The following is a 140,781-nucleotide window of genomic DNA, read 5'->3' on the forward strand; positions in this document are numbered from 1 at the left end:
ACTACTATGGTTGCACATTCAGAAGTGGAAGAGGTGTCCCAGGAAAGGACACCACCGTCAGCTTCATCATCATTCAAATTTTACTTCAACTTCTTTCGTGTTGAATACAGTAACAATCTTTTTTTTAAATCTAAAGTATTATTGCTTAACAGTTGTCCTTGTTACTAATAGACTACTGTAATGGGTGGGTTGTTAACAGTACAGGGAGGGTTTTAAAAGTCCAAATACGCGTTAAATAAATACTGTAAATAGTGTGTCCCTACTTCGCGCAAATTCAGTTATCGCAGCCGGTCTCGGAACCAATCTACGAGGGATCATTGTACACAAAGTGGGAGATAATCTGCGAAGTGCTTCAGGGGAAATAACTTCATTTGCTGGCCCGTTAAATGGGAGGTAACTGTTTTTACCGTAACATTTGAATTTTCAATCTATGTTCGTAATCCAATACACGTAAATAAAAGGAGCTAGCATCTGTAACTACATTCGATTTTAAGGATTGGCACGATATAATGGAACAATGCAAACAATGTTTCTCCCCTCTGTGTTGAAAGGAACACACAGTTGAGTACGGCGAAAAATTGCTCGACCGGTTGTGACGGGCGAGGGTCTAGAGACTAGTGGAATGTAGCACCTGCATAGGTAGCATCTCTCACCTAACGACAGAAAATGCGAGGCTTTCCAAGAAGATTACAGCAGCCACTGAAATACGGGCGGCACTAACCAGTGAAACGAAGTGCAAACTGCCTAGTTTGGAAGGTCTGTTCTTCGACCTACGAGTTCATGCCCACTTGTTTGACGACCTCTTGGTAGATTTCTTCCGCAACCGGTGAAATAACCAGAAAATCTTCAGTAGTGTGAACCGCTGGATGCTGCTGAGAAAGGAGGGTGTCCGAATTTTTCGCTGTACTGGAAAGCCGCATCCTTCTGTTCGGAACTGACTAGGATGCACCCATCCGCAGTTCGGACTGTGACTTTGTTGCGGTCAGACACTAGACTGAGCCTTGTTTCTATATCTCGTCGCCGCAACTCAGACTCCTTGAACAGCTTTAGTTTTTTCGTATTTTTAGCATGCGGGCTTTAACTCTGACAATGCAGTCTTTGGTGCCTTAGCTAATTGTTTTTTTCTTCTTGCAAAATAGCTCCCACTCAAATCGATTCCTCTCCACCTCCAGCTCTTTGCTAAACCCTGTCAATTCTCATCTATTTTCCCACTTCAAGGCAACCCATCACCATTGTTAACCACCTCCTAATTCGCTAATCTATCCTTGAGGCTACATTTAGCTTTAAGTAGCCGATTCCTAAGTCGGGTGTGTAGATCGCAAACGTATACAGCATGTCGCCCACAAGCTTGGACACACTATCTAGACATGATCTGGATGACCCGTTATGGTTCCTCTGTCATCACAGGTAAACTCGGGAAATCTAGTTACATTCAAGCTTGCTTTTGAACACCATACGTCCTAGCCCGCACAATTCTGGTTCCCTTTCAAAACTAGAGATTGGTCCCTCCTCAAGAAAGCTTCAAGACGACTGACGAAATAGAGTCTTTTTGCACCTGTTGGTCACTGATTCGAAGCCATCATGGTCTGCACCATTAATTTACTGTACAGTTCTAGGAAGATTGCCTACACTTCGATACCTAAAGATTTCTAGAATAACACTACCAAGTTGCCAGCCCATGAGATAAATATACCTTGTATTCGTTAAAAAGGGTTCGACTGCATCTCCAGAGATCTACCCTTCTTCATATGCCCCCCCTCACGACAAGGTCTTTAAGCAAGTGAACAAGCTAACCTGTGCACATTTATACACCCTACTCTGAGGACAGTCATATTCAAAAAGAAAACGGAAGAAGTCACTCACCTTGGTCCTCAAGCAGGTCGATTGATCTGATCTCCTCCTAGGAAGTTTCAAAAGGCCTTTGTAAAGTATTTCTATTTAACATTTTTGTTAAAAGCCTGACGTAAGAGAGACATTCTTTCACTTTAACTCTGTATGTCTGAGTTTCTGTAATAATGGTGTCTTTAGATCATCAAACCCTTCCCTATTGATGCTAAGATTCTATTTACTACCCCCTCCATCAATTCAGTGTGTGCTTTTTTTAAGCAACAGTAAAGTTGATATATTTTACAGTTGTGACTGATTTTGTCTGTTTTTTTTTTCTGCGATTGTAATTTGAGTTTTGTTTGTTTTTGTTGCAATCGTGTGATTAGAGGACATCTACCATCCCTTCAAATAAATTAGCATTTATCTTGGAGCAATTATCTTTTGTCTCCTACATCATTCTTCCATCTGTTATTAGCCTGTTCATTTTTTTTGGGGGGGGGGGGGGTATTTACTTCATTGCTCAGTAAGATCTCTGACTCAGGGAAGACTGAAGTAGCTGTGAGTGGGGCTGGTTATTCATGTTTATGTTCTGCTGAGTATCAATAACAATGTTGAGAAATATTTTTTGGGTGGGAGTTTTGTCAGAGCCTGTTGTTGCTTATGTATTAGTTATTTCAGATTTTGCTGCTGCTCATTAATGCGTTTAAAGGGTGGGGGTTGCATTTTGCCCTTTAATCCAAGTAGAAATCCCTCAAATAGTTAATGGCACCTGGACTTTCTCCCTTCAACTGCCAAAAATAGCTAAGCTTCATTTGGTAGTTTAATTTGGAGCAAGAGTTCTATTCCATCCCCAACCTATTTTACTTTTCTATTTTCAAGTATTTCTAGAATATTTGTTTCATCAACTGAAGGCGAAAATATCACCACTATTAGCCACAAGATTCTTATATCTAGCAGCATGTCCACAACTCTCACCTTCATATACCTGCCCAGATAAGTTGGCATGAAGATGAAATTCATCTTCAACAGAATCATGGAATGGCTCCTAGCTTTGACTCACATGGCAAATCTGACGTCTACTCTGCCAAATTGTTTTCCAATTGCTCCCCTGTAGATTTCAGGCATCTTTCTACCCATGCATATGTGAGCATCTCATCCTTTAACATCCGTTTTTCATGCTGCCATGGGTTGGACTTTGTGTTTTTATATTTATGCTTTGTTATGTTACTGAATGTGCTTTTCTTTTCTATAATCTCTGGTATGTCCAACAAAATTGTTTTGTTATAAATCCTGATATTCTAACAGATGATAGAACCACCTACCACAGAAAGCAACAGTGACAGTGTTGGAGTTAGCAATAGTTTTTCCTGTATTCAGTTAACATATAGCTGAATTTGTCTTGCAATTGTTTTCTCATGAGATGGCAAATTTTCATTGAAAATATATACGTATGCTATTGCTGTTGTAGTTGTTACAATTCTGTTTTTATTATTGCACTATCCTTTAGATTATTATCATTTGTGAAGTTCACATGTGTGTTGCTGCTGTGGCAGAAACAGTATGATTCAAACTTGTTACATGTAACATTATTGTATCACTACTCTCTCCATTATTACATCATTTTCTCAACTTATCTCATTGTGTCTATTTGTCTCCACAGTCAATGTGGGAAAATTTACATCCGTCTTGAAATTTTAAAAGGAAAAAATTATTTCTTTTCAAAAAAAAAATTACATCAGTAGAACCTCTGATATTGTGTGGGGAACTTTATACACAGAACAGACTCACCAACACTTAGCAAATTCCTTCTCGTCGATTATACAAATATCAAATATAAATAGAATTCCATTCAAAGTGAAGCAAGTCAATATTTTTTTACCCGCTTCTTTTATAAATTCCTCAGAGCTGAAGTTAAGGGTGGCTTCCTTGAATGCCACCAATAATTAATAATTATTTCAAATTTTGTTACAAGAGCAGGAACTTTAGACGGAAGGATGTCAGTTGATTACATCAGCACCAGTTCTTAACTGCTACTTTATTTTATTGATCCTGGAGGATCTCAGTTCAAATTCTCTGTGGGATTTGAACTGAGATGGAAAGCATGAAAAATATGCTGACAGCATTTTCCAATACTTCACTGATTCCGCCAATCCATCACTCTTAATAATTATAATGATGATTTTTCACATAGGTACATGGACACATTGCATTAGAGCATATATCAATTTGATGAAAAGCAAAGTCAACTGCAACAAGATGCAAAGGGACATAACTAAATCCAACCAACCAAATGTGACAACCGCAGACCTTAATAAAGACTAAACATAGATATGAAGTCTCAAATGTGAAGGAGGAGGGTAAGGTGTAATCTTATATCAACTCCAGTATTTATCTGGTAATATATTTTATCAACCCCAGAATGATGTAAAGCAAACTTAATCTCAGTAGGATTTGAACTTAATGAGAAAATACACCACAAAGCATTTTGTTTGATGCTCTAACAATAACAAATTGATAAAAAAATTTTTTTAAACAATAAAAATGTCTTTAAAAACAAAAGACAATTTAGAAAATTTTTTTTAATAAAAATTTTAATAAATAAAAAGAAGTTTATCTTATTTAATTTCTTTGTTAATTGTTTGCATGAGTATGTGTACATTTGTATATATGTGTATTGATTTTTGTGCCTGTACAGATGTGTGTGTATGCACATAAATGTGTTGGTCTGTGTATGCATGCATGTGAATGTGTTGCTGGCTGTGTTTTGCCAAGTGCATCTGTGCAGTTATGTGTGTGTATGTTACTTTGTGTGTGCATGTACATGTGTGTGTGCTACTCTGTGTACATTTGTGTTACTACACGTGTGTATGTGTGAGAGTGTCACTACATGTGTGTGTGTGAGGAATGATATTAAAAATGCTACGAATCCTAAAATGAGAAAAGATTGGTAAAAAATAACTGGATGGCAACAGATGATTTTTTTGGTGTTGTTTTGAAATTTATTTTAATTCTTAATATAATATTAGTAAATATCAATTTCTTTTTCTCTTTTTTCAATTGATGGAATAAATAAACTACAGTGGTGTGATGTGTGTGAAATTAATGTGGCATAAAATGAAGTGGTGTGAAGTAATGGATGTGGCATGGTGTGTGATACTGCTGATTAGAACTAGAGAATTAATGAGAGAGAGATATTTTGAGAAAAGAAGAGAAAGAAAAAGAGAGAGAGAGAAAGGGAGACAATAGAACAGACAAACTGCAGACATAGATACACTCTGCTCTAGCTTCCAGAAAGACAACACTAAAATTCAGGATGCTTGCCAAGGTACAACTATGTACCTCACCAGTGACTGATAAAGACAAAAAGACAACCAACACACACACTCACATACACACTGTACATCAATTCCTGCATGACCTATACAGTTTGCTTCACACAAACACTAAAGACTATGGTCTCAGGTATGCGAGTCCAACTGTATGTAAGGGCCTACTTACCACATACACTTATAACAACAGTATCCATTAAAAGAAATTAGATGAGGAGATGGAAGTTGAAGATGAAATACATTTGATGTTATGGTGTAGGGAAGGGCAGGAAGAAAGTTTCTGGGACTTTGGCTTAGAGAACTTCCAGGCAGGACTCCAAAATGATGAGGGGTGGGAGCTGGAGATAGTGTCAGAAGGAAAAGGTGTGAAAATAGAAAGGTGACTGTTGCTACAAAAGAGGAATACACAGCAGGTTGGTTTTCTTCAGGATCTGCCAATAATTGGGGAGATGTTTCTGGCAGAGTCTAGCTTAAGTCACCATGGTAGCTGAAATGAAAAATAGACTGGTTTTATAATACAGTTCTATATTTAAGAGATGAGAAATTATGTACATTATTTACATTTGACGGATATTTGTCCTCATCTTGTTTGTTGTTAATGCAACGTCTCAGCTGATATGCCCTTCATCAGGTTGTCTTGGGGAAATTTCAAACCTGGTTTCTCATTCCTAAGGATTTTTTCTATGTTATTATTATTATTCAGGTCACTGCCTGGAATCAAACTTGGAATCTTGGGGTTAGTAGCCCGCATTCTATGCCATATGCCTGTGGGCATATGGCATAGTGGTTAAGAGCGCAGGCTACTAACATCAAGATTCCAGGCAGTGACGACGACGACGACGACGTCGTCGTCCTCGTCGTCATCATCATCATCATCATCAACATCAACAACAACATCACCATCACCATCACCATCATCATCATCATTCTTTATAAAAGAAGCGGGTAAAAAGAAATACCTTAGGAATGAGTACCCAGGTTTGAAATTTCCCCAAGACAACCTGATGAAGGCTGGAGGGTATATTAGCCAAAACATTAACAACAAACAAGATGAGGACAGATATCCATCAAATGTAAATAATGTAGATTGGTTTTATTAAAACATAGAACTCATTAGTGGTTCATGGAAAAAGTTACACAAAAGAAGAGAATAGTGAACGAAAGATACAGGAAATAGAAAAAGAGAAAAGAGTACAAGTGTAGTGGCCATTTAGAGTTATTCTCATTTTATCAAATTACCTAGGGCCATGTCTGTCTCATTCTGCTGGAAATAAAGTAGGAAAACTGCTATGCTGATGATGCTAAGTGAGGCAGAAATATGCAACTACAGCTGTCCTTTATCTCCAGACACACAGACTGTCTTTTCCTTAATGGTGCATCAGTTTTGGAAAAGTCTCAATTCTCGAGATCATCTCTCCTTATTTGGAGTTGGTCTCAAGTGCCACCAAGTGATTGTTTCACCTACACTGGAAGCAGAGATATTTTCCTTAAAACAAGAATAATTTTGTATAGTATTAACACTTTGTAACATATGAAGTTTTGACAGAAGGTTATGATTTAGATCACTTTAAAACAGAAAGTATACATCAGGGTAGTCTCGAATGGTTCGGCATGAAAAGTGTTCAAATTACATGCCCATGGCCACTACAAAGTTATTTCTCTTGGTTCAATTCAAATATATATATATATACATACATATACATACATATGCATACATATACACACATCCACATTTGTATAATGTATGTTTGTCTCATTTTCTTGAGATCATGCAACAGATATAACCAAGCATCACCACCATACAAGCTGTGTGTTTCTGTAAAAACATGTCCAATCATGAGAAAATATTGTGTAGCTGAAAAACTACTTTAAAAATTTCATATGCTCCATGCAAGTATGGAAAAGCCAATGTTAAAATGTAGAAAAGAGGGGGGGGGAGATAAAAGTAGGCACAGCATGGCTATGTGGTAAGAAGCTCGCCTCTGAACCACATGGTTAGGGAGTTGGGTAAGTGTCTTCTATTATAGCCGCAGGCCAGCCAAAGCCTTGTGAGTGGGTTTGGTTGACAGAAACTGTAAGAAGCTTGTCATGTGTGTTTCTCCCCACCATTGCTTGACAGCTGGTGTTGGTCCCCGTAACTTAGCAGTTTGATAGAATAAGTACTAGGTTTAAAAGAAAAAGTTATTGGGCCAATTCATTCAATTAATAATTCTTCAAGGCAGTACCCCAACATAGCTAGAGACTGAAACAAGTAAAAGATAAAGACATCAATACACATTTATACATAGTTTCACCTATCACCAACTTAACCCTTTCGTTACTATATTTCTGACCAAAATACACCCCTCATGAGTTTCAATTAAATTCTAAAATAATCATGAATCTAGGCTTGTTTCATTAAATAACTGTAACTTTTTTACTTATCAACATATTAATGTGATATTTGGAACATAATTAAAGAAAGGGTTCTTAATCAATTCTATTGCATAACTTTTGTCTCAAAGTGACTTTAATTACAGGTAAATCCAGGTAAATTGAGCAATAGGTAAAAATAATAAAATTTTGTTTAAACATCACCATAGAAAATGAATCATCAGCTAATATTCAAATGGGTATGCAACAAAATTTTGACAAAGAAGAATTGTGCACATCACTATATCATCAGTTGAATTTAATGCACAACAGGTGTACCATAAAGGTGGAATAAAGTGAAATACTAGAATCCACCGCAAGTTTGACCAAACTAAAGAAATCGGTCAAAAAATAATATACAGCCCTGGTTATGGTATGGACGTGATAAATTCCAGACCACATCGTTCCCTAGGCCATGCTAACATTAGTTTCCCTGTATAAAAACTAAATCCACAACAGTACCCAGTATTTGCTTCACAAATTTTCCAAACTTTGAACCCCCATTTTGTGTTTGTTTACAATCAGTGTAAATTTGTTTTCGAAGTGATCGCTTCAAACTAGCATACTGAAAAAAATAAAAGTCTAATGGTTTCACTTCCTAAGAAAGGCTATAGATAAACTTTATCTCCTCAGAAAAATTGCTAATAAAAACATTTAAAAATTTTTTTTACTTCATTCCGATGTAAAATCGTTTTTGCTGTCGCCATCGCCGATTTGTTTCTTTGGAATCGCTTTCATTTTCGTGCTTCTGTACCTATTTCATTCTTTTTCTCGATATCTCCCTATTTTCCGTTGAAAAAGCGTTAAATTCGGAATCAATGCTTGATAACATGAAACTCCTATCCATTTTCAAAGTTGAAGAAAAATCGATGCCGAAAAAAATGTGGAAAAAAAATCTCCCAAAATTCAGGGAATTAAAATTACACGTCGATCGTTGTACAAAACTGTAGATGAACTGTTTACGAAGTACAATCACGTGTTTTCACGAATGTACTAAAGAGATTTGCTCTGATATTCTCATTTAAATATGAATAGGTAAATACGGGCAGCTTTGGTCACATTAACCAAAATTTTTTTCTGGCGGCTTTGGGCGGTTTAGTAACGAAAGGGTTAAATTTGTTTCCAAGTCAGTTGATATATCCTCTAGTCCTCTGAACATGAACAGCACAATGACTAGACAGGGTTTTCCGGAGCATTACAAATGAATGATACTGTTATGATAACATTTGCTGACAAATGTCGTACAATGTCAAATATTATAGACTCATCTAACTGGATCACTCAAATTTGATCCAATCAAGAGCATTCAAGCCAAATAACCAGACTAAATCACATGGCCCCTGTTGTAAGCATCAGGGGGTCACGTCTTGGAGACCATGAAAAGGGCCATGGGAACTGCGCTGCCCCCACTGACTAAGCAAAAACAAAAAACACCATTAATGAAAGAAAGCTGCTGGTAGATAGTGGTAACTCATAAAAATTTGTTTTGTTGTATCATCATCATCATCAACAACAACAGAGTATTTACCTGTCATTCCAGTTTCAATTCTTCTGGCAAAGATGCTTTCGGATGTTTGTTTTCAAAGTGCTGTTTGTAGGTTTTTACATCAGGCATCAAAGACTGAAATTCATGAGAAACAAACACTAAGAATACAGCAAAGTAATCCTTAAATCTTACATTTAAACACCAAAAGAGATCCACCAAATAGATTGCTAGCACTGGGAGACAAAAAAAAATTCTTTTAAAAGTTAAAAAAAAATTCTCAATGCCATTTTTCTACCACCACTACAACTAATAATCTCTGATCCTCACAGCTGGCTGGTCTTGTACCACCTCCACTCAGGTATTCCTCCTCATTCACTCGTCTCACAATCCATATTGTGTTCAACCACCCAAGACTCACACTAAACATTTTCCCAATCCTTTCTCTCTTCACCTCTTAAAATTACCCTGTCCAGGTTTTTGTTGCAGCCAACAACTTGCTAATTAATCAAGTGAAACATTGTCGTTCCCACTGGTCTATGACGATTATGGGATACAGTACTTTCCTCCAGAACAAATTAATACAAAAGAAATTATGTACATATTTTTAAAAAGTGAGCATGTATATGTGTGTGTGTATATATATATATGTTTATTCTTGATAGAAGTTTATTTTGGAAAACGACTGATAATCATTCTTTGCACAACAACAATGAATTAATGGAAGATAAGGCTTTTGGAGGTGACAGCCACAGTGATATATCCGTTTCTTCAGTACACACAAGCAATCTGACTTCAACTAGTTCAACTTTTCAAGTGACTTGGATAGTATATTACCATTTGAATGGGTGAAACACCATTTTCGATAATGAAATTAAACTTTTTTTTAAGTGTTGTTGATTCAAAGATCCCTTTGGAACTTGATGTGAAGCCTGTTGATTATATTTTTTTTAAACTTGACAGGTCAAGTTTGATCAGTACAATTGCCCAGCAAACCAATTTGTATGTGGAACAAAATGAAACACCTGTCTTAATTTCATAATGAAAAAGCTGCAAAAACAAAAAGGGGGCAGGATAAAACTTGTTTTTTGTTCGTGATGTTTGTATGTCCATGGCTTAATTATTTATATTCAAGTTATTACTAATATATTTCTTTACATCATCGTTTTTGAGTATGTGTTTTTAGTTATTATGTAATTAATTAATAAACACAGATGTACAACATTTTTAGCACAAATGACTACTTAACAAACAAGTTTTTTGGTAATATTGCCAATTTTCAAAATAACCTAAAGACACTATAAACATTTGAATAAGCAAACCCACTTTTAGGTACTTTCTGCTCAATCATTATAGGACTGAATGCTTCACTTAGATATTGAGAGCAGGGGAGGCTGATAACATTTCCAACATTCAAAATAACTCATGTTAAATGTGAAAAGGAAGGATTAGCAGGCTGAGTAAATAAAGGAGACAACTCTATGCATTTCTGGTTAGTCATCATTAATGGCAAATATATATACATCTATACATTACCATACAAACAGTGCACTTATAGTTGAGTGCTGCTGCTGCAGCCTTCTTCTGGTCATGTCCAGTGGATTTCTTCATTTTATCTTTCTTTAGTTTCTGTTTTTGCTGTGACTGAATTTTCTGCTGACCACGTGCCATAATTCTAAAAATACAGAGAGGAAATAGCACCAGTTAATACCAGCCAAACTATAATGGACCTACACTAGATACCCAGCACTAATGACCACACTACACTGGAGCTACACCAATAAATCAGCACCTCACCTACAATAACATTAAAGTTTCCCCTTTACTGGCCTCACTCTGACAACATAATGCAGAATCCACACTAACCACACTACAATGGCCTGGCAACACTCCACTTGCACTGGCATTGCAACACTACCTACGCTGGCTGCGTAAAACTTCTTTTACATGACTTCATAAAGTTACCTAATTTAGCCATACAACACTGGATTTACATTGACCACACAAACACTTCATATGCTAATTATTATTGCATGGTAACAAAAATTCGTTTCTTTCAGCTGGATGTTCCCAATGAAACACCAACAACAGAAATAATTGTTTGGTGCTTTGGCCATGTCATAACAGAACCTCTATGTAGTCACTTAAACTGCCAGATATAAAAGTCTAAATTCCATCAAATCACACTCAATTTATCTTTTATCTTTTCTTTTACTTGTTTCAGTTATTAGACTGTGGTCATGCTGAGGAACCACCTTGAAGAATTTTAGTTAAATGAATTGACTCCAGTACTTATTCTTTTTAAGCTTGGTACTTATTCTATTGGTCTCTTTTGCCAAATTGCTAAGTTACAGGGATGTAAACACACCAACATCAGTTGTTAAGTGGTGCTGGGGGACAAACACACACAACCAGCTTCTTTGAGTTTCTATCTACCAAATACACTCACAAGGCTTAGGTCAGCCCAAGGCTAAAGTAGACATGCCCAAGGTACCACACAGTACCACAGTCACACCTGCACCTAGACTCAAGTGTCTAAAGAGGAAAAAGGAAAGTAGTGATTTTCTTCACTACTTCAGGGAGTGACGACCCCATTTGACATGAGTCCCAGGCTCAGCTAGCTCCAGCTGACAGAAAAGAGACAACCTAAAAAGAAATGGATAATGCAATTTTAAACCCTTAATTTCACAGACGTCTTTGTAATTTTTTATTTTTTTATTTAAATGATGTACATACTGATACTGAATTGAATCAAACAGAATAGACTGAACATTGGTTGGTGTGGAGGTGATCCAGAAAGCAAACAACAATCAGTGTAACATCTATCTATCTATCTAGGTCGTCCCTCAGGATGCTCTGAATGTAACATTTATCCAAATAAATATTAATATTAGAATATTAAATGCAAACTATTTGACATGGTGAGCTGAAAATAATTTTTTATCAATTGAAATTTTAACCACAATGAAAATTATTCTTACAACAAAGATTTTTCCCAATGTCATTATTAGAACATTAAGACAAGTTCTCAAATAAACTGATGTGTCTGAATCTCCTTTAGTGATTAATGTAAGAAATCTGTTTTTCATAGTTAATTATATAAACATAATAAACTAAGTAAATTATATTAAAATAGTTATTTAGAATGAAATTTTCTCTGAATCAGAGATAAAAGAACAGCTGAAAACTATTCTAAGCTTAAAAAAGTAGGTCTGTTGAAATATTAATAAACTAAAGCTCCACTAACACTGCACTTAAAGGTGACCTGCAGACACTAATCATAGATAAATACTGTATGTTTACTAGTGGATGAACAGTTGATGAATAACTTTGTATTAACACAGCGAATATACAAATATATATATACATATACGTCCGTTAATCCCACTAGTTTGACAGGTGAGATAAACGGAAGGAGTTAAGCATTCAGCCTAAAACAATTTAGCTTTAAAGCTCTCAATAACACTAGAGTCTCATTTAATTCAAAATTTTCCCATACTTAGAAAGCTAGATAAGGTGCTTTAATTACACATACTTCTGCAGTCAACAACAAACATCAGAACTAATACCATCTGGTAAGAGATACAGACATCTGTCCAGTTTAGAACATATCTAATCCTTCCTTATTACAATAATATATTTCTAACGTATTGCTAACCAAATATTAGTGTTCTCTATTATAAAACCCACAGTTTACAAAATTTTCAACTTTAAATTCATAATGAATAAAGGGAAAGTATTACGAAAATTACTAGTATTGTTTTTGTTACTATCATTATTATTATTGAAGGCAGTAAGCTGGCAGAATCATTAGCATGCTGGGCAAAATGCTTAGCGGCATTTAATCTGTTACAAATTCCGCCAAGGTCAACTTTGCCTTTCATCCTTTTGGATGAAATAAGTACCAATTACACACTGGAGTCGATGTAATCGAATATCTCCCTCACCCAAATTTCAGGCCTTGTGCCTATAGTAGAAAGGATTATTATTATTAAGGCAGGGATTTAGCAGAATCATTAGCTCGTCAAACAAAATGATTAGTAGCATTTCATCTATTTTTAGGTTTTGGAGTTTAAATTCCAAAGTCTACTTTGCTTTCCATCCTTTTGGGATCAATTTAATAAGCACTAGTTGTGCACAAGAGTCAATATAGTTGTCTAGCACTCTTCCACCAAAATTTCAGGCCTTATGCCTGTAGTAGAACAGATAATTATTAAGGTGGTGAGCTGGTAGAATCATTAACTTAGGACAAAATGGTTAGTGGCATTTCTTCTGGTTCTTTAACATTTTGAGTTCAAATGCTGCAAAGATCAATTTTGCTTTTAAACTATGAAGGGAGGATTAAAATAAAGTCCCAGCCAAGTAATTGACAAACCTCCTGCTCCTAAAACTACTGCTCATGCCAAAATGTAAAATCCTTATTGTTAATATTACTATTATTAGCACAGATCTTTGTCAAAAATTAGATCTTAGGATTCCTGTTAATAACATTTGAATACCCTAACTGTCGAATGCTAAACCGCCTACGTAGGTAGTGGGTAGTGATTTTCTTCACTACTTCAGGGAGTGACGACCCCGTTTGACACGAGTCCCAGGCTCAGCTAGCTCCAGCTGACAGAAAAGAGACAACCTAAAAAGAAATGGATAGATGGATGGAGTACTACCAGGGTCTCTACTCACAGGAGCCCACGATCGCTGAAGCTGCAATCAAGGGTGTCAAGATCTTGCCAGCCATGTGTGAACTTGACAGTCTGCCGTCCATAGCAGAGCTCACCAAAGCTATTTACCTCCTTAGCCAGTGACAAGGCTCCGAGAAAAGACAGCATCCACTCAGAGATCATCAAAGCCAGCAAAAACACTGCTCTGCTTCAGCACCTTCATGAGCTTCTGTGTCAGTGCTAGGAAGAGGGTACAGAACCACAGTGTATGCGGGATGCTAACATCATTATGCTTTACAAAAACAAAGGTGACCGTGGTGATTGTAACAATAACCATGGAATATCTCTTCTCAGCACTTTTCTCACATTATCCTGCCCAGGCTTGCTTCTCAAATTTATCCAGAATTGCAGTGTGGCTTTAGAAGACTTCTGACATGATATTCTCCATACGCCAACTTCATGAGAAGTCCAGAGAGCAGAAAATGCCATTATATATGGCTTTCATTGATCTGACAAAGGCCTTTGACTTGGTAAATAGAGAAGGTCTCTTCATCTTGCTTCAAAAAATCGGATGTCCACCAAAGCTGCTGAGGATCATCAAATCTTTCCATGATGATATTCAAGGCGCCATACAGCACAATGGTTCAACAACAGCCGCCTTCCAAATTAAGAATGGGGTAAAGCAAGGCTGTGTCCTTTCTCCTACATTATTTGGCATCTTCTCGCTGCTGTCACATGCCTTTGAGACATCAAATGATGGAGTGTTTCTGCACAGAAGTGACAGGAAACTGTTCAATCTCTCGCATCTGCATGTCCAGACCAAAATCAGAAGCATCCTGCTGATGATGCCGCTCTAGTATTACACACAGAAGAAGCCCTGCAAAGGCTCATCAACTGCTTTCAACAAGCATGTAGCAACTTTGGCTTAGTTATCAGCCTCAAGAAGACCAACATCATGGGTCAGGCTACATCAGACATCCCAAACATACATATTGGAGACCACAGACTACAGGAGGTGGAGAAGTTTACCTATCTTGGCTCTACCATCACCTACAACCTATCCCTTGATGCTGAGCTCAATATACGCATTGGCAAGGCAGCTGCTGTGATGGCCCAACTCTCCAAACTGGGATGGGACAACAATAAGCTGACCAAGACCACAAAAATGAAGATTTACCAGGCATGTGTACATAGCACTCTACAGTATGGCAGTGAGACCTGGACGTCATACACATGTCAAGAGCGTTGCCTATATATCTTTCACCTGCACTGCCTCCGGAAAATCCTAGACATCAAATGGCAGAATCATGTCCCCAACAAAGATGTCCTCAAGCAAGCAGGAATACAAAGCATGTTTGCACTCCTCACACAAAGACGTATGAGATGGCTTGGACATGTTAGTCGTATGGAAGATAGCAGAATCCCTAAGGACATACTCTACAGAGAGCTTGCTAGGGGCACTTGGTCTGTTGGAAGACTGTTCTTACAATATAAGAATGTTTGCAAAAGGGACATGAAGGCCTGTGACATCAATATTAGCACCTGGGAAGCGGTTGCCAACAACCGTGGCGATTGGCAACGCGCTATAGAAGAGAGAACACAAAGGAGTGACAGAGGGAGAGAAGAGAAATGGAAAGACAGGAAAAGACGTCAACAAGAAACTATGACATTACAACCAGCCAAGCAAAGTCTATGCTACATTTGTGGCACCTGTCAGAGGGAGTGTTTGTCCAGGATAGGACTACACAGCCACAGCAGCAGATGTATTAGGACATGAAATGTAAAAACCGGACTAGATTATTATGTGCAATGCCACTGTCTCCCGAGACAAAAGGATGCCTAACTGTGGAGCATACTGATTTTTCTACAGTTATCTGCAGCTATTGCCAACCAACTGGAAGAATTGAAAATCAAAAGACAATACAGTAGCAACTCCTTATCTCATTCAATGGAAATTATAAACAATATCTGGCAGTGTACGCTATAGTCTAGTCACTTGTATAGTAAACCGGTGATACATGGAGTCATACCCAATGATTGGTGTAGTAGCACCATAGTCAACTGCTACAAGGGTAAAGGTGATGCATTAATTAGGAATAATCACAGAGATATCAAGTTGTTGGATCAGGTGATGTAAGTCACAGAGAGGGTCACAGCCCAACTAATTAAAAGAAGTAAGTTAGTTTAGACAAGATGCAGTTTGGGTTTGTGCAAGGGAGAAGTACCACTGATGCTATCTTTCTGGTAAGATAGCTGCAGGAGAAATTCCTAGCTCATGATATACCTCTGTACTTGGCTTTCGTTGACATAGAGAAAGCCTTTAACAGAGTGCCCCGATCCCTTATCTGGTGGTCAATGCGGAAACTAGGGACAGATGAGTGGTTGGTGAGAGCTGTACAAGCCATTTACAGGGATGCTGTCAGTAAGGTGAGGGTTGGCAACGAATATAGTGAAGAATTCTGGGTATTTGATATCTTCTGTTACCTAGGTGACCAAGTTAATAGCAGGGGTGGATGCTCTGAGAGCATAGCTGCCAGAATAAGAATAGCCTGGGCAAAGTTCAGAGAACTACCACTGCTGGTAACAAAAGGCCTCTCGCTCAGAGTGAAAGGTAGACTGTATGATGTCTGTATGTGAACAGCCATGCTACACAGAGGTGAAACATAGGCTGTGACTGCTGAAGACATGCGTAGGCTTGAAAGAAATGATGCTAGTATGCTCCGCTGGAAGTGTAAAATCAGTGTCCATACACGGCAGAGTGTATGTAAGCACCCAGAGAGAAAAGTTGGACATAAGAAGCATCAGATGTGGTGTGCAAGAGAGATGACTGTGCTGGTATGGTCATGTGTTGCATTGGGATGAGGACAGCTGTGTGAAGTGTCACACCCAAACAGTGGAGGGAATCTGTGGAAAACGTAGACCCAGAAAGACATGGGATGAGGTGGTGAAGTACGACCTTCAAACATTGGGTTTCAGAGGCAATGACTAGCGACCAAAACCTTAGGAGATATGTTGTGCTTCAGAAGACCTGTTGAGCCAAGTGAAATCGTAGTCATGGCAAATGCCAGTGCCGCCTGACTGGCACCCATGCCAGAGGCACGTAAAAAGCTCCATTCAAGTGTGACCGATGCCAGTGTTGCTTGACTGGCACCCATGCTGGTGGCACATAAAAAGCACCATTTGAATGTGGTCAATGTCAATGCTGCCTGACTGGCTCCTGTGTCAGTGGCAAGTAAAAAGCATCATTGAGCATGGTCGATGTCAGTGTCACCTGGCAAGCTCCCATGCTGGTGGCACATAAAAAGCACCCACTATACTCTCAGATTGGTTGGTGTTAGGAAGGGCATCCAACTGTAGAAACCTTGCCAGATCAGATTGGAGCCTAATGCAGCCTCTTGGCTTGCCAGTCATCAGTCAAACTGGCCAACCCATGCCAGCATGGAAAGCAGATGATGATAAATAAGATTTGAATACACACACTTGATATCAACCCACCTGAGATACAAACTTTTTGTTTTTAAGTAATCTAAATTAAAACTATCCATCAAAATCTCTTGCTAATAATGGCAAAGATATTATACTAAATTGTTCATTATGATCAAAATTAAAACATTGGTAATATATTTCAAAAGAAATATAATAACAAAAGGGTTACTCATAAGGGATAGGTATGATCTTTTAGCAGTTAACATTTAATTATATCCAGTTGGATATTTTCTCAGAACATGTATCTCCAACATTGGTAGATAATCAGATTTTACATTTCCAGTTGTAGCTTTAACTGTTTGTTATAGACAATATCATTAAATAAATGTTCAAATTATTATTAACTACTTTTCTCTCTTAGTGATTAGCCTACTTCAGCGCAATTATCCTGTTTCAGTAGAAATTTGCATGCTATATATATTGATGTTACAGAGACACTGTTCAAATCAATATGTCAATTTATCTGACATTGGGAAACTATCACAGTTAATTGGGTTCCAAAAACCTTATTTTCCTCATGAGGAGGTTGGTGATAGGTGCAATTTAACCTTTTAGCATTCAGATTACTGTCAAATATAATGCTTATTTATTCACAGTTTCGAATTAATCATGCGTTATCTTGTAGCTTTGGGATTTTGATGATATGACTGTATATTTTAAGAATGACATTGTAGGGTGGGCACGAGATGGGATCTGGCTGATTTGAGTATAAAACAGGTAGAATATTTGGGCCGGATTAGTCGGTTTACATGCTAAAGGGTTAAACTTGAAACACAACAGATATTTAATTGCATTTCATCTAATGCTCTAACAATTCCAATAATCTACTGAACTGGATTGATATTTAATCAACCTCCAAAAGAATTAAAGGCAAAGTTGATGCCAATACATTTTGAACTCAGAGCTGAAACAAATACTGCAAAGCATTTTACCACATTAAATAACATTATCAATAATAATTCTAAAAACAGGAAATGACAGTGGTGTTAATGATTGACAAGTCAACAGAGATTAAGATAATATATAAAATGAAACCTATATATTAATGTGATAAAGTGGATTTCTGTTTACCACTGTTAGCAATATTAGGTGTTAACAGTACATGTGTTAAAGCTAACAACCTTTCATTAAGGATTAGTAAGTAACCAATGAGATATGACAATTAAACCATTCCAACTTCTTTTTTGCATAAATGGTCTTCTGTCTAAGACAGAAATCAATATTTCTGTTAACAGCAGCTATTTAGATCATTACAGCTATTTAGGAAAATATTAAAATCTTGCATTCCTTACACTATCTTACACTCAACATTAGTTTTTCTATGCTGAGTGGAGCAGATTTACAGCAATGTCACATCAACACCATCACTGGATTGTCCAACTACTCCACATGCCTTTTTTACTGTACGCTATCATAGTCTTCTCTAAATTATAGAGGAATCAAAAGAGTACAGAGCTAACCAGTGAATCATACAGTATATTTAGCAGAGTTCATTTTGTTGCAAGTATTCAATCCAGGATTCCACTTTGAGGATACCTTCCTCCCTCCCATCAGACTGGGACTCTGTAAAGGGTAAAGGACACTGCCCTTCCATCTTGACTAAAAGATTAAAAAAAAATAAATAAAAGTCTATCCAGATGCAAGTAGGTCCCTCATTAAAACTTATTTTATTTGCATGTACAGTCAAGTTCAGTTCCATGTGTGAATGTAGCTTTTTAGAGGTAGGATAAGTAGACAGGGCATAGCATGATATTGTACTAGAGATTTTCAGTAATGATCAGTTATTGGTGAAAAAAGCTTTTTTTTTTTTTAAATGGTAGTTATTAACCCTTTCGTTACTATATTTCTGACCAAAATACACCCCTCATGAGTTTCAATTAAATTCTAAAATAATCATGAATCTAGGCTTGTTTCATTAAATAACTGTAACTTTTTTACTTATCAACATATTAATGTGATATTTGGAACATAATTAAAGAAAGGGTTCTTAATCAATTCTATTGCATAACTTTTGTCTCAAAGTGACTTTAATTACAGGTAAATTGAGCAAAAGGTAAAAATATTAAAATTCTAAATTGAGCAAAAGGTAAAAATATTAAAATTTTGTTTAAACATTACCATAGAAAATGAATCATCAGCTAATATTCAAATGGGTATGCAACAAAATTTTGATAAAGAAGAATTGTGCACATCACTATATCATCAGTTGAATTTAATGCACAACAGGTGTACCATAAAGGTGGAATAAAGTGAAATACTAGAATCCACCGCAAGTTTGACCAAACTAAAGAAATCGGTCAAAAAATAATATACGGCCCTGGTTATGGTATGGAAGTGATAAATTCCAGACCACATCGTTCTCTAGGCCATGCTGACTAACATTATTTTCCCTGTATAAAAACTAAATCCACGCAGTACCCAGTATTTGCTTCACAAATTTTGCGAAATTTGAACCCCCATTTTGTGTCTGTTTACATTTTGCGTAAGTTTGTTTCCGCATTGATCGCTTCAAACAATAACTTCCAGACCACATCATACCCTAAGCCATACTGACTAACATTAGTTTCCCTGTATAAAAACTAAATCCACAACAGTACCCAGTATTCGCTTCACAAATTTTCCAATTCGGAATCAATGCTTGATAACATGAAACTCCTATCCATTTTCAAAGTTGAAGAAAAATCGATGCCAAAAAAAATCTCCCAAACTCAGGGAATTAAAATTACACGTCGATCGTTGTACAAAACTGTAGATAAACTGTTTACGAAGTATAATCACGTGTTTTCACGAATGTACTAAAGAGATTTGCTCTGATATTCTCATTTAAATATGAATAGGTAAATACGGGCGGCTTTGGTCACATTAACCAAAATTTTTTTCAGGCGGCTTTGGGCGGTTTGGTAACGAAACGGTTAAAGGATGCAAATCATTCCGAATCTGAAAAATATTAATGATTTGTAGGTACATGGTATTTTGTTATGCAACCATAAAATACTACAAAGTACATGAAATATTTTTATAAGTCAATACCACATTACTATTTTGTTATGGTTATTTATAGATATTCTATAGAAATTATAGCTAGTACTGATTTTTGCTACAGTGTTTGTTTACATTTAACACCTTGTATATAAAATGCTGTAGTAAAAATCAGGGTTGGCTATAATTTCTATAGAATATTTATAGAAATAACTGTAACAAGATAAAAGATATTGTTAGGACATTATATTTAAATCTTGTTGAAGGACCAATGTCTCACATATAAATTTAAACTATTTCTTGCTTCTGAAAAAAATTCCCTATGATGCAGTTTTGTCACTGTAAACAATAGTTTTCCTACAGTATTGGTTGGATATAATGACCCTGGTGTGCCTCGATGAAATCCTTTTGGTTGCATTGTGGTGATAACCCATTTGAAACAGGATTTGAAGTCATTTAAACTTCAGGAAATGGTTAAAATGCAGCAGGAGTTGAACTCAATTTACAGATGGGCTAAGAATAATAAAAATGCAATTTAATGCTGAAAAATTCCAAGCCCTGCACTACCAGTGTCCAAAACTGAATATGAAACTTACAGGGTACACTGGTCCACAGGGAATTTCAATCCCAGAGTCTAAATTAGTGAGGGACCTGGGTATCAACATGAGTGATGATACCTCTTTCCAAGTGCACATTACCAGGATGGTGACAAAATGCAGACAACTGGCTGGATGGATCCTGAGAACATTCAGAACCAGAGATAAGGAAACCATGATGGTCCTTTGGAGGACATTCGTCCTCAGCCGTCTGGATTACTGCTCACAGCTATGGTCACCCAATGACTGGCATAGCAGCAGCATCATAAACTGCTACAAAGGCAAAAGAGACAGCTTAGAGAAAAGCAACTGAAGAGGAATAAACTACAAGACCTGGTTATGAAGTTCACTAAGAGTCATAACTTAAATGGTCCATGATAGAGTAGACCTAGAGGAGATGAATCTTTCTAGTACGCTACAAGAGAAATACTTGGCTAAGAATAAACTGCCATTCTTGATTTTCATTAATTTGAAGAAAGCTTCTGACAGACTACCATACTCAGAAATTCAGTGATCACAGAGGATACTCAGTGTAGATGAATGGCTTACAAGGGCTCTGCAAGTTATGTACAAGGATGCAGTGAGAATCAACAATGATTTCAATGATGAATTCAGCAATGATCTCAATGATGAATTCAGCAGATAGTAGGAGTCCATCGAGGTTCAGTCCTTCATAGTCATACAGACCATCACAGAGGAGTTTAAGACTGGCTGTCTTAAACTCCTCTTCAGCATGAAACTGCTTCACTCCAACCTTTTTCTCTTAGCTTAAAGTAACCCCACCTCACGTGCAAGCTGCATGGCAACATTACTAGTGTTGGTGGCATGAAAAAAAAGCACCCAGTAAACACTGTAAAATGATTGATGCGAGGAAGAACATCCAACCATAGAAACTCTCTAAAACAGAGACTAGAGTATGATGCAGTCCCTGGGCCCACTGGATCCTGTCAAATCATCCAACCAATGCCAGCATGGAAAATAGATGATGATTTTATATATATATAAAGTTTTTCTAAAGCCTATAGTGTCTATTGGGAGTGAGCTGGAGTTTAGACTGGTTTTTGTGATGTTTAGCAATAAGAGTATAAGATTATCCACCCAGTGGACAGGATACCAATTTGTCATATAATGAATTCCTTAGCAATTGTTGAAACACATTTGTAACTGATGAGACTGAAACAATGCACTTCTGAGCTACATGGCAGTGAAACATGGGTTTTGACTAGAGGACTTGTAAAGGCTTGAAAGAAATGAAGCTAGCATGCTCTGCTGAATGGGTAATGTCAGTGTATGTACACAACAGAGTGTAAGTGATTTAAGAGGAACACATTGGGTATAAGAGGCATTAGATGTTGTGTGCAAGAGAAAAAAACTGCCCTGGTGTGGTCATATGATGCATATGGATGAGGACAGTTACAAAAAGTGCCAAGCTCTACTGTGGAGGGAACTTGTGGGACAAAGTGGTGAGAAAGGATCTTTAGACACTGGGCCTCAGCAAGGAAATGATAAGGGACTGGAAGTTGTGGTGATTTGCTGTACTTGAAAAGACATCAAGCTAAGTAAAATTGCTATCTTCCATACATACAGGCTTGTCCTTTGCAGGTGCTGGTACCACAAAAAATGCACCCATGTTGGTGCTGCGTAAATGCCCCTGTACTGGTGGCACATAAAAAATATTCAGCACACTGTAAAGTGGTTGGCTTTAGGAAGGGCATCCAGCTGTAGAAACCATGCCACATTTGGAGTTTGGACAGCTCTGCAGCTGGCCAGCTCCATGTTAAAACCGTCCAACCCATGCCAGTATGGAAAACAGACATTAAAAAATGATGACGATGATGCTGGTATGAATTAGACCAAGCAGAGGCAACCTTTTTCAATATGAGGCATGAAACATGGCTCATCTCAGGTACACTACTAAAAAAATTCAAGGTTATTTTTCATTAGCATGCCATTCAGAAAGTCATGTGGGGCTGCATTTTGCCTCCAATCCTAACTTGCTTTTTATCTCACTGTTCCTTACAATGACGTCACTGAAATACAGATGCTTTGCTTACAAAGGGACATAAAACGTCACTGCTTCCACTCAATATTCAGAATCAACATTCACATGTACACATGACAAGATTCTGCAGTTTCTGTCTACTAAATTCATTCACAGAGCAATGGTCAACCCAAGACTATAATAGAAAATACTTGCCCAAGATGCAAAGCACTTGTACTTAAACACAAAACTACATAGTTGCAACATGAATTTCATAACTATACAGCCTCTTAATAAGAACTTGAACAATAAGAATCTATCCAATTCTTGCCAGCATGAACACAGTAATACTAACAATAAAATAAGATATATATACATGCTTGTTCCAATTTATAGTATTTTGTTATTAGAGTTTCAAGTCCCAGCCCATAGACACTCTTCATCTGAGGCTAACTAGTAGAGTAAATACCTTCCACAGATGGTGTTTAACACTGTAGTTTGTCAATCGTAATTCCAGTACTTATCAAATTACTAAGTTATGGGACACACAGGACTACACCATTAACAACAGTTTAAACACAGACAAATGACAAAAAAATAGTTACATTATGTAGTTAGTTTAGCAAAACAAGAAATGTTCATGTTTTACATAAAATCAACTAAAAAACAAAATTGCTATCACCTGAATGAGTTTGAAGTAGAAATAACACGGTATCAACATAAGACACAAGCATAAATGCTTGAAGAAATGTGGGTATATATGACTATGATGTATAGATACTGTTTAGTGTGTGTGGATATAGTTCAAATTTACAGAAAACAAAAGATGAAGACATGTGGGAGAACATCAAGAAGGTCATTGACATTTCCAGCCTACGCTATTTAACAGAAAGGGTTGAGAGGGAAAAAATAGAAAGAACAAAAAAAAAAATGGAGAGAAAAAATGTGTAGGGATTAACAGTTCAACATGATGAAATGACCATGTGTATATATATATATATACACACAGAGACAAAATAGTGGTGAAGTAGGTGAAGTATCAGGGTGGAACTTGAAGGTACAAGTTGAATAGAGATCAGAGTGTATGAAGTAGTGATGGTTAGAGATGGGGAATGAATGAAGAACAGACGTTAAGGAATGGTTGATGATAGAGGGAAGAGTAGGTGATGACTGCAGTAGTTGGATAGAATCGAGAAGTTGGAAATAGAGATGGAGAAGGATGGTTCATGATACATGAGATGGGGGTGTAAGTGGAAGTAGGCGATGACTGACAGTACAGAAGGTGGTGATGGGTAGCAAGCCAAATAGTAATAATAGTAGGGAAGGGAAGAATAAGAAGATGTGGGTTAGCAGAATGCATGAGAATAAGGGGAAGGACAGATGTAATGCCGGGGAAAGAGTGAAAGATGTAAGGTAGTTGAAGGCAGATAATTTGGTAGAACAGAGGGTGATTAGCGTAAAATAGGAGTGTAGAGGGGCAATATTAAGAATTAAGGACGGTTCTGGACGAATTTAGGACAAATGAAGTGGTTCTAGGAAGAGAGAAAGATAACAGGTATCACAGAAAATGATGAGACTTGCAGTTCTACTCCCATTTAATCACACCAGCTAAATACCAAAATTATGAAGGTAATGGAAGGGTCAGAGAGACAATGGATGGTGAGAAAAACTTGAGGAGGAAATTGGGGGAAAGGTGTGTGTGTATTCAATAATGAACTAAAAGCAGTGCTAGAGTTGAAATCATTATCAACTGCACATACTCAACATGTACGTTTTGTTTATTCACAGCAGTATAGCACTTGAGTGATGAAAACACATGAAGAGATAGGCAAGACAACTCACCTCTGATCCCATTCAGGAGTGATGGATAGCGATATTTCGCTATTTTTGTGGCCTATCAACATGTACCTAAATCAAACAGCGAATAGATTTTACACTAAAAATAATCATAACCAGGTGATTCGATTTGTTCCTAGTTAGATTCAGCTGCTATTATGTTGATAAGCCACAAAAATGGTGAAATACTGGTGTTCAACACTCCTGAATAGGTTCAGAGACAAGTTGTCTCACCCATCTATGACTTTCGACTGCTTTGACATGCAGCATAATGAGGGAGTCATCCCCCAGGTACTATAATGCATGCAAACATGGATTGGACAGTTTGACTGGAGCTGGCCAGGCTCCAATTGTCTATTTTGGCATGATTTCTATGGCTGGATGCCCTTGCTAACACCAACCACTTTACAAAGTGTGCTGGGTGCATTTTACATAACACTGGCATGGGTGCTTTATATGTGGTACTGACACAAAGTGCTTTACATATGACACTAGAATGAGTACCTTATACACGGCACTAGCATGGGTGCTTTATACACGGCACTGGCACAGATGCTTTTTATGTGACACTAGCACCTATGAGCCTGCAGGACAAATACATCCCATCTAATGTGCTTGAATGTATAGATGACCACGATTAGCTTGATGTATCTTCTCAAGCACAGCAAATCTCCAGAAGTCTCTGTCGCTTGTCATCTCTTCAGTGAGGCCTAAATTCTGAAGATTCTTTCTCACCACTTCCATAACAGTAACATGAAGTTACACTGTTATGAAATGAATTCAGGAACGGCCATCTTTCGTTACAGATCCGTAACTATTTGTTATAAAAGAAAACCATTTTCAAATTTAGAAGGCAGTTTTATACCTTCATAAAGAATTACAATATATATCGTAGCACTCTGTCGGTTACAACGACGAGGGTTCCAGTTGATCCGATCAACGGAACAGTCTGCTTGTGAAATTAACATGCAAGTGGCTGAGCACTCCAGAATCGAGGAGATTCAGTGTGACACAAACCCTTTGAAATACAGGTACAACAGAAACAGAAAGAAAGAGTAAGAGAAAGTTGTGATGAAAGAATACAGCAGGGTTCGCCACCACTCCCTGCCGGAGCCTCGTGGAGCTTTAGGTGTTTTCGCTCAATAAACACAACGATGGGTCTGGGAATCGAAACCGCGATCCTACTACTGCGAGTCCGCTGCCCTAACAACTGGGCCTCTGCACCTCTACTTATATATATATATATATATATATATATACATACACACGCACACACATATACATTAACCATGCCCCTCTCCTCACAGGAACCACCATACTGACCACAGAGCATATCTAATCCCATATGCCATGTTCTCAACATTCCAGCCAACCCTATATTAGTTCATTATTTTTTAATCGATAATTCCATTTCGACCAATATACCAACTTCACCATACAATATCGAAATAGAAGGAAACTAGAGTCGTGAGATAAACATTCAGTTTCGATCATAATTGTGTGTGTATAAAAAAAAGTCTAATTTTTTACCAATCTGAAAAGCTTTTAGCGTCAAACTTCAGTTTCTATCACTTGAAAACAGTAACATTAAATCTTTCACTTCATATACTGAGCCCTTTATTCAATTAGGGCTTTTTGTTTTACATATAACATCTATCGTTATTGTGCACACACATGTGTAGCAAATATTTGCGTGTATTTTTAGAAGGGCTTGTGATCTAACGATACGCCACAAAATAAACCCTTTATGGACGAGAAACCAAAAGTAATAACATAAACCGGCCTTCTACATTTTTAATATATGCTTCTTTCGGATTTGTTTTTACAGACGATATATATATACACACACATACCACATGGCAATTTGACTGCTATCTCTTAACAGTTGCAATCGCCGTTTAACCCTAGGGCAACTGTTATCGTATAAACCTGTAATCACAAACTTTACTGCAGTATCTTTTTGCATATACCTTGTCTGCTTTATCTACATCCCATCCCTTTTTTTTTCTTTTTTGGCACAGTGGGATGTGATTTGGCTGATTCTAATAAATTGTGTGTGTGTGTGTGTATATATATATATATATATATATATATATACACACACACACATAGTGAGAGCTTATCAATTAGGAATGGAACCTTATAGGTAACAATAACCGGTTGATAACATTAGAAGAGATAACATCCTGGACATGTTTGGGACCTACTAAACCTGATAGTACTGTCCCTGGTTATAAGCGATTTCCACTATATATATATATATATATATATATAGTGTGTGTGTGTGTGTGTACACACGTGTGCGAGTGTAACACAATGTACGGCCTGTTTTAAGCGCGCGCAGTGTTACATTTAATGATAGGGTCCTGCCTCGAGGTGACCCCACTCACTAACGAAGATACCAATTTTTCTTCAGAGATGTTGTATTTCAGAATACTTGAAATAACAATGTCTTGTTTTGTTATGAGCCCCTAAATCAAACAGAACCAAAGTCACATACGTTTCAGCTTTGACTATCCATTTTATTTCATCCAATGTCATTCACTTTTTCATTTTGTTCCCTTTTAGATAATTAATATAAATTTGAGGAGGATTTGGTTCTTTTTTCAAACAGATCGAACATCCACGTACAGCTGTTCCCTGGTCAAGTAGGATTATGACAATAGGCATTCCTGCCATGGCCATCACGTCTTCGGATTTCATCGTCCTTTAACCAATTTTTAAAAATGTCAGGATGCGTGCTATGAGATAGATTTGGTTATTTGTAGAGGATTGAACAATGTCCGTGTTCAAGAGACAATAAAAACAAAGAAATAAGGATAGCCTTTATTTACTATTATGATAGAGGGAAGCGGTAGACATTAACAACAAGGTTGAAGACAGAAAACGGCGGCAAGAGGAGAAAGCCGGTCGACGGTATTCACACATCTGAAATTACGAACACAATGTGTGTATGTACATATATATAATTATTTATTTATTCATTATAAGGAAGTATATATACACGTGTATATAAATCCATATTTCATGCGTACAGACGGCTATCTTACATGCAATATAGCAATGTATGCGTGTGTGTATATACATATGTATTTAAAAATACGAGCCACGTATCTACTATACAGATAGATATACAAACGATTATTTCATATTTATAATATAGTATTGTGTGTGTATATAAATATATAGCTCAGTGGGGTAGTTTTGAAAGAAGGGAGGAAATTACTTACTTTGGTTAAATTGAAGTTTTGACTGAAGTTCGTAAGAAGAAAAAACTTAATATTCCTTCAAAGGTATAATCTTGTCAGTATGTTATAACTATATATATATATATTTACTACGTCTGTGTGAGTGTATTTATGTACTAAAGCCTTGTGAAGGCGGTGGTTTTATATGTATGTGTGAGAGAGAACGTGAGACGACGGCGGAAGTTACCAGAAACCCACAGATACGTAACACTAGTGGTCGTCGTAGTGGTGCTTGTAGTCATCACGTGACAGAATGGTCCTAGGGTATTTTTTTTATTATTATCGTTGCTTATTATATCAATAAACCAAGTAAAGTAGTAGAATCCGAAAAATATTTGTAATTTCTGCATCGACAAATAGTAATTTTTGTTCTTTCCTCTCTCTTCCTCAAGCTCTTAATTCCTGAAAAAGTCGTAGAGACGCCGTCGTGACTTTTGTACGTATATGTGGCCTTTCATTTGATATATGTACATGCGATTGTAAACAACAAGGTGAAAAGAAAACATCTTTTTGACTATTACATAGAAAACTAGTCTATATTTTTCAAATCCTGACCATACAACGTTACATACAGCCACAATGGAAGAGACATTGTTTGGTCTAAAATAAATAGCCCGTAATGCATGAAATTTCAGTCACTTCTCAACTTATTTACAAGTTTTTAGCGCCCTGTGGGCAATAAAGAAATATATTTTGGATCATTTTCACAAACACTATGTTCACGACATTCATTAAATGCACTACACATTATCTTGTGTAATACCGATTCTGATTTCTTTTTCAGCTTCATTCATTACAATTGCTTTCACTATTGGTCGTCATTATGTTTATATAAAACGCAAGATCTTCAAACGTGTTGCCCATCCCTCTCCAGGTCAACGACAGCCGAGTCTTTCAGAGTGAAAAAATAGTGGAATTGTACTTTTTTCTATGAAATAGTGGAATAGTACATTTTTTCTATTGACACTTAAGAAAACATTGTTTCACTGAGATTTGAACCCAGTCGGATCAAATACCGTATGGCATTCTATCCAACGCTCTCACGATTCGGCTATTTCGCCATCTTATGCTAAAACAACCGAAACAGTAGGAATAATGTTATACAGTGAGAACGAAAAGAAAGTGTGATGTTTTGAGCAGAACTCTTCGTCGAAGAGAAATAAAATGTTTACTTGAGTTGAAAGACAACTATATTAATCACTATATTACACATACAAGAAGCTAACGAGGGATTCCTGTGATGTCACTCGACCTGCTTTAAACAAAAGTCAGATTTTTTCTCTGACTGTTTTATATAAGGACAAAAAAACATCCGCTAATATGGCCCTGTATACTCCTAAAAGATGACTGGAACGCTTTTGACCTCAAGTTTTTATGATCAGGGTTGATATGGCGGTGTGGAGGCAGAATTGTTAACACGTAAGGTAAAGTGTTTAGCTGCCTTTCTTCTGGGTTTATGTTTTGAGTTCAAATTCCACCGATGTCGACTTTGTCTTTTGTCCTCTCAGGGTGGATAAGTACCAGTTGAGCACCAGGGTCGATATAATCGACTTACTCCCTCCACCAAATTTTCAAGCCATGTATCTACCGTAGAAACTAATATTTATTGCTTATGGTTTATCCCACTAAAAATCTGTATTTATCTATTGACATATATATATATATTGGGTTGGCAAGAAAGTAGTTTTGTTTTTTTAGTGTGAAATAAAAGTAATTTTTTTTTTTGTACAAAGAATGAACTTTAATCAATTATGTATTTTCCATTTGTTCGATTACCATTTTGCCAACTTTCTGGCAACTGCATAATTCTGTGCTCATAGAACTTCTGGTCCTTATCAGCCAAAAACTGAAGCAAGTGCAATTTCAGGTCATCATCATTATTGAAAGTTTTACCATTCAAAGAATTTTGCAAACTTCGAAATCTGATAGTGCAAGGTGAGGGCCATTTGGTGGATGTGACATCACTTCCCAACCAAGCTCCAATAATTTTTCATGAGTTAGCAAAGACATGTGTGGTCTAGCGTTATCATGGTAGAACATGATTCCTTTACAATTTGTCAATTCTTTGATTGCTTCCTCCAGTTTCATTAGTTGTTGACAGTAAACATCTGAATTGATCATTTGGTTCCTTGGAAGTAGCTCAAAATACACAGCACCTTTGTAATCCCACCAAATTAACAGCATGACCATTTTTGATGTGGCTTGTGCTGTTTCATTACACTTGGACCATTACCATTTTCGATTGATGTTATTGTAGACAATCCATTTTTCATCATTAATGATGATTCATTTAAAAAAACCGTCGATTTTATTGTTTGAGATGCATATTAGTTTAACATTTGGGAAGTGTTAAGTGAATCTCTTTCAACGTATGTGGAACCCAAATATCAAGCTTCTCATTGAGTCCAAGACAGTTTAAGTGATTTTCAATTGTGTGTGATACATTTAACCTATCTGCAATCTTTTGCACAGTTATATGACAACCAAATTCAATTATGGCTTTGATTTGGTCGTCTCAACTTCAGTTGGTTGACCAGAATATTGGTCATCTTTGAGAGAAAAATCTCCAGAACAGAATTTTAAAAATTATTCCTGATATGTGCATTCTGTTAAGCAATCAACACCATAAACTTCACATATCTCTTTGTGAGCCTCAGCAGCTTTCTTGCCTTTATGGAAATAAAAAGCAAAATATGGCACTGAACTAACAGCTGTAAACAAAATTACGTGCAATTTGCTTCTAAAGTAAGCTAAATATAACAGCTATCAAATGTCAAAAGGAAAAATATCATTACATTGACAAAAGTCATTAAAAAAAAACCTAACCATACTTATGTATTTTTTTTCACTATCATCTACTCATTTTAATTTTCTTCTGCTTTTCTAGATTTTTTCCTCTATAGATTGGAATCATTCAGACACTTATTTATTCATACATTCTGAATAAAATAAACTTTATTTCTAAATTTATGAAATATGTGCTGGCAAAAATTTTCATCATTAAGCTTGCTTTCCAACCACATGGTTTCAGGTTCTGTCCCACTGTGTGGCACCTTGGGCAAGCGTTTTCTACCATAGCCTGGGGCTGCCCAAAGCTTTGTGAGTGGATTTGGTTATCAGAAATTGAAAGAAGCCCATTGTGTGTGTGTGTGTGTATATATTTATATATATATATAGTGAGAATTCACAAAAGACAAAGACAGGTGGTGTAGACAACAAACAGATGTATTAGTTTAATACTTGGGAAGTGAAAAAGTCTTTAATGTTTTGAGCCTACGCTCTTCCACAAAGAAACAAAGAGAGAAAATAAAGAATGTGTAGTGGTTAGCAATCTATCATGGCGAATCATATATTTATATATATATATATTACATTAGAGGAAAAATCAAAACCAAAGTAGAATGACTATCTCAAGTCATTTAGAATAATTTAATTTGATTTACCCTAATTCAATTATTCTAAATGATTTAAGATACTCGTTCTGCCTTGGTTTTGATTTTTCCTCTAATATAATATATACCTGCTATAATGGAACCCTAAAATGGATCCCTAGATCCAGCCTTAGCTGTGATCTTGGAATCTAACAGTCAACCAACTATATCACTTACCTAGCATATTGTGTGTGTGTATATATATATGTGTGTATATATGTATGTATATATATGTGTGTGTGTTTGTCTCCCCACTAGTGTTGGTGTGTTTACATCACTAATTTAGTGGCTCAGCAAAGGAGAGCAATAGAATAAGTTCTAGGCTTTAAAAAATAAGTCTGTGGGGGCGATTTGTTCAACCAAAACCCTTCAAGATGGTGCTCCAGCATGTTAAGCGACTGAAACAAGTAAAAAAAGATTGTGATTTTCTTTCATATTGTGTTCTATAACTAACTTAGCCTCATGGTATCATTGTACTCATGTTAATATATATACACAGTTTATGGTGGTGAGCTGGTAGAATGCATTTTATCTGTCTTTACATTCTGAGTTCAAATTCCACCAAGGCCAATTTAGCCTTTCATCTTTTTGGTGTTGATGAAATAAATACCAGGTGGGCACTGGAGCTGATGTAATAAACTATCCCCAAAATTGCTGGCCTTGTGCCAAAATGAAACCATTATATATACACAGTTATATTCAGCTTCTACTTTAATTTTAATGTTTTATCAATGCTTCTTAAAGTAGGCAGAAATTTTTATATGGGTATTGAGGACAAAAGAAACAGAGAGAGATGGTGAATGTGTGATGGGGAGGGTGCAGGGCCATACACCCAAGTTACAGAGAGATGTATATTGGTAAGTGGCTAAGGGATCTAAGGGATTTCGAAAGGAGAATGAAAGCTAGAAGAGGAGGATGTAATGAGTAAGCACTTGTAGAGGGAGGGGGTATTAAAAGTATATCCTGTGGAAAAAAGGATTGAACAGGAATATACTGCATGCAGGTAGGTACACGAGGGAGAGTGGAGGGGGTATAATGTTTATTTTATACCTTTCTAGGTTTCTTGATTTTACTGTTTCATTCACAAATACAATGTGTAGCAAATCTGATATAAAAAATAAACATGACTGATGATGTGCCAATATCCAGTATAAATTTTTTTTTAGTTCATGCCTTCTTTAATGATTTTTCCAAAAATTTAACATAGAGTCATTAGCCTGCAATGGATTATTTTAGCAAAATAAGGATAATAAACCAATATGCAAAATGAGCTTCTGTTTGATTAAAAATACGGTTACCATATGTGCCAACTTGATTGGGGCTATTCCAGTGTCACAATATTGTCCTGGTATTCCAGCCCATTTGAAATCCTTCTCTGTTCTTATTCATTCAATTATGTTGTGTGTGTGTATATACTAAAATACAGAGTTATTCAAAAAGAATGAACCAATTTCATTATGCAATATTTTAATAAGAAAAGCAATAGAAAACTCCAGCTAAGTCATAAGTATTTTCTCACAATCAACTTTTATTTCCTGTCTTACAAGTATTCAATGTGGCCACCACCTGCAGCATGAGCAACATCAATGCAATAAGAGAATTCCTCCCAGACGCATATCACGATCCACCGAGTTGATCACTTTTGTTATTTGATGTTTAAGGTCATCAGGGTTAGTGGGTAGTGGTGGAACAGAAACATGATCTTTTTATATATCCCCACAAGAAAAAAATCATTTTTCTACTCCAGGCACAAAGCCTGAAAAGCAACTGGTACTTAATTTATCAACCCCAAAAGGATGAAAGGCAAAGTCGATCTCGACGGAATTTTCTCAGAACATAAAGACAGATGAAATACAGCTAAGCATTTAACCCAGTATGCTAATGTTTCTGCCAGCTTGCTGCCTTGAAAGCTTAAATAAATAAATAAAATGGAAGAATATATAAATATATATATATATAAAATATACGAGGTGTAATCAAAAAGTATCTGACCTTTGGCCAAAAAACAAGTAGTATTAAAAAACTTACCATTTTGATTTAGTCTCCTTCAAAGTATTTGCCTTGGGAGTCTACACACTTCTGATAGCATTCCTGCCACTGCAGGAAACATTCTGGAAACCACTTTTGGGGATGCTGTAGAGCTGTGCTGTTGAATTTTGCTTAATGTCCTCTGTTGACTCAAATATTCTCCCTTTGCATGTTTTTTTCTTAGCTTTGGGAATAGCCAAAAGTCACATGGAGCCAAATCTGGGGAGTAGAAAGCCTGACGAACAAGTGGTGTCTTTTGCTTGGACAACATGGGCAGATTCCCATGTCTGATTCCAACTTCAGCAACAATCTCCTCAATAGTCACATGACAGTCTTCATAGACTATCCCTCAAACCTTTGCAATCATTTTGCCATTTCTGCTAGTCAATGGTCTGCTACAATATGGCTCACTGTCCACAGAGGTGCGGCCATCTTTGAACCAGTTGTACCACTCCTTTATTTGAGTTTTTCCCAAAGGCCTTCTGAATCTTATCCATAGTCTGGGCTTGCTTACACCAAGTTTTTGGCAGAATTTGATACAGTATCTTTGTTCAATACACTTGGTCATCTTGACTCCAAAAAGAAATATTGCACAGCACACTCTTCATTTCTGTACTTGACACATCATTGTGAGTGACTGACGCAACCTAGACATGAAAAGTTTTGCACATGCTGAGGAAGGATGTGGCCACTCATGTAGATTTTGCTCACATTATTATTTTGTGCCCAAAAAATCAAAGTTGGATACTTTTTGACTACACCTCATATATGTATTTATATAATCTTTCATCTTTTACTTGTTTCACTCATTAGACTGTGGCCATGCTGGGCACTGCCAAGACAAATTTTAGTCAAATGAATCAATTCCAGGACTTATTTCTTTTAAAGCCTGCTACTTATTCTCTCAGTTTCCATCTACCAAATCCACCCATAAAGGTTTGGTCAGCCCGAGGCTACAGAAGATAAAGGCATGGCTGTGTGGTAAGAAGCTTGCTTCCCAACTGCATGGCACCTAGGGTAAAAGTCTCCTACTATAGCTCCAGGCCAACCAAAGCCTTGTGAGTGTATTTGGTAGATGGAAACTGGAAAAAAGCCCGTTGTGTGTGTATATATATTTGTGTGTGTGTTTGTCCCCCGCCCCGCCATTGCTTGATAACCGATGGTGGTGTGTTTATGTCCCAGTAACTTAGCGGTTCGACAAAAGAGGCCGATAAAATGAGTACTAGGTTAACAAAGAATAAATTCTGGGGTCGATTTCTTCGACTAACACCCTTTAAGACAGTGCTCCAGCATGACCGCAGTCAACTGACTGAAACAAGAATATATATATAACGTAATACAGAAATCCCTCGCCATATCGTGGTTTATTATTTAGATTTATGTCGATTCCTCTTTATAATAAAATTCTTATCATATTATAAAAATAAATATACAGTACAGTAACTGTTTCTATTTCGCGGATTTTCACCTATCGCAGAGTTTTTTTGGAACGTAGCACCCGTGATAGTCGAGGAATTACTGTACACGCATCAGTAATGGAATGTGTTTTTTTCATAAACACTATTTTCGAAAGCCATTCTTAACCGGATCTGACCGATGTTGCTATCAATCCGTACCGTTGAGTTCATGGTAAACTACCAGTTCGTCATTTCTGTTTTGTTTTAAACACGTTGTTTTATACTTTACTGAATATAGTCTTTATTACACCACTATGTGAGTTTTACTACTTTCATTTACTTTATAACTATAAAACCATTTATATGCCTTGTTAATTTTTTAATATTTCCATTTATATTTTTCTTTGCGTCATATTTTGCCTTTCTATGTGGTTTGATAGTGTGTAGTTTTAACCTTTCAGAATCCGGTATTTTTGTTTTGGTGCTCGCCCTAATGTTTTCAGTTGAAAATACTTTATTGATAAATTAAATGGGGAATATCCTCAAGAAATTATTGAAACTATAAAATATGGAGAAATTATTTATAAAGTACGACTATTACAGCGTGTAATGTAAGCAAACGCGTTATACCAGCAACGAACTTAGTTTGAGTCTCGGTTCAGTTTCCTAGTTATGACTATTTTACTTTACATCTGGAAACTGTTATTTGATTTGTCAGAAAGTCACAATGAAATTACCAAAACAGTAAACAAATCGCCCTCAAATAACATCCAACTCTCTTAAATAGGACCGTGTAGTAATTGACACACTCGTAAACATGGCTAGAATGACTTTGATCATAGTTCTGCTCTATCAAGGTTGACCAGATGCTAATCCATTAGGCCTGAATGTCACAACTGTCTTATTTCAAACGTGAAACAGTTGATTAGTCGAAACATGTCCATTATTTAAAACTCAGCTACTACCAGCTTCTATTTTTCCTTTTCGTTCTTTCATTCATTGATATTCAGGCGAAAGTAAAGAATACGCACACCTGGTGTTTTAAGTTTAGGGATTTTGTTACGCCAAAAATGGGTAGTGTTCGTATTCTTTACCTCCGCCGATGTTTAATTAAGAATATTTCAAGTAACTATCGTCTTCAAGTAATTAAATGCAAAACTTGAAACTATATATGACGGCGATTTGTATAAAGATCGAAGACGTTCCACTTATGACCAACCCGTCTTATTTAAGGATATCATAGACTACATTATCTAATGCACCCTTCTTCATTCAAGAGAAATTTGGCTGTTATTTCTAACGTCTTGACCGACAACGTAGTAATCACCTGTTTTGATTAGAGAATATTGTTAATTTCATGCGACAGACTGACGCATAAGTTTAGAACGAATGAAGTCTCTATATATTAACTGGAATTCAAAAACATGTGGGTACGTGTAAGTAAAGCTAAGAGAAATAACTCAAAGTGACCAGTGCCATATATAATGTTTGAGTCTGCGTGAATGAATGTTTGCATCATGTGCTTCACATGAATTATTATCACAACTTCCGGTTCAGCATTTTTTTTCAGCCATGTGCTTCCCGGTGTATCACTCACTCTATACTTCTAAAGATATGAAAATCATCAGATAAACTATTTGTCGACATTAACTCGGTGGGTATTTTATTGTATATATATATTCGGTTAATTAAAAGCTTTCGATTATTTTGTGTGGCAATTATGAAGTAGGAATTATGTATTATAAAATAAATGGATACGCACACAGAATAATGTGGGCCCCTCCCCATCGAGGGATTACTTGTTTTGTGTGGTATCCCTCGCATCTCAATATTTACATTTTGAATCGGTGCAAGGGAGGGAAGAAAACTACGAAAGATCCAGGCGATGTTTCGTTTAATGACGCAGAAAGTGAAATCTATGAAGTCGGCAGAGATTGTCATTTGCGGGAAACTCGAAAGCGAATGCATTATTTTCTTCGAACTAATAAAATTGACACAAAGCTAATATTACAGAATGGTCTGTATAAAATTCATCATTTTGTAAAATGCTTTTGATATATTTTATTATATTTTTAAAAATAATAAAGTACAACAAGAATTAGACACGATAAAACTATCGAAGGTAGTATACTAATATAAAAAGCTTTACAAGTTGAGAAAAAGAATCTTATTTAAAACTCTGATAATGCCTGCATACACCATGCGGATCTTTTTGATTTAGAAAATAATTTTTTTGTAACTAAACACTTTCAAACTTCGTATACTGGTAGAATGTGTCATATGAAACATCTTTTTCTCTTAGCGTTTTTGAGAAAACTTTATATTTACGAAGTTATTTCGTGTTAAAGTTCTCGTATTTCGGTAATTTCAACCAATCCCTGACGTGTAGCTGAATAAAATTACTGCCGTTGTTTGTCAATGACAACTATTGACAGTGTATATTTCATTTGTCACTGTTATTTATGAAATCGTTCGTGCTTTTGTACTGGTTTTAGGGTTAGAGTTACGGAAAAACATGAAAAGTGAAGAAATTGGAGGGGTAGGGGAAGGGGGGGGTCAAAAATGTCTTTCCGGAAATAGTAGCTAAAAAACTGGAAAAAAAACTAAAAGCAGTAGAAATGCACGAACGATTATGGTGGTGCCATGAAGTAAATATGCTTCAGACACATTTATTTATACAAACATAACTGAGATGAAATATGTCATAAATAACAGTGACAAACGAAATATACACCGCCGGAAGTTGTTGTTGACAAACAACGGCAGTAATTTTATTCAGCTGAATACGCGTCATTGATTGGTTGAAATTACCGAAATACGACAACTTTAACGTGAAATAACTTTGTAAATATAAAGTTTTCTCAAAAATGCTAAGAGTAAAAGATGTTTTATGTGACACTTTCTACCAGTAAACGAAGTTTGAAAGTGTTTAGTTACAAAAAAATTATTTTCTAAATCTATCGGTCAAAGGGTAAAGATGCCTCTAAGCTTTTCCATCTGAACATGTGTAACGATTTACCAAACACATTTGGGTTAATGTTGACATTACCTGGAAACGAAATCAAAAAAAAAAAAGTGCAACAGGTGTAAAAAAAAAGGTGTAGAAAACGAATCTGAAAACAAAAATATGCAGAGAGCAATGGGGGTGGGGAGAGGCCTTCGGAAAATGCACAAGATCCGATGTTTTTCCTTCATAGCTTTTATGAAATTGGATCTTTTTTTTAATGAAATTTTATATAAATACCTTTCAAATGGTATAGATTACGATTATAAAGAAATTTGTGGAAAAAATCTTTTCCGAGGGGATATGGAGAGGACTTCGGAAAATTCACAAAATCCGATGGTTTCCCTCCTAACTTTGAGGAAAATGGATATCTTTCTACTTCACACCAACGTAGGAAACGAATCTGAAAACCAAAACGCGTGGAAAGCAATGATGGGTGGGTGTAATTCAGAAAATTCTCAAGATTCACAAGATCTGAGTTTTTCCCTCATAACTTTGAAGAAAATGGATATCTTTTAATGAAATTGTATATAAATGCCTTTTAATTGGCATGCGTTATGGATGCCTAATGTACTGCAAACCCCTTATTTTTCTTCTGAAAAAGAGTGAAGAGAAAACCAGAATTATTGGAAAATATTTTTCTTTTTTTTGATGAATGAATTACAGTGACCTAATATGCCACAAAACTCTTTTTTGTCCGGAAAACGGGGGTTGTTTCTTTAAAATTTCGTTTTTTTACAAGTGTACCATTATAAAAATTAGTGAAGTTTGGACAGGAGAGAGAAAGAATGGTACAAAATCCGTATAAAAACCATGTTAGAGAAAGAATGATACAAAATCCTTATAAAAACCATGTTAGTGTTTGTGTGTGTGAAACAAAGTATTATATTAAAACAAAATATCTTTTACATACCTCTTAAAAATGACTAGTTTTCAAATGGTATCCAGTGTTTTCACTTTCCTTTAGCAATTTTAATCAGGTAAACTAATATGTTTGAATTTTGTGTGGAAAGAGGGAGAGAGACACACATATGTAATATACTTTGTGTCGCTAAACTTCCAATGGCATAACAATGTCATGGGTCAAATGAAGCGAGTAAGTGATTTCATATATATGTGTGTGTGTATATATATATATATATATATATATATATGTATGTATATAAAAATATATATATATGTATCATCATCATTGTCGTTTAACATCCACTTCCCATGCTGGCATGGGTTGGACAGTTTGATTGAGTGCTGGTAAGCTGGAAGACTGCACCAGGCTCCAATCCGATTTGGCAATGTTTCTACTGCTGGATGCCTTCCTAACACCAACTGTTCCAAGAGTGTAGTGGATGCTTTTTATGTGGCATGAGGGCCAATCAGCCGGTACTGGCATCAACCATGCTTGAATGGTGCTTTTTACATGCCACTGGCACGGGAGTCTGTCAGGCGGCACCGGCATCAACCACACACAAATGGTGCTTTTTATGTGCCACCGGCATTGGTGCCAATCAGGCTGTTTTGTCATCACCCACATCAAGGACTTCACTTGCCTCAACAGGTCTTCACAAGCACAGTTTATTGCCCAATGATTGAAGGGTACCCTTAAATGGGTTGGTTATGCTGCACTGGCATAAGCCACGGTTACTGTCTCACTTGGTTTGCCATTTCTTCTCAAGCAGAGTATATCTCCAAAGGTCTCAGTCACTTGTCATTGTCTCAGTGAGGCCCAATGTTCGAAGGTTGTGCTTCGACACATCCCAGGTCTTCCTGGGTCTGCCTCTTCCACAGGTTCCCTCTACTGCTAGGGTGTGACACTTTTTCACACAGCTGTCCTCATCCATATGCAACACATGACCATACCATCGCAGTCATCTCTCTTGCATATATGTGTGTGTGTGTGTATATATATGTATAGTAGAAGTAAGGACCTGAGCCCTTCAAAAGGAAGTTCCTGAGGAAAAGTCTAATTTGTGATTTCAAAAGTGTTATATTTTCCTCAAAGTTATGAGGGAATTTTCCGAAGTCCTCTCCCCACATCCTTGGAAAAGATTTTCCTCACAGATTTCTTTATAATCATAATCTATATTGTTTGAAAGGTATTTATATTTATTTTTTTTTCTTTTTTCTTGTTTCAGTCATTTTGACTGCGGCCATGCTGGAGCACCGCCTTTAATCGAGCAACTCGACCCCGGGACTTATTCTTTGTATGCCCAGTACTTATTCTATCGGTCTCTTTTGCCGAACCGCTAAGTGACGGGGACATAAACACACCAGTATCGGTTGTCAAGCAATGCTAGGGGGACAAACACAGACACACAAACACACACATACATATATATATACACACATATATACGACAGGCTTCTTTCAGTTTCCGTCTACCAAATCCACTCACAAGGCATTGGTTGGCCCGGGGCTATAGCAGAAGACACTTGCCCAAGATGCCACGCAGTGGGACTGAACCCAGAACCATGCGGTTGGTTAGCAAGCTACTTACCACACGGCCACTCCTGCGCCTATATAAAATTTCTTTAAAAAAAAAACCCATTTTCCTAAAAGTTATGAGGGCAAAACATCTAACAAATCAGTGGATGACTATATACAAGCCCCTTTGTTTCCAGTAGATGCTACAGCTTCTCAAACATCTCAATGCTTTCATTACTCTAACTGATATAATTTTCACTATGGTTACCTCATAGGATAATCCTATACAACTGTAGTTTTCACAATAGTTACATTATTGGTTAGTCTTATACAGCTATGTAAGACTATAAGATTATAGGCCTTAGAACCTCTATGGCCACTGAAACTATTAACCCAACTTTCAAAATACTTACCTATTGTATAGGTACTTGTTGCCTTGGCCATCCATGCTATTTCAAGGAGGATTCATCTCCATAGTACTATAGAAGATGCAGTTAAATATCAACCGCATGAAGTCCTGAAGTTAGGAAAAAATTAACTTATTATCTAGAAAGTCATTATACAACAATTACTGTAAGAATTTAACTCTTGCTCTGTATACTCAGTAGTTCAATACCTTAACCACACTTTCAGAGGGGGAAATTTCAAACATTCATCATCCATAGTACTTTGTGTGTGTGTGCGCGTGCACGTGCATATGTGTGTGTGTGTGTATGTATGTATGTATATGAATGTATCATAGTCCTCCAGGCAATAACAGAAGAACTCCTTTCTGCTGATGACCTTGCTCTAATAGCTGTGTCACTATCAGAACTAGAGGAGAAGTTTCAGGTGTGGAAGCAAGGTCTAGAATCAAAGAGCCTTAGAGTCAATCTAGCAAAAACCAAAGTCTTTGTAAGTAGGAAGGTAGACAAATCACAAATCCCTTCAGGTAGATGGCCCTGCTCAGGCTGTAGAAGAGGCATAGGTAGAAACTCCATAAGATGTATCCAATATAAGCTATGGACACATACAAGGTGCAGCAATATCAAAGGAAGGTTAACTGAGAAGATAGTTTTTGTGTGTGGCAGATGTACAGGAGCAATAAACACTGAAAATGTGCAGAAAACAACTTCCTTCACATGCCAGGGAGAAAAACTAGAAGCATTTGATAGCTTCCGTTATCTAGGTGACCAAGTCAGTAGCTGGGGTGAATGCTCTGAGAGTGTAGCTGCTAGAATAAGAATAGCCTGGACAAAGTTCAGAGAACTACCACTGCTGGTAACAAAGGGCCCCTCACTCAGGTTGAAAGGCAGACTGTATGACGCATGTGTGCTAACTGCCATGCTATATGGCAGTGAAAGATGGGTTGTGACTGCTGAGGACATGCATAAGCTTGCAAGAAATGAAGCTAGTAAGCTCTGCTGGATGTGTAATATCAGTTTGCATACACAACAGTGTAAGCACCCTGAGAGAAAAGTTGGATCTAAGAAGCATCAAGTGTGGTGTGCAAGAAAGATGACTGCGCTGGTCATGTGTTGCATATGGATGAGAACAGCTGTGTGAGAAAGTGTTACACCCTAACAGTGGAGGGAACCAGGAAGAGCTGGGATGAGGTGATGAAGCACAACCTTCAAATATTGGGGCTCACGGAGGCAATGACTAGTGACTGAGACCTTTTGGAGATATGCTGTGTTTGAGAAGACCCAGCAAACCAAGTGAGACCATAAATGTGGCCTATGGGCAATATACTGTGCTTAAGAAGACCTGTTGAGTCAAGTGAAATCATTGTCATAGCCAATGCCAGTATCGCCTGACTGGCACCCATGCCGGTGGCATGTAAAAAAGCACCCACTGCACTCTCGGGGTGGTTGGCATTAGGAAGGGCATCCAGCTGTAGTAACCTTGCCAGATCAGATTGGAGCCTGGTGCAGCCTCCTGGCTTGCCACTCCTCAGTCAAACCATCCAACCCATGCCAGCATGGAAAGCAAATGTTTTATATATATATAAACTTTCCCTTTATATATATATATATATATATATATATATATATAATATATGTATATGTATATATATATAGTTTACAGATGAGATCCAAATATTCTCTGTATAGAAGATACTTAGTAGTGCTCAGAAGATTAAAACTTAGACTTTGATGTCTTTATAGGGGATCATTCCACAAGATAAAGAAAGGCTATAAGAGGGATCAGGTTGAGCAGGTATAGAAGCAATTATGGGGATAAGCAAATTAGATACATCAAATATCATCATCATCATCATTTAATGTCTGCTTTCCATGCTGGCATGGGTTGGACGGTTTGACTGAGGACTGGCAAACCAGATGGCTGCACCAGGCTCCAATCTGATTTGGCAGAGTTTCTACAGCAGGATGCCCTTCCTAGCGCCAACCACTCTGAGAGTGTAGTGGGTGCTTTTATGTGCCACCGGCACAAGGATCAGTCAGGCAGTATTGGCAATAGCCATTCTCAAATGGTGTTTTTTACGTGTCACCTGCACAGGAACCAGTCCAGCAGCACTGACAACAACACCACTCAAATGTTGTTTTTCACGTGACACCCACACAAGTGCCAGTAAGGCGATGCTGGTAACGATCATGCTCGAATGGTGCTTTTTACATGCCACCGGCACGGGAGCCAGTCAGCGGCCTTGGCAACGATCATGCTCGGATGGTGCTCTTAGCATTCTACTAGCACGGATGCCAGTCAGGCGGTGCTGTCAGCAAATTTGATTTTGATTTCACTTGTCTCAACAGGTCTTCGCAAGCAGAGTTTAGTGTCCAGTGAAGGAAAGGTATGCATAAGTGGGCTGGTTACACTACTGGCATAGGCCATGTGATCTTACTTGGCTTGCTGGGTCTTCTCAAGCACAGCATATTTCCAAAGTCTCGGTCACTAGTCATTGCCTCGGTGAAGTACATCACTCTTGAACTATCTTTCTCCTCTCACCATTCCCTGTCTCAATACCCCCAGTCCCACCTCATACACTTAGTTCTCCACATTTAATCATTACATCTTTAAACTTTTCTACATTAAGATTTGAAATGCAAGTTCTCTACCCTGATGAAGGAAGCTTATTTCATGCTATGTTAGATGCATCCATACGGCCACATTTTGTGATGGACTAAATCCACCAACATTATTATGGATCGTTGAGCCCCCAGAAACAGCTATTAGATTCATAATACTTTTATTCTACCCCATTAAATTTTTCTGTCATTTGTACTCTAAGTTGGACCTATTTATACATATAAATTCCTCATTCATCATCTGAAAGTTTTCACCTTTTCTTTTCTCTTGTTTTGCATATATACATATATATACATATTTTGTATTTGATGTACTTAATATATTTAATATACTTGATGTGCCTAATTTGCTTAACCCAATAACTGCTTGCACTCTCCTGTCTTTGAAAGAACTTTTTCTTCACCCAATCCTTTCCGGTCATTCAATATGGGACCGGGTGTGTATCGTTGGCGATTTTTTTTCCTCCATCTTCCCTTCCTTGGATCTCTCCTTTTCCTATGTTTCTGACGAAGAGCTCCACTCGAAACTTTAAATCCTTCTTTTCCTTTCCTTTCCTGAGTGTCCAATAACACTATACTTGTTCCATGTCCTCGCATTGTTGTGTTTCTCTTTGTGTTTTCATGTTTGGATTAACTATATATATATATATATATATACCCACACACTTTCTCTCTCCCCCACACATGCACACACACACACACACACACATCCGTATAGCTATGTTTATGCATATCTGCTTATATGTATATGATATATAGGTGCAGGTATAGATAAGCAGTTAAAAAGTTCATTTTGCATCTTTTAAGTCCCAAGTTTGATCCCACTGCACATCATCTTGAATAAGTTTCTTCTTCAATAGGTTTGGGTTGACCCAAATGCAGTCTAAGATGAGTTGTGTTAGAAAGAGCATCCAGTTGTCGAAACCATACCAAAACAGAACTATGAACAAGAAATGGTTTTTAGACCCATCTAGGAGGGTAGTAACTCAGAATAGAAGCTAACTTGCACTGTGGCAACAATGATGAGTGCAAGTGTACCAAAAGTGTTTGTATGTGTGTTTGTGTTGTTGTCTATTTGTGCTATTGTTTTTCATTCTGTTGCTCTTCTTCTTCAGATGGCCTTGACGTGTTGGTTGTACTCACCATATCAAGTGGTGAGGAGAAGGCTAAGGGTAGCAGTGCCAGCTGAGGTGTCCCGGCACATATCCACCTGGAAGAAACGGATTGAGAAGCAGCAAGCCATAGAGGAGACTGTAGTGCAATACACAGCAGAGGATGTTAGTCACCTGAATGAAAGACTCTATGTGTGGGGCTTCTCTGCCACTGGTGCACTGGGTAAGTTAACTGTTTGTCTGTTGTGGTCTCATAAAGTTGGATACTTAGTAGTGGAATGAATGTGTGCTTTTGTGTGTTTGCTGTTATTGATGCATTGGTATGTGTGTGTGTTAAAATATTGGGGTCATCCCATAAATAATGCAGTTTTTTTATACTTCTTTTATTTTTCAAAATTAAGATAAACATTTTCTACAATGCTCTTCCATCTATCTGGTCGACTTGCAAGGCCCCTCTTCCAAAATTCACTTGTCCGTGATGAAAAATACTCCTCCGGTACCGTTCTGACCTTGTCTACAGAATTCATATTTTTCTTGTCCAAATGATCTTGAAGCCTGCAGAATAATTGATAATCAGATGAGGCAGTGTCTAGCTAATATGGTGGGTGGGGGCATCATTTCCCATTCAGACTGCTCCAGCCTTTCGAATGTCATCCTTGCTGTATGTGGCTGAGCATTATCCTGATGGAAGAACACCTTTTGTCTTGAAACCAAAGATAGTCGCTTTTCTTCTAGTACTAACTTAAGAAGCCACTCAAGCTACTCGCAATAGATCTCCTTAGTTATCATCTGATTTGGGTTTAAAACTTCAAAGTGGACTAAACCTTTCATATCCCACCAAACAGATAACAACATCTTATATGAGTGAAGATCTTCTTTAGCCTGGGCTGCCAGTGTTTCTCTTTTTCCTACCCACTGTCTTTGGCACTTGACATTTTTATAGAGAACCATTTCTCATCACCAGCCACTATTTGGTCCCAAAAACGGTTCATTTGTGAGACGTGACAGCCAAGAAGAGCACATGGTCCTTCTCTGTGTGTGATTAGACTTGGAAAGTTTGTGAGGAACCTATTGACCCAATTTGCTGACTTTTCTGATGGCATGCAGGTCTCAATGAATAGTTGAACGACCAAATCCAAGCTTCTCTGTTATTTCCTCAACAGTTATGATGGGATTTTGTTCAACCAGGATTTGCAGGACATCCTTGTTGAGCTCTACAAATCTTCCAGGACGAGGCTTGTCTTTTAGGCTGTAGTTTCTGGCTTGGAATTTCTTGAACCACCTTTGACACTGGCTTACGCTTATTGTCCAGTCCCCATATAGTGCATTAATATTCCTTGCACTTTCTGTTGCGTTTTACCTTTAGCGTACTCATAAAGCAAAATATGTTGAATATGCTTGTTGTGCGTAGTTGGGTTCTAATGGGATAGACAACCAATTGAAAACCATTGTTATGTTTACGTGTTTATTATCTTTACATGTTACACGGACGACGACATTCAGCGTAGTAATACATTATATACTTTACACGCAGTTTTTACTGTTCACTAACAAATAGTGCCAAGAGTAGGGATGTGTTTGGCATACGCAAACACATACATATGAATGTGTAACGTCCCTTCTTCTTGAAAAAAAAATAAATGGGGTCTTTTGGCAGTGAAGACAACTGTGAGTAGTCTCCCTTGCTCCTTTTCTTTTCTTTAACGGTATTGAACCGGTGGCAGAATGTTCTTTCTCCATCTGGTGGATCTTGTGCTTCGCACCGGTGTCTGAGGTGTGTTGTTGGGCTGCTGATATGTGGTTTGTGCCCGTTGGGGTGATGATTCTGTGGGTGTTGTCACCAATGCAGCAGGTGTTGTACACGTTGTCCTCAACAGCTCTGGTGTTGGTCGGATGTGGGCCGTTTCATCTCAGCTGCCTACCAGATTCAGTTTCTATAATATATGATCTTGGAGTTTCAGCTCCACTGACAACCTTTGCTGGGATCCATGTTTTAGTTATGGGATCTTGAGTATGCACATGTTGTCCTCCAAGCATCTCAGGTAAATATTGTGCATGTTGTAATACCTCTGTGATTGTTCTTGAGTGGCTGCTAGCTTTGCCCTTGTCTCTTCCTGGTCAATAGGAGGTTGGATCTTAGTTGGCAGGGTAGTTTTATACTTCCTGCCATTCAGCAATTCTGCTGGGGATTTCATATCAGCTCTCAGTGGTGTCGCTCGTAGGGACAGAAGTGCCAGGTGTGGGTCTTCCTTAGTCTCTCGGAATTTGACTAGTGTTCTCTTCACTGTCTGCACCTGTCTTTCTATAAACCCATGACCTTTGGGGTAGTATGGAGTTGAAGTTGTAATATTGAACCCATACTCATCGGCTAGCTTTTTGAATTCTTGTGATGTGAACTGGGTTCCATTGTCACATATGATCTGCTCTGGTATTCCTTGCTCTGCTAGGAGTCCTCGGGCCACTGTAGTGATTGTTTTGGCTGTCAGGTCTTTCACTTTTCTCACAAATGGAAATTTGGAGTAGTAGCAGGCCATTATTAAATACCATTCTTGGCCCTCTGTGAATAGATCTACTCCAATACTTTGCCATGGCCTTCTTGGGATGTCACTAGATATCATTTCCTCCTTTTGTTGTGAGGTTTCCTCTTTGATTTCCACTAGCTTATCGGTTGTCACATTTACAATGTGGTGGACCTTTCTGCTTAGTCCTTCCATCTCCTGTTTGTTTGTGATTGGTGGTCGGTCTTTGATAGGCATATCACTGTCAATCCTGCTTGGAGCTGCTTTCACTTCAGCATTGACCGACACAATATTTAACCTCCTGCAGGTATCAAGTCCAAGAATTGCTGGGCCTTCTGTTCTTGTGACATAAAATGTACACTCGATTGTTTTCCTTTTGTGTGTCCCCCTAATCGTTGTTTTCCCCAGTTGTGGAATCCTGGTACCTCCGTACACAGTGAGGACCACATCACTTGGTGTGAGGATTCCTTTCCTGACCCTATCCTCTTCTGTCATATTTTCTGGGAACATCTTCTTGTATAAGCTGACAGGCAAGATATCACTCTGGGCCCCAGTGTCTATCTTCAGCCTTAAGTCAATGTTTGTTCTTTTCCTTCCGGCCTTCTTTTCAATTCTTATTGTCGTGTATGCCTCATCTTCTTTCTTCCGGTCGTCCTTTCCCATCTCATGCACATTTATTATGCCGATTGCCAAGAATTCCTCCTCTGAGGTGCTTTGTTCCTGTTGTTGTGCATGTATATCTCTTCTAGTTCTGCTCCTCTTTGAAAATTGGGGCTTGTATCTCTGGGATTTTGTTACCCTACACATTTTTTTCCAGTGGTTCAGTTTTCCACATCCTTTGCAGTGTGTACCGAATGCAGGACATTTTTTTCGGTTATTAAATTCATGCTCTGTACCACAGTACTGGCATGTTCTTTGCTTGTGGGTATGTGTCCTGTGCCTAGATACAGTATCTATACTGCTACCTAGTGGGCTTGTTTGTAAGCTTAGTGAGGGCATCTGTTTGGTAGTGGCTTCGAATGCACTTGCAGTGTCTACTGCTTCTACCAACTGGAGAGCGTTCTTACCTATTAGCGATTTTTGTACTTCTTTGTGGGCACATCCCCATATTAATTGGTCTACAATTCTCTCCTCCCTGTCTTTGAATTTGCATTTCTCTGCAACATTTTTCAGTCTTGACAGGAAATTGTCAATTGTTTCTTGTGGGGCTTGTTTCAGGCCCTGGAATTCGTATCTGTGAATTCTATGGTTCGACCTGGGCTCTAGATGCCTTTCAAATTTCTCAAGAAGTGTGTATGGGTTATTGCAGTCCGATCCTGACATATCCCAGCTATTGTATAGGTCTATTCCTTTATTACCTGACCATAAAAGGATATAGCTTACCTTCTCATTGTCAGTTGTGCCTTTCAGGAAACTTTTGAAAGCTAGTTGAGCTTTTTGTTTGAATTTTTTAAATTCTTCTACGACATCACTAGAATCCCAGTTCATAATGGGATGTAGATTCATCTGTACGGCGACGGGGTTTGCCATCTTGGATCGTGTTGTGTTTATTGTCCTAAGATGAAGCGATGTTTTGTTTGTTAATTCCTCGTTTGTTGTGTTTCTGTTTCGTTGTAAAGGCACAGTTTCCGATTAATTATTTACCGCTGCCACCATGTTATGCATGTTTGGGGTTCTGATGGGATTGACAACCAATTGAAAACCATTGTTATGTTTACGTGTTTATTATCTTTACATGTTACACGGACGACGACATTCAGCGTAGTAATACATTATATACTTTACACACAGTTTGTACTATTCACTAACAAATAGTGCCAAGAGTGGGGATGTGTTTGGCATATGCAAACACATACATATGAATGTGTAACAATGCTCCTTTGTCACTTCCTTTATATCTTTGAAAAATAACTGTTAAAATCGAACTGCACTCTTCAAAACTTGCACTAATTATAAGGACAAGGTAAAATTGCTACCTGCTTTTATAGCAAGTTGATGCTGGTAGTTTATCCTATCTCCCTCTGACTTTTCATATATATGTATATTTATTACCTTTATATATTTGTTGTGCAAGATTTTTTTATGTGAAATCGTGTGTTGAAACAGATATTGTTGTATTTAGGAATGGTCATTTTGCCAGTTTAGCCAATAAAAACACACGCACTATATATTTGGTGTTACTTTGCTTCAGTATTATTTATTTTTTACATTAATCTTAATCTTATTTCGGCCAGAGTTCTTTTGTCACACTCCTGTGACCGCATCAGTGGTCCTTTGCTTTCTTCTTTCTTATTTGTGTGTCTCTCCTTACTAACCGTCAGCCATTTTGTATTTCTATTGTATGCGTCTTCATTTGCGCATGCGTATATCTCTATGTGCGTCTATGTTTAGTTAGTGTGTGGGGTGGTGGGGAATGCCTGTAATATTTGTATCTTCTGTTTATATACGTTCGTGTAATTTGTTTTTGTTTATTCTTATATTGTTCATGTGTTTACAGCCACTTATTATTATTATTATTATTATTATTATCATCATTATTATTATTATTATTACTATTATGTATAACAACAATAATAGTAATAATAATAAAAATAAAATAAAAAATGAAAAAAAGAATGTATATAGTTATTTACTTCCATTTGTTTATTTACCTGTGTATTTTATTTTATTATGTTTTCAGTTTTGTTTATATTGTAACCAGTTTATGGGGATCCTCTTCTGTCATATGTTGTGGTGTGTGCTAGTGTTCCATTCCAGTTTCCTATTCAGGCTAGGTTTATCTTCTATTATGTGTGTAGCTTCCATAATTTGTCTGATTGTTGCGTCTGTTCTATGTGTAGACAAGATTTTAACTTCTATGTTGTTGATTGAGCCCCCGTGTTCCTGCTCGGCATGTTGGTACAGAATCGATGAGCTTTTATCTTCCTTAAGTTCTCTCCAATGTTCATTTACCCGTTCTCCTATGCTTCTTGCCATTTCCCCTAAATATGTCGTCTTGTTACTGCATTGTCCCTCTATACATCTTATACTATAGACTACATTTCTGGCTTTACAGTTTGTTTGTGGGCTAAATCTACACACAGTAAAGTACCTATCCGTACAGGGAGTTCTACTAAAAGGGTAGTTTCTACTGATTATGATGTGGTCACAGGAGTGTGATGAAAGAACTCTGGCCGAAATAAGATTAAGATTAATGTAAAAAATAAATAACGCTGAAACAAAGTAACACCAAATATATAGTACATGTGTTTTTATTGGCTAAACTGGCAAAATGACCATTCCTAAATACAACAATATATATATATATATATATATATATATATTTATACATGGTCTGATCAATAAGTATCCGGACTGTTGCCATAGTTACGAAGTTAAAGCACACAGATTGACCTTGAATTCTGCTGTGCATGTGCACTAAATTTTATTGCTCTAGCTCACTTCCACTGTTTACAGCAGTGCTTGGAAGGAATGTGTGTAGTGTGTGATCATTACATTGACCATTACAGAGAAAGTTGAACAGAGAATCTGCATCAAATTTTACCAAAAGCTTGGTGATACCTGCTCAGAGGCCTATGCAAAGTTTTCAAAAAGTTTTCATCATTCTCTACACAATCAAGGAGATCTTGTGTAACTGAAATCTGAGTGGCTTTTTGGTCAGCTGAAAGCAGTTTTGGCACAAACTTGGCAGACACGCATCTCATACCCAAATCTTCAGCGATAATGGACTGAACTGAAGCATAACTAATCTGCGCATCCTCTGATAACTCACGGATGGTGATTCGATGATTTCCCCTCACAGCTGCATGCACAACTATGATGTTTTTCTCAGTTCTACTGGTTGCAGGACTCGCAGAACGTTCATCAGTATCAACATTTTTTTGGTCATCTTGGAAACGTCTGAACCTCTCAAACACTTGTGTGCAGCTCATACACTCCTCCATACATTTTCTGCAACTTTGCATAGGTCTCTGAGTAGGTGTCACCATGACAACTTTCTCTGTCATGGTCAATGCAAGGATCACATGCTAGACACCTTCCCTCCAAGCACTGTTGTAAACAGCAGAAGTGAGCTAGAACATTAAAATTTAGAGCACATGCACAGCAGAATTCAAAGTCAATCTATGCCAAGCAGCTTCACTCTGTGTGCTTCAGCTTCGTTACTATGGCAACAATCCGGATACTTATTGATCTGACATCATACACACACAAACACATGCAGAAAGAGAGAGAGATTAAAAGTTGATATGGGTAGGCAGCATCATATTTAAAAGGGATTAATGCATGTTTAATTAACACTAGCCGCTTATCTAATTATGGCAGACAGATTATCAAAGTGGCTAATTGTATAAAGACATGCTGATTTAGAAAAGTTACATAATTAGACTCTACCTGTTCTGAAGTTGTGTGTGTGTGTGCGCACGCGCACATGCATGTTGGGGAAGGGAATGTACTGTGACCTTGAACCAAAAAAAAAAAGAAATTTTATCTAAAGTGCAGAGCTGTCTGTCTGTTTTAAGCACAAGGCTCTCTCTGTTTCTGTAGTATAGGATTCTACCTATTTGAAGTATATGTTTCTCTGTCTCTCTGAGGTACAGGCCTGTGTTCTTGCCTCAGGCCTTGTTATTGCATGTTTCCGATCAGTCTTATTTTATTACTCACATGTAAAAGGAATAACATTTAAATGCCTCTTCAGTTCTGAAAGGATTTTCAAGGGACCAAATGTTAGTTCTCTTTACTAGGAGGAACCTTTTGAATAGGATGTCAGCTGATCTGATACTTATTCCCAACAGCTAGGTAAACTGAGCCAGTTGTTATTCATTTTACATCTACTTTCCTTGCTGACATAAACTGAAATGGTCGTCATAGTCCAAATTGGTTCTTATTCATAGTTATTGATCTTCTAAAGGAGTTGAGGGCTACTACTCATTGTATGTTCTATTTTTTGGTATGGCTTCTTTAGTTGGATGTTCTTCCTATTGTCAACCATCTTATAGTGAGTACTGGTTGTATTTTATGGTATTAGCACTCAAGAGGTTAGTTTCTCAGTGGTAAGTCTAAAAACTCTTCCTTCTTCTCTATGCTATCTCCATAAATGTGTTCCTTTTTCTCTCACTACTTACAGGAAGAGGGCCAGACTGAAAGATAATGAGAGAGAGAGAGATGGATAAAAATAAAGAATGGTGGTGTTAAGGGTGGATTGAATACAGAGAAATCCAATGCAATGCCATGTCTCATTACACTGGTGTTGTAATTGGAGAGAGATATTGTTAGAGAGAAACAATTAGGAGAGAAAGTGGAAGATGAAAGAATAATGATGGGAGGAGAGTAGTAGATGGAGACTTAGTATGAACATAAGGGTTGAGAGAACCAATATGTAGATATACATCCCAAACTCCACCACCACCACCACTGCGGCGGCGGCACCGACGACGACGATTGTGTTTCATGGTAGATCCACAGCATTTTCCCACAACTTACAGTGTTGTTGTCATCTCATTAATGATGTTCAGCTTTTTTGAAGTCAGTTTTCACCACTTCATTCCATGTTTGGTGGTATCCCTCTTCTACAAATTTTATCCACTTTGGTCTCTTGGCATTTCTTTATACAACTGACATCCTCCATATCCATCCCTCTCTTTATTATAAAAGTAATTTTAATTAACTGGAAACTATCTTAATCTTTAAGACTCCACCTTTATATTCTTGCTCTTATAAAACAGTACAATGTAGCTCAAGAGAGTTTAATTTAATTCTAGCAAGCCAAGTAACCCAAAAGAGAGGCCTTTTCGTTGTTTCATTGTTAAGATGTCCTGTTTGATATTATGATGATATGATAATTTTAAATTTTTATGCTCTAAAAGGATCAGTTATCTCTTTTGTTTCTGTATTAAAGGGATCAAGTCCTATTTAAGACCTGGGGTGAAGCAGACACACCTATCCTTCATGCATCGTCCTGCTAGATTAAAATTCTTTGATGAGCAACATTTAAAGGTAAAACAATACATTGCTGCTGTTTTTTTAATTTTTTTTTGTTGTTACCTTTTATTTATATATTTTTGATGTGTTAAAATGTATATTGTGGAGTATATAAGGAGATATGTGGTATATTCTGTAGATGTAGGTAGGTGTAGGGTATATTATGGTTATGTAGATAGGTAGATATGGGGTATATTAAAGATATGAATATGTGAAGGGTATGAGTAACTGTAGGTGAGTATGGGTTTTGGGGATTAAAGCTAGTTCAGCAAAATCTTGTGTTTGTATGTTCAGTAGATCAATGATTGAAGGCAATCTGACCATGACTACTCCATCTTTTTGGTAATTTAAAAATACATATGTGCTCTCTTTCTTAAGATATCACTTGAAGGATATTTGGCTAGTTTTGAGCATGTCAGCCAATTGCATAGTGACTCCTTCATTGACTTGAGAAACTATTGTTTTGAATTTAACTCTACACAATGCTCAGTTTATATATATACACAAAGTGGTATCAAAAAGTTTCCAGACTAGTTCTGTAATGTGCTAACAGATGGGAGCGCATGATTGTGTACACAGTGAGAGCTAGTAGTGACCTTCATGAGGCAGTGTGCCAAGTGACATCGCTGTGTTTACTTCACAAGTTGTGGAATTTGTGTTTTTATGATCACGTGCATGCTGTAGTCTGAGATTTTTGTCATGGACTGGAAGTTGGAACAAAGATCCAACATAAAATTTTGTGTTAAACTTAGGAAGTTTGCTACAGAGATATTGAGCATACTTTGGCAAGCTTACAGCGATAAGACAATGGGTCGCATGCAATGTTTCGAGTGGCATGTGCACTCCAAAATTGAAAGAACATCCTTGGAGTATGATGAGAGATCTGGAAGACTTGCCATGAGTATGACCCCTGGAAATGTGGAGAAAATTCATCAGCTTCTGCATGAGGATTGTCAGAGGACAATTGATGACATTACTGATTTTGTTTGTCACATGGGTCCATGTGGGCAATCCTAATGTCTAGATTCTTCATGATGACAATGCACCCTGACACTGAGCTCTCCTCACTCATGATTTTCTCACCAAAAACAATATGGTATCACTTCCACACCCATCCTGTTTGCCAGATTTATCACCTGCAGACTTCCATCTCTTCCCCAAGATGAAAAGGCAGCTCAACGGTCACCGTTTTAATACTATTGTTGAGATCCAGAGTGAATCACAGAAGTCCTTGACTTGCTTATGAAAAACGACTCCCAGGCTGGATTCCAAAAGTGGTAGGAATGCTGGGACCAGTGTATTGCTGCACAAGATGACTATTTTGAAAAATATGATGTTAAAACTTAGGTAAATTTTTTATTAAACATGACTAGTCCAGGAACTTTTTGATACCACCTTGTAATGTTCTAGATTTGCTTACAGTAGTAAGTTGAGTATTAGATTAAGTGAACCAAACTATTTATAGTTAAGTTGGGAACCATATATAGACAGTCTGACCAGTCTGGCTAGCATTAAGAGTGCTCACCATGACTATAAGCAGAAAATAATTGAGCTAGAAACAGCAGCCAAATCAAACCCGACCATCTTAAAACATCAAGGACAATTGGATAATGCAATATTAAATACACTGAATGTCTGAGGTCATAGGTCTACTGGATTAGAGCTGACAAAAAACTAAACAACAACCAAATACTTATAGTGGATTTGAACTTATGACTTCTCAGTTGATAGCACATTTACTTTCTTTTTTTTTCTTTTTTTTTGTTACTTAATTTTGTGTAGTTGTTTGTGAATGGTGAATAATATTTTAGAAGTTTCTAAATATTCATCTGTCAGTCTACCTCTTTGTCAAACAGGATCACAAATAATTTGGTACAATTGGGAAAACAAGCATGAAAATATTTAATGATAATAAATGCTGTATGGAAATGTTTATTACTTTCTTTTCTCATATCTTAAGGCAGCAAAATGGCAGAGTTGTTAACACACTGGGCAAAATGCTTAGTGACATTTTGTCTGTCTTTATGTTCTGAGTTCAAATTCTACCAAGGTTGACTTTGCCTTTCATCCTTTCAGGGTTGATAAAATAAGTACCAGTTGAGGACTTACCCACTCATCTGAAATTGCTGGCCTTGTGTCAAAATTTGAAACTAATATTTTCACATATCTCTTTACATACATATGCACATGTTTACATTCACACACACATTTACATATCTATTTACACATTCTTTAACACACACACATCTGGTACAGTGCAGCTGCTATGTATAGACATCTTGGACCAAATCCCAAGAAAAGCCTAAATTGATTGGCATTAAATCACACATTCCAGTCTCTGACCCACAGGCATGTTGCCACTATAATAGTCAGTGCTCCTCTGAGTTGATTCATCACTCAGGCACTCCCAACTGACTTATTTCTCCATCTCTTGGTCACCCTTGTTATATTCCCTCCCATTTGAGGCACTGCATGTCCATGTCCTTCCATCACTGAATGTCCACCCATTTGAATCTTCTCTCTGTTCATGTCTTTCCTTAAGTGTTCACTTGCAAGTTTAAACAAAACATTAATGGTATCACTTTCACCAGTCTTAGAGGGCCTGTAAAGGTCATAGAACTGCTCCGTCTTCCAGACATTGCAATTAAAAAAAACCCAAATCATACATTCACTCACACACACATTTGTACATATTCTTTTACATGTATACATTAATCTTTTTCTGATTTGCAGATTGGCCATGTTGCTTGTGGTTATGGTTTTACATTATTCCAGTCTAGTTTACAAGGTTCCTCTGTACTTCTTGGCACTGGTATTAACACTGATTCACAAATTGGATGTTATCAAATGCAGAAGGACTCGGGTAAGTCAGCAACTATCTGGCTGCTAGTTATACTCTAAAATGTTATCTTACCAGTGGTTACAGTTTAGAATATTGAATAACTCATACATCAAAACAAAGAAATGTAAATTAAAAACATCATTTTAAACACTGTGAATGTAAGTAATAAATATTCTAGAAAATTTAGTCTTTAGAATAATGCAGATTCATAGAGATTGAAGTATATTTCAATTTTCCAAAGCTTGTACATATATTTACCTTTCTATATGTGTCTGTGGGCACATATAAATGAATGAGTGAACTGCTAAGATTTCGACTGTAGAATGGTATCAAACTAGTTGGAGACAGTTGAAAAAATTGTGTTGATAATTAAGTTAATGACTATTTTCTCATTTAAACAGGTGTAAATTTAAGTAATTAAATCTTCTTGGTTTACTTCATTAAGTATTTTAGCACTAGCTACTTATTTTTTTAGTCCACCAGGATAGGTATTTAATATTTAGGTAGGAGAGGTAGAAGTACTAGTCAAAATATTGCTATAAAGCAGTGGTTCTCAACCATTCTTTAGCTATTAACCTCTTTGATCTCTACTTTACTGGGGTAGACCTTCAAAATCATTCAATTTCTAAAAAAATTCCATTATATTTTTATAATTAAATATTAATAGGAATTGCATTAAAACATTGTTAGAATATTTTGTGTATTGTAGAAGTATAACCAATTTGTTGTGCATAAATTTCAACAGCAAAATCTTATTTGGATCCCCAAGGGTCATATGGACCCTGGTTGAGGACCACTGCTTTAAAGTTTAGTTTTTCTATAATGTAATTGAAATAACTTTTTTTGGAAACCTATAATGGTGGTCACATTGGTAAAGATAAGTTTGAAACATTGGATAGAAGTGGTGGTGGCGGCAATGGTAGCAGCATGAAGAAAATTGTGATATTTTGGACGGGAACTTTAGAGGATTGAAGAGAAATCACTACACTAAGTTAGAGAGAATGCCGGAGGAGAAGGGTGCCGAAATGAAGTGTCATTTCACAAGCTGTATTTAGATGAAGTGTTTCTCTATTTGTAGATAGATTCCTTGATTACATAATTGAACCCACAAACATTGAAATACCTTTTCTTCATCAAACTAAGACGAAAATTATAGGAATGGCTGGTGGCCGGGCACATACAATCATTCTCACTGATCAAGAAGGTGGTAAGTGTGTTTGTTCATTCATTCATTCTTCTTCTTCCTCTCCTTCCTCTCTTCTCTTTCAGCTTCTTCTTCCTCTTTCTCCCCTTCACTTTCCTCTCCTCCTCTTTCTCCTCTCCTCTTTCCCCTCCTCCTCTTTCTCCCTTTACCTTCTCTCCTTTCCTCTTCTTTTTTGTTTGCTTCTTCTTATTGGTAAAAATGCTCTGTGTTATTTGTTCCACAAATGGTAAAGTACCAGTTAAGTACTGAGGTGGATGGTATTGCCTAAACCCCCGTCAGAATTGCTGGCCTTGTGCTTAAATAAAAAACAAAAATTATTATTATTATTATTATTATTATTGAGTGAGAGAGCAGTTCATGCCATCAAAGTGACACTGGGGTAAAATATACGAAGCCCAATTACCCATCATGACTACCCGTCTGATAAAGGTACACCAGGCACATGCATCACAACCATATGTGCGCAACATGGTGATCTCATATCAAGATAAACAGCACATGACCTTGCAGGTGGGGCCCAGTTAGAATTTTCTTCAGGTTGAGTAGCCCATCCCGCTCAAATGGTCCCTGAATAAGGGTTGTTATTATTATATTATTATTATTATTATTATTATTATTATTATTATTATTATTATTATTATTATTATCTATTCTGTCAAGGTCAACTTTGCCTTTCTTCCTTTTGGTGTTGAGAATAACAGTGAAACACTGGGGTCAATATAATCAACTAGTCCCCTCCCCTAAAATTTCAGGCCTTCTGCCTTCAGCAGAAAGGATTATTATTATTATTTTATTATTTTATGTTTGACTTTTGCTTTACGTTTGTACAAGTTGGCTCCAAGTCTCACCCAGAGACCTTAAGAGACGAGTTGGAAGTTCATCATGGTGTTATGCTTAGGTTGCCTTATATTTGGTTTTGTACATAGTGTTGTTCTAAAGAATGTTTAAGAATTATTATCATTATTATTGTTATTATTATTATTATTATTATTAGTAGTAGTAGTAGTAGTAGTAAGGCAGTGAGCTGGCAGAATTGATAGCACACCGGGCAAAATGCTTAGCGGTATTTCATTCATCTTTATGATCTGAGTTCCAGTTCTGCCGAGGTCGACTTTGCCTTTCATCCTTTTGGGGTTGATAAATTAAGTATCAGTTAGATACTGGGGTCGATGTAATCAACTTACCCCCTCCCCCAAAACTTCAGGCCTTGTGCCTTTAGTAGAAAGGATTATTATTATTATTATTGAGTGAGAGAGCAGTGCATGCCATCAAAATGACACTGGGGTAAAATATACGAAGCCCAATATACCCATCATGACTACCTGTCTGATAAGGGTACACTAGGCACATGCATCACAACCATATGTGCGCGACATGGTGTTCTCATGTCAAGATAAACAGCGTATGACTTTGCAGGTGAGGCCCAGTTAGAATTTTCTTCTGGTCGAGTAACCCATCCTACTCAAAAGGTCCCTGAATAAGGGCTGTTTAAGGATGTTGAATGAAACATCCATGTTTCCAGAGGTGAATTATTAAAACCCCAAAGAATCCCTCTCAACACATGGCTATGATGCTTCCCCACTACTTCTGCTCGTGATCAGAGATGCACATATCGTCAGTCACTAAGAGACATGCTCAATTGGTTAAGGTCAAACAACTGACAAGCAAATCTATGGTATTGAGCAGAATATTTGCTGTAGCCCATCTTTTATACCAAGACAAAACAATCTACATGATAACACTTCCAATCAGTTAAGATCAGAAGCCATGAGAGCCACTGCCTGGTACTGCATCAGGACATTTGTTATTGTTGTTGTTGTTGTTATTATTATTATTATTATTATTATTATTATAGTAGTAGTAGTAGTAGTAAGGCAGTGAGCTGGCAGAATTGATAGCACACCGGGCAAAATGCTTAGCGGTATTTCATTCATCTTTATGATCTGAGTTCCAGTTCTGCCGAGGTCGACTTTGCCTTTCATCCTTTTGGGGTTGATAAATTAAGTATCAGTTAGATACTGGGGTCGATGTAATCAACTTACCCCCTCCCCCAAAACTTCAGGCCTTGTGCCTTTAGTAGAAAGGATTATTATTATTATTATTGAGTGAGAGAGCAGTGCATGCCATCAAAATGACACTGGGGTAAAATATACGAAGCCCAATATACCCATCATGACTACCTGTCTGATAAGGGTACACTAGGCACATGCATCACAACCATATGTGCGCGACATGGTGTTCTCATGTCAAGATAAACAGCGTATGACTTTGCAGGTGAGGCCCAGTTAGAATTTTCTTCTGGTCGAGTAACCCATCCTACTCAAAAGGTCCCTGAATAAGGGCTGTTTAAGGATGTTGAATGAAACATCCATGTTTCCAGAGGTGAATTATTAAAACCCCAAAGAATCCCTCTCAACACATGGCTATGATGCTTCCCCACTACTTCTGCTCGTGATCAGAGATGCACATATCGTCAGTCACTAAGAGACATGCTCAATTGGTTAAGGTCAAACAACTGACAAGCAAATCTATGGTATTGAGCAGAATATTTGCTGTAGCCCATCTTTTATACCAAGACAAAACAATCTACATGATAACACTTCCAATCAGTTAAGATCAGAAGCCATGAGAGCCACTGCCTGGTACTGCATCAGGACATTTGTTATTGTTGTTGTTGTTGTTATTATTATTATTATTATTATTATTATTATTATTAGTAGTAGTAGTAGTAGTAGTAGTAGTAGTAGTAGTAGTAGATTGACAGAATCATGAGCATCTGACAAGATGTCTTACAATGTAAGTACAAGTCAAATACTGGGGTCAATATAACTATCTAATTATTTTCTCTTGAAGTTACTGGGCTTGTGCCTTAGATAAGAAATTATTAAGGTCACCGATTAGGGAAATTATTAGTTGCAGCTCTTTACATTCTGAGTTCAGATCCTGCTGAGGTCAAGTTTGCCTTTCATCTGCTTCAAGGAGAGAGAAAGAAAGGAGAGAGAGGGGGAGATTTGACTAAAATACTCCCTTGAAAAATTTCTGGCCTTGTTTCTCTGTTAAAAATGATCATTGTCGTCGTCGTCGTCGTCGTCATCATCATCATCATCATCATCATCATCATCATCATCATCATCATCATCATCATCATCATCATCATGAAATGTCAAAAACAGAAATGTGTTGGATTAAAGGATTTGCAGTGTTTACTTTCTGAGTTCAAACCATACCAGGCACATTTGTGTGTGTCATCCTTTAGAAGTCAGTAAATACCAGTTAATCATTGAGGATTAATGTAAACACTTATACCCTTCTCTAAACTTTGTTATTGTGTGTATTGTTAGTGGAGTTGTGAGAGGGATGGATGATAGGAGAGGTCATTCAACTAGACTATGATGTTGTCATGGTTACTGGCCCTCTCCATCCTCCAGTTTCAGGGCACTTATTTGTAATACATTTCTATTTGTATATATATTTCATTATATATAATCTTTACATCTGTTGTCATCATCATCATCACCATCAACATAATCATCATTTTCATCAAAATGCTTTAGCTTTATCAACTTCTTTTCCATGCTGGTATGAGCTGGCCAGATTGTCACAATCTGAGTCAGTTCTTATTTAAACTTAATGGTCTCTTAGACAAGATGTGAGGATCATATTATACTTTTAGTGAGGTTTCTATGTTTGGATGCCCTTCCTAACATCAACCACTTTACAAAATGTGATGAGTGCATTTTAATGTCACAGAAACACTAAGGAGGTTGTCATATCCTTGGGAGGATGAAACAGTTCTCTTTACTCTGTTGTTATCTCTGTCTATTTGCCCTCCAGTATCAGGAAGTCATTTTATCTTTTATATATCTAAGTATATATATATACACACACACACACAATGTGTGTACTTTATTCTACATGCCTTCACTTCATCACCTAGCTGTCATAGATAAATAAGTAGCAGTTCAATAGGGAATAAGTTACCTCATCCACTGCAGGAGAATACATATCTCTCATCTACTTTACACCTGAAATATGAGTTAAGAAGTAGCCCTTAAAAAGTAGTCTACAGCTACTTGGATGAGATCTGTGGAGTTTACTTCAGCTCTGGAGATAAGAAAGAGGTGATATGTTGTAGAAATTAAGGGATCTTTTGAACTTTCCTCCCCAGTTGTCTCTTTCCCGCAGCAGCTTAAGTTGAACACTAATGGAATCAGTCTCAAAAGGTCTGTGAAGCTTATGGACATTTCTTTCCCTCCAAACCCAGTAAGTTAAAAATAAAATTATTGCCCTTGGTACTTATAGATTATATTTGATATTTGCTCTTCAGTATGAAATAATGCCAAGTTGTGAGCATTGACAATGAAAGAACCTCTGTATAGTCACTTGGCATGCTAGAAGTGGAAGCTAAATCTCCCTCAAGTCATGCCTTACTGTCTTAAAAGATAAACAATATCATAAGTAATATAATCTCAGATACTGTCTGAAAAAAAATGAAAAAAAAAATGTTTGGTGAAGATGCAGGCATGGCTAAGTGGTTAAGAAGTTCGTTATAAAACCACATTGTTATGGGTTTGTTTCTCTGTGTGGTACATTAAGTGTCTGCTACCATAGCTGCTTATTGGGCTTTGTGACTGAAATTTGGGAAATGGAAACTGTGTAGAAGCCTGTCATATCTATCTTTCTGTTTGTCTGTCTGTACATATGTATGTGTGTGTATGTATGTGTACATATGTATGTATCTTTTGTCAATGTATATTGGTGAAGACATACACACATGCACTCTCTCTCCCTCTCCCCCTCTTGTGCATCAGGGAAAACATGATAAACTGGTGTGTTTGAAAAAAACGTATTTTGTTGTAGTTGTTTCACCTAAATAGAGCGAATACTTATGTCACTAGAAAAAACACCTTTGATCATAAAGCTGTTGGATTGTTGTTGACCTCAGGTTCAACAACAAAAAACAAAAAAAAACCTGGTTATCTAATTTATCTTTTCAATAATTATACCAACACTTTCTTTTTTAATATTTCTCTTATTTTGTTTATAACTTTATTTTGTTTCTCCTCTTCCTCCTGTACAGTGTTCAGTCTTGGTAACAACTCATTTGGTCAGTGTGGTCGACCGATTGTAGAAACAGAAAAATACAGGTAACTTGTATATTTTTCTCTTCTCTCCCTTCTTCTCTGGTCACCCCTACTGTGTTACTCTTCCCTATTGTGTCCTTTCCACTCATTAATCTGTCATCCTCTTCTCAGTAGTCTGATTCTAGAAACAGAAAAATACAAGTAACATACATTTTTCTCTTCCTATCAAGTGACACTAACCATTTTCCAATCTTTCCCTCCTAAATTCTCAATCCTGTGAAATCATCAGCCATATTGATTTCTCTAACCTAGGGCTAGAGAAAACATTGATGATGACCAGTGTTCTGTCGAGTGTTTTTGCTGTGGATGTGTGCAGAAATTTGCATTGTGAGATATTTGTATAGAAATTGTTGCTTCTTTTAACACCTGGATGTTTATCTTTATAATGCTAACCATTCTGTTCATCTTTGCACAATATATAGGTACAAGCAGCCCCCATGTTACAGAAGTATTGCACTTCAGAAAAATCTTACTGTAATGTGGAGATCTGTCATATGAAATATATTTTCTATTGATTTTCATGTTAAATAGAAATCAAAGGAAAAAATCTCAGTTTATGGAACTTCATGTTAACACAATATTTTCATAATGTGGACTATATCTGTAGTACATATTGCAGCATTAATTCATTACATAGCCTTCTTACATAATCTGTACCAAGCTTTAATAATACAGGGCTACCACAGCCCTCTTACATAATCTGTATCTAACTTTAATAATATATGACTACCACTCTTACATTGTCTGTATCTAGTTTTAATACTGCAAAGTTATCTTTTACTTATTTTAGTCATTAGACTGCAGCCATGCTGGGGCATCACCGTGAAGAACTTTTTTGGTTGAGTGATCTAGCTCCAGTACTCTTTTTTTTAAGCCCAACTTTATTCTATCAGTCTCTTTTGCTGAACTGCTAAGTTATGAGGGACGTAAACACACCATCAGTTATCAGGTTGTGGTAAAGGACAAACACATACACACACATGCACGCACACATGCATGACAGGTTTCTTTCATTTTTTTCTACTATATCCACTCAAGGCTGTGGTCAGCCTGAGGCTATAGTAGAAGACATTTGCCAAAGGTGCCACACAGTGGCAGTGGGACAGAGCCTGGAACCATGTGGTTGGTAAGTGAGCTTCTTACACAGTCATGGCTGTTACCATATTTTTCTTACATAAATTTTACTTTAATAAATGCAGAGCTATTATAACTTTCTTAAATAGCCTCCACCTAACTTCGCTCCTAAATTTAATGATTTTTTTTTTAGATAATCATCAGTGTGTTCAGTATCACAGAATGTCCCCAAAATCAACAATCTATAATAACAAATGCTAAAGAGAATGTCAGCGTGTCATACTTTTTCAGCTTTACTCTTCCGACCCTATCTCTCACTATTCAGTGACACTTCTACTATTCCTCATGCTTTACTCCTCTCTCACTATTCAATGACTCTTCTACTATTCTTCATTCTTGTTTTTTTTTAAACCCTAACATTTAGGAAAAAAATATTTCTGTAAATGTTATAACTATTTCCGAAAGTAATTTCCAAAATAAACATTTTGAAAAAAATCTTTCTCTAAATATTATAACTGTATCAAGTAATTTAACCATAACATGTACTTCATAACATTATGAACTGAAATACGTATTGAACTCACTCTCACATACAATATTATCTCTCATAACCCTCTACCATAAAAATATTAGAAACTTTTTTCAGATATTAATACAATTTGTTGGACCTATTTTCATGCCATCAGCCGTTGGAACTATGGAAACTTAGCACCCTCCAATTGCATGAAAATAGATTCGACTAACTTTATTATTACCTTAAAAAAATACTAAATTTCAAACATCTTTATGGTCAAATACATTTAGAGCATTTCCAAAACATAAAAATCACACTTTAAAATAGTGTTTAGCAACAGTGGTGTAATTTTCCTTCAAACTACGAACAGGAGTTTAGTTATGTACCAAGTATTACAAATAATTGTTTGTATGGAAAGTAAGGCTCTACATACATCAAATTGTCTTTAAATTAAGTGGCGGCAGCAGAATTATCTACATTATTTACATTATTTATGACTGACGGATATTTGTCCTCATCGTGTTTATTGTTAACACGTTTTGGCTGATATCAGGTGTCTTGGGGAAATTTTGAACCTGGGCTTGAAATTTCCCCAAGACACCTGATGAAGGCTGGAGGGTATATCAGCTGAAATCTGTGTTAAAACAAACAAGATAAGGACAAATATCCATCAATTGTAAATAATTTAAATAATGTACATAATTCCTTATCTCTTAAATATAGAACCAGAAGAATTATCGTTGAACTTTTAAAAGGTAAGTTTATTGTTGCCTACGGCCAGCTATATGCTGGTTGTTCAAGGGTAGGAAGTGGAAACAAGCTATTTGTACTGACCCCGAATGGGAAGACAAAAAATATTGTTTATCATGCAGCTTTGCAATAAGTTCCAAGTCGACAAATTATTGTTTTGATGAAAATTGTTCATTATTTGAAAAATATTGTCCAAGTTTAATAAAATTTGATATGTACTCAATGCACAGGAGTGGCTGTGTGTTAAGTAGCTTGCTTACCAACCACATAGTTCCGGGTTCAGTCCCACTGTGTGGCACCTTTGGCAAGTGTCTTCTACTATAGCCTCGGGCCGACCAAAGCCTTGTGAGTGGATTTTGTAGACGGAAACTGAAAGAAGCCCGTTGTATATATATATATTTGTGTGTTTGTGTGTCTGTGTTTGTCCATCCCAACATCGCTTGACTACTGATGCTGGTGTGTTTCCGTCCCTGTAACTTAGTGGTTTGGCAAAAGAGACTGATAGAATAAGTACTAGGCTTGCAAAGAATAAATCCTGGGGTCGATTTGCTCGACTAAAGGTGATGCTCCAGCATGGCCACAGTCAAATGACTGAAACAAGTAAAAGAGTAATGCATGAAGTGTCATTATTGGGTCCAAGGCCCAATGAAGAGCCCTCCACAGGAGCTAGCTTGAAAGCTGCTCCTACCGGGCTAGTAAGGAAATATGTTGTTCTCTCTAACAGTATTATTTTCTTGTGGAAAATATTGATGTCTTTTTTTTTTTTAGAGGGAGAAAAAAACACGCTTTGGTTAATTATTTCTTCCATGATGTGATTAACATGATAACAATGGCAATTCTGATGAAAAGTCTTTAGTTACCCAAAGTATTGTATTTATGATCTAAAACTTCTATTTCTTATCCAGAATCTGTTAATGTCTTCAGCTTTACAAATATATAAATATATTTGTTTTTCTATTCAGAGGCAGTTCCACCATCACTAAAATTAGACACCTGCCTGATAACATAAAAGAGGTATTTATTTTATTGTTTTCTACCTTTTATTTAATGTATATGCATGTGTGTATATGTGTATGAATGTTTGTGTGTGTGTATAGAAATTTTCTTAGCCCCCTTCTGTTTATTATAGGACAGGACACCTCTTGTTCTGCTTCTATGATAAAATGCACCCAGTATATCATGTAAAGCTGTTGGTGATGGGAAGAGCTTCACACTATAGGAACTATGACAAACCTAATGTCTGAGTCAAACAAGTTCCTCTGAACCATCTAGGAGGTCAATAACTCTGAAATAGAACTAAATAAGACTGTGACAATTTGTCTAACCCATTCCAGTATGGAAAACAGATATAAAAAAGGATGTTGACCCCCCCCCCCTCTCATGCACACACACACACACACAACGCACATGCATGCTTTACATCCATAATATCCTAAGCAAGTTTGTGTCTGTCAGAACACTTGTTTTTCCAGCTGGGTTTACCTGTATATATCAAACTATTTAACAGTCAAGTGGCTGTGGAAATGGTTATGTGTATCTTTTAATTGAATGTCAATATGTGAATAATTTTGTCGTTTCATTATTTTTTAAAAAATTATTCTGTTAGGATCTATTTAATCCCAACTTTTGAGCTAGTTAGTCATAAAGTGGACATTTAAAGTCACAGAGGGGATGCATTTAAGGCATGAAGCAGGCAGAGATTTTCAGGACATAAAGTGGACTGGAGATCATAAAGTAGAGATGGAGTTGTCAGAAGGGTAACAATTTTAAAAGCCTAATGTGAAGATTTTATCTGAGTTAATTCTAGGTTTATTGTGTCCTAAAACAGTTTGAAAAACATTTGAGATGTAAAGAAAAAATACATTGTCCATTTGTTTCTTTATTGTTGTGAAAACATATTGAGCTTATGGGAACTTGGCAAGTTTTTCACTCATAAATTAAATACAAGTGGAACAATGTAATGACTTAGAGAAGTAAATCTCTGTTTATTGTTGTTCTTTTATTACAATCTTTTAAAGATTTTTATATTCATTTCTTTTGAAAGCCATATTAACATCTGGCAATATTTTCAGTAACAATCATACAATTCTCAGCTTGATTAGGTTAAGTGTCAATACATTAGACTCTTTTAGCCTCAGATTGAGTGGATCTTGTAACTTATTGTATTTAATGATTTCACTTTTATGAATTGTACCCAAATCAAATCACCTGTCAGAGCCCAATTCCTTCAAATCACTCCCATGTTAAGTTTTGATCTTAGCACTGCCAGTTAACAAAACATTTATTAATAATTGAATGTTGCTACTATTAGTGGTTTTTTGTAGAGTTGGCTGATTGAAGATGTAAATAGCTTGGAATTTTATATTCTAATTTTGACTTACACTTTTATGTTTCTGGGGTCAGTAAAAATAGGTATTGGAATCAATATAATTTACTGTTTCCCTGTTCAGTGGCCTTGATCTTACAAAAGAAACCATTGTTACAGTGTTACTCACACGGGTAACAACCTGGTGAACTGGGTCATTTGACAGTCAAGCTTCTTGGCCTTAGAAGTTGTGTAGGACAGATGACAAAGTATGAATACTGGATTGTCTTCATCTAGTAATTATCCCTCATGTAGAAATTATCCTATCAAACCAACTAAAGTTTTGAACCAAACAGCAATTGGATTAATAATTTAATAATTATCACACCTATTAATTAAATATCTTATCTCACAAATTTTTATTCATTAGGTCAATATTTAAGTAAGTTATTTTTTACTACAGTTTAAAATAACTTACTTAGAGCTAGGTAAACTTAGCCATTGAGAGCTGTGTTGTCCTTGATCATAACAAACTCTTAGCCCATTTGTTGGTTGACCTATTGTCTACTTTGTTACCTCCAGTTACTGTGAAATTGGTACAAGCAAAGGCTTAACCAATAGGGGTAACTATTGTAATGGGGAAGCACTCCAGTACTGTAACTATTCCAGTGGATTAACCACTCCGAAGAGGTAAGTACTCTACTAGATTGACTACTCCATTGACATAACAACCTCCTAATGTAAAGACCTATATCAATAAACAACTGATGACTTGGATATGTCCTGGCTGCACATTCAGAAATGAATCTAACTGTCCTCTTGGGCAAGCATGTGATATATCCTCTGTTGTTTATGAAGCACAGGTATCAGCTATTACAATGGCTAGACAGAGACCAAGCATTATATATGATTCATGGAAGGAAAATTTAAATCCAGAGACAACAATCATCTTTCAAACTTTAGGCACTTTGAGTAGAGACATGCAAGCCCTCTCAGCATTAATCTAGAAACTTAAAGACAAGAACAATCAAGTACATTTCAAATGGAAGATCTTTCCAATTCACAATAACAAAACCTTATATTAATGGGTCAGAAAGATATTCCATATACTCACTTGAAAAAAAAAAAATCTTAAGACCCTTCAGTGACTGTATAAATACCAGGAGCAAGATTTGTTCTTCATGTCTGCATTTTACAAAATACTTCTTAGTGGGAATTAGGGATAAACAACCATACACATCATAATACATTCCAGTATTGGTTTATGAAATTATTAGTATTTGTAAGACACAGGTTATATTTAGCATGCTGTTAATTATTTCATCTTGATTTTTCTCTGTGTTTTTCTAAATGTGTGTGCTCATTCAAACATGTCTATTATATCAAGTGCAGTTACCAAACTACCTTATTATTTTTACCAGCTTGATAGATGCTGGGATAAACTAATATTTCAGCCAGGAAACTCTGGGTAGCTGCATTTTACAAGGTTTATTGTGGTTGGTTATTATTATAATAAATAACTTTACTCTCTCAAAACTGAGTGCTGTCTGTCTATCTATCTTTCTGTGTATACATGTGCACACACACACATATACATGCACAAACATATACATGCACATAGGGTGGGCCAAAGGGTTTGAATGTTTAATAACTTCTTTATTTTTTATTTTAAATTTACAATACCATAGTATCATATACAGTTCATACAGAAAATAATTAGTCTTTGTTTACTAGAGCCACTCGCAAGGCTGTGGTCGGCTTGATGCTATAAGTAGAAGACACTTGTTGAAGGTGTCACACCATGGGACTGAATCTGGAACCATGTGGTTGGGAAGTGAGCTTACACAGCCACAAATCTAACTGCATATTGCAATCTGTGGGCATAATCTGGTGGCTTCACTGTTGTACCAACTGGATTTTATACAGGAAAAGGTCCAAGGTTTTTAGAATGTGTCAGAGTGATGTCCAGGAGACTCCAGCCTGTTCAGGCTGCCTTCACATTGATGTGCTCAAGTCTTCTTTAAGACTCTCCATTATATAACTGCATCATTCCTGGAATGTTGCTTACTGAACCCTGTACTTCAAAATGACTAGTCAAACATCTAATCATTAATTCACTTGAGGAATCCTTCACGTAATGGTAATGATATGCTCATTGAGTTAGAATTATTGATTCTTGGTTTTGATAGTAAAATTTGACAATTTGTGTTCACTGTTTGGTTGTGAACATTTTCATGGTTAGTCTTCTTTATAAAATCTGTAAAAACATGAAAGAAAAATATTTTCAAAAATGAAGTTAAGTATTGTAACCCTTCATGACTTTTGGCCCACCCTGAATATATAATGTGTATATATATATATATATATATATGATTGACTGCTAATCCAAAAGTTTTTCTTTTTTCTTTCTCTGTTTATTTCCTCATGTTCCTTTCTGTTGAAGAGCGTAGGCTTGAAATGTAAAAAACTTTCTCACCTTCCTGTACTGGCAATGACCTCGCTCGAATCTTTTTACATGTACCCACCGGCACAGGTGCCAGTGAAGCAACATTGGTAACGATCACGCTCGAATGGTGCCCTTTTACGTGCCATGTTGGCTGCTCTGGCAACGATCACGCTCAGATGGTGTTCTTGGCACCCTACTAGCACAGGCATAAGTGCCAGTAAGGCGACGCTGGTAGCGATCATACTCGAAAAACCGCTGTGTCAACGATCACACTCGTATGGTGCTCTTTGCACCCCGCTAGCATGGACGCCAGTCATCGAAGTGAATTTGATTTTGATTTGATTTGATTTCACTTGCCTCATCAGGTCTTCGCAAGCAAAGTTTAGTGACCAAAGAAGGAAAAGCTACGCATAAGCGGGCTGGTTATGCTCCTGGCATAGGCCACGGGTTATGGTTTCATCTGGCTTGCTGGGTCTTCTCGAGCACAGCATATTTCCAAAGGTCTTGGTCGCTAGTCATTTCCTTGGTGAGGCCTAATGTTCAAAGGTCGTGCTTCACCACTTCATCCCAGGTCTTCCTGGGTCTACCTCTTCCACAGGTTCCCTCAACGACTAGGGTGTGGCACTTATTCACACAGCTATCCTCATCCATTCTCACCACATGACCATACCAGTGCAGTCGTCTCTCTTGCACACCACATCTAATGCTTCTTAGGTCCAACTTTTCTCTCAAGGTACTTGCACTCTGTTGAGTATGCACACTGACATTACACATCCATCGGATCATACTGGCTTCATTCCTTCCTATATATATATATATATATATATATATATATATATATGTATGTATTTGTTTTGCAAGATTCCTGATGTGAAATTGTGTGTTGAAACATATTGTTATATTTTAGGATGATCATTTTATTTTTGGGATTAAACAGAAAGGCAGGAAACATTTGGGATGGAGTCACTGAATAGGTCACAGGTGTGTGACACAATAAAGATTTCCAGTCAATGGACATAAGATAAAATAAGAACAATAATAAATGAGTGCATTTGTTTATTTGGCAGGAAAAAAAATGAACATCCTGAAATATAACAATATGCATATATATATATATATATATATATATATATATAAAGAGAGTAAGAGAGAAGAGAGAAAGAGGGAAGAGAGAAAGAAGAAAGAGAGTAAGAGAATATATATATATATATATATATATATATATTCTCTTACTCTACTCTCTTTCTTCTTTCTCTCTCCCTCTTTCTCTCTTCTCTCTTACTCTCTTTATATATATATGTATGAGAGAAAGAGGGAAGAGAGAAAGAAGAAAGAGACTAAGAGAATATATATATATATATATATATATATATATATATATTCTCTTACTCTCTTTCTTCTTTCTCTCTTCCCTCTTTCTCTCTTCTCTCTTACTCTTTCACTCTCTCTTTCTCTCTTTTTCTCCTCTCTTACTATCTCTCCTCAAATATCCACCTTCCCCCTTCATCGTCAACCCTCTCCCATAAGCCCACCCAACCCCTACACATCCCTACTCCACCTTCCCTATCCTTCCCTTCCCCCCATCATATCCCCTACACCCTCTCCCACATACCCCACCTCTACCCCCACCCTCAGCCTACACACAAACCCCACCTCTACCCCAACCCTCAGCTGAACCCACATCCCACCTGTGTTTCCCCACTCTTGCTTCCCCCACCTCCCAACAACATCACACCACACCACACTACACCATACAACATTACACAACACACCACCCACACACCAGTTCTGACCAATTCCCATCCCCACATTTTCACACCTACACATACATACATGCACACGTCCAGACCACCAGCCCTCTTTCACACGCACATATATACTCTCTTATACACACACGTGCCTTCGTGTTAGGGGCCATCTTTACTTGTTATCTCCCCTACTTCTTCACTCTCCTGTGTGACCCTTCTGTCCGGTAATCGCCATGATAGATCGGTAGCCACTACACACATTTTTTTTCTCTCCTTGTTTTTTTCTGTGTCCCTTTCTGTAGCTTAGGCTCGAAACGTAAAAGACTTTTTCTATTCCTGAGCGTTATACTAATACATCTGTCTGTTTTGTACACCACCTGTCTTTGTCTTTTGTTTTTATCGTGAAGTTTCCCTATATATATATATATATATATATATATATATGTATATATATATATATATAATATATATATATATATATATATTGGTAAAAACGGTAAGATAACAAAAGAAAGAAAGAGACCTCAATATTATGTAAATAGAGGAAATTTATCTATAAAATAATGTTACAATTACTCAATAGTCAAGATAAAACTCTGAGTTTCAGATGCCGAAGTGGAAATCCACAACACCATCTCTTCGGTTATCTGGCCATCTGAAAAACGCTATGAAAAAATACCGTTATATAAAGGGAAATTATTGTGTTATAATTCTGCTACTTATATGAAATAAGATTAAAAGTTCATAGTAAACACGTAAACATGGCTAGTCATACGCTCACATCTGAAACTCACAGTTTTATCTTGACTATTGAGTAATTGTAATATATTATTTTATATATATATATATATATATATGTGTGTGTGTGTGTGTGTGTGTGAAATTTAAATTAAGCAGAAAATGGAGAAATCTTGATCAACAACAATTGACTGCCATCGATTATTATTTTTAATACAAAACTTTATCCCATTTAACAGCCATTTCTGCTACCAGCGTTCCACAGTGTTGCCAAAGAAAATTCTGAGAGTTTTGTATTAAAAAATAATAATAATAGGTGTAGGAGTGGCTGTGTAGTAAGTAGCTTGGTTACCAACCACATGGTTCTGGGTTCAGTCCCACTGCGTGGCACCTTGGGCAAATGTCTTCTACTATAGCTTCATCCAACCAAAGCCTTGTGAGTGGATTTGGTAGACGGAAACTAAAAGAAGCCTGTCGTATATATATATATATATATAATCTATATATTTGCTACCCTGCATGTATCTGCATCGCTCATGACCATAATGTTAATGCTTATGCTTACAATGCTACTAACATCAGCTCCTACCACCGGTTGGGGCAACGTCCTTAACATGCTTGAATGTTGTCAGGCTGGAAGAGAGGTAGAAAGAAAAAGAGAAAGGATGAAGCATGCCAAACAAACGAACATCACAACAACCCTCTTCTTTTCAGGTGCTGAATAGCATCCTCCCACCCCAAACCTCACCCCACATTCCCTTCCCAGTTTTCAGAGTTGGCACTGTCAATGTTGGCACAATGAAAGGTAGGTCTAGTGAGGTTGTGGAGATGCTTGAAAGGAGATGGTTTGATGTATGCTGCATACAAGAGGTAAGATGGAGAGGAGCTTCACAGGCAAGGCACATAGGTACAAATTCTTCTGGCAAGGTAACATGGATGGTATAGGGGGTGTAGGCATTCTCCTCTCAGAGAAATGGGTGGATAAGGTTATAGAGGTTGTTAGGGTATGCGATAAAGTACTTAAGCTTAGGCTAGTAATGCAGAAAAGCACAGCTACTATCGTCTCCGCCTATGCCCCACATGCTGGGTTACCAAATGATCAGAAAGACCACTTTTATGACACCCTTCTACAGGCTACCTCAAAGATGAGTGGAAATGACCTCATCTTTGTGGCTGGAGACTTTAATGGGCATGTCGGGCGGGAAGCAGGTATCTTCACTGGGGTACATGGTGGCCATGGTATTGGCACTCGAAATGATGAGGGAACTAGGCTACTGGAATTCTGTGATGCATGTAACCTTTTAATCTGCAACACTAACTTCAGGAATCCAGACAGCCACCTGATAACCTATCAATCAGGAGACAGGTAGCCAGATTGATTTCATCCTCACCAGACAGCAGGACGCAGGATTGCTCTTAAATGCAAAGACCCTCCCGGGTGAAGAATGTACCCCGCAGCATAGGCTAGTCATTAGTGACTTTAGCCTCGAGGCCAGAAAGATACCAAGAAGCAAACCAATCCCCAAAAGAAGGATTTGGAAGCTGAAGAACCCTTCACATGGTCAAAGATTTATGGACATCCTCATCAAAAAATTTGAGGAGAGGAAGGAGGAGCTACAGACATCGGACATAGAAGGTAGCTGGAAATTCCTAAGGGACAGCTTACTGAGCGCCACAGACCAAGTCTGTGGCTGGTGCAAAGTCCCTTCCAGACGTAGAGTTATGTGGTGGTGGAATAGTACAGTAGACAAGGCCATTAGGGCAAAGAAACAGGCCTGGAAAGCCTGGAAGGATGGGGGTAGCAGGGAACAGTACCAGGTAGCCAGAAGGGAGGCTAATGTCCAGAGATGTGAGGACCAAAGAACTGAGGTATTTTGGATTGCAAGAGAGTGTGTGAGAGAAAAGTGTGATGTCACAGGAGAGAAATGTGTTCGAATGGATGATGAGGCACATGCTTTTTGTGATTCTGAAAAGAAAGAGGCTTGGAGAAACCACTATGAAAGACTGCTGAATGTGTAGAATGAGTGGGAGGAGGAGAGCCTGCCAAATGTTGACCCAGTAGAAGGACCAGCTATCCGTATAGATAGCTCCCTAGTAGTTAAGGCAATTAAGGGTATGAAGCCAGGAAAAGCCTCCGGCCCATCAGGAATCACTGCTGAGATGCTTAAAACATCTGGTGGTGTGGGCTGCGGCCTAGTCACCCACATTGTAAACCAAGTAGTTCATGGAGTCATACCCAATGACTGGCATAGCAGCACCATAGTCAACTGCTACCAGGGTAAAGGTGATGCTCTAGATAGAAATAACTACAGGGGTATCAAACTGCTGGATCAGGTAATGAAGGTCATGGAGAGGGTCATAGCCCAACTAATTAGGGAGAGAGTTAGCCTAGATGAGATGCAGTTTGGTTTTGTGCCGGGTAGAAGCACCACTGATGCCATATTCATGGTTCGACAACTGCAGGAGAAATACCTAGTCAAAGATAAACCCCTATACTTAGCTTTTGTGGACTTGGAGAAAGCCTTTGACAGGGTCCCCTGATCCCTTATCTGGTGGGTGATGCAGAAACTGGAGATTGACGAATGGTTAATAAGGGCTGTACAAGCCCTCTACAGAGAGGCTGTTAGTAAGGTTAAGATTGGCAATGAGTACAGTGAGGAATTCCGAGTAGAAGTTGGCGTCCACCAAGGCTTAGCCCTCAGTCCCCTTCTATTCATCATAGTTCTCCAGGCAATAACAGAGGAATTTAAGACGGGTTGTCCCTGGGAGCTCCTCTATGCTGATGACCTAGCCCTCGTAGCAGAATCGCTACCGGAGCTAGAGAAAAAATTTTGTGTGTGGAAGCTAGGTTTAGAATCAAAAGGCCTTAGAGTCAATGTAGCAAAGACCAAAGTTCTAGTTAGTAGGAAGGCAAACTCACCACACACCCCTTCAAGTAGGTGGCCCTGCTTGATCTGTAGAAAAGATGTAGGTAGAAACTCCATAAGATGTACCCAGTGTAAAGCTATGGACACATAAGAGGTGCAGCAATATCAAGAAGATAGCTTACATGTGGGGCCGGTGCACAGGGGCAATAGACACCATTCATACTCAGAAAACAGATTCCATTACACTCCTTGGGGAGAAACTAGAAGTAGTTGATAGTTTCTGCTACCTAGGTGACCAAGTTAATAGCAGGGGTGGATGCTCAGAGAGCGTTACCACTAGAATAAGAATAGCCTGTGCAAAGTTTAGGAAGCTTCTCCCCCTACTAGCGACAAAGGGTCTCTCGCTCAGAGTGAAAGGTAGATTGTATGATGCATGTTTGCGAACTGCCATGCTTCGTGGCAGTGAAACATAGGCTGTGACTGCGAAAGACATGCATAGGCTTCAAAGAAATGAAGCTAGCATGATCCGCTGGATGTGTAATGTCAGTGTCCATGCACGACAGAGTGTAAGCGTCCTGAGAGAAATGTTAGGCGTAAGAAGCATTGGATGCAGCGTGCAGGAGAGACGATTGCGTTGATATAGTCATGTACTACGGATGGATGAGGAGAGATGTGTGAAGAAGTGCCACTCCCAAACTGTTGAAGGAATCCGGGGTAGGGGTAGACCCAGGAAGACATGGGACGAGGTGGTCAAGCATGACCTTCGTACGTTGAGTCTCACAGAGGCTATGACGAAAGACCAAGACCTCTGGAGATATGCTGTGACTTCAAAGACCCGACAAATGAAGTGAGTTCATGTCTTGCAGGACGGCCTGCTGTGCCAACCTTGGATCATAGAGTGATCCGCTGTTCTTGAGGAGACCTGTTGAGTCAAGTACATCAACATCAAAATAAAAATTCAAATGGAAATTGTAGTTAAGACACCCGTACTGGTGACACGTAAAAAGCACCGTCCAAACGTGGCAGATACTAGCGCTGCTTAACTGGCGTCCGTGTCGGTGACACGTAAAAGCACCAACCGATTGTGGCCGTTTGCCAGCCCGCTCTGGCCCCTGTGCCGGTGGCACGTAAAAAACACCCACTACACTCACGGAGTGGTTGGCGTTAGGAAGGGCATCCAGCTGTAGAAACACTGCAAAATCAGACTAGAGCCTGGTGCAGCCTCCATGCTTGCCAGATCCCGGTCGAACCATCCAACCGATGCTAGCATGGAAAACGGACGTTAAATGATGATGATGTGTGTGTGTGTGTATATGTTTGTGTGTCTGTGTTTGTCCCTCCCCCCCTCCCAACATCGCTTGACAACTGATGCTGGTGTGTTTACGTTCCCGTAACTTAGTGGTTCGGCAAAAGAGACTGATGGAATAAGTACTAGGCTTGCAAAGAATAAGTCCTGGGGTCGATTTGCTCAACTAAAGGCGGTGCTCCAGCATGGCCACAGTCACATGACTGAAACAAGTAAAAGAGTAAAGAGAGTTAATCGATGGTAGTCAATTGTTGTTGATTCTCCATTTTCTGCTTCATCTAAATTTGATTCCTGATAAACTCTTATTTATTTTTATTATTACCTGTATCCTATGAGCATAATATGCTTGCATATGTATGCCCAGGGTTAACATCGGTAATTTATACTGGTAGTAAAATGGATATTCTTATCCCTTAGACAGTTATTTCAACCACTATCTCTAATATATATATATATATATATATATAATATATATATATACTAGCAGTATTGCCCGGCTCGTGCGTTCTATGCTTGCACGAATTAAGCTAAACTTGGGTGAAGTTCAATCAAAATTCAATTATTTTGGTTTTAAAATCAAGCATTTAATGCCCTCTATTTTTGCGCTTATGTGTTCCATTTCCTCAATAGGAAGTACATAGAAGTGTTTCATAAATCTTTGTTGATCAAATAATTGCATTGTTGAATTATTCTTTTAGATCAGTATTTCTCATCGGGGATTTCAGGGGAGAGTTTCAGGGAGTTGCTGGCGATGTATCGTGATGATCAAAAATCTGGCCTGCTAAAATTTAGTTAAAGTGATTCAAACTGCAGACTCAACGCAAAATGGTCACATTTAATTCAAAGCGTTAAAAATGTTATGAAAACAATTGGTATATGTTCACAAAGTCCAAACGATTAATACGAAAAAACCCTCCAGGCTACATCCTGAAAATTCATTTCTTTGCCGAATTTCTACAATGTTTACGGCGATTCGTTTTTATATCTTGATATTTTATTTTTCATGCAATTTTCGCATGCTTGCACGCGTGGTGAACACAGTCCACGTCAAACAGCTGACTGAGTAAAGTTCACTATTCAATGCATGGGATAAGGCCTAAACAAACACATTATCGATTTTTTCACTTGCGAGATGAATTTCGGAACAGAAATAGCGCAGTTCAATATTCATTCGCCTAAACTTTAAGTGGCCCATTTTTGGTGGTTCTACGATTTGTTGGCTAGGAGGAGATGTGCCAGGAAGTTAAACGCACGAGTTGAGTTTTATATATATAGATATATTTTGGCAGTTTGAACAATACTATAAGGAAGTTCTGTAGCATAACATTTTGTCAATTGAATATTGTTATATTTTTGTCATTTTAGGTTGTTTGTGGTCAAGACCACACATTCTTTTTGACACAGTCTGGAGAGGTATACAGCTGTGGCTTAAGCTCAGATGGACAGACAGGTAACTATACAGGATATTTACATTTATATAAATTATTTATATGATTTATGTTTTTCAGATCTATCTTTGTATATAAACACAATATATTCATAAAGTACAGATGTATGGAAGATATGATGTAGCTAAATTTAAGGTAAAGTAAATAAAAAAGATGACACATCAGGAGGTGGGAAAGAGACCTGTGTACATTGTGAACCCATGATAGAAAATATCTGTGTTTTCTCCCTGTTATGTTAGCAACAGGTAAAACTTGTCTAATTTATAGTTGAGTGGTTAGCAATAGGTGGATAAACCAGATGTTTTGGCAGTCATCCAGGCTATGTAGGTCATCTGTATCTCATATTGTTCCATCCATCCACATTTGGTCATTTGTATCCCACACTCTTCTATCTACCTACTGCAAGGAATCTCTATACCATCCAATCACTATAGACCATCACTACTCTACGTCTTTATATTCTGACATACATATTCCTCAGTGAATGCTGTAATCAAACATTTGATATACTCACAATTCAAACACAAAACACCACCATGGTAATTAATATCAAACACATATAGTCACCACTACCACCACCATTATTACACATATACAGTTATCATAATTTTAGTTATCAGTACCTTACAGTTACAATAAAACCCACAATTATCATCACAAATACTTTAGCTTATAACTGCTGGAAGTACCACTGCTAACACTATAGACATATGTTTTAGAAATCTCTTGTCTGTTTCTGTTTGTCTTTAGGTTTGGGTCATTACAAGAATGTGTCACAAGCAACACAAGTGAAAGGTGATATTGAAGGTGTCAACATCAAACAGATAGCATGTTCTGGAGATTGTGTCCTAGCTTTATCAGGTAGGTGTGCCCAGTGTGGTTGTGTACTCTTATTGTTCTGGAGACTGTCCAGGTATTGTCAGGTAGGTGTGTCCAGGGTGGCTATGTACCTTATTGCTGTGGAGATTGTGTCCTAGCATTGTCAGGGTGGTGTATCCAGAGTGGCTGCATACTCTGTAGACTGCCCTAGTTTTGTCAGGTAAGTGTACTCTGGGTGGGTATGTGCCGTTATTATTCTGGAGATTGTCCTAGCATTGTCAGGTAGACAATGCTACAATATACAGCAGCTGTATATCTCTATTATTCTAGGAAGTGTGTACTAACTTGTAATTAATAGTCTATGATGTAAACTGGTGACTATGTAGTCTGTTTTATGACACTTAAATTATTAATTAAATGAAATATAAAGTTTATGAGTTGAAAAAAATGTGACTAAGATTGTTAAAATTACTATATAGAAACATTTTTAGTCTTGTAACTTGAACAGTTAACCTATAAATATAATTGCTTCCTGTCTTAACTCTTTAGCATTTAAACCAGTTGTATCTGGCCCAAATATTCTACTTGATTTATATTCGCACAGGCCAGATCCAACCTCTCACACCTACCCTGCAATGTCATTCTAAAAACAAACAATCTCCTTAAAAATCTCAGAGCAATGAGATAATACAGTATTAATTTTATAAAATGTGACTAAGTATTACACTTGACAAAGTAATCTGAATGCTAAAGATTTATATATATTTCTTGTTATTTCCCTTTTTTCTTTTCAGATGAAGGAGATGTATTTGGCTGGGGCAACTCTGAGTACAACCAGTTAGCATTGATTACTGATCACACCCAGGTGCATACACCAAAGCATTTTAAACTATCAGCATCTTTGGGCAAAATCACCCAAGTGGCATCTGGTGGGTCAATCTGTGGGTTTCTGAATGGTAAGAGGACATCTTATATAATAGTGTTTGCTGATTAGTGTTAATTGGGAATGGCTTTTTATGAATCTTAATAAATTCTTTGCTTTAATTCAGTGTTTCTCAGCCATTTTTTAATATATGGATACTTTTGATTCTTATTTTACTTGGGTGGACCCTCCTAGCATTCATCATCATCATCATCATTTAACGTCCGCTTTCCCTGCTAGCATGGGTTGGACGATTTTGACCGAGGGCTGGCGAACCAGTTGGCTCCACCAGGCTCCAATCTTGATTTGGCAGAGTTTCTACAGCTAGATGCCCTTCCTAACGCCAACCACTCCGAGAGTGTAGTGGGTGCTTTTTATGTGACAACGGCACGGGGGCCAGTCAGGCGGTACTGGCAATGACCTCGCTCGAATCCTTTTACACATGCCCCCGGCACAGGTGCCAGTAAGGCGACTTTGGTAACGATCACGCTTGAATGGTGCCCTTTTATGTGCCACTGGCACGGAAGCCAGTTGGCTGCTCGGGCAACGATCATGCTCAGATGGTGCTATTGGCACCCTACTATCACGGGCACAAGTGCCAGTAAGGCGATGCTGGTAACGATCACGCTCGAATGGTGCCCTTTGAGTGCCACTGGCACGGAAGCTGGTTAGCTGCTCTGTCAATGATCATGCTTGTATGGTGCTCTTTGCACCCTGCTAACAGGGATGCCAGTCATCAATTTTGATTTTGATTGATTTGATTTCACTTGCCTCAAGAGGTCTTCATGAGCAGAGTTTTAGTGTCCAAAGAAGGAAAAGGTACGCATAAGTGGGCTGGTTACGCCCCTGGCATAGGCCATGAGATTATGGTTTCATTTGGCTTGCCGGGTCTTCTCATGCACGGCATATTTCCAAAGGTCTCGGTCACTAGTCATTTCCTTGGTGAGGCCTAAAGTTTGAAGGTCGTGCTTCACCACTTCATCCCAGGTCTTTCTGGGTCTACCTCTTCCACAGGTTCCCTCAACTGCTAGGGCGTGGCACTTTTTCACACAGCTGTCCTCGTCCATTCTTGCCACATGACCATACCAGCGCAGTCGTCTCTCTTGCACACCACATCTGATGCTTCTTAGGTCCAACTTTCCTCTCAAGGTACTTACACTCTGTCGAGTATGCACACTAATATTACACATCCCATCGAATCATACTGGCTTCATTCCTTGTGAGCTTACGCATGTCCTCAGCAGTCACAGCCCATGTTTCACTGCCATGTAGCATGGCTGTTCGTACACAAGCGTCATACAGTCTATCTTTTACTCTGAGTGAGAGGCCCTTTGTCGCCAGCAGAGGTAAGAGCTCTCTGAACTTTGCCCAAGCTATTCTTATTCTAGCAGTTACACTTTCAGCGCACCCACCTCCACTATTGACTTGGTCCTCTAGGTAACGGAAGCTATCAACTACTTCTAGTTTTTCTCCCTGGAATGTGGCGGAAGTTGGTCTCTGCGTATTTTCAGTGTTTATTGCTCCCGAGCATCTGCCACATACAAAATCTTTCTTCCCAGTTAGCCTCCCTTTGATATTACTGCACCTCTTATGTGTCCATAGCTTACACAGGGTACATCTTATAGAGTTTCTACCTACGCCTTTTCTACAGATCGAGCAGGGCCATCTACCTGAAGGGATCATATCTTTATTGCTACATTTGCTACCAGGACTGCTAGGAATTGTATAAAAATGATTATTAAAATAATTTGCATATTGTAGAAGTATGACCAATCTATTGGAGATAAATTTTAACAACAAAATCCTATGTGGACCCCAGTTGAGAATCACTGCTTTAATCAATGAGTTGAATATTTCACTATGGTCAACCGCATCACTTATGCCTTCCCTTTATACTTTTTTCAGTTGTACATATATTGTTTAAGTTTTTTTTATAATTGAAGCTGTTTGTAATAAATCTATTGAATAGGATCTTTCAAACCTAACAATCATGTTAACATCCTATAATGAAACTATCTTGTCTTAAATGAGCATATCTTTATTACTACATTTGCTACCAGGACTGCAAGAATAATAAAAGATTGTATCCTATGTACTGGAACTTGGGTAAATCACAAAGATTAATTTCTTTCCATTTATCTCTTGTATCTTATTCCATTGATCTCATATGTCTTATTCAATTATCTCTCATCCCACCCTCAGTTTCCTTCCTACCACCAACTTCCCATCCTCAATTTTCCTCCTACTACCAACCTTCGACCCTCAACTTCTCTCCTATCACCAACCTCCTCTTCCCAATTTCTTTCCTGCCGCCAATCTCCTCTCAGCTTATCTCACACTGCCAATCTCCTACCATCAGTTCGCTCCCGCCAGCTTACTCTTATTTACTACATCAGTATTGTAGTAATTTCGTATGAGATTACATTATTAAAATTGATTTAAGGACTCAGATGAACTAATGGCATGAATTAGATGATGATAAAGATCGATGTATCTACACTTTTTCCGTTATACCACAGTATGTAAAAAAAAATTTCACTCAAATTTCACATTTTCAGGAAGAAGAAGACCGAATAAAAACTAACTCAAAATGAAGGAGAGATAATTTAAGAATTTCTTAAGTTATCTGCCCTTCTCTTTGTGTTACTAACAATTATCAAGTTTTTGACTTCTCCAACTAAATATGAAATTTCAATGAATTGTGTATGCAACATGCAGTATGTCACCTTTTGTTTTAAATGATATTGTGAGATGTTTTTGCCAAAGGAACAAGGGATTTAAATCAATTATGATTTATCTGGAAATTGAAACTGAATTACTACATTACCACATTTGTTGCTTACTTACCTCTACTTATAACTGCTACTCTTCTAAATACTACTATTGTGTCTTTCACAGGTACTTTCCTGTACTTCACAACACACTCACTGTTCTGAGCACCCTTATTTTTTTTTCTTATCTATGACAAGTTCTTCCCTCTATTTCACAACACTCCCCCTTTAACATCTCAATGATGGTGAAACCCATAACCTATAGGGTTGTAGGAGCTCCACTGTAGTGTGTATCTTGGGCTGGTCACTGTAGTGTATCTAAAACAGATCAGTGTAGTGTAACTGTGTGTGAAGAAATACAAACTACAGACCTATCAGCTGGTATTCTGCCATCTATCAATTTAAACAGCTGACAATCTCATAATCATTATTATAGCTTTTTTTATGACCACTACTTCTCATGTGCATTGATTAGACAAATCTGTTTCAATGTGGTATTTCTCCAGATGTTTGGTTCTTCATTATTTTTTGTGAGGTCTCAACATTCTGAGATCAGACATCTCCCTTCACTCTTCATTTGTTTTCCTCTTCCATATCCATTAATACTCACTTCAGCCATCTGGATGAAATTTAGGCTCACTCTAAGACCTAATTAAATATTTTGTAATTATTCAGCTTTGTACGTTTTTATCCCTGCCAGACAGGATTACAGATTTGTTTTTTAACATTAAAAAAAAATTTCTGTTATTTTCTTTTTGCACTTAAAGCCTCTGGTGAAGTTTTTACATGGGGTTTTGGTATATTAGGGCGAGGTCCTAAAGTCCAGTCTTCTACAGTACCTACCAAACTTCCTACTCCACTGTTTGGTGCTAATGAACTTGATCCTGCTAAGACTGTTGTTTCCCTCAAATGTGGAATTTACCATTTTGCTGCTCTTACCAGTAAGTACAATGTTTTTCTCTGCCTCGTTTTCAAGACAACATTAACCATGTCCATCTCAGAAGTATCACAATGTCAGTGAAGGTTAAGAGTTGAACCCTTTCATCTGGACCAAACTAATAACAAAAATGTCTTTAGTGATGTCTACAGCACACATATAGTAAATAATTATAGTACTGTAGATATTGTCTATATATTAAGAAAAGAAATTTTCTCTGAGAGTTTATAAAAATATTTTTTCTGTTTTTACTTATTTTTTTCTTTATGACTAAATGACTGTAGTAGTGGCACTAAATGTCTATGGTACAAATATATTATTCCTGTAGTATTGATGTACTGTATATCTGTAGTACTAACATACTATGTGTCTGTAGTACAGACATATTAGATATCTATAGTACTGGTATTCTATTTGTCTATAATAGATTCTCATTATTTAACATTACCTTTATTGACAGATGTATTGAAGAAGTTAGCTGTCTGTCTGTTTGTTAGTTGTACTGGTGTCTTTACATTGGGAGTTTAGTCTGTTTGGGCAAATTCTGTGAACTTCTATAAACCCTAACCAATTCTGCTGTTCATAGAGTAGCAACTTGACTATAGTCAACTTGCTATTGAAGCATCAAGTTTTAAGTGAGGTTTGGTAGATGGAAACTTGTGTGGAAGCCTATAAGAGGAACCATTTTTTTTGAAGGGTGGTAGACTTTACCTGTCACCTGTTTATCATGAGCCTTGGCCCTTGGGTGGAACCCACTATGTTACACAAGTATTCAGGTCAGATCTCTTGTGTGATGTAACTTCATTCTTTCTCTGACCACTCCTGAAGGTCCCAAGGAAGGTAATGGGTGCTGCTGCCTTTCATCCTTTGACTAAATCATAAAAAGAAAAAGAATACATATCTGCAAGGATATATAGACTTATGAGAATGTACTTGCAGGACTGTGCCCCACCTCCACACTGTCTGCCCCATGAAGCATATCCCCCACATTCCATCCTTTAATACTCACCACTTCTCTTTCTATGATACTACTCAGCGACTGTAATCACCTGAGAACAGAATAGAGCCATGCTACATACCTCCCCCCAACCATCAAACCACTTCCATTTCATATTATTTTCCCTGGCCACTGTTTCCACCAGTCCCCTCCTTTCTGTGTCTCCAGCCACTGTTCTCTTTCCTCTACAAAACTCCATCCTTAACATCTCTCTTATCTGCTATCACTTTCAATACCCTCACATATCTATCATATCTCTACTGAGCTGCTCCTTTATCTCTCACTCTCACCATCACTTGCTACAGTCATCTCTCCACACACTCCTCTATCACCCCTTGCTCACTCACTCTGTCTAATCCTCTGAATCACTTCACTTATATTCACCTCAATGCTGTACCTTGAGGGTGTGTCCCGGTACATCACCACCACCAACTCTCTCTCTCTGTCCCTATCTTTCTCTCTAACTCTCTTTTTCCCTTTTTTCCCAACTGGAGTTGCCCTGTGTCTCCTCAACAGCAAAACACCTATCTCTATCCCTCTATAATATTCAACCTCTCATCAACTGGCACAAAGTCACCTTCCTTACTACTCCCTTTCCCACTTGAGAGGTCTTTGTCTTGTAAGTTACTCAGTGACCCCACTGGTGTGCATTCCATATGAAAAGTACCCAGTTCTGTCTGTAAAGTGATTGGTGTTTAGAAGGGCATCCAACCATAGAGACCATGCTAAAGCAGATAATAGATCTTGGTGCAGTTGTCTGGATTGCTAGCTCCCATCAAACTGCCCAGTGTGAACTTTACATGGTTTTACAGGTGCTTTTTTGTGACCCTGAATGTGTGCTTTTCTACATGGTACTGGAATGGGTGCTTTTACAGGGCTGCAGCATCTGCAACTTCACAGGACAAAGACTCTCGGCTGACAGAGAATGTATAGATGGCCACGATTTTACTTAGCTTAATGTGTCTTCTGAAGCGTAGCAAATTGCCAGAAGTATTGGTCGTTTGTAATCTCATTGAGGCCTAGCATCTGAAGATCCTTTCTCAGCACTTTGTCCTATGTCTTCCTGAATCTACCCCTTCCACATATTCTCTCCACAGTTAGAGATCAGCACTTCTTGATGCAGCTGTCCTCATCCATATGCACCACATGACCTTACCAGTGCTGTCTTTTCTCTTGCACACTACATCTGATGCCTCATACCCAATTTTTCCTTTACACTCTGTCATACATGCATACTAACATTACCTATCCAGCAGAGCATGCTGGTTTCATTTCTTTGAAGTCTTTGCATGACCTCAGTAGTCACAGCCCATGTTTCACTACCGTATAGCATAGCTGTTTGTACACTGGCACCATACAATCTGCCTTTCACTCTGAGAAAGTGGCCCATTGTTACCAACAAAGATAGCAGCTCTCTGTACTTTGTCCAGCCTGTTCTTATTCTAGCAACTATGCTTTTAGAGCTTCCTCCTCCATTGCTAACTTGGTCACCTTGGTAACACAAACTACTACTTCTAAGGATCCCCTGGATATTGGAGAGATTCTATTTTCTGCACATTTCTAGTATTTATTGTACCTGCACATCTTCCACGTACAAAGACTACTTTCTCTGTTAACCTCCTGTAATACCACTGCATCTCTTATGTATGCCATGTTTATGATTAGAAATGTACTGCTGTGTATTAGTGAAATTTATCCTTGAAATGAGGGTGTTGGAGCTTGAAGAATCTACAGTTCAAAACTCAACCAAAAGTGCTTTATTTGAATAAAGAAGCTGCTTTGCTTACTGCAATATTAAAGAGATTGTCATATGGAAAACACTTTACTGACAACATGATTGTAAAATCTGTTTGGTTTCTTGATCAATGTCACTTCAAAAGAGTCACTGTATAGACATCATGTAATGACTAAATCATCTCAACATAATGTTGGACTATCACAATACTGAATGAGAATGAAAATAAAGCCAGAAGGATTTGATTCAGAATTTCTTGTTGGTAATGAATATCCTTCCTGACACCAACCCTTTGAGAAGACTGGCTTAATTTTAAAGTATCTCACTTCTCAACCCTTTACAACTCAAACTGAGACAGTAAGCTGCTATTTTTCACCTACTTCCTTGATTTGATTGTAGTACCTTTTTGGTATATAGGAGCTGACCATTGCACATATGACCTATGTATGAGTCATTACACTGACACAGTATTGTGTCTTATTTAAAGCTTTATTGCAGTGTTTATGTTTAGATTTGAAACTGCTATACAACAGAAAGGGTAAAGAGTAAAGACCCCCTTTGGTCATGAATGACCATGGGATTGCATCTGGAAAGTTCCTGGAAGACCAGCAGTTGTCTAAGGGGAAAAACAAGGGCTGATAGAGCTTGGCACCAGTTATGTGACAACACATTTCTACAGCTGAGTGAACTGGAGCAATGTGAAATAAAGTGTCTTTATTCCCAGTTTGACCTGGGAATCAGACTCACTACCTCATGATTGTGAGACCGATGCTCTAACCACTGAGCCATGCACCTTCATCTGAAAATGTTTTTTACTTTGTACTTTTCAGACCGTGGTGACCTCTATACCTGGGGAAAAAACAAGCAAGGATACCTTGGACTTGGAGACAGAAATGATCAATTCTTTCCACTGAGGGTAAATTTTATTTTTGTTTATTATTTCCACAAGAAAATTTGTGCTTATTGCAAAATTTTCTTCTTTTTTCTTATTTGGATGTGACGTTGTATGGTAAGTTAGCTGTCATTCTGATTTCATTGCTGTTGATCAGTTTCCAGTATTTCTCAAGTCTGTATGTACATACTAAGAATGGTTTGACTGAGGACTAAATTTCAGGGGTGTATAGTTGTAAATGTATTTCAGTTGTAGTTCTGATGAATAATTTCTTTATTTTGGACAGTGTTCCTTCTAATCTTTGTTGTAGGTGTGCACAGAAATGTGCTTGTATGCTAATTTTGTCTTTCTTTGGAAAGTATGTACTCTTCCAATTAAGTAATCATTGTTCAAATGCCATATTGACTACCTCAGCAAAAGCACATCTTTTTAAAGTGTGTTTTAGATACATTATAATGTAATTAATTTCTTTGATTAAAAAAAATTGATCTCATCTTAAACACATTGTAGGTTAGACATGGCCTGGGCCTATACTGGCTGAAACCTATCAAAGTTGTCAAAGTTATGCATATTTTTTCCATTATGTGTTAGTTGTAAGATGTGTGTGCATGCACATGTACACAGCTTAGAGCCTTGGTTCACAAACTTTTTCAAAATTTTCATCCTACGGACCCCCGCCTATTATTTTGAGGCTTTACAGACCCCCAACCCTGCCCCAAACCGAAAAAATTAGAGAAGACAAACAAAGCAAAATGACCTTGTGTAAAATAATTTTTCATGAGATAAAATTTTACTGATAAAATAAAAAAAATTCAGTGAGAGGGGTGAACTTGTTTGGTCTGTAATATGTCCTCAATATTAGGCTGCGTTTTTTGATAATGTGACCCTTATGTCATGCGCAACATCCATTTTATTGCAAGACATTGTTTTAATTGCGAGTAAAGTTGCAAAAGCCGTCTCACATTCACACGTTATTGGAAATGGAACGATGAATTTGAAGGCCAATTTGGCAACATCTGGATAGGACTGTGCCATTTCAATCCAGAACTAACTGCAGCACATGTTATGGAAGGTGTCTTTTGCACCTCCATCATTCAGCAAGTTGATGAACTGTTTTTGAATGATGTAATCTTCTGACAGAAGGTCAACAACAGAGATTGCAAAGGGATTGGTGATGAAATGATGAACTTCTTTGAAGTTTTGTGGGTCGGGAAGGTATCTTTGAATTTCAGTGTGAAGAATTAAGACATGCTGTTTCATTATGTTGAGGATGTCAGCATCAACTTGAAGGCCATCTTCATCAAGGAAAGTATTGAAGTTTGGAAATGGTGCAAAATTCTCACATTTCAATTTAGAATGCCACAAATGGAGCTTTATTTTAAATGCAATCATTTTTTCATGACAGTTGACAATGGTGATATCCTTTTCTTGTAATGCTAAGTTAACAGAATTAACTGATTCAAAAATGTCGACCAAAAAGGAGAGACATATAAGGAACCGAATATTGGAGAATTGTCTGTGCAGTTCTTTTTTAGCACCACCAAGAAATTCGTGTGTGTCATTTCATAGAATGACGACTCTTTTCAGTACTCTCCCTTCGGATAACCACCTCAGTAAAAGCGTTTCAAAGAGTACAATAAAAGCATTTCAAAATTTGAGCCATTCTCCTTGCACAAGTCAGCAAAATGATGCAAGTTTAGAAAATTAGCTTTGATAAAATTTACCTCTTTGATCACATCATTCAAAACATTCTTCAAATAGTCAGGCATTATTTTAACCATTAATGCTTGGCAATGAAGTGTACAATGCATACCAATTGCATTAGGAGACTTCTCCGTCACTATTGCCTAAAAGCCAGAGTGGCAACCAAGCATTGCTGGAGTACTGTCGGTGCACATGCCAACATGCTCCCAGTTTATGCCATGCATGTTAAAGAATTGATCCACTTTCTGGAATATATTGTTTGCAGTGGTTCGGGTGTTGAGGGGTTTTGCAAAAAAGGAATTCATCTTCCAGGCGTTTGTTATGCATGTAATGTACATAAACATAAATCTGCTACATCAGTGGTTTCATCAACTTGGAAGGTGACATAGTTAAACATTGATGTTTTTATATTTGAGATGGCCTGAGACAAAATATTATCTGACATCTCAGCGATTTGTTGACTGACTGTGTTGTTGGAAAGTGAAACATGTTTAAGCTTCTGTAGTTTGGATGTTCTGAGCACGAGTGAGATTATATCTTTGCAGCAAGGAAGAATTAACAGCTCTACAATCTTATGAGGGTTTTTTGCAGCAGCAATTTTCTTTAAAACCTCATAGGAGGCTATCAGACAAGGTGCAATGTCCTGCATACACATTCCTGTGTCATCAAGCCTGGATTTGACCAAACTGTCAGTTTGGTGTCTGAAAAATTCCTCATCTTTGTTGACTGCATTGGGATGTTTCATTTCCGAATGCCTCTTTAGCCTACTGGGCTTCAGCAAAGAAGCTGCCAATACCTCAGCACAGCACAGAACACACTGTAGTTTTTCTACTCCACCAGCAGTAAGGGCAGTGATGATTCGTCGTATCTCCTTTTCTTTGTAAAAGACATTTTACAAATAAATATAATAACTATGTAAATGTTGCGCATAAATGCACAGAATTTTGTACTATTTCACTCTGTTACTTTTATCAGTATAAATAAAATATATATAAATAAGATATGTTTCAAAGCATGGTAAGTCCTTATTCATGCAGAAGTTACTTCGAAACTGGTTAATTGTGTTTTACTTCAATATCCTCATTTTAGTTATTAAGTTGGACTTAGGTCAAATTTTTTACCATTGTACCTACTTAAAAAAAGTTCAACTAAAAGTCACTAGGTACCAAAGTACCTAGTGACTTTTAGTTGTAGAATGAACGTCTTAATTCTGACAGTGCTACTATTGGCTTATTAGGTCCCTACTTTGCTTAATACAAACATAAAAAGTAAAATTAATAATGGACTTACGATGATAAATTTGTTAAAAATATAGGCATTCGTTAATAATGGTGGAAACAAATCGCGACCTCTCCATAAACCACTCTTGCATACTATGTCATCAATGAGCCGGTGTTACGGCTGATGTAACAGCCCAGAATATACCCCTGTCCAGGCTATACCCCATGCTTGTGGATAAATAACACAGATGTATCTCACTTATAAAAGCTGCCTCAGAACATATATATAAAATTTGATATCAATTGAAGAATTAAAAGTTACATGTAAATTTCGATTTAATCATAGTAATTTAGAACTATCAAATGCAAATATTCAATGTACCAATATAAACCTAATGTATAGGTAGATTGGAGAAAAATTGATGACTTGTGCATGCTGTGCAGTGCACCTGTACTATGAGTCCTAGAATAGACTTGAACAAATGTGGCCATTCGTGTTGGATTCATATTGGTACGTTTTAAAGTATTTTGCATTTGATAATTCTAAATTGCTATCTTTAAATTGAAATTTACATGTAACTTTTAATTCTTCATTGAGTGATATCAAATTTTATAAGGTACATCTGTGTTATTTGTCTGCAAGCATGGGGTATAGTCTAGGCAGAGGTATATTCTGAGCTGTTACACTGCCAATTTTCAATCCTGTTTTGACTTGTTGCACCCATACTCCCGCACCAATTGATAAAGCCGAAGAGAAACTCCTACATTCAAGTACGTGTGAGTACGCCCTGTGCGCATCGAGTCAAATGCATTCTATCTGTAATGTTTTTTTAAACACATAAATTAGGGATTCTGTGTAGTGCGTGCATGTTCAATGGTTCCAGTTTTAGCTAAAACTGGAAACCCTCGAATTTTGAGCATTAAAAATCTGAAAATTGGCGATCGCTTCGCGGATCCCAGTTTAGGAACCAAAGGCTTAGAGGAAACATTACTTCAAGTAAAATGTTCACTACATCTTCAAGAGTTATTTCCCCTAGTTTCCTTCTCACAGATTTCAGTCATACGCAGTTGTTTGACCTAGTGTAAATAGTAGCCCTCAAATTACACAGCCTACCATCTTAAATAAATATATATAGGCGTCTGGTAAGAAGCTTGCTTTCCAACCACATGGTTCTGGGTTCAGTCCCACTGCGTGCAACCTTGGGCAAGTGTCTTCTGCTATAGTCTTGGGCCGACCAAAGCTTTGTGAGTAAATTTGGTAGACGGAAACTGAAAGAAGACCGTCGTGTATGTATATATGTATTTATGTGTGTGTCTCTTTGTGCCTGTGTTTGTCTCCCCCACTATCGCTTGTCAACCGATGTTGGTGTGTTTATGTCCCCGAAACCTAGCGGTTCGGCAAAAGAGGTCGATAGAATAAGTACTAGGCTTACAAAGAATAAGTCCTTGGGTCGATTTCTTCGACTAAAGGCGATGCTCCAGCATTGCCACAGTCAAATGTTTGAAACGTGTGAAAGAGTAAATCAAAAATACATTGTTTTTCATGTCTTCTACAACTTAACTAAGTTATTTCCCCTAGTTCCCTTCTAAAAGATTTTAGTCAGTATGCATTACTTGACCTGGTATACGTTCAAACTACATCCCATCATCTTATAAAAATGTATAGATAAAGAATACATCGTTTCATGGAGTCTTCTATACACCATATCTAAACCCAAGATGAGGTGGTACCAGCTGGAATACTTTGGATAATAGGTCTGCTCAATATATGCTGATCTCCACCTTTTTGTCATAGTAACTATGCACTTGTTGTAAAGGGGCAGAATTAGTATATTTTCTTAGTCGTTGAAGGAGATTTGAGCTTTTGTCAAGTACCAATATCCACACGATTCTACAATACTATCACTCCTCTTTTCAATACCATCACACATTATTGTATCATCACCTGACACTCCAATACCATCATTCCACTCCTGTGTTATCACTCCACTCTCCAGCACTGTCACTCCATTCTCCACTGGTACCACTTTTCATACAGCTGTAATTGGGAATATAGTATAATCTATATGTAAGTTAAACTGAAACATTCAGGGTGCAATGTAGGCTATTTTCCTAACAAGTGCAGTATAATAATATTTTAGAGAGAGTATTTGAAAAGAATGACCTTCATTTCATTGGGCTGTTGTTATTTTACACTCTACTCTGGTACGTTACATTGTTTTAGAGGCAGTATTAAAATGTGAGGGGTGTTGAAAAGTTCCTGGCTTTGAGCAAAAGAAAATACAGGCGGATCAGTTATTTATGATTTTATTGAACATATTCTCCCCTCAGATTTATTCACTTATTGCAGTGGTCCTTCAGTTTTGCTAAGCTCTGTAAAAGAACTTAGAAGATTGGGCTTCCAACCAGGCCTTTTGCAACACTCTTAAAGCCTGGAACTTTTTAGCACCCCTTTGTACATAATCATGTCGGTTATCTGGTACTTTATTCTCTTGCAAAAATATACACCTGTTTTTTGTTTAAGAACAGTGACTGAATAGTAGGTTTCATGGTTCACTGATTTTACATAAATATTAAAAATAATAAATACTCTAACAAATGGAAAAATTGCCAGTCATGCAAGTAAAGAAATTTGAATGTAAAACAACAAAGAGGCCTTTACATGTTTACTTGGTTTGTTAGAAATAGTACCTAAATCTCCCTGAAACCATTCTTTCCTGTCTTAAAGAAAAAAGGACATGTTAGATAATGTAATCTGAATAACAGTGAAAATAGTTATGACTGGAACACCTTGAATCATAGATTCAACTTAATTACAGTTGACTTATGGCTAAAGAACAGTAACAACAACTATTACAGTAATGTCAGATTTAAAATGTGAAAAATAGAAACTGCATATTTTATGATTGAAGTAAAACCTTTTCTGTTTCCATTGCAGGTGTCGATGCCAGTGGAGGTGATTAATGTATGGTGTGGTGTTGATCACATGGTTGCTCACTGTCGAGCATTCTCATGACCTGTCCCATGAATCTGGTTAATTACTGTATTAATGTTTATACTCTGCATATTGTAGCTGTTATTTGTTCATTACTTTTCCCTATTTTGGTTGTCACTGATGCAATTTTGGCTCTTGATATTTGTGATCTGTAGCAGTATCCATTTAGTGTAATTCTGTCCCTTAATGTCTATGATGTCTAGCAGTGTAGTTCTGTCTACTTCTGACTAAGCTCAGTATGGAGCTAATTACTGCAAGAATATTTTAAGTTTTCATTCAATTCACTTCACATTTTCTTTATAAATAGTTTATTTGCCATGACTGGGTTGAATAGGTTGTGGTGTGTTCAGCTTGTGACATTGTGTTAGTTAGCCATGTTGACTTTGTGTCTATTGCATTTATGATATAACACTACTATGTGACATCCAGTAGGTTATGTAATAACTATATAACATTGTGTTACATTGATGGCCATGTAACATTGTAAACATTGTCTTAAGGTATATTACACTGTCACACATTTTCATATATAACTGTTAAAATGTTCAAAGCTAAGTCTTTTCAGATGAACATCAGCTACATCAAAACAGCTCCTTGTTGTGATGGTAGAACAATGTTGTACATTGATGTATTTTGTTGAAGAACAAACACTACAAGATGGTGCTAACAAAACTTAAACTCATAACCTCAGGTTCCTAATGTTGCTCTTTAATCAATTATTTGTATTAATCCTGTTGTTGTATAACTACTTGTTATTTTGTCTATATTTTAGTCTGTGTACACTGCAGTGTAGTGGTATACTCTCAGTGAATAGAGTTTAGGGCCATGTTCAGTTTCTAATTGTAGCTATTTCTCTTAACGTCTTACTTTGTTTAAAACATATCACACATCTTCCCCTCCACAGCCAAGGACCTATAATGTGGATTGATAGTGAGATCGAATTTGACAAAGATCTTAATTACTATTCTGAGAAAGAATGAGATGAATTCTAGCCTGTCATAGATTCAGTCCCAAATATTCTGTTTGACCTATTATCTACTCCAGGCATTCTTTATTTGTAATTGAAATTTACCACATTAAATCAAGTGTACTCTAATAAAACTTCATGGAAAATAAAAATTAAATATACAGAAAATTACATTTATTTCGAAAACTTAATCTATATCATATGCCATAAAGGAGCAAGAGGGGATTAAATGTCATTAAATATATCTATGTAAATTTTATTCTATCAACAGTCCTGGTCAGTCTAAAATAAATAGTAAAATTTAATCTCATTTCATAAAAATATAACATTAATGTTAGTTTTCAATGCTTCATTGTGGTTATCAACTTTTCTCAATCAAATTGAACATCTAACTCTCATTCACTGTGATGTTTACTTTCTGTCTCACTTTTTAAATCTGTTCACTTGCTATAAATCTTAGCAAGAAATTATGAACTAATATTTCAATGATTTAAAGAAATTTAAAACATTGAAATAAATATAAGATGGAATAAAAAAAGATATTTTTTCACGCAAAATCCTGATTTCTAGAAAACTAAGTTCCCCATCTCTGATAGAAAGACATCCAACTTCAAAAGAACCTGTCTTAACAATTGAAGAAAATGTATAAAGTTGTTCAACCATTCAATTCTAAGCCTGTTCATAAATGTAAATATATTTAACAAAAAAATTGTTCTAAATTGAAGAAAGAAGGGAACTTTGCTAAGTTTTCTGAAAATGTATTTTAGAATAAATATAGTAATATATAAATTGTACTTTGTTTTGTTGTTTTTTACCATTGTAAAATAATAAAATCACAGAGAATTATTAGAGAGAAACTGGTGATAGTTGTAGAAGTGATGAAAACTTTGTTACATTAAACATTATTTACCAAAGAACAAATGTGATACCAGTATCTCCATTCTATTTCTTGTTATATGATACTTTGCAATTAAAGACTTCCTGGATTTTTAGTTAGTATAAAACATTTTCTTGAAATGAAGCACTCTTTTTTCTATATGCTCTGTTCTCCAGTATTCATAGGAATGTTGACAAATAGCCACCTGGATTCTTAATTCCCTTTCATTTACCATATAGCTATACTATAATAATACTGTTTATTAATTAGTTTGGAGTATGTCACTGTCTAGAAATTCTTAAAAATTCTAAATTTTTTTTATCATCAAAACATGGTTTCCAAGTTTCTTTTAATATTGAAGATTTCAACTCCAGAAATAGGGGTTTTTCTAACTCTGAGATAGCATTCCCTCTTTGTCTTTTCTCTCTCATTCACGCCATGACATTACTGTCTACAGTCATATTAATAAAAACACTTCTCCAAATTACAAGTTTAATTCAGCATCAACCAAATTATGTTGATTCCAGTATGAAAAGAAATGCACATACTTCTCACTCTCTAATGACACTGTATGTACAGGCAGAATGAAATGTTTTCCTTGGAGCTATATTTACTGTATTATATAGCATATGTCAGAGCCTGTAGTCTTCATAGCATCACACCTAGTATATAAAGTTTCAAACCCCTGGAAAATTGTCTCACACCAAAATACTAACTTTTAATTAATGAAATATATGCTAAATTTCATACATTAAATTAGAATTTCTACAATAACTTTGACAATATATTCAATACGCTTAAAATATGCATATATAGGAAGCTCTTATAAGTATCATCAAACAAATGAATGGGTATTACATCAAGTAGGTGAAAGATAACAACTCTTGAACATAGCTATCTATTATGGCCATATTTGAAGGAGCAGAAGTTTGGAAACTATTATGGAAAGAAGAGTAGAGGGTAGTAGATCAAAGAGCAGGCAAAGAATGCCATAGATAGACAATATTAAGAGCTGGTCGGACAATAGTGGCAAGGCAGCTAGAGAACTCATGCTTAATTGGGAAAACTTTCATTGTGTCATCAACGCACTGCAGGAGTACAGTACATGATGACAGTCACTACACATATTAAGAAAACTACTGCACTTAGCATCCCTAAACAGCATGTAATCCGAACACTCGCTATTAGTCTAGTACTGAGGATCTCCACTAACAAATATACATCAACATAACAAAAACAGTATCTCAAATTTGGCCTTTCTCTTCAGGGCCAGGAAATATTTCAGACTGTCTTCAGCTATTAGCCCTCTAAAAAACAAATAGCTATAAACTATAACATCAACTGGAGGATTTTTGAAGGATTATGGCCTTATAAAAAAAGAAGTGGCTTATGCATTGTGAAGAACAGTCTGATACTAAAAACAATTGCTTCAACAACAAAACAAAGTAACTGGACATGATGTTGTGTCCAGTTATGTTAAATATGTAGGTTTCTGAGGTAGTGAGTGCATTGAATCAAAGTTTTGGGACATATCCATATCTGCTTGTGTTATCTCCCCAGCCAACAATATTACATAACCTTTACTGAAGAACAGCTTTTATTTTAACCATGTATGTGGGATACAACTTTTTAAAGTTTATTCTTTTTGTTCACTGATAATCTTTCATTGTTAATCTTTTATTTATAGTTTGGAATAATAACCTAAGTCCTTTTTCACCACACCATCAAAATAAAGCAGTTGTTTTTTTTCTTAAAGCCACATTTTTGTAGTTGGTCAAATGATGGGAACCATATTGTAAATGACCAAAACATGATTGGATTGCAAATTGTTAACTCGAAGTTACTTTCAGCAACCAGTAATTGGTTTTAGTTTTATTACAGAAGTGTTGTATCCTTGTTTTAATGTTTGGTTTGTATTTTGATATTAATAAAACTTCTATTGACAATATTCAAATATTTTGTGGAATTCTATATAAATGGTAGGTTTGACATTTTTCCTTCTGGTTTTGTGTATTGTACTAACTACAATGGCTCTTACTTGCTCTAACTGCATACACACTTACTTCCCAAGGTCACTCAGTGACACCCATCATTCTCTTACCTCTAATGATTTCTATGACTCTTCACTACTCGGTCACACACTGTTACCAACATCTATCTGTAACACATATTTTTTGTTTTTTGCTAAATCGTGTAACTGCCATCAGTTTCTCTTTTTCATCACTGTCCTATTACTCCTTCCTCTTGTTCCAATCATGTTATTTCTTCTTTATGACCTTATGTCATCTTCTGCAATACACCATTTCTTTAGTGTTAAGTGGGAAAGCACTGAGAGGACCTGTTAATCTTGCTGAAAACATGGCAATCTGGAGGCCATGATTAGATGCATCCTGTACACTCTGAAAAGTGGTCGGAATTGTAATCTTAAAGAAAAAAAAGCACATTAACTCCTACATATACTGTGTTGCCACAGTATGCTATTGTAGCAAATTCTGATGTGAACAACCACTTTGTTGGACATATCCTGGAAGCAGGATACTTACACTTAAATCTCCATCAGTTATGCTGATTTTATCCAATGTCCTTACCAACAACAATCATGTAGCTGTCACTCTTTATATTACATGACCCTCTCTGTTACATCTCCCCTGCTCTTTCGCTCTAGCTCTCTTCTACTACTCTATCTTTCTTCTAGCACACTATTTGTATGAAGGATGATATGAATGCAATGACTGTTACCAACTCTGTCCCAGATGGCTATTCTACTCCATTTTCACCAACCATGGGTCTATTAGCCAGATGCCAACACATCTTCCCCGTTTCTTTACTTATACATCCTATCTGATGCCATGGAGACAGCATCAGTTTGTCACTGACAAACTTATCCCTATTTTCTATACCAGCCTGAAGGTCTGATGTAGTGTAGAGGACACCATTTGAGTCAACCATTATGATCCAACAAAGCTTATTCTGATAATCTGGGCTAGCTCTCTACAAATATCTCTACCATATCAACTCTCTGGCTACCCTGTAGCCTAGTATGCCGGCAACTACTTATAAGCAAGAAATTAACATAAGCACAAGGCAGGAGGGGTTAGTTAATTACATTTACCCTAATATTTGGCAGGTATTTTATTAACTCCAGAAGGATGAAAGGCAAACTTGACTGTGATAGGATTTGAACTCAGAATGTCAAAGGCCAGAAGAAATGCTACAATGCTTCAATTACTGCCATTTGCCACCTCAATAATAATAGTTTCAAATTTTGCCTCAAGGACAGCAATTTTGGGAAAGAGGAGGAGTCGATTACAGCAACCCCCAGTGTTCAACTGGTACTTATTTTATCAATCCTTGAAAGGATGAAAGGCAAAGCTGACCGTGGCAGAATTTGAACTCAAAACGGAGCAACAGGTGAAATACTGCTAAACATTTTGTCCAGTGTGCTAATGATTCTGCCAGCTTGCCGCCTTAATAATAATAATAGTCCTTTCTACTGAAATTTGTGGGAAGGGGGTCACTTGATTGCATTGACACCAGTGCTTGACTGGACGAAAGGCAAAGTCGGCCTGGGTGGAATTTGAGCACAGAAGGTAAAATCAGAAGATATGCTGCTAAGCATTTTGAATTACAGGTGCAACTCATTTTTACCAGCTGAGTGGACTGGAGCAATGTGAAATAAAGTGTCAATGCACCACCAGTTTTTGAACTCATGACCTTAAGATTGTGAGCCAAATACTCTAATCACTAAAACACACATCTTCACAAGATCTTTATATTCAAACAAAAACAAATAAAAATAAAAAATAAAACCAACAAGTCTCTTGATTACGAGATTTCTTATTTTTAAAAAAAATTTTATTTTTTCCTCTTTATGTCCCCACCCCATCAATTCCAATCCCCCACTATTGTTTTTGTTATACATTTTTTTGTTGTTATGTTTTTCTTGGATCAATTTTGTACAATTTCATACTCCTCACTTCCATTTTGTATTTGATTTTCTTATTTTTTTTTCAACCAAACCTTTCCCTCAATTTTTTCTATTTAAAATCTTTCATCAACCACATTTTTCCCTCTTCGTTCACCCTCTTGTCCCCGTCATCTATACCATACATTCATTATTCCGGCTAAAAAAAATGTTTTTTTTTCAATTGTTTTCTTCACTTTTTGTTATTTTTTAAGCAGATAAAATTATTTGTTTACAAAAAAGTAATAATAATAATAATTTCTAATGTAGGCACAAGGCCACAAATTTGGGGGAGGGGTTATGAGGTGTTAGTCAATTAAAATGCCCCCAGTATTGACAGGTACTTTATTTTACCAACCCCAGAAGGATGAAAGGTGAAGTTTATCTTAGTGAGATAATAATAGTATAATAGTAATAATAATAACAATAAAAATAACAATAATAATCTTTACATTTGTCAGTTTTTTTGTTTTTTTCATTTAGTTTTGTTGTTCATATAATTGTTGTAGTTATTTCTGTAATTGTTATGCATGTGTATATGTCTGTGTATGTATGTGTTTTTTTGTACCAATGAGAAATGAGCGTGTGATCAATGAATATGTATGTATATATCTTTTACAAGTGTGTGTATGTGTGCATGCGTGCAACATGCATGTGTAAGAAATGTGTGTGTATATATGAGTTCCTTGTGCATGAATGTGTGTGTCAAATTTTATGATGGAAAAATTATATATGTATGTAGACATACATATATACACACACTTACACACATATCTCTATATATATATATATATATATACATATATATATATATATATAGATATATATATATAAACAACAAAACAGCAGTAATCAGATGTAATAGTAGTAGTAGTTGTAATAGTTATAAGAGTAGTAGTAGTTAGGCTCAACACTAGGCTTCCATGGCCCCAACGGAAGGATTAAGGAACTCCCCCCAAAATACATATAAAGCCTTGGAAGTTGATGTTTGGTGGAGGGGGTGTTGGTGGTGTTCCTTTGCCGCCTCAAGCATAGAATTCCTTGTCAGGAGCCTTTGTATAGGAGTAGTTGCTCTTGGTTGGCTCATCCAGTGGGTAGCTGCCCTCATCCTTCTTGCGCATCCGATAGACAATGAACATTGTGAGCAGGATACAGACAAAGAGACCAACAACGGCACCAGCAATGATGGCTAAAACAACAGAATAGACAATAAAGTTTATAATTTTAATCAGCAGAAATTACAAAGAAACTGAGGGTTATGAGTTTTGTGCATGGCACTTATTAAATAGGTTTCAAATTGGGAGTACGTCTTTTATAAAGACTATCTTAAAATGGTAAATATAATTATCTTGGGATTCTTCTAGAAAGAATTAGATAAAATTAGATTTTCACAAGAATAAGGCTTATTTTTCAAATAGTCTGCCAGTTAAGCAGTTCAATAAATGAATAAATAAAATAACATAAAAATAAGGTCTCTAAGGCTACAAGTTCTAACATTAAAGAGATTCAAACTATATAATTTAACTTCTGTGACCATATTTTATGTAATATGGGGTTCATTTAATTATAAAGAATTTGTAGTGATTTAGTAGAATAATAAACTTTCATTAATTAGGTTGGTGTTGGGAATAATTTTAACTTAAAAAGTTCTTAATTATGATGGAAGATATAAATTTAGCCTTAGCAATTAACTCAAGTTGGCCCATACTGACAACTGGTAACCAGATGATATAACATGAAATATCTAATGAGAGATGAGGAAAGAGGAAGATAATGGGAGGTGTCCTGAAAGCAAGGTTTAATTTTAGACACTAAAAGGCTTAGCTAAAGATGTTTTAACTCACCTGCCATGATACCTGGTTCTTCTGTGGCACTTTCATTTGGTCTGGGTTCATGTATCAGACCATCATCATTTGGAGCTGAAGACATCTCACTTGATGCTGTTGGGAGAGAAGGTGAGGAAAAAAGAAATTAAGTAGGTAATATGTTTGGTTAATAGTGGAGGATGATAATGAGGGAGGCTGATTCATTAGTTGCCTGTGGAAAAGAAAGTAAGCTGATTGATTGACAAAACTGGGCAACTGTGAAGAGGAATGAATAGAGATATATGTATGGAATGACAGTGGATAGCTGAATAATCAGCATTTGATTGGTTTAGCTATGTAGAGACTTGAATTGAGTGAACTATGTAGAAAAGCAACTTGATTTGGTGTTACGTATGCAGATGTTAAAACATTGCTATCATGTTGCTACCTAACAGGTGGACTTGGCAACAATGGCTAGAATGAGATGTACATGGAAGTGCTTTCAGAAACTGAATGGTGTGATAAGTGCTGTAAATTATGGGAGTGAGATATGGATGTCACAAAAAGAAATGGGATAAAATGACTGGTCATGTCCTAAGGAAAGATGAAAGAGAGGAAGGGGAAGAATGAGAAAAACTTAGCTAAAGATGACTAAAGAGAAAATGAGGTTGGTGAGTGCAGTGATGAAAATAGAGTAAAATGGTGAAAACTGGCATGGTCCTGCAAGTATAACCTCTGTTTTGGCATGGAAAATGGTGTTTTAACACTTGTATATAATGTCTAGAAGGATTAGTGAAAACAATCAAATCATTTGTAGGAGCAGATCTCTTCTTTTCTGCTAGGCATGGTGGTGAATATATTACATGAATTATTAGACTTGTGTGAGATCACTCCATCGTTATATATTTCAAAGCTAATATCTAGGATAGTTGTTCCTTACAATACTATTGTAGTCGCTTTGGGTTTGCACACTCCATTGTCCTTAAGGCACAGGCAACACCATGAAGAATTGTTTGACCCGAGTATTAGTTGATTATTGACCGATAATTTATTTTATCAAGCCTGAAAGGATATAAGGCAAAGTGGACAAGATTTGAACTTAGAATTGTAAAGGTATTTCTTCTGGTTCTCTACTTATTTTGCCAATCCACCAGGGAAGATTACATAAGTGAGTGTGAGTGTGTGCATTAGTGTAAGTGTGATTGACAGCGGGAACAGGATATTTTGGGGTGATGCATACATACATGCATAGATATACATGCATGCATTTGTGTGTGTGTGTGTGTGATGTATGTATATAATGTATGTATGAGTGAGTGAGTGCCACTGTAAAAGATTTTATTGTGTGTGTGTAAGAATCTCTTATACTGCTATACTTACAAGTAGAAACTGACGATATACTGATACGGGGAGTTGACAGCTTTGGTTCAACCTGTTTAAAATATGAAAAACATTGAAAAAATAACATCAAAATATCAAAATAATATTGTACATGTAAGAGATAATGGCAGTATCCCTGGCAATAAAACCATATTTAGAAATAAAACCCCCAAGTGTTGGCCAAAGAAAGAAGAGTAGCCATAACTAATTTTTTAGAATATCTAAGACTAATGGAAGAGAAGGAAGTTATCCTTAAACCAGAGATCTGGTCTGCATGCTTGAATCAGAGGAGGACTTCACTAATAGCACATTAGGACCAGGTGTTGTTAAATTCAGTGATGGATTACATCTACAACAAGAATGGCACCTTTAACAGGTTTCCACACAGTTTCTATCTGGAAACTGAATTTCACCCATATGATTTTGACTTTTAGGTTATGGTACCAAGATGCTATGCAATATGATTGACCCTCAAGCTACATGGTTGAGAAAGAAACTTCTTAACCAGACAGTTGACTTTGCACTCAATTAAAGAGAGAGTGACAAAGAGAGAGAAAGAAAAAAAAAAGACCAGCTCTTTCATAATGTGTAAAGCTGTAACTATGGTGTTTATAATATTGTGTCTATACTGTGGACAAGAGATGAATTTCTAAGTGGACAAGAGATGAATTTCTACAACTCTAGGATAAGAATCTATTACAAATAATACATTCACGAACTCTAAATTATCTAATTGGACTGATAATTTGACTGTATTTTATTTCTATAATATTGAGTCGGTGAAAGATTAGTCACTTTAGTCTGATGGATATAGAGCTAGTTCATCTTGGGTAAACATTCATGTAAAGTTATGTATTAGTGTTCACAGAATAAACAAAAGACTAAGAAAAATATATAAATACATTTGGCAAATATCACAATGAAACATAACCCCCCACCTTCACTCCTTTAAAACTGACATTCTAACACCATATTCACCAGGCCATTTACCTTGTAGCTCATGTATTTTACAAAGGAAAATAAAAGGCATCTATTTATTACTGGATATCAATTTAAATTCCAGAGTTGCTTCTTCTAGCTTTCTTTACCAGAATTACTCATTAAACTAACAGTTCTTTCTCACTACAGGAGTCGTTTTCATTAATTAAAACTATATTGGCTCTTCATTACATTAATTATGTTAACAACAATTAATCACTAATATACAATCTGTTCCTATGAGGACCAAAACCTCACCCCATACAACTGCCATGGAGGATCCAACACCACCCAATACACTTCAGGAAAGAAGAAATCTGGAAGGCACCCAAGAACCTGTAAATTCTACCAGCAGGGCAAATGTTGGCATGGGGAGGACGGCAAAATCTGCCGGTTTGCCCACTCGACACCCTGCCAGAACTTCAGGGGCCTTAAAGAGAAAAGCTTTACTGAGGAAACACAAGAAATGTTTCCCAGGAAAACATTCAGAAAAGAAGTGTGCTCCTCAGATGTTCAGTGCAACGCAGCAGCTAAGCAAGAGTCTTTTTTGTGCATGGCGCAAAGGATTGTCCAGCAGCTAACCTGGCTACACCAAGCACAAAGAAGGAACCTTGCCCACCACTATGCAAGACCACCACAGTCAACAGACACGGGATGGCCTCCCCTAACGCCTACACAGCCGTCACCCCAGTACTTTTACTAAATATTGGGGGCCTGTTCCATCAAAATAAAAACAAAATTTCTTTCCTGAGAGATCTTACTGCATGCAATCAAGCCCTATGCATAGCACTTGTGGAAACTCACCTCAGTCCTGATAGAGAGGATGCAGAAGTACACGTATCAAACTATGCCATACTGCGAACAGACAGAAGGGAAAGGAGCCATGGTGGAGTTGCTGTATACATCCGGGATGACTTCACACCCCAGGTCTTAATGACATACTCAAATTCAGTATGTGACACTCTAATTGTATACATAAGACAACATAATATAGTCATATGCAATACATATTGCTCACCGGATGTTCCAAACCACATAGGCAAGTTTGAAGATTGCCTCACAAGAATTAAAGAAATCCTCATGAATCTGGAACACCACGTGACCATACTTATGGGTGATTTCAACTTCCCCAACATCAAATGGCCTGAATGTCTCATACTCTCAGGAATGACTCATTGCAAGCAAGCACAGGTGGAGTCCCTGCTCAACCTCACCAATGCCCTATTCATGGAGCAAGCTGTACTCAGACCAACTAGGGAATAACATTCTGGATCTATGCTTCCCGAACAATATGGACATCATTCATGATGTGAAAGTGACACCGACATTAGTCTCGGATCACAACATAATAGAGCTGTCTATGTTTGGACCGAAAGTAACCAGAGACATACAGCCTAAAGGTGGCACCCAAAGGCTCTCCAATCTGAACTTCCACAAAGCAGATTGGAAATCGATCCAAAAAGAGATCCTCAGAGAGGACTGGCCAAAATGTCTCTCCACACCAGACATTGACATGAATCTAGAATGTTTCATGTCTTCTGTGCAAGCCACATGCCAGAAATATGTCCCAGAGCACAAGGCCAAAACAAATAGGAGCAAGATTCCAAGAGAGAGGAAGATCCTTGTGAGACGACGGATGAAGGTTGAAAATTGACTCAACCAACATCCCAAAAGTAGCGAAACGTCCCGCCTAAAAACAACGCTGATGGAGATTGAAAAAAGGCTGCAACAATCCTATGTGAGGGAGAAAGCAGACAAAGAAGCTTGGGTTATAAAAAACATTAAATCAGACCCAAAGGCCTTCTTTCATTACACGAAAGAAACAGCCTCAGTACACTACAAGATAAAACCCCTCCTCCAAAAGGATGGCTCCCTCACTGACAGTCCAAAAGTGTCTTTACCACCCCATTGTAACAGACAAGTGAACGAATCAGTGGACTTCTTTGCCGCCTCACCTATAACCAGCGAGGCAGTTACAATGGAATACATTGACATTAGCGAAGATGATATACTACTAGCCATAGATGAAGTGGACACAAACTCAACTGCTGGTTCTGATGGTTTCCCAGCAATCCTCCTCAAAGTGTGTAAGCATGCCCTGGCAAAACCCCTCAAAATTCTCTTCCAGAGCTTTCTTACAAATGGCAAACTGCCAAGCAAGCTGAAGGATGGAATAATATGCCCAATACATAAAGGGGGAAGTAGAGCAGATGCCAAAAACTATAGGCCTAGCTCTCTGACTTCACACATCAGCAAAGTCATGGAATGGATAGTCAGAGGGAAACTAATCGCATTCCTTGAGGAAAGTAACTTGCTGAGTGATACCCAGCATGGTTTTCGACCAGGTAGGAGCTGCCTGACCCAGCTCTTACATTATGACTGGGTGTTGAAGCAAATCAAATGTGGACGTAATATATCTTGATTTTGCAAAAGCTTTTGACAAGGTGGATCATGGTATGATATGCCACAAACTGCGTGACCTCAGCATAGCTGGAAAACTTGGAGTGTGTTTACGTGACTTTCTGAAAGTAGTGGTTAATGGAGCCACCTCTATGAACACACAAATAGTAAGCGGTGTTCCACAGGGCACTGTCTTGGTTAATTGCAACAGGAGAAATAGTGATCAATTTGGCTGCTATTTCTAATATTTTCGGTATGTGGTTTTGAGCAACTTGTTGCAATTAACCCTTAATTATAATTATTATAATCCTTACCAAATATGGTCTTTTCCATACTGATAAATCTACTAGGCGAAATTTATTAATTTTATTAAATTAATTATATTCCACCCTTTTTTGCATATTGAATACAATTGCTCCCTTACAAGAAATCTACGAAACTTTGTTTTGTTGGTAATGTTTTTGTAGCTCACGTGGTAATTTTGGAGGGAGATATATTTATTCGCATGTCTGTATAAGTGTAGGAATGCTAGCTGTCTGTTAGATCGTTCAATGTCGCTGGTCGTGCTGGTGTAACGGGTGAGTTTTTCCCCTAGCATTTCTAGATTTATAGGAAATATTATATTGACAAGGAAATGAGCCTTCGGTTCTAATCCAGAAACAATTTGTCTATAATTAATCTATAGGCTAGGATTTCGTTAATTTCTTCCTTTTTTGCCATATACAGGTTACAAATTCTGTTTGTTTGTGGAGACTTTTTATTAGTAGGAGAAATAGTGATCAATTTGGCTGCTATTTCTAATATTTTCGGTATGTGGTTTTGAGCAACTTGTTGCATTTAACCCTTAATTATAATTATTATAATCCTTACCAAATATGGTCTTTTCCATACCGATAAATCTACTAGGTGAAATTTATTAATTTTATTAAATTAATTATATTCCACCCTTTTTTGCATATTGTATATATATATATATAGATGTATGTACGTACATATACATGTATACATATATAGACATATTCATATGCACACACGAACATATATATAATGCAAATAAGTAACAAGGATGTGAAGGTATTAGTGCATTACAGCTATTTCAGGCAGCTCTATTTAACCAAACAATGCAAGCATTACATGATCGATTAAATGAAGACGCCTGAAATGGCTGCAATGCACTAATACCTTCACATCCTTGTTACTTATTTGCTTATACTTTGAACTGTGCACCTAATACTGGACTGACTCGGTGCCTCAACTTAAGTACCAAATTCAACTTAATCTTATATATATATATATATATAATATATATATACACACACACACATGTATGCATGTGAATATATTAGGTATATATAAATAGATGTGTGTATATTTAAAACGGAAAAAATAGATAAAAAGTTACCAGAGTAGCAAAAAAATCACACAAGTAAAAAGGGTGTAACTCCTTGTTTTTAAAGGTAGATACTCTGGCTTTACATGAAATATTTTGTATAATATATATAAATAAATATATGGAGTTAAACACAGGTGTTATTCAAATTCTTTCACTACCAAAACATGTTTTGAAGATATCACTGGTATTGTTCCAAAGGAATAAAATGGTGCAAAACAATGTAATCTTCTCTTAAGGGAAATGAAGAAATGAAACTCGTCAATAAGACATTTTAACAGAATATGATGGATATGTATATGTATGTATATATATATATATATATATATATATATAGGCGCAGGCATGGCTGTGTGCTAAGAAGCTTGCGAGCCAACTACATGGTTCCAGGTTGAGTCTCTTCTACTATAGCCTTGGGCTGATCAAAGTCATGTCAGTGAATTTGGTTAATGAAGTAAGTCCTGTATATATATATATATATAGGCGCAATGGCCTAGTGGTTAGGGCAGCGGACTCGCGGTCGCAGGATCGCGGTTTCGATTCTCAGACCGGGCGTTGTGTGTGTTTATTGAGCGAAAACACCTAAAAGCTCTACGAGGCTCCGGCAGGGGGTGGTGATCCCTGCTGTACTCTTTCACCACAATGGCGGTGCCCCAGCATGGCCACAGCTCAAGAGCTGAAACTGGAAAAACAAAAACAAAACAAATATATATATATATAAATATATATATTATGTATGTATGTGTATTTTTGTCTGTGTTTGTTCCCCACTACCATCATTTACAAACCGATGTTGATGTGTTTATGTCCCCGTAACTTAGAGTTTTAGTAGAAGATATTAATAGAATAAGCACCAAGCTTACAAAGAATAAGTTCAGGGGTTGATTTCTTCAACTAAAAGGCAGTGCTGATGCATGGCCTCACCCAAATGATTGAAAGAAGTAACAGAGTAAAAGAGTAATGTATATGTATGTATCATCATCATCATCATCATCATCATCGTTTAACCTCCGTTCTCCATGCTAGCATGGGTTGGATGGTTCGACCGGAGATCTGGGAAGCCAGAAGGCTGCACCAGGCTCCTGTCTTATCTGGCAATGTTTCTACAGCTGGATGCCCTTCCTAACGCCAACCACTCCGCGAGTGTAGTGGGTGCTTTTTACGTGCCACCCGCACAGGTGCCAGGCGAGGCTGGCAACAGCCACGGTCGGATTGGTGCATTTTACGTGCCACCGGCACGGAAGCCAGTCGGGGCGGAGCTGGCATCGGCCACGATTCGGATAGTGCTTTTTACATACCACCAGTCCAGGGGTCCTGGCATCTGCCAGGTGCCAGTCATAAAATTGGTTCAATTTCAATTTCACTTGCCCCAACATGTCTTCGCAAGCAAAGGGGGTTGGCATCGGTGCCTGTCGTCGGATGAGGTTCGATATCGACTTCGCTTGCCTCAACAGGTCTTTGTGTCCAAGGGAGGAAAGGCATGCATAAGTGGGCTGGGCTCACTTGTCCTGCCTGGTCTTCACATGTACAGCATATTTCCAAAGGTCTTGGTCGCTGGTCATTTCCTCAGTGAGGCCTAAAGTTCGAAGGACGTGCTTCACCACCTCGTCCCAGGTTTTCCTGGGTCTACCTCTTCCACGGGTTCCCTCAACTGCTAGGGATGGGCACTTTTTCACACACCTATCTTCATCCATTCTCGCCACATGACCATACCAGCGCAAACGTCTTTCTTGCACACCACAACTGATGCTTCTTAGGTACAACATTTCTCTCAAGGTACTAACGCTCTGTCGAGTATGTACACTGACATTACACATCCATCGGAGCATACTGGCTTCATTCCTCGCGAGCTTACACATGTCCTCAGCAGTCACGGCCCATGTTTCACTGCCATGTAGCATGGCTGTTCGTACACATGCATCATACAGTCTGCCTTTTACTCTGAGCGAGAGGCCTTTAGTCACCAGCAGAGGTAAGAGCTCCCTAAACTTTGCCCAGGCTATTCTTATTCTAGCAGTTACACTTTCAATGCACCCACCCCCACTACTGACTTGGTCACCTAGATAACGGAAGCTATCAACTACTTCTAGTTTTTTCCCCTGGAAAGTGACGGAAGTTGTTTTCTGCAGATTTTCAGAGGTTAATGCTCCCGAGCATCTGCCACATTCAAAAACTATCTTCCCAGTTAGCCTACCTTTGACATTGCTGCACCTCTTATGTGTCCATAGCTTACACTGGGTACATCTTATAGAGTTTCTACCTACACCTTTTCTACAGATCGAGCAGGGCCATCTTCCTGAAGACATTTGTGGATTGTCTACCTTCCAACTTATTAGTACTTTGGTTTTAGCTAGGTTGACTCTAAGGCCCCTCGATTCTAAACCCTCCTTCCACACCTGGAACTTCTCCTCCAGTTCTGATAGTGACTCAACAATTAGAGCAAGGTAGTCAGCATAGAGGAGCTCCCAGGGGCAACCTGTCTTGAATTCCTCCGTAATTGCCTGGAGGACTATGATAAATAGGAGGGGGCTGAGTACTGAACCCTGGTGAACCCCAACCTCTACTTTGAATTCTTCTGTGTACATGTTGCCAACCCTCACCTTACTTACGGCATCTCTGTACATGGCTTGCACAGTCCTCACCAGCCATTCATCTATCTCTAGTTTCCTCATTGACCACCAGATAAGGGATCGGGGGCCCTGTCAAAGGCTTTCTCCATGTCAACAAAAGCCAGGTACAGGGGCTTATCTTTGGCTAGGTATTTCTCCTGCAGCTGCCTTACCAGGAATATAGCATCAGTGGTACTTTTCCCTGGCATGAACCCAAACTGCATCTCATCTAAACTAACTCTCTCTCTAATTAGTTGGGCTATGACCCTCTCCGTAACCTTCATTACCTGATCCAACAGCTTGATACCTCTGTAATTATTTGTATCTAGGGCGTCACCTTTACCTTTGTAGCAGTTGACTAGTATGCTGCTACACCAGTCATTGGGTATGACTCCTTCGTGTATCACCTGGTTGTCTATATGGGTGACTAGGTTATAGCCGACACTGCCAGATATTTTGAGCATCTCTGCAGTAATTCCTGATGGGCCTGGGGCTTTCCCTGTCTTCATGCTTCTAATTGCTTTAACTACCAAAGAATTTTCAACTCAGATGGCTGGTCCCTCTGTTGGGTTGACATTCGGCAGACTCTCTTTATCCCATTCATTTTCTTTATTCAGCAACCTTTCATAGTGGCATCTCCAAACCTCTCTCTTTGCATCCTCATTTAGCGCAAGTGAACCATCATCCATGCGGACACATTTCTCTCCTACCACATCATGATTCTCTCTCACACACTGTCTTGCAACACGAAATACCTCAAGTCTTTCATCCTCATGGCTCAGAACATCGGCAAATTTTTTCTTATCCGCTTCCCCTCTGGCTAAATAAACCTGTCTCCTAGCTTCCCTTCTGGCTGTCTGATACAATTCCCTGCTAACACCGTTCTTCCAGTCCTTCCAAGCCTGTCTCTTTTGTCTAATAGCCCTGTCAACCACAGTGTTCCACCACCACGTTACTCTGGGTCGAGATGGTACTTTGCTCCATCCACAGATCTAGTCAGTGGCTGTCAGCAGATTGTCCCGTAGAAATCTCCAGTTGTCTTCCACATTAAGTGAAGCTATATCCTCTTCTATTTCGTCAAAGGCTTCGAATAGTATGTCTCTAAATCTCTGTCCATTTGCAGGATCTTTAAGCTTCCAGACCCTTCTCCTCCAAGCTGGTCTTCTTCTGGGCAACCATTTAGCTCTGATCCTGAAGTCGCTGTGTGTGTGTGTGTATATATATATATATATATATATATATATATATATATATATATACATACATACAGGTGTATATACATATGTATATTTATATACATGTGTATATATATATATATAACAATTGCAGCGTGGAAGGTGTTTGTAAGCCATTTAAGAAACACACAAAAGCCATTCGATTCACTTCAACATTTAAGTTTAATTTGTCAAAAAATTTTCGTCGCTAAAATCCGCGACCTGTTCACTGACAAAAATCCGTGCTGCATCTCACGGATTTTTGTCAGTGAACAGGTCGCGGATTTTAGCGACGAAAATATTTGACAAATTAAACTTAAATGTTGAAATGAATCGAACGGCTTTTGTGTGTTTCTTAAATGGCTTACAAACACCTTCCACGCTGCAATTGTTTTCGTTTCAGCACACGATCTCAGATCAAATCACTTACTATGCAAGTACATCTCCGTAATATATATATATATATATATATATATATTATATATATATATATACACATATACACAATAATATGTTACATTACTCGATAGTCAAGATAAAACTCTGAGTTTCAGATGCCGAATTGGAAATCCACAACACCATCTCTTCGGTTATCTGGCTATTTGAAAACGCTATGAAAAAATACCGTTATATAAATGGAAATTACTGTGTTATAACTCTGCTTGCCTGTGTACTTATACATCGCTTGCATTTTTCGTCATAAAAATTATATAAAAATACATTAAAAATATATAAAATCTTCTTGGGACATAACATAGAAAGCATGTTCTATCTGTTTTCTTTAGGGGACCAAAAACGTAACAGAAATTTAGTCACATGTGGGCATGATCTGAAAAGTTCTGTCCTTGTGTTTAGACATGTAGTAGGGTCTAAGCTGCTTTTCCAGATAAGCCATCTCTCCATGTTGCATAGACCGCACCTTCTGGCCAAAATCTTCCATTGTATGTTATAATCGACACTTTTATCTCTTAAAGACCAAATATAATTAGATAATTGTGTCGCTTTTCTTTTGTACCAGTGCCTAAAGCTCAAAGTGTGGTTATTGAACCTGGCCTTGAAATTACCCTCTGTAAGGCCCACGTATTTCTTCGTCGAAACAGTGTCTTTAGTGGTTACAGAGTTTACGGTAGCTTCATATATGATGGTCTTGGACATGCAAGCTCCATTTAGCGGGCACAATTCTTTATTCCTACATGAACAGCTGTTTACTTGTTGTGTTTTTTGTATGTTATGTTTGATTATGTTTTTAAAATTGGTAGTTGAACTAAAACTAATTTTTAAATTGTGTCTATTGATGAGTTTCCTATAAGTATGGTTAACTGGAAAATGTCTATCTATCAGTGCTAGGAAATATTTACCTATATTGAAGGCCACCTCGGGTGAGTAAGGGGGCGTAAACCAGATGACCTTCCTATTTCTATTATTCCTTTTCCTTACTATTGGGCTAGTGATGGGTGTATATTTTATTTTTTCGCTAAAACCACTATCTTTTAAAGCCTTATTATAAACTGGGGCAACGCTATTGAAGATGTCCTTATCAGAGGAGAGGCTAGAAATCCTCTTACTAATATTTTTAACTAAATTTTTGAATACTATAGGGGGATGGCATGAACCTACATTAATATAACTTAGTCTATCATTGGGCTTCCTATAAGGCTTATAAATACTTATTAAGATCTAAGGAAACGTCTAAGAAATTGACATATATATATATGTATATTTATATTTATATTTTTATGATTGTACTTTATAATCTCTGACGAGACCTAGAGATATGAGTACCTCATTTTCAACTACCAATTACTTCAATACACTTGACTAATATAGGCAGAATGAGATACTTTTATCTATGGGCTGAAACAGCTGTAAATGATTTTAATAATTTATATTCATGTTTTTTAATAATTGCTTGTTTTCTTATTTTATATACATAGAATAATATGCTATATGTATGTATGTTATTATAATTATCATTTTAATAAATAAGTTAACATTTTAATGTCTTAAAGTTAATGAACCAACTATTGTGCTTCTCCATTTTCTTATTTGCTATATATACATATATATATATATATATATATATATATATATATATATATATATATAAACATATATATATATACATATATATATAAACATATATTTATATATATTTTATTTTATAATTTTATATTTTATATTGAACTCATTTATTTCTTTTGTTTATTTTTGTTTATTGCTCGCATATGACCGTTATTTGAAAGGGCCAATCAAACAAATCCATTTTTAAAGGTGTAACGTTTATACTAGTCTTGATAGAATTATATTGGTTCTATTTTAACAAAACTGTCCAACGAACGTGAAACTCTGAGTAACTACTTTTGTTGAATTTCTGCTGCTTTTAAATAAAGTATATATATATATATATATATATATATATATATATATATATATATAATATATATATATATGTGTATATATATGTATATATATATATATATATATATATATACATACACACACACACACACACACATGTATATATGAACAGACATTTATGTGACCGCATGTGTATTGTTGGCGATTTTCTTTCTCCATCTTCCCTTCCTTGGACTTTTCTTTTTTTCTATATTTCTGCCGAAGAGCTCCGCTCAAAAAATTATATCCCCCTTTTTTCTTTCCTTTCCTGAGCGTCCAATAACACTATACTTGTTCCACGTCCTTGCGTTTTCTCTTTGTTCATGTTTGGATTAACTATATACACACACAAACACACATTCATACATATATTTTTACATATACATACACACTTGAACAAACACATAAATATATAACACATATTTATATTTAAATACACACACATTACACCACTTTCTGTAAAATCTATTATTATACACTCTCCCTGGCAACAAGCGTAGGTGTGTCAACATCACTATGAGATAGCCTCTAGAAGGCACTTATGTCCATACATCTGTACAGAATATATTGCTTTTTCACCCTGTATCTCCAAACAGATTGTAAAAGGTAGCTGTAGCTGTGGTAGAGCTGTAATAACTTCATCTTAGCAAACAAGACATATTCTATAGCTGCATGTGGATCTAGATCCTCACATAAACACAACATGCATATCTAACTTGTGAGGAGCTTACTAACCATATCGGTTAGCATGTGGCTCTATGATGAACCTAATGGACTTCTTATTCAGTAACTCCAAGAAATAAAGATGTACAATGGCTGCCGGACCAAACATAGACAATTATTTTACCAATTATAATTTCAGAAGTAGGCAACCTACTTTAAGCAAGTTTTTTTTTCTCTCTTTTCGTTGTTTATTACACTTCATGGCAAGTTAAGTTACGTTAATTTTTTGGCTCAAAAAGCAAAAAGCAAGGCCATGTAGGGGGACATGGAGTTATGTACAGGAGTGTTCATGCAAAGAGTTCAGGCCATTTCTGGTCAAGAGAGACTTTAAACCGAGCAGTCGTCGGCATCTTCACTATCTTGTCCGGCAGCACAACAATACCAATAACCATCATGTCGGCACTTAATAAAATGGTCAAGAATTTAGCTCTGTCCGAAGTTCATAGATAGAAATGGCTTGCATAGATGACACAATAAAATTTTTAAACTGGGGTTATTTTGAGAGCTGACGCTTACAGCAAGCTGGCTTGGCACAGCAGGAAGTTTATATTAACAAGGGTAACTCTTAATAATTGACAAGTTGAGTTTAACAGCCATATGGGAGATATTGACAGCTGAGGGTTTACAATAGGGGTCACATTGACAGTCAAGAATTTACAATCATATGGGTTACATTGACAGTGAAGGATTTTCCACAATATGAATTACACTGAAAGCTGAGGGTTTACAATACAAGACACATTGATATCAGAATTTTACTGCAATATGAAGCACACTGACAGTTAAGTGTTTATTAAATATATGGGTTAAATTGATAGTTGTGGATTTACTACAACAAGGGTCACATTGAGGTTTATCATTTTGGCCACATTGGCACCAACATGAATGACAACAATACTGGATATTTCAATACTGAAGAATTATGGCACCATAGGTGAATGGATTAAAGGTATAAAGCTATAGTAATATGACACAACTGTTAAGTGGAGGTTTACACTTGTAATGTGAACTGTTAATTTATATAGATTCTGTAAGCTTGATTCAACAATTCAGGGATACAAAACAACATGGCTCCTCAACATAGCAAAAGGGTCAGCAAAATGGTAACAACAAGAACACCAGGTGTAACAGTTTAGAGAGCAATACAAAATTGACCGTCAGGTAAGTGGGTTATACCAAATATAACATATAACCAGAGAGGTATGCATACAAACAACTAAATAAACACACATACACACATATGAATCATACAACACATATACTGTTGTGGACAAACAAACCAGTTATTCCGGATCCTTCTGTAAGATACAATAAGCACAAAATCCCAACTACTGAATAAATAACAGCAGTTGGCTGTATAAAATACAGTAAAGACATAAAAAAAGACAGAGGAATGTATTATATAAGTGTGTGTGTATATATGTGTGTATGTATATATATTTGCATATATACATTTGTGTGTATATATATATATATATATATATATATATATACATATATATATACACACACAGATACATATATAAACACACAACAGACATATATATATATATATATATATATACACACACATACATAAACATATGGATACATACTGTATATACATATATACAAATAATACACTTGCGTATATGTATATATATCATGCTAGCATGGAAAGCGGACGTTAAACGATGATATATATATATATATATATATATTATATATATATATACACACACACACATCCTACATATATATATATATATATATACATACACATACATACATACATACATACATAAAAAAAGTCATTTACAGAAAACAGAAAATAAAACAAAGAAAAAATAAAACAAACAGATGAACATCAGTGTCAACTGTTGATTCTCAAAATAGTAGAATTAATGCAACAGGTTGGTGATTTCTTTATTTCTTTATCATTTAAAATATCTGAAATGGTAATGGATCACACACATACACACAGTTGACAAGACCATTTGGAAGACTGTATAACTTATGCAATCACATTTCCTATAAGATAATATACAAGAGTTTTTTTTTTCTGAATGTTAAATAATAAGGATAAAAAGATGAAGATAAACTATAACTGATGTACAATTTACTGTGACATTAGAAGATTTACATGAAATGGTTTAAACAAAATGTTAACAATCATTTCTTATAATTAGCTAAAGAAACAGTTGGAATGAAAATGCTGCATAAAATGATTCAAACAATAACAATAATAATGAAATGGTGCTCGAGTTGAATGGGAAATATTTTAGATGGGTTTAACTAATGAAGAATTCTAATGAGGGAAAGGAATTTTAATGACATCATCATGATGATCATTGTAGTTGTGCAATTCATCTGTAATTGAATTTTGGTGAGGAATAATAGCAACTTGTTTTCTATACTTATAAATACCACCACTGACACTACCACTGCTGCTGCTGCTGGTAACATATTTAGCAGCAATAGTAATAGTTGTAGTAATAGTGTTTTTATCCAACTAAGACAAATATTCACTTGTAATCTGTTTTGAGACAACTTTTAGTTTGATTTACTAGACATAACACTGAAACTTCTCTCAAATAAAATTGCATCAGACAATTTCATTGTAGGAAGATATTAGATATGTAGTCCTGAATGTTAATAAATATAAAAATGTCATCATTGTGATGTCTCTAGTCACAATGTTGATTTGATTATAGGCAACTAGGATAAAAGTACATCTAAACTTGATATAGAGTTGTTAAGGTTAGGATTGAACTCAATTGTTTATTGTAACTGTAGAGTTTACTTACCATGTCTCAGAGGTACAAAACTGATTTAAGACTAATGTGTCAGTATAAAACTGATTTTAGAAACAGTAACATCACTGAAGTCATGAGGAAGGCCCAGTACCTATGACATATTTTAGGGTCATCAATGAATGGTGTGAGGCAGGGAGATCGGATATCCCACTCAGAAACTTCTGACAGAGTAGCCTCCAGTAAAAGACACCTAAGGAAAGGGGGAAAGGAATGCTGAAGTGTGTGATGGATTAAGTCTACCACTCAAGAATAGAAATAGTCCCTCCAAAAAAAGATGCTACACAGTTTCCATCTACCAAATTCCACTTACTTTCATCAATCTGTTCTTGAAGAAGATGGATTGAATCTGAAATATATTGTTTTTTCACCCTGTATCTTTAAACAGATTGAAGCAAACTTCTTAGCCACTCAGCTATGTCTACACTCCATTGTTACATAAGTACTAGCACCTAGGTTTCTCTTAGTTTTGATTAGATCTAATTCTACAGAGAAACATGATGGCCAATATCACATCATTCACATTCATATTGTTTAGTGCTTCTTTTCTGATTAACGTTTACAGACTGAAATGATCTTTAGCAATATTTCAATTTTTCCATTTTTAATGGAAAAAATAAATGGATAGAATGCCAAAAAGTCTTTTAAGGTTATAATTTTTCAGATGATTATGCTCCATAATAAGAGATGAGAAATATTTCAATATTTAATGTACATTACATTTTAAATTGTTTGATCTCCAATCATCAAACAAATCAATAAACAATATAGATGTAAATATTACAAAATATTTTGTCTAAAGATGAAATTGTATGAAACATAAATAATCAAGACTTTTTGTAATACCATCTTCCTGGCAATATATTTACTTCAAATTCTTCATCTTTTCTCAACCAAGCCGTTTCAGTGAAGTCACACTTGCAAATCTTTAAATTAAAAACTGTTGTTTAACCCCTGGTCAGCCATCATTGATGGACTTATGGTCACAGATGTCACAGTGACCAGTTGACCTTGACATATACTATATCTGAGACTACTTTATGCTTATCATTCTTCTAAAGAGACATTAGTCTGGTTTGAGGAAGAGGTGGTTGCTATTTCTAGCACCAGACGGAGCAAATATTTAAAACAGAGGTTAATTAAATCAAACCTTTTACATAGCTCCCTTTCTTAAAATGAAAATCTCTACCCTGTATATGTAAAAAAAAACCACACACACACACACACACACACCAAGAAAACACCCAGCCTTTGGTATTTTCTTTTAATATCCCATCTAGCACATGCCTCCTTTTAGATATTTGCATTTTTGTATTTCTCTCACAGCTAGGCTTTATATTATTTCAATTTATTTCACACCTCTTAATTCACAATCTAATGCACAATAATCTGTCAAAAGCAAAATTATGCAAATTAAGCTGACCACTGTGATGATCTATGCCATAATATAGCGCCTTAGTGTACATTATTTACATTTGACAGATATTTGTCCTCATCTTGTTTGTTGTTAACACGTTTTGGCTGATATACCCTCCAGCCTTCATCAGGTGTCTTGGGGAAATTTCAAACCTGGGTTCTCATTCCTAAAGTATTTTTCGATGTTATTATTATTATTGAACTCAGAATCTTGGGGTTAGTAGCCCATGCTCTTAACTACTACGCCATATGCCCGTGGGCAACTATGGAGTGAATTTTTAGGGCTTATAAATCTAATATTTTCCTATCCTTCCTTAATACCAGTTCCTATATGCTATTCATATCTGCACTCGGCCTGAGTCTTTAAGGTTCCTCGTGCAATGCATAACTTGCTCTGTTTTGTCCCAGTGATGTATAGGCCTGAGTTCTCGAGTACTTCCCATACAATCAAGTATGGAATCTCTTTGTTTTGTAATTGCCAGATATGTCTGGCCAGTGATGTCATGTATATCCTTTCCAGGACTCTGAAGGAGGACAGATGATTGGAAATATGCTGTTTGAGAGAGTTCCCAGTGCACCCTACGTACTTCTGTAGGTGCGTGGTGTCGTTGCACCTGTTGTTGCATCTGTTGCTGTTGCTGATGGTGTTGTCGCTGCTGGAGTTAGGGCTGCTGTTGGTGCTGGTGTTGGTGCCAGTCATATTCTTGTCCCTGCACGTGTTGCCTGTGGTTGTTGCTGTTATAGTTGTTGTTGATGGAGTCGGGGCTGCTGGTGATGGTGGTGATAGTAGTGCTTTCGCTACTGCTGGTTCCACAGCTGTTGCTGTTATAGTCAGTGACAGAACTGGCGCTTCCCTCTGTGGCTGTTGGGTTCCAGCATGTAGGGGATGTGGTCCTTAAACTCACTGGCAGCTAGAGCCTCATTATAGTGTGGGGCTGCTGTAGCGAAGGTTTCTTGGCTAGGGGAATGGCTCAAAATCCTCTTGCCGATGCCTTTTACCAGGTTCTTGAATACTATGGGTGGCCTATTGGCCACTATAATAGTAGTAGCAGAGGCAATGGATCCAGTTCCATTGCTGGCTATAATGGCAACAGTAGCAGAACCAGCAGTGGTGATAGCACTACTATCACCACCAGCACCCCTGACTCCATCAGCAACAACAGCAACACCAGTGGTAGCGACGGCAACAACAGTAGCAACATTAACAGCAACAACGACTATGCCACAGGCAACATGCACAGGGACGAGAATATGACCAGCACCAACTCCACCCCCAACGATGCCAACACCATCAGTGGCAACAGTAGCAGCAACAGCAGCACCTAAAACAACAACAGACACAATGACAGCAGCAACAGCTGCAGCGGCAATGGCAGCAGCAACTGCAACAAGCACAACAACAGAAGCAACAGGCACAATGACATCACGCATCCACAGAAGTACATGGGGCATTTCCCCATCTATATTTTAAAGATGTCTCAGGCCAGCAGTGTTTGGGGTCTGAAGATACCCGTAAGGCTAAACCCCTTATGAGTGAGAAACCCAGGGTAACCCCATAAATCAGCCTACACCACAATAATATTAACTGTTCTACATCTTAAAATGTGCTTCTCCCTCGGATTTATGTATTTCTACAAATGATTCTACATATATATATATATATATACACACACACTTATGGGAAAAGTTGATTAATGATAAGTAAAATGTTATGAATGGGATGTGAAACATAAATACAAACATATACATGCACACACATACATAGAGCAGCTAAAATAGGATGGTGTAATTAGGTGGGAGCCATCACAATGGGACATGTGTGTGTGTCTCTCTCTCTACAAAAGAGAGGAAAATTTAGTTAAAAGAACAGTAGGCAACTATGAAACAAGTGTAGTACAGCTGGTATGAGGTGGAGGAGGAGGAGGTAGTGGTGGAGATGCTAAGCAGGAAGTGGGTGGTGGAAGTTGTCACACATGTGTAAGATGTTACCCTCCACACACACACACACCACCACCACCAGTTGGTTTGGGTTGGACTACAAGGATAAGATGGGCAGTAACACTACTATAGAGTGGGCAGCTTGGAACTAGGTGCACCAATCTGACCTGGAATTGGTTGTGTTTTGGGGATTTTATATGTGGTACTTCCTCTTCACCTAAAAGGGTCACCAGGGGTGGCACCATTGCAAGCCAGGGTGTTATGTACAAGGGTATATTCTGGAACAGAACATGAGGAGAATGCATCTGTATATATGTGTATATACATATGTATGTATTTGGGTGGGTGAGTGAGTGTGTGTGTGTAAATGTCAAACAACAAGAATGAGTGCTCAACACTGCATTGGTGACTAAAATTTCTTGATTTGTGTATTAAAGATACCATTGGTTTCATATTAAGAAAATATCTTAATATTCCAGCAATTTTTCAAGCCAATCACATGGAGGATTGATGTTCATCTCCATTTTGTATGTATATATATATATATATATATATATATATACATATATATATATATATTACACATACAGATACACAAACACGCTGACTCAAACATACAGCAAACTAACAAGGAACTTGCACTGCTTTTATCAAGGTTACAGAATTTCATTTGTACCTAATATCATAGGTGCATTGGAATATGTAACAACAGATTTACATAAAATCCTTGAAATGTTGGGGATTCTCCAAAGATAAACGAAGTAAATTGACTCATATCTTCAAAATACAATTGATTAGTGGTGCTGTGAAGTTTTGTAAAGTATTCCAGAAGTTCCTTATTTGAATTTCCTGGAATAAACGTATTTGAGCAATCACATCTATACATAAAGAGTAATAAATAACATGCACATCTACTACATGAGTGCAAGTATAAACCACATACGTACTTATACATGCATGCACACAAACAAACACACACACACTGGGTGACTCAGACATTCATGAATCCTGAAACTGTTTTAATTCAAAGAAGTCCTGTCATTTTGTTAGTGACTGGCTTGAATTCTGTGAAGAACTTAAATATATCTCCATTCACACACAGACAAACCAACATGTATATATATATATATTATATATATATATATATATATATACATAGACATACATGTGTGAGTATATTATAAATCAGTCAGTCTGTCCATCCGTCCATCCATCCATCTATCTATACATACATACATATATATATATATATACACACACACATAAACATAAAATATAGTAGTTGCAAGAGGCAGGTCTGAAGCAAGTAATGAAGAAAACGTGGGGATATTCATACCTCAGAAATAAATAATGTTATGAAACAAAAAGACAAAGATAAACAAGAAAAAAATGAATGAAATTGTAAAATAAAAACAAACAAAATAAAGAGGTAAAATGAGAAAACACAAGTTACAATATTACTTAGAATATGGTAAAATTACATGATTGATTGATAAATGAGAGCATGAAATAACACCAGAATAAACAATGCAGAAAGTATAATGACAAAGAAATTGAATTAATTTATGCCTAAAAATTTATGTATCTTTATGGTAAGTATGTATATATGCCTACCTACCTAACTATATGTCGCAGTCTATCATTCTCTCTTGCTCCATCACACTGCCCACAGTGTTTTTCGTCCAACAACCTTGCCAACAACCATCATGTAACTACCTATTGTTCCCTAACTAAATCAATCCAGCACTTATCTGATCATACACAAGCCATGGCTTCCTCCAATTCCTTTTTTGGTGACATATGAAAGATCCTTTTACTTTTTGGAAAAATGGAGACATATCACTTCCTCCTCACAATATTTTTGTAAAAAGATTGAATGTTGGCAATGTTGTCCATTATTGTAGATACTTTTATCATCATTGCAACAAGTGCCTCTTTGAAGGGTCAAACTTAGGAATGAGAGTGTTTCCACTGTGCCGAATGTTACAGAGTTGACTAAACCGTTGCCCATATCAGGAACAAATGCCTTTGACTTTCCCAAAACCAATACAAGTTGTGTCGACGTGATGAGGTAGTGAAAGTGCTACATTGGAGACTATGAAAAATGGGGGCTAGAAAGAGGCAAGACTTTGTATGAGTACAAACCACAGAAAGTGGAAAAGTTGGAAACCTGCAAAATCCTGAGGGATTTCCCAATCCAAATGGACCAGGTCTTGAGCACAACAACCAGATCAAGTGGTGGAGGACAAGGTGAACCACAGGTGCTCTATAATTTATGTTGTATGCCCCTTTGACCCATGAATATTCAAAAAGGAAGGCGTAAAAATTGACATAAACAACCCCTTTAAATATAAGATAGCTTGACTGAGGAAAATGAAGGTGACGATAATGCCAATTATTGTTGGGTTTTTGGAAAAGGAATCTAAAGCCAATGGGAATCGATTGCTCAGTAGAACTGTTACAAAAGCTTTGCTTCCTTGACATGGCCAGAATCATCAAAGTTTTGGATAGCATTGCTTTGTAGGCTGCAGGTAGCAAGCCTACAATGCATGCAGGACCCAGGAGTTCCAACAAAAGCTGAGTTAAAATAATAATAATCCTTTCTATTATAGGCACAAGGCATGAAATTTTGGTGGAGGGGGCTAGTCGATTTCATTGACTCCAGTACTTATTTTAATGCTGAGTGAATGGAAACAATGTTTTTTTTTTAATTAGATAATAATAATGATTTCAAAATTTGGCACAAGACCAGCAATTTCAGAGTGGGGGATAATTGAATACATTGACTCCAGCACTCATTTTACTTATTTTATTGACCCTGAAAGTATGAAAGATGAAGTCAATCTTCACATGATGGTGGATTTAATGCCACTAAACATTTTACTCAGTGTGCTAATGATTCTGCTAGCCCACTGCCTCAACAACAACAACAACAATAATAATAATAATGATAATAATAATAAAAACAATAACAAGAGCATTCAGAGAGTGCAAACCTCCGCCAAGGCAACACCAATGTCCTTTCAAAGATTAGCCAGAGATGATTTTTAAAATGAGAATATCTGAAATAAACCCGGCTGCTCTCACAAACAAGAATATTAAAAGTGGACCCGACCACTCTCAAAAATTAAGTAAAAACATAGAAAAAAATAATCCAGAATCCTTGTCCTGTATTAGATTGATCCTAAAATCTAATCAGTTTGTGCCAGTCACAAGGCCAAACGTCCTTGAAAATTTCATCCGAACCCATCCAAAACAATATGTCCACCTTCACTAAGGCAGAGGTAATAATAATTCTTTTTACTATAGGTACAAAGCCTGAAATTTGGGGGAGGAGATAGTTGATTATATCAACCCCAGTAATCAGCTGGTACTTGTTTCATCGACCTCGAAAAGATGAAAGGCTAAGTTGATTTTGGTGGAATTGAACTCAGAACGTAGTGACGGGCTAATACTACTAAGCATTTCATCCAGTGTGGTAACAATCCTGCCAGCTCACCACCTTAAATAATAATAATAGTAATAATAAGAAGAATAAGAATAATAATCAATGTTTCAGTATCTTACGTACATTTGGTTTTCTAGACAATATACCTTTCACAGTAACTGCCTTTGTTGTGGTCGTTGTGATCTTAGGAGCAACTATTTTTCTGTTCAAAGTTGTGACTTCTGTTTTTACAACTGCTGATAAAGAAAAAAAAGAACACAAGTAAAAACCTTTATAGTTTCACGACAAATACAAAACCAGAGATTTTCTTAAATTTTAATATATTTTTTACAGATTTTAAGAGTATTTTGTAAAGATTTTACTCCAGTTTTTAAATTATTTTGTTTGAAATTTTGGTTGGCATTGCAATCATGATACAAAAATAAAATACCTTACACCAAATCGATAATAACTGCAGTAATGCTAAAAGGTTAAGAATTTACTTTGCAATTATGGGATCACAGGTCCAAATCTACAGTGTGGGATCTTAGGCAACTGTTATTTCTAGAGCCTCAGCTTGACCTATGTCTTGTGAATAAATAGAAGCCCATCAAATGGATTGTAACTAATTTAAAGATCTGACTTTGTCACAGTGTTGTGTTTGGGAATTATGTTAGGCACAGGAGTGGCTGTGGTTAAAAAGTTTGCTTCCCAACAACATGGTTCTGGGTTCAGTTTCACTGCATGGCACCTTGGGCAAGTGTTTTCTGCTATAGCTCTGGGCCAATCAAAAACTTATGCATGGATTTGGTAGACGGAAACTGTTACAGTCTCCTTGCTTTGACATATCAAATAGATAGCTGTAAATAAGTGTCATTGTAATGGAAGTGGTGTCCATTTCCGATATTCTGTGAAAACATGCCAGGTCAAAGGGAAATATTTCCTTACAGACAATGATGATGATGATGAGGATGTAAATGTGTCTATGGTATTTCACTTATATGCAAAATCAATGAACCTGATTTTCAGTTGACTGAACACCTGAAAATTCTGGGGTCCAGTACAGAAATAGTATGGTGGAATTCATAATGAAAATATATATTAAATCAGTAAGAATTTCTTTTAAGTATTCATTATATATGTACATTACTTCTTAGAAACCAAGCAGCGGCTATTCCAGCCACCAGTTGCAGATACAAATACCTCAGTGGCTGCTTTACCTGCTTCCATTTTCTACTGTTTACAAACATATCGCTTAACAATTCCTCGGCCAATTAGTGATGTTGTTGCATCTGATCATTGGCCTGCACATACACTATCACAGGAAGTACTTCCTGATGATTGAAGCTGCTCCAGCTACATTTTTGTGAAAATGGGTTGAAAAAATTTGTCTGTGAGTGATGTCTTGAACCAAGTGTTGTTGTCTGATGAAGAGGACATCGACAATAATGATTATGGCAATGATGTTGATTTTGAGAGTGAATCTGACAATGATTTAGACCTGGAAAGTGATAGCGATGATCTCGACAATTATGGTGCTATACAAAATGTACAGCCACTGGCAATGTGCAGTGTCTGTTGGTTGTCAGAATAGGGGGCATGTTTGTGTTCATGGCAGGAACTGCATGCATGCTCTACATGGCACTGGCAAGGTAACAGGCCCAATGTTCCACCCAGAGTAAGAGCTAATACTCCTCCAGGATGGCAGAGAGATACTATAGGCTTTTCAGAGTGCCAGTTTACACCAAATAATCCACCAGGGCCCAAGAACATGTCTAACACTATAAATGTAGACATCACTCCAATTAATTATTTTAGTTTATTTTGGAATGACAACTTATGGAATATTTTACTCGAGGAAACTAAGAATCAAGCTGAACATGTGCTTCAGGCAAAGCTGAATAATTTCTCAGTAAAAATTTTGCATGAGAAAAAACTTACATTGGAAGAACTGAAAGCTTTTTGTGGTGACCATGGAAATGCTGGTGTACAAGGATTGCTATGAAAAGTACTGGTGGTAAAAGGATGCCTTACTAACACTGACCCCAGGTTTTCCAGAGGTTATGAGCCGCAACAGATTTCGTGCCATTTGGTCTTTATTGCACTGTGTGAACGAGGATGATCAGAACATTGATAGGAACGATAAACTGTACAAGACTTGTCATATATTCAATCACTTGTTTGATAAATCCAAACAACACTATGTGCCTGGCTGTGATTTATTGCTAGATGAGGGAATGATCCCTACAAAGAACAAGCTTTCATTCAAGCAGTATATAAAAGATAAGCCAATATGTTGGGGATAAAATCTTTATTATTATGTGATTCTGAAAACAGATACATCTGCAATGCAGAAATGTATACTGGAAGGAGATGATGCAAATGAAATTGACAACCTTGGTGTCACAGGAAACTTAGTTGTGAGGATGACAAATGAATATGCCAGACAAAACTATGCACTCTACACTGACAGATTTTACATGCCTGTACAACTTGTAGAATATCTTCTTGTCAACAAAGATATTCGAATGTGTGGTACTACCAAGACAAATAAAAAAGAATTCCCAAGGATGTTCATAAAAAGAAATAATGAGATGGAAAAGGGGGACTCAGAATTTTTGTTCAGCAGAAATGTGGCTGTCTTTGTTTTTGTTTGGAAAGACAAAAGACTGATTTATTTTATTAAGTCACTCTTCATATTACTCTACACCAAGAACATGTACAGCAATATGATGTAAATGAACACAGAAGGGTCTCTGTCCCTTGTCCTAAAGCAGTGAAAGAATATAATGCCCACATGAGTGGAACAGACAAGATTGACTAAATTACTCGACTTCAAAAGCGTCACTGTCATTACAAGTGGCAGAGACTCCTGATGGTAATGTTTTTTATGTGGGCTGCCTATAATATATCCATGTTGATGGGTTTCTTCAAACCACATCACCCCGCTGGAAAGAGAGTGTACACATTTCACATCTTTCTAGATAAACTCTGCCACCAACTTGTTGGCAATATTAGAAACAAGAACACTGACTTTGGCAGACAATGCTCAGCTGAGCAGGATGATGAAAAGAGGCTGTTAAATGAAGCACACTATGATGTGGAAAGGGCGGAAACAGCATTCAGCAACAATTGTTGCTGAGGGCAAACAGATGGATCCACCCTACCAGGCTGTAAGACTGTATACAAATGCAAATATTGTGAGAAGTTCCTCTGCATTGGAAAAACCATACAGTAACTGCTGGTTTGACTGGTACTACAAGCACCAGTATTGACGATAAAACTAAAACAAAAATACAAGTGATAAGGACAATGATGCACTCTATTTGGCATTTTATTTCAATATGAGAGACAGAAGACACATTTTAGTGACACTGAAACAATATTTGGTGGGAAATAATTTTTTTGGCTCTTTCAGCCAGGGAACCTGGGGTGAGGGTGCCGAGGACAACGGGTATCTGGAGTTTAAAGGGTTAAGGAACATAAAATATCACAAGAAAAGTGTTGTTTAGCCCTGATCCCACTAGACCTATGATCAAAGTCCTTCCAGCAATGACCATCATATCTCTTTTCAGGGCTTGTGTAAACCAAACTACATTATTACTCATGTCCATTTTTTATATGGTGGGGAAATGTGGGTTAATGGCGGTTTAGCTGCTAATAATTAAACCACAGAAATTGTTTTTTAGCATCAAGTGAGCTCTGACCAAGTGCATCTATAATCAAAATGTTTCAGCTACAATCATCCCATCTGATTTCTTTAATGCAGATAAGGTGACATAATATAATGTATCCCCTTTCTAAGATAGTAATGAGTGGTTTGAGGGTAATTTGGTTGCTATTTCTAGTGAGTTAAGTGATACCATAAAACTTACTCCACATGTATTCATTGAGTATGAAACAAGAGAAGCTAATTTTGGATTTCCTTATGCTAACTTAAAATACTGAATCAATTGTCTTTTAATGAAATCTGTTCTGCTTAATAACAGGATTGTAACACCAGTGTTGGTGCCACATAAAAAGCGCCAAGTTTACTCTGTAAAACGGTTGGTATTAGAAAGGGCATCCAGCCATAAAAACAATGCCAAAATTGACAGTGGAGCTTGGCAATGTCCTCTGGCTTACCTGTTAAACTGTCCAATGCATACCAGTAAGGAAGATGGATGTTTAATGACAATGATTTGTGTGTGTGTGTATATATATATATATATATATATATATATATATATATATATGCATATTCTTTTACATGTTTCAGTCATTTGGCCGTGGCCATGCTGGAGTACCACTTTGAAGTATTTTTGTTAGACAATTCAACCCCAGGATTTATTGTTTAGTAGTACTTATTCTATTGGCTTCTTTACTGAACCACTGGGTTACAGGAACATAAACACACCAACACTGGTTATCAAGCAATGATGATGGGGACAAGCACAGACACAAAGACATATATATATATACGACTGGCTTCTTTTCTGTTTCCATCTACCAAATTCACTTGCAAGGCATTGATCGGTCTGAGGCTATAGTAGAAGATACTTGCCCAAGGTGCCATGCAGTGAACCCAGAACCAAGTGGTTGGGAAGCAACCTTCTTACCATACTGCCACACCTGCACCTTATATACATACACACACACACTCTGGTTAGAGCCATTGAATTGTGGCCATAGTGGTGCACCACATTCTTGAAAGTTTTAGTCAGTCATTATTAACTTTGGTACTTGTTTTGTCAACCTCTGTCAAATTACTAAGTTATGCAGTTGACAGAAACTTGTACACTGAATTGTAAATATAGATACAGACCCAGATACACACATGTATGCATGTAAGTTTATACATATATTATCATTATTTTTTAATGTCCCATTTTCCTTAATATTATGAGCCAGATGAAATTATTTGAGGCAGATTTTCTATGATCTGATGATGCTCTTTCTGTTGTCAACCCATTTCTGCTCAAGTAAGGAATATTCTTTTTTCCATTTCAGAGGAATTAGGAAGTGCAGAGATAGTACATGATTTGTAGATGGGAAATTTCAACAAACACCATCAGTTGATGCCCAACACAAATAATGACATTACCGTTTATAGCTAAGGTGTAATTGGTAACATTCATCCCAACATATATATATGCATGCTCAAAAGCACAAACACACACACATGATGGGATAGCTTGAGTTTTTAATCAACCAAATTCCTCTACACAGCCATGGTTAGCTTGCTGCAGAAGACACTAATGCAAGATGCCACAAAGTGGGATCTTAAATCATGTGGTTGGGAAGCAAACTTCTAAACTACACAGCCATACATACATACTATATATATATATATATATATATATATATTATAGTATGTATAGTATATGTATATTCTTTTAGTAACCATCCAGTGTTTATCTAGATTAAAATGGAAAGCTGTTAAATTGACCAAATTATCTTATAGAAGTCAAGAAACTAACACTTTGCTTATATAAATAAGATGGTAAATGGTCTTGTATTGTTACTGAGTTAGTTTAATATTTAGTTGTATAATGGTTAAACAAACAATGGTTAGCAAGTTGGAGCAACAACTTCAATAATTCCACACAAATTATCTTTCTTACTTAAACACCTTTATTTCTCTTACCAGTTACTCCCACCCTTATATAATGTGAGGTAGCCACATACCTCCTCTACAGCAAACATCTGTTACTGTTCCTTTATCATACTTTCACTTTTCAACACCTAATATAGGCCATCTCCCACTTAGTGAAGAGGCTTTTTGTCTCCTAAGTTATTTGCAACCTTGCTAGTGCTGGTACTATAAAAGAAGCATCCAGTACACTCTGCAAAGTGGTTGGCATTAGGAAGAGCATTCAGTTGTAGAATCCATGCCAAAGAGATATTGGAGATTGATGCAGTTTCAGTTCATTGGATTTTGATGAAACATCCAACCTATGTGAGCATGGATGACAAGTAATAAATGATGAATATGATGATATAAACATCATTGTTCTTTACCATTTGTGTTCATGAATTCATGATCCAGTAATGATATCATGCAGGTGTTCACTCAGCATAATAAAAATAAGAGCCAAAATCTCTCTCAAATCACACCTTCCCATCTTAGATGAAGAAAAGACAATGGTTAACAAAATTGTACATTTCCCTAAACAGAAAGGATAGTCAAGGTTGTAATATGCTTCTTTAATCAAGGACAACCAAGGACTAAATGCTACCACTGTCACTGACAACAGTCTTACATAGATTGTTAAGGTGGCACCAATGTTGTCACTGTGGTTTTGTTAGTAGTAGTGGCAGAGGTGGAGGGTGGTGGTGATTGTAATAGCAGTGGAGTGGTTGATGTTATTGCACTAGTGGTTGTCATAGTCGGTATTGTGATCATCTTTTTAACCAGCCTATCAACTCATCTGTACATGTTGAGATAAGATCTTGGATTTTGTGTCACAAGTTAAAAAGATCTCTCTCCATGACCACTTAGCTTGCCAGACGTCGCAATCAAATGTTCCTCTAATCACACTACAATCTTTTAATTAAAAAAAATCACATTTGTCACAACTTTGTTCTCACCTATGAGACACACCCACAAAGGATAAAAACAGAGATAGTGGGCCAGGTGGATGGGTGATAGGATATATTCAGTTCCAGAAAATGCTTACCATCACAAACTGGGGTTTTTGGAAGCTGGACTTGACTTCCTTCAATCTTATTTCCAAGTTTATCAGAACACCAACATCTGCTGCCATGACACTGGACTTGTTCATATTCTCCTGACTCAGCACAATTTGGACGGAATGACCCCAGCAATCCTCTAGAATGTTTGACAAGGTTCCATACACATGGTAACAAATTAGTTCCTGTAATTCAAAAGAAAAGAATACAAAAAAGAAAACTTCAGACATTTGAAAAGTGAAAATATAGGAAAAATTCTGACGAAAAATTCAAAATATTTTAATAAACATTTATAAATTGCAAGCATACGTGAATGACAACGATAAAAAAAATTCATATATATCTAGGATTCAATCTCATTGAGCAAGTGTCTTCCATTATAGCTCTGGGGCCAACCAAAGCTTTGTGGATGGATTTAGTTGATGGAAACTGAAATAAGCCTATTGTTTATATACATAGCCACACACATACACATATATCTATGTGAGTATGTCTTTGGTTTTCTCTTCCATCACCACTTGACAACTGGTGTTGATTTGTTTATGTCCCCAGTACTTAAGCAGTTCGGCTAGAAGCAGCCAATAGAATAATTACCAGGCTTAAAAGTAAGTACTGGGGTCAGTTTGTTCAACTAAACTCTCCAAGGTGGTGCTCAACATGGCTGCTGTTCAAAAACTAAAACATGTAAAAGATATATATTATATATATATATATATATAATATATATATATATATATATATATATATATATAATTAATTGCAGCATTTAGAAATTTATTTTATATATATATATATATATATATATTATAGGCAATTATGCAGACAAACACATTAGACACATCAAATATATTAAAAATAATAAAAAAACATCAAATACAAAATATGTATATATGTATACATGTAAAATGAGAGAAAGCGAAAAGTAGAAACTTTCAGGTGATGAATTTTTAAGTATAAATATATAGATATATATATTAAGCTGGACCTATAAATATAATATCTATGTATTTATATTTAAAAATTCATTTGAAAGTTTCTATCTTTTGCCAAGTTTCTGTCTTGCATCATCACCATCACCATCACCATCATCACCACCACCATTTAATGTCCGTTTTCCATGCTGGCATGGGTTGGATGATTTGACTGGGTACTGGCAAGCCTGCACCCAGCTCCAATCTGATCTGGCAAGGTTTCTACAGCTGGATGCCCTTCCTAATACCAACCACTCCAAGAATGTAGTAGGTACTTTTTACGTGCTACAGGCACATTCCGATGGTGCTTTTTACATGCACAAGCACAGGAGCCAGTCAGGATAGGGGTACTGGCATAACCATGTTCAGATGGTGCTTTTTACATGCCATCGGCATGGGGAGCCAGTCAGGTGGAACTGGCATCAACCCACACATGAATGGTGCATATTGCGTGCCACCAGCACAGGAGCCAGTCAGGCAGCACTGGCATTAGCCACAACTACAATTACCATTTCGATTTTGATTTGATTGAGATTCTGATTGTGATTTTGATTTTAATGGGCATGTCAGAGAGCAATCCTGGTATCTTCCATGGTGTTCATGGGGGCCATGGAATTGGTTTCTGAAACGAAGATGGAAGTAGGCTACTGGAGTGCTGTGAAGCAAGCAACCTATTAATCTATAACACAAACTTCAGGAAGCCAAATAGCCACCTGGTAACCTATCAATCAGGTGACTTTGCTAACCTGATTTATTTCATCCTCACCAGATAGCTGGATGCATGGTTGCTCTTAAATACAAAAATCCTTCCTGGTGAAGAATGTAACCCCCTCCCCCCCAGCATAGTCATTAGTGACTTTAGACTCGAGGCCAGAAGGATGCCAAGAAGCAGACCAATCCAGAAAAGAAGGATTTCCCATGGTCAGAGATTTAAGGACAACCTCATTGAGAAATTTGATGAGAGGGAGGAGGCGCTACAGACTTGTGACATTTTGTATTTGATGTGTTTAATATATTTGATATATCTGATGTATCTAATTTGTTTATCTGCATAATTGCCTCTATGCCCGCTCATCTTGATCCCTCCTATAACCTTTCTTTACCTTGTGGAATGATCCTCTCTAAAGACAAGTTTGAACCTTTTGAGCACTATTAGGTGTCTTCTGTACAGAGAATATTTGGATCACATTTGTGAACTATATATATATATATATATATAATTAAGGGTTTAGCAACAAGTTGCTTCACCACATACCAAAAATTTAGAAATAACAGTCAAAGACAGCTAATTCTTTTAACTACAAATATGACTCCACAGATAGCAATACTTGTAACTCACATAGGTAAAAAGAAGAAAAAATAATGAAATCAAACAGTCTACGATTAATTATGTATGCGTTTCGGGATTAGAATTATAAAATTCATTTCCTTCATCAGCATATTTCGAGAATTATAAATTTAAAAATGCTAAAACCCACCTTTTGCATCTTCAACCAAGCGACAGCGAAACATAACATAAGGTAATCAACATTTCTAAACTTATATAGATGAGTAATTTCATATTTTCCCTCCAAGATTACCATGGGCATCACAAGATAGTACCAGAGAAAAGAACTGCAGTTTGCTATCAGGGAGTGAAATAATCATTATATAATTATATTATATATATATATATATATATATATAATCTTTTATTTGTTTCACTCACTGGCTGTTGGGGCACCACATTAAAGTGTTGCAGTTGAATGAATCTATCCCAGTACTTATTTTTATTTGTAAAGCCTGGTACTTACTCTATCAGTCACTTTTACAGAACCACTAAGTTACTAAAATGTAGACAAACCAATATTCATTGTCAAGGGATTTGGCGCGGGGGGGGGGGGGCGGACGGAACACAAGTACAAAGACATACACACAGATTTATACAATATCCAAGTTAAGCAATCTAAATTTAATTTCATCCCGTACCTACCTATCTATCTGCAATTGATCTGATCTTTTAGTTAGCCCTGTTTTATCTCTATTATTATTGTTATGACTTGTGTAATTCAGCCTCACGCCTCGTGTTTTTTATATGTACATATAGTTCTATAGTTCATCTTAATTATATATCGTTGTCTCATGTCTTGTGTTAAATATATATTTAATCTTATAGCTCGCACTAATTTTATCGATCAGCCTCACGCCTTGTAGATATAGAATAAATGTATATATAATTTATAGCTCTTTATCGCTCACGCTTCTCCCATAGATTAGGCAAAATACCTCTCTCTCAAATTTAGGTATTTATACCTACTAATAACTATTTCTCTACTAAGAAAGGAATGGCTGCCGGTCTTCGCGGTGCACCCGCCCCCCCCTCCACCGGTACAGGAAGTCCTAAATTTTCTCATCTTTGTCACCCTTGTACACTTCAAAGTCTTACGCCACCCTCACCCCCTACCATAAACGGTAGTGGTCATTCATTGCAAGATACACTTCAAGTCTTACGCCACCCCCACCTCCTTCCATAAAAGGTAGTGGTCATTCATTGCAAGATATGTTTAGTGTTGTGTACGGGGTTTGAACTTGAGTTCTATTGTTTGTCTATGAATCCTGCCAAACGCGAGTTTTCTTTTTAGGTCCATGACGCTACTAGGGCCAATACCACCCCCACCCACACCCTCAGGGTTGGCACCCTCAACGTTGGCACACTGAAAGGCAGATCTGGCGAGATCGTTGAATTGCTTGAACGGAAGTGTGTTGATATATGCTGCATTCAAGAAGTGAGGTGGAGAGGAGATTCTGCTAGGTTCCTCACAGGCAAAGGACAGAGGTACAAGATTTTCTGGGCTGGGAATACTGACGGGGTCGGGGGTGTGGGCATGCTTATCGCCGAAAAATGGGTAGATAAGGTAATCGAGGTAGTCAGGGTATGTGACAGAATAATTAAGATTAGATTAGTGCTCCATCATAGTTTAGCAACTATTATATCGGCCTATGCCCCTCAGCCAGGGCTACCTGATGGACAGAAAGACTGTTTCTATGACACCCTACTGCAGACCACATCATTGACGAATGACAGGGACCTTCTCTTTGTGGCTGGTGACTTCAATGGGCATGTTGGACGATGTGCTGGGGGCTTCCATGGCGTGCATGGAGGCTATGGTTATGGTTCCCGCAACGAGGAGGGAACCAGGCTGCTGGAGTTCTGCGATGCGAATAGTCTTATGGTTTGCAACACTAACTTCAGGAAACCGACAAGCCACCTGGTCACCTACCGATCGGGCCGGCATACTAGTCAAATCGACTACATCCTTGCGAGAAAAAGGGAAAGATGGCTGCTTATAAATGCCAAAACCTTCCCAGGTGAAGAATGTACCCCTCAACATAGACTGGTAGTTAGTGACTTTAGGATCAGGACTAAGAGGACGACTAGAAGACGACCAACATGGAGAAGAAGGGTCTGGAAGCTTAAAGACCCTGCAAATGGACAGAGATTTAGAGATATGTTACTTGAAGCCTTTGACGAAATAGAAGGGGGTATAGCTACACATGGGGTAGAAGACAACCGGACGCTTCTAAGGGACAACTTGCTGAAAGCCACTGACCAGATCTGTGGCTGGTGCAAAGTCCCCTCAAGACCCAAATAATGTGGTGGTGGAAAAATATTGTTGACAGGGCTATTAGACAAAAGAAACAGGCTTGGAAGGACTGGAAGAATGGTGGTAGCAGGGAAGTGTATCAGACTGCCAGAAGGGAAGCTAGGAGGCAGGTGTATTTAGCCAGAGGGGAAGCAGATAAGAAAAAAATTGCCAATGTCCTGCGCCGGGAGGATGAAAGACTTGAGGTATTTCGTGTTGCAAGACAGTGTGTGAGAGAGAATCGTGACGTAGTAGGAGAGAAATGTGTTCGCGAGGATGACGGTTCACTTGCTCTAAATGAGGATGCAAAGAGAGAGGTTTGGAGACGCCATTATGAAAGGTTGCTGAATAAAGAAAATGAATGGGATAAAGAGAGTCTGCCGAATGTTGACCCAACAGAGGGACCAGCTATCCGAGTTGATAGTTCCGTGGTAGCTAAGGCAATTAGAAGCATGAAGACAGGGAAAGCCCCAGGCCCATCAGGAATCACTGCAGAGATGCTCAAAATGTCTGGTAGTGTCGGCTATAGCCTAGTCACACGTATAGTTAACCAGGTGATACACGAAGGAGTCATACCCAATGACTGGTGTAGCAGCATAATAGTCAGCTGCTACAAAGGTAAAGGTGACGCCCTAGATACAAATAACTACAGGGGTATCAAGCTGCTGGATCAGGTAATGAAGGTTACGGAGAGGATTATAGCCCAACTAATTAGAGAGAGAATTAGCTTAGATGAGATGCAGTTTGGGTTCGTGCCAGGGAGAAGTACTACTGATGCTATATTCCTGGTAAGACAGCTGCAGGAGAAATACCTAGCCAAAGATAAGCCCCTGTACCTGGCTTTTGTTGACATGGAGAAAGCCTTCGACAGGGTTCCCCGATCCCTTATCTGGTGGTCAATGAAGAAACTAGGGATAGATGAATGGTTAGTTAGAGGTGTGCGAGCCATGTACAGAGACGCTGCTAGTAAGGTGAGGGTTGGCAACGAGAACAGTGAAGAATTCCGGGTAGAGGTTGGGGTCCACCAAGGTTCAGTCCTCAGTCCCCTCCTATTTATCATAGTCCTCCAGGCAATAACGGAGGAATTCAAGACAGGATGCCCCTGGGAGCTCCTCTATGCTGATGACCTTGCTCTAATTGCTGAGTCACTATCAGAACTGGAGGAGAAGTTCCAGGTGTGGAAGCAAGGTCTAGAATCGAAGGGCCTCAGAATCAATCTAGCCAAAACCAAAGTCCTAATAAGTAGGAAGGTAGACAAGTCACAAACGCCTTCAGGTAGATGGCCCTGCTCGATCTGTAAAAAAGGTGTAGGTAGAAACTCTATAAGATGCACCAAGTGCAAGCTATGGACACATAAGAGATGTAGCAATGTCAAAGGAAGGCTAACTAGGAAAATAGTTTTTGTCTGTGGCAGATGCTCAGGAGCAATAAACACTGAAAATGTGCAGAGACCAACGTCTACATGTTCCAGGGAGAAAAACTAGAAGTAGTTGATAGCTTCCGCTACCTAGGTGACCAAGTCAGTAGCGGGGGTGGGTGTGCTGAAAGTGTAACTGCTAGAGTAAGAATAGCCTGGGCAAAGTTTAGAGAGCTCTTACCTCTGCTGGTGACAAAAGGCCTCTCACTCAGAGTAAAAGGCAGACTGTATGATGCATGTGTACGTACAGCCATGCTACATGGTAGTGAAACATGGGCCGTGACTGCTGAGGACATGCGTAAGCTCGCAAGAAATGAAGCCAGTATGCTCCGATGGATGTGTAATGTCAGTGTTCATAATCGACAGAGTGTAAGTACCTTGAGAGAAAAGTTGAACCTAAGAAGCATCAGTTGTGGTGTGCAAGAGAGACATCTGCGCTGGTATGGGCATGTGACGAGAATGGGTGAAGATAGTTGTGTGCAAAAGTGCCACACTCTAGCAGTTGAGGGAACCTGTGGAAGAGGTAGACCCAGGAAAACCTGGGACGAGGTAGTGAAGCACGACCTTCGAACTTTAGGTCTCACCAAGGAAATGACTAGAGACCGAGACCTATGGAAGTATGCTGTGCGTGAGAAGACCCGGCAAGACCAGTGAGAACAGTCAAAATCAAACCAAATCAACATCAGTGGAAATTGCAGCTGTGGTTAAGCGAACCATCCGATCATTTGTCCGTTGCCACCCTCGCGTGGCCACCGTGCCGTTGGCACGTAAAAGCACCATCCGCTCGTGTCCGTTGCCAGCCTCGCATGGCCCCCGTGCCGTTGGCACATAAAAGCACCATCCGCTCGTGTCCGTTGCCAGCTTCGCCTGGCCCCCGTGCCGGTAGCACGTAAAAGCACCATCCGTTCGTGTCCATTGCCAGCCTCGCCTGGCCCCCGTGCCGGTAGCACGTAAAAGCACCATCCGTTCGTGTCAGTCGCCAGCCTCGCCTGGCCCCCATGCCGTTGGCACGTAAAAGCACCATCCGCTCGTGTCCGTTGCCAGCCTTGCCTGGCCCCCGTGCCGGTAGCATGTAAAAGCAGCATCCGTTCGTGTCCGTTGCCAGCCTCGCCTGGCCCCCGTGCCGGTAGCACGTAAAAGCAGCATCCGTTCGTGTCCGTTGCCAGCCTCGCCTGGCCCCCGTGCCGGTAGCACGTAAAAGCACCATCCGTTCGTGGCCGTTTGCCAGCTATGTCTGGTACCTGTGCAGGTGGCACGTAAAAAGCACCCACTACACTCACGGAGTGGTTGGCGTTAGGAAGGGCATCCAGCCGTAGAAACACTGCCAAATCTGACTAGGCCTGATGAAGCCTCCCGGCTTCACAGACCCCAGTTAAACCGTCTAACCCATGCTAGCATGGAAAATGGACGCTAAATGATGATGATACATATATAAATATATTTGATGGGGTTCTTTCAGTTTCTGTCTACCAAATCCACTCACATGACTTTGGTCAGCCTGAGGCTATATTAGAAGACACTTTCCCAAGGTGCCATGCAATGGGACTGAACCCAGAACCATGTGTTTGGGAAGCAAGTTCCTTACCACACAGCTACTCCTGTGCCTACATATATATACATATATATACATGGTACTGAAAAGTTCCTGTCTTTGGGTAAAAGAAAATACCGGAGGATCAGTTAATTATGATTTTATCCAACATATCTTAGATTCACACACTTATTGCAGTGGCCCTTCAGTTTTTCTAAGCCCTGTAAGAGAACTCAGAAGGTTGGACCTCCACCCAGAGCAGACCTTTTGAGATACCCTTAAAGCCAGGAACATTTCAGCACCCTCCTCACATGTGCGCACGCGCACACACACAATGGCCTTCTTCCTGTTTCTGTCTACCAAATACACTCTCAAGGCTTTGATCAGCCTGGGGCTGTTGTAAAATACATTAGTTCAAGGTGCCACAGTAGAACTGAATTTGGAACTATTTAAATGGGAAGCCAATTTCTTACACACAAGTATGCTTACATCAATATGGATGCATTTATTTTTTATTATTACTAATTTTAATTTTCATTATTTATGTGTTATTTTTTATTGTTTATATTCCTATACTACACATGCACACTCCCACACACACCTGCATGCACGTGCACACTCACCCACATGCCTGCACACCCTTGGCTACACCTAAGCATCCACACACACTTCACCTCATCTCTCTGCTCCTCTCATGCATGCACACACATACGTACGTCCATGCACACACATATACCTCCACACACAATGCACATACATACACTTCTACACACTCACACGCACATATATAGAGAGAGACACACATTTTCACTCAGTCTATGCACACATGTCAATACACACACACGCCCTTCAGACAGCCTCTGACTCACTATTAACCCTTCCATCTATGCACACACACATACTGCACACTCACCCATTCATACGCCTGTCACTATAGCTGCTGATCTCTCAGAGTGATATCAACACACACACACACAGATCCTACTACACACACAAACACAAAGTTAACACCACATCCACAGTCTCACATACATACACTTCCATACACTCACACATACATGTATACACACACATACACACACATTCCCCCTCCATTCACACATACACACACCCTTCAGACTGTCTGTGATTTACTATTGACCTTTCCACCCATGCAAACACACACAAAAAGAACCGTCTGTTTGGTAGGCTTCTATAGCTTCTGTTCACAGTGGATACTTCCCTAAGGTACTGTGCAATGAGATTGAGCTTGAAACCACAGAGTTGCAGTGTATTCCTTAATCCCATAGCCATGCCCTAAAAATTATGGCTGCTTGTCATACCTATCTTTTGGTGACGTTAGATAGCCTAGTGGTTAGAGGATAATCTACTCGACAAGATTAAGAGTTAAAAACTGCAACAGTTGGTTCAAGGACACAACTTTTTAGTCTACATGAACTCATTTCAGAGAGATCAGTAGATTATAGCAATTGGTAGTGTATAATACCAACTTTGTGTGTGTGTGTGTGTGTGTGTGTTGTGTGTGTGTGTGTGTGTGCATACATGTATATGTTTACATATATATCTATACATACTGTGTAGATAAGATACACTGTTACTGGTTTTAGTCATTGTTTCTGCAGTTATACTGAGGAAACACCAAGCATTTTATTTGATCATATTGACAGTATATATCCTGGTTTTTACAATGGGTACCTCATATCTCTGTGCATTATAAATCATAACTAATGGGGCTGGCACCGGATAGAGCATCTAGTCATATAACAGTGCCATAAAAATACCCAACCAAAGTCTGCCAGCATGGAAAACTGGATGGAGAAGCATCAATGGTTTTGATTAATCCTGTAACTTGTTTTAGTGAATTGTATTTGCACAGATACGTATATATTTTCATCTTATAGACAAGTTTATGGCACTAAGGGACAGGATAGATGTAATGAAATGACTTAACCAAGAATTAAGACTATTTTGAGAACTGTGCTTTCATTGGGTACACACATATAGCACATACATATGCATGTATATACACATACACACATTGTGTGGTATGAAGATTTTAGAGTCATTTGACTCACAAAAGTGTATTCCCTTTTTGGAGTGAAATTCCAGGTTTCCTCAAAATCTTGGAGGAAAAGAACCCCCCAAAAAACAACAAAACCCTGAAGGAAACCATCAATAACAAAAATCTAATTAAAATTAAAAACTTACCCTTTCGGCAGTCAGGTTTAGTATCTGTCAACTTGGTGCCATTAATTAGCTTCCCATCTAGAGACACACACCAACAGGCATTTATCATGCACTGCATTTTCTTGTACTCTCCTATGCTTGTACACTGAGGGAGATACTCTTCACTACGATTTAGATTCTGTTTGTAGTGTTTCTGGCAGTGAGTCAGGGCCTTAATCATGGGTGCATCAGTAACAGTGGTGATTTCTGTGGGAAGAAATAGAAAGAAAGAACAGTTCTTTTAATGGTTTAGTGAGAGGAAGAACAGCAGCTCCTATGATTCTCTTCAAAATCTTTAAGTTTGGTGTGTGACAATTATCCTCAAACCAGAGATCTGGAAAATATGCTTCCAAAAAATGGACTTCACTAGCGGTACACAAAAGCCAGGTGGTGGTACGAAAACTAGGAACTCATTAAGTCTACCAGTTGAGAAAAGGAACAAACATTTTGATGGATATCCACAAAGATTCTATCTACCAGATTCCCTGAAATCTGGGAATACTGTGCAATATACTGCACCTTGTATTGAGTAAATAGACCATGTTTTTAAAGCTTGTTAATTTGAATACAGTGTGTTAAAAACAGTTTTGTTCTTCACTTTATTCAAGTCAATTAATAAAGATTAAACACACTGCTTTATAAGTGTATTAATATTTACGAGAATCTCTTAAAAAAAAAATCATGTTCTTTACTTTTTTTTCTTCAACTTTCTTCCTATAAACATGTATAATATATAATTGGTACAGTATGATATATTTTTAGAATTTTAAGTGAATTATTAGATATCAAACACATCCTGTTTAAGATGTGTATTACATTTATCTCTTAAACACAATTTAGCTCTTTACTTTTCTTAGTTTATTTTATATTTTAAGTATATAAGACTATTCCAGAAAACAAGAAACTCAAGAAAGGCACTCCTGGTCCCAAACTTGCCAGGTAATTGTTCTAGGATTGTATGTGTTTGTCTGTGTGTATCCATATGTATACACATATACAGTGCACTGACAGACATATATATATATTATATATACATAATATATATATATAATATACATATATAATAATATATAATATATATATATATATAATATATATATATATATATATATATAATATATATATATATATATATAATATATATATAGGATATATATAATTATATATATATATATATTATATATATATATAGAACGTGACAGTAGGGGGTACACCACCGTTGTATAGCCTAGGAGGCATCGAACGCCTCCTGACAGCTTCGACACAAGAAAAAAAAATGTGTCGAAGCTGTGAGGAGGCGTTCGATGCCTCCTAGGGCTATACAACGGTGGTGTACCCCTGCTGCACATTCTTGTTAGATTGACAGTATACAACCATTCTATCGCCCCACCACCGTACAGGTCTCTACGAGAGATTTAGAAATTCAATATTTCTTATATATATATAATTCAAAATGTGACCACGTGTGTACTGTTGGCGATTTTTTCCCCCCTCCGTTTTACCTTCTCTGGATCTTTCCTTTTCCTATGATTCTGACGAAGAGCTCTGCTTGAATCGTAAAACCCTCCTTTTTCCCTTCCTTCCTGAGCGTCCAATAATACTATATTTATTCTACGTCCTCATGTTGTTGTGTTTTCATGTTTGGATTAACTTAATATATATATATATATGAATATATATATATATACTCTTTTACTCTTTTATTTGTGTCATTCATTTGACTGTGGCCATGCTGGAGCACCGCCTTTGGTCGAGCAAATCGACTCCAGGACTTATTCTTTGTAAGCCTAGTACTTATTCTATCGGTCTCTTTTGCTGAACCGCTAAGTTACGGGGATGTAGAAACACCATCATCGGTTGTCAAGTGATGTTGGGGGGACAAACACAGACACACAAACATATACACACATACATACATATTCATATATACGACG

General features: G+C 37.4%; 4 protein-coding genes across 7 annotated transcripts in view; 1 reads left to right on the forward strand and 3 right to left on the reverse strand.

Moving 5' to 3' along the window:
• Positions 1 to 5,503: 5,503 nt before the first annotated feature.
• On the reverse strand, positions 5,504 to 28,073 carry LOC115211067 (zinc finger protein 706). The gene is made up of 4 exons (XM_029779954.2): positions 27,818 to 28,073; positions 10,588 to 10,726; positions 9,097 to 9,189; positions 5,504 to 5,643 (listed from the first exon to the last, which is right to left on the reverse strand). Exons 2-3 carry the CDS (start codon positions 10,720 to 10,722, stop codon positions 9,100 to 9,102), a joined length of 225 nt encoding a protein of 74 aa, XP_029635814.1. The 5' UTR covers positions 10,723 to 10,726; positions 27,818 to 28,073; the 3' UTR covers positions 5,504 to 5,643; positions 9,097 to 9,099.
• Positions 28,074 to 34,757: 6,684 nt separating this feature from the next.
• On the forward strand, positions 34,758 to 93,892 carry LOC115210670 (RCC1-like G exchanging factor-like protein). 4 transcript variants are annotated; one of them, XM_036502179.1, is made up of 13 exons: positions 34,758 to 34,923; positions 44,258 to 44,477; positions 52,670 to 52,767; positions 55,486 to 55,615; positions 56,673 to 56,801; positions 61,879 to 61,945; positions 65,243 to 65,294; positions 77,056 to 77,140; positions 77,889 to 77,999; positions 78,752 to 78,913; positions 82,418 to 82,591; positions 86,150 to 86,235; positions 92,074 to 93,892. In XM_036502179.1, exons 1-13 carry the CDS (start codon positions 34,891 to 34,893, stop codon positions 92,149 to 92,151), a joined length of 1,425 nt encoding a protein of 474 aa, XP_036358072.1. In that variant the 5' UTR covers positions 34,758 to 34,890; the 3' UTR covers positions 92,152 to 93,892. The 4 variants fall into 4 exon arrangements, with proteins under 4 accessions (XP_036358072.1, XP_029635191.1, XP_036358074.1 ...); XM_029779331.2 differs by having other exon boundaries at positions 34,851 to 35,007; XM_036502181.1 differs by lacking the exon at positions 34,758 to 34,923 and adding an exon at positions 36,246 to 36,345.
• A 4,898-nt stretch (positions 93,893 to 98,790) lies between these two features.
• The window catches only part of LOC115210817, a 55,121-nt gene continuing 13,130 nt past the window's right edge, over positions 98,791 to 140,781 (reverse strand). The window contains exons 2-7 of the mRNA XM_036502182.1: positions 138,830 to 139,054; positions 129,067 to 129,264; positions 122,552 to 122,664; positions 101,124 to 101,175; positions 99,783 to 99,878; positions 98,791 to 99,127 (exon numbers count right to left, since the gene is read on the reverse strand). Of these exons, the coding sequence (XP_036358075.1) occupies positions 98,964 to 99,127; positions 99,783 to 99,878; positions 101,124 to 101,175; positions 122,552 to 122,664; positions 129,067 to 129,264; positions 138,830 to 139,028 (822 nt within the window). The 5' untranslated portion in view covers positions 139,029 to 139,054 and the 3' untranslated portion in view covers positions 98,791 to 98,963. The remainder of the gene's footprint in view (positions 99,128 to 99,782; positions 99,879 to 101,123; positions 101,176 to 122,551; positions 122,665 to 129,066; positions 129,265 to 138,829; positions 139,055 to 140,781) is intronic.
• On the reverse strand, positions 117,330 to 118,712 carry LOC118763021. The gene is made up of 2 exons (XM_036502183.1): positions 118,430 to 118,712; positions 117,330 to 118,360 (listed from the first exon to the last, which is right to left on the reverse strand). The coding sequence occupies exons 1-2, from the start codon at positions 118,492 to 118,494 to the stop codon at positions 117,874 to 117,876; spliced, it is 552 nt and encodes a 183-aa protein (XP_036358076.1). The 5' UTR covers positions 118,495 to 118,712; the 3' UTR covers positions 117,330 to 117,873.

This window comes from Octopus sinensis, linkage group LG4 (assembly GCF_006345805.1).
Source record: "Octopus sinensis linkage group LG4, ASM634580v1, whole genome shotgun sequence".
Taxonomy (NCBI): Eukaryota; Metazoa; Mollusca; class Cephalopoda; order Octopoda; family Octopodidae; genus Octopus; species Octopus sinensis.

Bases quoted from the DNA above. Each gene is read 5' to 3' on its own strand.
- LOC115211067 (XM_029779954.2), bottom strand. From the start codon at position 10,722: ATGGCACGTGGTCAGCAGAAAATTCAGTCACAGCAAAAACAGAAACTA. The intron at 9,190-10,587 runs GTAATGTATAGA...CATGAATTTCAG, and splicing joins ATAAGTGCACTGTTTGTATG to TCTTTGATGCCTGATGTAAA.
- LOC115210670 (XM_036502179.1), top strand. From the start codon at position 34,891: ATGTTGCTATCAATCCGTACCGTTGAGTTCATG. The intron at 82,592-86,149 runs GTAAGTACAATG...TGTACTTTTCAG, and splicing joins CCATTTTGCTGCTCTTACCA to ACCGTGGTGACCTCTATACC. The intron at 86,236-92,073 runs GTAAATTTTATT...TTTCCATTGCAG, and splicing joins ATCAATTCTTTCCACTGAGG to GTGTCGATGCCAGTGGAGGT.
- LOC118763021 (XM_036502183.1), bottom strand. From the start codon at position 118,494: ATGCCCCATGTACTTCTGTGGATGCGTGATGTCATTGTGCCTGTTGCT. The intron at 118,361-118,429 runs TGCAGTTGCTGC...TGTTTTAGGTGC, and splicing joins GCTTCTGTTGTTGTGCTTGT to TGCTGTTGCTGCTACTGTTG.